The sequence below is a fragment of the Mus caroli genome, unplaced genomic scaffold, assembly GCF_978045245.1.
Source record: "Mus caroli unplaced genomic scaffold, Mus_caroli_1 scaffold_13, whole genome shotgun sequence".
Taxonomy (NCBI): Eukaryota; Metazoa; Chordata; class Mammalia; order Rodentia; family Muridae; genus Mus; species Mus caroli.
In genome coordinates, this window is record NW_028227268.1 from 118,683,959 (window position 1) to 118,822,821 (window position 138,863).

General features: G+C 49.2%; 4 protein-coding genes across 4 annotated transcripts; 2 read left to right on the forward strand and 2 right to left on the reverse strand.

The window, feature by feature from the left end:
* Nucleotides 1–11,336: 11,336 nt before the first annotated feature.
* On the forward strand, nucleotides 11,337–21,027 carry Cabp7 (calcium binding protein 7). Its single transcript, XM_021178356.3, has 5 exons — nucleotides 11,337–11,783; nucleotides 18,109–18,252; nucleotides 18,970–19,082; nucleotides 19,388–19,541; nucleotides 19,717–21,027. The coding sequence occupies exons 1-5, from the start codon at nucleotides 11,675–11,677 to the stop codon at nucleotides 19,842–19,844; spliced, it is 648 nt and encodes a 215-aa protein (XP_021034015.1). The 5' UTR covers nucleotides 11,337–11,674; the 3' UTR covers nucleotides 19,845–21,027.
* On the reverse strand, nucleotides 21,019–56,033 carry Zmat5 (zinc finger matrin-type 5). Its single transcript, XM_021177622.3, has 6 exons — nucleotides 55,940–56,033; nucleotides 38,792–38,944; nucleotides 30,902–30,964; nucleotides 29,379–29,459; nucleotides 26,805–26,916; nucleotides 21,019–21,360 (listed from the first exon to the last, which is right to left on the reverse strand). The coding sequence occupies exons 2-6, from the start codon at nucleotides 38,916–38,918 to the stop codon at nucleotides 21,231–21,233; spliced, it is 513 nt and encodes a 170-aa protein (XP_021033281.1). The 5' UTR covers nucleotides 38,919–38,944; nucleotides 55,940–56,033; the 3' UTR covers nucleotides 21,019–21,230.
* A 263-nt stretch (nucleotides 56,034–56,296) lies between these two features.
* On the forward strand, nucleotides 56,297–59,071 carry Uqcr10 (ubiquinol-cytochrome c reductase, complex III subunit X). Its single transcript, XM_021177550.3, has 2 exons — nucleotides 56,297–56,495; nucleotides 58,821–59,071. Exons 1-2 carry the CDS (start codon nucleotides 56,346–56,348, stop codon nucleotides 58,863–58,865), a joined length of 195 nt encoding a protein of 64 aa, XP_021033209.1. The 5' UTR covers nucleotides 56,297–56,345; the 3' UTR covers nucleotides 58,866–59,071.
* A 15,771-nt stretch (nucleotides 59,072–74,842) lies between these two features.
* Nucleotides 74,843–120,899, reverse strand: Ascc2 (activating signal cointegrator 1 complex subunit 2). Its single transcript, XM_021176638.3, has 20 exons — nucleotides 120,763–120,899; nucleotides 117,810–117,907; nucleotides 111,886–112,044; nucleotides 111,355–111,525; nucleotides 108,040–108,169; nucleotides 101,117–101,184; nucleotides 99,152–99,262; nucleotides 98,080–98,192; nucleotides 93,570–93,644; nucleotides 92,203–92,310; nucleotides 91,924–91,992; nucleotides 91,635–91,709; nucleotides 90,123–90,309; nucleotides 88,108–88,322; nucleotides 87,136–87,255; nucleotides 81,358–81,451; nucleotides 81,151–81,272; nucleotides 80,577–80,676; nucleotides 79,227–79,306; nucleotides 74,843–77,634 (listed from the first exon to the last, which is right to left on the reverse strand). The coding sequence occupies exons 2-20, from the start codon at nucleotides 117,888–117,890 to the stop codon at nucleotides 77,463–77,465; spliced, it is 2,250 nt and encodes a 749-aa protein (XP_021032297.1). The 5' UTR covers nucleotides 117,891–117,907; nucleotides 120,763–120,899; the 3' UTR covers nucleotides 74,843–77,462.
* Between the last annotated feature and the right edge of the window lie 17,964 nt (nucleotides 120,900–138,863).

The window sequence follows — 138,863 nt, forward strand, 5'->3', positions numbered from 1 at the left end:
CCCAGGGCAAGCAAGTGCCAGGGGCCTGATGCCTTATTCAACCTCCTTGCCCAGCTCGGAGTCCCACACATGGGGATGATAACGTATTGGCTGGTGGCATGATCTTAGGCTGGAGGGTCACCACGCAGCACAGGTGGAACAAGGGCTCACAGAGGACTCCTTTCCAGAACCATAATGCCTCAGAAGAGACAAGAATTTTCCAGAAAGCCAGGCAGTGGTGCAACATGTCTTTGATCCCAGTACTTGGGAGGCAGAGGCAGGCAGATTTCTGAGTTCGAGGCCAGCCTGGTCTACAAAGTGAGTTCCAGAGCAGCCAGGGCTATACAGAGAAACTCTGTCTTGAAAAAGCCAAAAAATAAAATAAAATAAAATAAAATAAAATAAAATAAAATTTTCCATTAAATGGGCATGGGCCACACACAGCATGGTGTCCCCCAGGCCAGCTGAGCTGTGATCACCACAGGCCCGGTCATTACTAGCTGACCCTTCCTCAGCCTCCCTGGCAGGAAAGGCATCTATCAAAGTCCTCGTCCCCCTGGTGGCCCAGACAATTAGTCCTGCCTGGATCCACTGGCCCAGCGGCTGGAAGACACCGCTTCCTCCTCTAGCCTGGGGGCATGACCTAGCATGAGCAAGCACAGTCTATAATCTGGCACCATGCTTATCTTCAGAGAGTCCCTGGGGGTCAGACAAGTGAGTCTTGAACCTGTCATTCAAATGCTCGTTGTCTGACCCTAAAGCCCCCATTTGAAATGTCTGTTACTTTTCTCTACAGCTCAGTTTCCTCTTTGTTCTGAAATCTGGAGGACCTACCCTAAGAAGCCTGCTTTGAGGCCATAGCCTGTTCACCTCCTGCATGGGACAGCATGATGGATGGGGATCCCACAAGGGGCTGGATAGACACGCCCACACGCCTGCCACCTACTGTGGGTGATGAATCTTCTTCTCTCCCTCCCCCTCGGGGGCTCAGCTCCATCTGGTCAGGCACAGTGCCAGGCTGATGGATGGGCTGCCCACCAGGCCACCCTCACTGCCACTGCCACCTGCACTCACCAAGCTGCACTGGGGAAGGAGGGGAGGGGGGAGCAGGAGGGCCGGCCTGCAGTTACCCATTCAATCATTCAATAAACACATACTTATCCAGACCTACTGTGTGCTGGAACACAGTACTAACCTAACAGAGTAGGACTCTCCCACTGTGACTAAAGTGGCCAGGAGGCAGAGGTGCCTATGAAAGTCTCTCTGACCTCGGAGAACGGGTGATTAGCAGGTCTTAAGAAGTCCTAGTAGTGAGACAGGAAGTGAAGAAAATAAGTGTGCTGGTGAGAAGGGGTGGGCCTCAGGAGAGGAGGCATCAGACGGGAATCAACAATGGTCCTACCGGCCCCATTGTAGAGATGCAACAGGCTTGTAAATGGAAAAGGACTTGCCCAAGGTCACAGCCATGCAGAATTGGGCTAGAAGTGAGAGCTCCTAGTCCCTCCATCCCGTTTCAGCCCCATCTGCCTCAGCCTGGACAGACTCGGTCATCATAACAGGCCCCGCCGGTCCAGCACCTTGTCACTTGTGGAAACAGTTGCCCCCCCCCCCCCCCCGCCACCACTGACAGGAGCCAGGCAAGAAATATCACATCATTAAAATGATAAATCCTTTCACTAACTGAAGCAGAAGGCCTGCCGCCCAGCCTCACATCCCTTAGCCCCCTCGTCCCCCTCCCCATGCTCATCTTCTCTCCCAGATGGCAGTCCAGCAGGTGAGCCTGTGCAGGGCGCAGCCTGGGGTGCTCAGGACCCTCGCTTTGTCCCTGAGGTGACCTTGGGTCCTCAGCCCTGACTCATGAAAGGAAGTGGTATTTAAGACCTCTATGCAACAAGAAGATGGCGTCCCCATCCCACAAGTGAGAAAACAGGCCCTGAAGAGGGAACCCTCCAAGTGAGGTGGCCCCTCTCCAAAGGCCGTCTCAGGCAGGTGACTCAAGCAACCCTGCCCAACTCTGGTGCTAAAGCCTTCCTAGGGCCTGTCCATAGAGACAATCCTGACTCCTTCCTTGGTTCCTGCCTATATGACTGTACCACGTGTCTGCCGGAACCCATGGAGGCCAGGAAGAGGGTATCACATTCCCTGGAACTGGAGTTAAGAGTCAGTTCTGGGAATCAAACCTGGGTCCTCTGGAGAAGCAGCCAGTGTTCTTTATAGATGAGTCATTTTCCTAGCCCTCATGGGTTTCTAACCTTGTGAGAAGGGTAGAGCAGGGCACACTCACTCCCCCAGACTCCTACACAGGATTCCAACGACCTGAGCCAGGCCTCTGACCTCAGTTTCCCTATCTGACAACAGGGACTGGTCTTTTTCATATTGTCTGGGGCTATTTGAACAGTGCTTACTGTGCGTTAAGTGTGAATGACCCATCCGGATGTAAATGTTGTGTCCATACTCACACTGGTACATATGTCCACACGGGTCTGCACCTGCTCTGCCAACACCTCGGTTCTTGGGATCCAGATGTGAAATCACTCATGCACATCCCCCGACTATAAGCATGTTTGCATGCAGTCCCAGCCACAAAGTCCTGTCTGCATCACCTGGCTCCATCTGTGTACACCTATGTCACATCATTGGAGGACTCACATAGTGCCCAGAATTCTCTGGGGAGCAGGATAAGGGAGCAGATGGCAAGAGGCACTGTCTGGCCCCACAAGCAGCCTGGGTTCCCAGAATGACCCCCCTCCTCATCCCTCTCCAGGCCCTGCCTGCAAGGACACACCGTCCGTCCGTCCGCCTGATGTCCTGGTCTCCTTGGATGCAGACAGAGCGCAGAGGCGTCTGGCACATCCCGACTTGGTCACAGCAGCTGCACTGCCCCCAGCCCCCTTCTCTGTACCCAGTGCTGCCCTGATTGTCCCTTATCCCTGCTGAGCAGCAAAGGCAGCTGGCATTGCCACCCAGGGATACGTGGGGCGAGGGCTCCTTTCAAAACCCACCACAAGGCTTCTCCTAAGGGCTGGCCCTGACCTTGCTAAGCCCTCCTAAGTTTTCCCATTTGAAAGATGGGAGGGAGGGCACTAGAAGCTATCCAGGCTGATTCTCCATAGGCCAAGGGAGAGGTTCAGAAGCAGAGGTGTCGAGGAGAAGAGGCAGGGTTTTGGGGACCGAGACTTGGAGTGTTGAATTGCTACAGGCCTGAGTCTGGGGGCCATCTCTCAGTGGACAGTCCGTGTCGTCTCTTCATGGTTGCTTGATCCACGTTATAGATGAAGAAATTGAGACCAAGAATCCCCCACAACTCTGACTCCCCGCACTGCCCCACATTAAGGACTAGCACATGGGCCCCATGCCCAAGACAGTCCCTGCCTCCCATCTTTCTCTGGGTCAGGGAGGTGACGTTCCCGGAATGGTTTTTCAAGAGCCAGGCGCCTGCCTCCTGCTGCTCGTGGCACCTGGCTCTGAGCCTGCTCCCCAGCACTGTCCATTCATCGCTGTCACTTCCTGGCAGGGCAGTGGGTCGTACATCACCTGGCCATGCCGAAGAAGCCAGACCAGGCAGGTGGGCAGCGTGTTGCTGGGTTCACTCACCTGGGCTCATGGAGTATTCCACCACTATGGTCCCTCCCTGCAACCCAGGGTCTAGTGTCTGCTGTGGAGGGGCCAAATCCAAAATTAGCTGCTTATGAGGGGAGGTAAAAGACGCGAGTCAGGTGGAGGCCAGGGTGACCAGGGTGAAGCTGGTGGCTTCCCCATTTGACAGGACAGGATTTTTATCTTCCCAAGCCCTACCTCTGGAGTCATTTGATGATGTAGGGTGCTGGGGCACCACCTTCTGCTTGCTGCTTTAGAGCTGAGGAGTGGGAGCTGGGTCAACCAGGAACAGACACCAGGCAGGAGCACCCTCCTAACCACTGTCCTGTCTCATGTCAAGACTCCAGCCCTCAGCCTCATGTCCCTACAACATGACTTCGCCTCCCAGGACACTTCTGCAAGCAGCCTCTAGTCCTTCATTCATTCAGAAGTGAACAGAACCCAGATCAGACAAGAAAAGCACAGGCGTGTGCTGTGGGTCACACTATAGATGCTTTATTATCAGGATGACGACAAGAACCGTCACTTGTCTGTTTTGTTGATTGATTAGTTTAAAGCAACGGGAGCCAGAGAAGACCCATCTGAGAGGTGACTCCTAGGAATGAAAAGATGGCTCAGCAGTTAAGGAGACTTGCTGCTCTTCCGGAGGACCCAAGTCTGATTCCCAGTAAACACAGCGCGGCTCACAACCACCTGTAACTCAGATCCATGAGATCTGGTGCCCTCTTCTGGCCTTTGCAGGCACTGCATACAAAAAGCGCACATACACCAACACACACATAAATACAAACTACAAGGAGGGAGGGGGAAGAAAGAAAAGAAAAGTGCTGTTTGAATTAAGGCTTGAAAGAATGAGCCACAAGGATCCCAAGCATTTCTGGCAGGTGACAGGGGCTGCAAAGGCCCCAAGTCAGGGGGTGCCACGAACAGGTCAGGATCAGGTGAAGCTGCTAGAGGAAGTGAGAGGAAAGAGGCATCACTGCCCCCGTGGACACTTCAACTCTTCCTGGAACCTTGGACAGCTGGGAGCTTGAGGGAGCACTGTAGGCTAGGGGCCCAGTGGGCGGGGCCGGGAGGGCAGAGGCTCACCTCGGGTCTGTCTTCTCTCTCCCTTCTTCTTTCTGCTTTTTCCCCATTAGCAAATGTTTGTATATTTGTCTAGGTGTATGTGTGTGTCCAATCAAAGGAATGTCTCCTTTCTATTTCCCCCAAGGCTATCCCATGAGGCTGGGCCAGGAGCCAGACCCACACATAATACCTTGCACACACCCTGGAAGGTCAGCTCATGTGGATCACGTGTGTATGAAAACTGACCACATGTTTGGTATCCAGGGCTGGTCAGCATGTGTCACACATATGTGGGAAATTAGTCATCGAGCATACATAAGGGTGTCTTCCATTGGGAACAAGAGAGTAGACTATAGGAGCCCTTCCTCTCCTGGATTCTTCCTTCGGGGGCTGGGTGGATAGCTGCACAAAGCCCTGGGGTCTTTTGCTAGCACTGTAAAAAAAACTAACAATAAACAATCGGATATGGACCTTCTGCAGCTGGTCCTGGGAGCGGGAGGGCATACAAGGTGTCCCTCTGCTCCGACAGAACTGGGCTGTGGGCTTCGTGGCATCCCTCACGTAGCACTTTGCATGAATCCTTGCCTCCCAACGTGATAAGCAAAGCCATTGCCAGCCCCCCACCCCCAGTCAGGCACCTAGGACCCCAGTATGGAAGATGAGCATTGACCCAGCTGTGGTAAGAGGTGCTGTCTGCTGTGCCCTGCCCCCAACCCTGCATACCCCCCTCCAGTTCACCCTAGACCCCTACAGCTTCTCTAATTACGCAGCCATAAAGCACAAATCTCTAACGATCCAATTAGTAACGCCATTGCTGCCCTGTCCAGGATTAATTACCAGTTAAACTGCAGCTGGTTATCGTCACTTAGGCTCAACATGAGGGGTGCTGTGGCCCGTGAGGGACAGAGACCTGGCTTGGCCCTGGAGGTATCCTTACCCAACACCTCCAATGCCTCCGTCTAACCCAGTTCCCTAACCCCGGGACTCAAAAGGATTATAACCTAGCATCCCACAGATCTGGTGGCAGCCAGGGCTGAGGGATGCCGCAAGCCTAACTTCTTCCAAGGCAATGCTCTACCTTCACGACTCCCACACTCGCGTGGACCAAATCATTTCTCTTCTACATCCTGGGTTGATGCCAAGCTAATCTCAGTAGCCAGGCTATGGCTGCTCATCTCCATTTTGACCTCACTGCTTCTGTTAAAGCCCTTTGACCTCTTTCTCTGCCCCCAGGCTTGCATCTGATGTCAAGCCCTGTTTCCTTCCCAGGGGACACAGGTGTCCATTTAGGGCCCTCAGTGCTTTGTGTGAAAGCAGGAGAGATCTCTGCACACAGAGGCAGAGTCTAGGAACTTGCTGGCTACTTCCCCTGGGCAGAGAACCCTATCTCTGGAGGTATACAAACAGACTGCATCCAGCCATTTGGGGGCAGGTCTACCTGAGGTCCCTGACAGGGAGGACTGCCACGGAAATATTTATGCTGTCCTGGACCCCAGGATCAACCCCTTCATATCTTATTCTTTCTGGAAAAGGGGGGTACCCAGACTCTTAGAGCTCCAATGACTCTCTAACCTGTAGATGCCCCCCACGGATGGGTATAAACATGACAGCTCCCGGCTGTAGGCCCTCACCTCCTAGATCGGCACATCTCAGTGCCTGATAAACTTGAACATCATGTGCAGAGGAGAAGAGCAGAGGACTGCAGGGTCCTAGTCTTTCTCTGGCAAGAAGCACTAACTTCCAGTGCCCCATCACCCATGGCTGTGGCACCAGGCTGACCTGACCGAGCCTCAAGACAGCTGGTTGCACTTAAGACTGAGACAGAAGTCTGGAAGGCCAGAGCTGTTAGCATCCACCCTGTGCCTTCACCTCTCCTACATACAACTATCTCATAGGACAGGGACCCAGAGCAAGGGGCAGGCTGGTGACACCATGGTTCCCCTCCCCTCTATGCCAAGTCCTCATTCCAATACAGCCTCACAGCCTAAAGACCTATCAGGCCCCAACCAGAGCCTCCCATTTTCCAGAAGGGAAGACCGAGGCCTGAGGCTAATAGAAACAGGGTCCCTGCTGTTTTCTAGACAAGACAACCTGAACTCTTCTTCTTCTGCCCAACCCATTTTCCCTTCTAGCCTTCTTTGTTCTAACCCTGTCCCCCCCCCCTCTCTTTTGGTTTTTCGAGACAGGGTTTCTCTGTGTAGCCCTAGCTGTTCTGGGACTCACTTTGTAGACCAGGCTGACCTCAAACTCAGAAATCCGCCTGCCTCTGCCTCCCAAGTGCTGGGATTAAAGGTGTGCATCACCACTGCCTGGCTCAACCCTGGCCCCTGGCTGTCTCTTAGAGGCTCCAGTCAGAGTATACCCAGTGCAAGCAGCATTTCTCAGGATAAGGGGCTGTGTGCCTGAGTGTGTGTCTGGTGGGCTAAGTTTCTATGGTGACTGGTGGCTAGCCTTGCCCTGAGGGTCGGAAGGGTCTCCCTGTTTGTGGTCACATCGCTCTGTCATTTAGCTTGTTTCAGTACAAGGAAAGGGAGGTCACTCCTAGGCTCTCATGGGTGTCAGAGGCTTAGGAGCTCTCGAGCCAGCGACAGTGGCATCAGGAGCCCTTACCTTCATTACTCAGCAGATCTTCGTGGCAGCATGGGCCTATTTCACAAGTCAGGAAGCTGAGGCCAAGACAGTTGCCACTACCATCAGGGCACAGAGCTAGTGACAGCCTGTATTCACCCTGAACCCAGCATCTCCAGGGTCTTTTCCATATTCAAATTGCTTCTAGAGGAGCAACAGAACTGAAGGCTGCCCTCCCTCTCCGTGTCCCTCAGAGGCTGCTCACACTGTCATGCTTGGTCCCATCACCTTCAGGGGCCAGGACCTGAAGGCTCAGAGGGATGCCCAGGACAGGACAGGGACAGAGAGAGCAAAGGGACCCATAGTTTCCGGACTGCACCCTCTCCTGGCCCAGTCTGAGTCTGCAAGCTTATAAATTCCATTATTCATCAACTGAGTCCCTGGACAATGAATATTTTATTCACCTCCAGATACTGTCCCCGCTGGGTTCTTTGAACAATTTTGTTCTCTAGCCAAGAAGCAGAGGCCAGAGCCTCTGCTGTCCCAAGACTCCTCTTTTCCCAACCTGTGCCTCTCTGCCGCCTAGCTCCTCTCCAGTCAGGCCTCTTGGCTCTGGCAACACTGTGGCCCATGGCCCAGGCATGACCTTCCTGCCTACCTACTCCTCAGTTCTCCTTCCTCCCTGGTTGGGATTGTCTTACTCTGCTAGCTCACTTTGGTTCAGCTCAGCCTGCCCGAGCTCTGCTGGGCGCTCTCCCTGGTGCTGAACGTGGGTGTTCAAGAGGCAGGGGGTATCAACCGGCAGGTCCAGCCCTATCTGGAAGTATTCTCTTGAGAAGAAAGGCCTCCAGCAGTGGGAAGCTAGGAAGGCAGGATGGGAGGTTTTGGGAGGAAGAGGTCAGTTCCAGGACTTGGTAAACCTCTGTCCCTGAGATCCCTGGAAAGGCCTGGGACCCAAGCGTCTCTCCCGGTGGGCACCCAAGGAGTGCTGTGTGATGGCAGTAGCACCTTCCCCAGAAGGGGGAAGCGACAGACATAATTCACACCTTGTGATGGAGCCATCTGCTCCCTTGATGTGCAGTGGAGAGGACAGGGCTGCTGTGCCGCAGGCCAGGTGGGGGACTGTCACTCACTCTCATTCATTTCACAGGTGTTCCTATTCTTCCACCTAAGTCCAGCCCAGCTCCATGCCACACATGGGGGGTCTGAGGGATGCAGCCACAGAACCCGCTTTCTAAAGCTAACAGTGATCTCTAACCACTCCACAGCAGACTTCTCCTGGTTTGATGAGATAAAGAGCCACCATGTTCCCTACCCCACATGTGTGACATACAGAGCCTGACTGTCCCGCATGCACTTAGATGCTTTCCCATTTAATAAACAAGTAAGCTGAGGCTCAGGGAGGACACTAAATGTCATACACAGCACTGGAGGGTGGAGGAGGTTGACTGGTTCCTAGAAGCAGCCAGGATTCCATAGTCTAGAAGATGGGTGAGGGCCAGCATGTCCCAGAGCTTGGCTTCAGGACCTCCTGCCTCTGCCTGGGTTCCCAACTCCAGCTCTTCCTCAAAGGGCTCTGCAGCTGGATTTGGTCCCTATAGCTCCCTCAAGAGGCATGCCCCTGCCTGTGAATGGGAGCAAGGCATTGAGGAGAGGGACCAGGCAGGTGGCTTGCATAGCCCGGGGATGTTCTATGTCCCCAGTCAGCAGACAAAGCGGAACAGGTATAGCTGCTAGTGTGAGAAACAGTGTTAACAGGTGGCCCACTGTGTCAATAGCTAGTGTCCTGGGCTGTGGCTTTGTCTCAGGGGAGAGAAGAGGGACCAGCTTTGAGTCACCAGGGGAATGAAATGTCAAAGATGACCCCAGAGAGTGTGGTAAACTATGATACTAAAGCTATCTTTCCTTATCTGCCACTTTGGTCTGGAGGCTACCTGCTCTGGGGAGTACCCTGGTCACATGTCTGGACACCTTGACCCTTTGAATTCGGACCAAGGTTAATGTCGGGGGGGGGCAGCCCCTGAATCCAGGGACACCTGTACCTTAAGCAGACTCCCAGGGCCTGGTCTGTGAAGGATGCCCACTTGATTAGTTCTTGATTTCTTTTTGCCCCTTCTTCTTTTGAGATTTCCCTGGCTGGGCAGCTAGGCTTCAGGGAAGCCGAGGGAGCAGCCTCCCTGTGGTAGCCTCCCAGGAACGCTCCGAGAGAGTGTGTTTCCTGCCAGTCTGACAGCAGACTCCAGCTCTCTCCCTTAGCCCAATAGCAAGCTGTCTGGAAAGGCTTAGCAAGTAAGGTGCTTGTAGATCGCCCTCCATCACCCCTCAGTGACTGTTCTTATTCCCATGGAAGGATTCCCATACTAATGGGAAACTCCCAAGAGATTCAGGGCGCATCATCATAACCTTCCATGTTAAGTCGCTTCATCCTGACCTCTGCCCAGGAAATAACACAGAGGCCCTGAGAGGTTAAGGGGCATGGCTAAGGTCCCATTGAAACAGGTGGTAGATGCAAGAGCCCAGGGCTCGCTGGGTTGGTGGCTAGTTCTTCCTGCGTCACAGCTCTGTTCTATCAGAACTCCTAAAGGAGCATAAGCACCCAGCTGACCCGATGGATGCTCAAGTGCGCAAGCAGAGCTTTGGGGATGGGCGCTTCTCAGGGGCTCTTAGGACTCCAACTATAGGTCCGAATAGATAGCAACTGGCCAGAAGCCTGGAACAGACATTCAGATGGGAGCCAGGGTTTGTCTGGCTTCTCTACAGGTTTCACATGCCTATGAGAAACCCAGAGCCCTAGACAAGTCCTAAAGGTTCAGGCCTGCCTTGGCCCAGGGTGGCTGGGGGTGTTGTCTCTCACTGAGCCCCTCTCTCCCGGCGGCGCCAAGACAGGGCTATGATTAATCAGCGACAAAAGCAGAAACAAGCAGAAAAATGTAATCAGCTCGGGAAGGGCATGGCCAGGCTGTGGCAATCAGCTTTCCTGCTGGGGCTTTTGGCTGATTGGACCCAAGGGGGCAGGGAGATAGTTCAGATGAGGGTTCCAGGAATGAGACTGAGGCCAGCTGAGGCCCACCCAGGCCAGGGGCTCACCAGATCCCATAATTCTACACGGAGACACACACATCTGTGCTCGGACACGCATAGCACTCCCAGCCCAAGGGCCTTCGCACCTGCCCACACCTGCTTCCGGGCTTCTGCCCTTCGCTGCCAGCTCACAGCTCACATGTAGGTGGCCGTGCACAGTTCAAACACTCTCATCTGCAAGTGGGTTTGAAAACGCATCTTCACAGTGTCCTGAACGAAAGATGAAGAGAAACGCATGCACATGCTGCCCCCCAGACACTTATCCCCACCCCCATAGAACACATGCTAAGGACCGGAGGAAGGTCTAACCTGCAGCCATGTGACCAACAGGCTCTGGGCCTTCTGCCTCCTCCTCACGGCCCCTGGGGACATGAGACAGACCTTGGCTCCTGCTCTGCAAGCTGAGCGGCAAGGGCTCAGGAAGGACCCAGGACAACAGCCCTTTGTGGGATCAAGTCAACTGCTGGTGTCAGGCACAGGCCAGCGGAGTCTCCTGCAGATCTGTGCTTGGCCTCTGCCTGCTGGCCCTGTCTGGTGACCTTGGCCAATGTCCTTTTCTAAGCCTCAGTTTCCCCACCTTGGAGCCTCTCCTGGCACCAACTTGAGGATTACTGGTCCTGAGGACCCTCGCGCCTGGAGCAACCTCACCTTTCTGGGTCTCTAGTCGTTAGTTCTCAGCTTTCCGCTCTCGCTGGGGGAGGGTTAGTGGAGGCAGGTGGGATAAGGGGTACAAGGAACGGCTCCACCCCTGGTCCACACCACCCGGGTCCTGCTGGCTGCTAACGTGGGGTGCGGGAGACAGCAATCCGAAGCAGACTGGGGGAAAAGCAGAGTCGGGGAGAACCAGAGAAGGCGCTCGGGAGGGCTCGGGGTGGCCGCTCAGGGGCCGGCGGCGGGAAGGGGCGGGGGCGGGAGGGGCGGGCGGGGGAGGCGGGAGCGCGGCGAGCGCCGCACAGAGCAAGCGAGCGAGCGAGTGAGAGTGCAGGCGGCGGCAGCGGTGGCGGCGGCGGCGCCGGCGGCGGCGGGAGCCGGAGCGGCGGGTCGGGCAGCCGCACCAGCGAGCGGACTAGCGGGCGGCGAGCAACGCGGAGCGCGCGGAGGGAGCGCAGCGCGCAGCGGTCCGAGCCAAGAGGCCGGAGCGGCGCCGCCCCCGCCGTCCCTGCGAGCCCCCGGCCGGGATCCCGACGAAGGAGCCGGCGGCATGGCCCGACAGCCCGGGGCGCGGGGGCGCTAGGTCCCGGACGGGTGCCCATTGCCTCGCCGCCGCCACTGCGCGCCGCACCGCGCGCACCGCCCGCTCCAGCCGCCCCCGGGGCCGCCGGCGGCCCATGAGCCCCGGCCTCAAAGTTTGCGGCGGGCGGGCGGGCGCGGAGCCTCCAAGATGCCGTTCCACCCGGTGACGGCGGCGTTGATGTACCGGGGCATCTACACCGTGCCCAACCTGCTGTCGGAGCAGCGCCCGGTGGATATCCCTGAGGACGAGCTAGAGGGTGAGTGCCCCGCCGGGACCCCTGCCACGAGCCCTCCTACCTGTGAGCCCTGGTGCCGCGCTGGCCCGGGGAGACCGGGACCCTGCTGCGCGACTCGGATGAGCGGCTACGCGGGAGGCGGGACGGCCCGGTGGCTCCGGACGCCGCGGTGGGGGTCGCCGCGGCGCAGGAGCAGCCCGGCCCCTGCCCGCGTGGCCCCCGGCGCTGCGGAAACTTGCGGGGCCCCGCAGCGGGGTCACTGGGCCGCGTGGTCGGCGGTGACGGTGCGGCAAGGCGGCGGGGGCTGAAGTGGAGAGTCCGAGCTGTTGCCCCCCGCGCCCGCCACCGGAGCGCCCGCATCCTGATCCCTTCCGCGGCGCCCGCCCGTAGCTCTGCGCTCCTATTGACATTCCGCTCGTGTCGCGTTGAGAATCCAATCTGCTCCGGCAGTGGGAGAAGGGGAGAGAGAGCGACTGCCCCGCTCTTGCTGGGTGCAGGGCTGCCCCCATCCCCTTCTGCGGCCCTGCGAGGGACCCCCCACCCGTGCGCTGCCGAGGCAGCTGGGAGGCGTTGGCGACAACAAGTGGCCGGATTGGGAGGCTCGGTCGCGATAGCAAAGCCTGGAAGGAAAAGGCAGAGGCCGGAACCTAAACCTCCCCCGACCCTAGTCCCCGTGCCTTTCGGGAATAGGGACCGCACGCAGGCAGTTGGCTATTGAAGATCAGAGCAGCAGGCCGAGGCTGGGGTTCCTGGATTGAGTGTCCTGGGGCGCAGTGAGACCCCTGGGGCCTTCCTAGCTTTCTCCTCTGCTGAGATTGGGGGCGGGGGTGTGCTCAAGATTCCCCTCCCCCCAGGCCTCTTGAGGCCCCATATGGAGTGGAGTCGGAGACTCTGAGCTGATGGGAGTCTTGGTCCCTTAGGGTGTTTGTCGGCTACTGGGGGAGGGGTTGAGATTATCCAGATGATGGGCCTGTCTCTGATCTCTGTAGTCAAGGGGTCTCAGCTCTGGGATCCCACCTGGGCTCATAGGAGTGAGTTGGAGTGACCAACATAGGAAAGGATACTAGTGGGAGCCCAGGGGAAGCCATTCGGGAAGTCTGTCCTCAGCCCAGGCCTGGTCTGGGGCAAATTTTGGGCGAGTAGACAGTGGAGAGAGAGAGAGGGTGCAACTGCCATGCTCACTGCACCACAGTCCACCAGACACCCACTTCCCACACCCACCATGAACTCAGGAGCAGGAAAAGTCGCAGAGGGGCTCTCAGCCCCAACACTGGAGGCACAGATGGAAGGATGTGTGCTTAGTCTATAGCCCGGAAACCCCAGGTCCTGTCCTGTCTGGACCAAAGCAGAGCCTCTTCCAGGTTGAGGGGAAGGGATGGGGCCCGGGAGGGGTGCAGGGCACAGGCCAGTTTCCCTTTCCTTTATTGCCTTTTATTCTGAGCCACACAAAAGCATTCATCCACCGCTCTCTCTCCACTCTTGGGACAGAGGCAGCATGCCTTCCCCAGATAGATTCAGCCTCCTTTATCCTGCTCCCAGCACCCCCCACATAACCTGGCCCCATAACTCCAGGTCTCACTGGGTCCCTAGTCAGGCTATCGAATCGAGAAGCTGAGAGAGACAGTCGTGCAGGGGTGAGGAGCGCCAGGGTGGGCAATGCAAGGGCAAGGAGGCCCACGCTCCCTCCGAGCCATCCCGTGGTCATGCTGGCAGAAGCCCAGTGCTGTTAGTCACCATCACACCAAATACACTCTCTGCTTCTCTCTGGTCCCCTTTGGACTAGAGGAGGGGCCCTGGTGCAGGGGGCACCTGAAGGACAGGGCCATCCCTGTGACTGGCAGGTGGAGGGCACAGAGCCAGCAGATGCCTATGGGCATCTACACATTAAGGCAGGAAGTTCTCCAGACCCCTCCTTGGCTGAAAAACAGGCTCTGGGCTCCCTGCAGTGGGTCTTGAATGCCAGGGCTGGGTGCAGAGTGGCTGTCTGTCCTTTCATACAGATGCCACTCTGGTTCCTTAACTTCTCCAGTACACACTACTCTTCCTGTCCCCGGGCAGTCTGGGTAAGACCCAGGCCCTGTTGGCTGGAAGGGATCAGTGAAGCAGCCCATAGACTAGACAAGGGAGTCGGTGACCTGGGGTGAAATGCTGCAGACACCTCGTGCTGCCTCCTGCAGAAATCCAGGGGGGCGGTCAGTCTGCATGGGGGAGGAGGACCAGGAGCAGCAAGGGAGGAGTAGAATGTGGGGGTGAGAGGAGAAGAGTCAGGCAGTACTGGGTTCGAGTCTCTACACCCTGGGCTCGGGGAGTGAACTTGGACTCTCCCTCTCAGCGTTTACCTCTCAGAGTCTTGCTTTCCCCATCGATAAAAGGGGATTGGCACTGTTGTCACCCGGATAAATGGTGGCCGAGAATGCTGTGGGAGTACTCAGCACAGGGCCTGGCCCTGGGGGCTGAGGACCCAAATGTAGGAATAGCACTCCAGACTCATGAGCTTGGAGCGCAGGGCAGCAAAGGGCATGGGTATTGGGCCAAGGAGGCAAGCTGAGGACCAAGACTGCAGAACTTGAGGCCCTAGAGAGGAAGGGGCTAGGCAGAGTGGGCTAGGCAGAGTTAACTTGGAGGCCCACCCAGCCCCATGTACGAGAGGCAAGGGTGCTCCCACATTCCTCCTGAATATATCACACCATGGCTGGAACATAACCCCTTTCTAAAATGCATCCAAGTGGGCACCTCCAGCAACACTGAGACAGAGTGCTCACCTAGACAGTAGGTCCAGCATGCAAAGGCAGGGATGGGACTGGCTTCCTGAAAGACCGAAGCAGCTAGACACAAGGCTGGGTATGGAATGGAATGTGGAGCCTGTTGAGGGTGGCCAGTTGGGGACCATTGGGGAGCCGCCTTTTCTGCCCTTGCTTCCTGAATCCCAAGCCCGGCAGCTGCCTCTGCACAGGCCAGAAATTCAAGGATGGAGGATTGGGGCGCAGAGCCAATGCTGCGGAGAGTGGCAGCCACCACAGCGGGTGACTCCTGCCCCTTCCAGTGTTCCCTCTCTATCCGGACTCAAACTCTCTGGCTCAGTGCTGCATCCTTTTGGGTCTGCAGAAGATGTCAGCCCCAGTGCAGCTCCACAAGTTGGGAGGGTCTGGGAATCTCATGTTAAAAACGGAAGGTAGGGGACAAGATCAGCCTGGAAACCTAGAGGCCCTGCCAGCCCATTTCCAGGCCAGACATCCCATGCCAAGATGAAGCACAAGTTTTGCCTGGCCTCCCTCATGGGGCTGCGAGGGAGCAAGGCTTTCGGGGAATACATCTAGTAGTGATTGCATACAGTGACAGGGCATCCTGACACCCACCCCCCATAGGGCCCTTAGCAGAGGCTAGACCTCAGCCATGGAACAAGATTTCATCCTATTTTACAGCCGAGGCATCAGAGGGAAATAAGTGTCTTGCCCAGGTCACTTGGCTGCTGAGCAGGAGAACCAGACAGAATTCAAGGTCGGGCTTTGGGTTCTGGTCCCAGCTATCAGGCAAGCTAGCGAGGCATCCCAGGCTTGCCCCAGACTTCCCCTTCCTCCCGCACTGCCGTCAGAGATAGTCTGATTTACAAGGCTCACCTCGGATGATTCTTCTCACTTAATCATTGCAGAAAGTTCCACTGCATAAGTAAACAGCAACATCACACCAGAGCTGGGATTCAAACCTGTGTCTGTGATATCAGAATACTTCTCTGGCTGAGAAGACGATGCCTGAACTGGACCTCTTGTAGGCAAATGGATGGAGTGGGCTGCAATAGTGTTCTGAAGCACTAGTGTGAGCTAGGTGTGCTGGAAGGGGGGAGGGGGGGTTCACAGATGGAGAGTGGCCAGCTGTGGATTTACCCAGCAGCCTTGGGAAGTCAGCCCTGCCTAAGAAACGTCTTTGGTACTCACACAGCTGTCTTGGAGCCTGTCCCCTGAGCATACATCCCAAGATTCACTTGCTCATTATTGTCTCTCCTGCCTGGTGCATTTTCCTCAGGGCCCTTGGAAAAGGGCATTGAGGCAGCCCCACAATTGGGGAGTCACCCTGAACCCTGCCAAGGTGGGAAGTGTAGCTCAGGCCTCAGCTCAAAGCAGAGAGTGGCTTCCATAGCATCCCCACTGTATCTAGGACTTTGGCTTCCTTCCTCGTATCTAGGCAGGGCTCCCTTACGGGCCTCAGGCTCTAAGGGGTACAGTTTCTGACTCTGAAGTTCCTCAGACCAACCCGTGGCTCCAATTCTCTCTTCTGTGAGGTGCGGAAACATCTGTTTGAGCCTTTCTTGGAGTGCTCTTGTAGATGGACTCTCACATTCAGTCCTTTGAGCATGTTTATCTTTTCAAGGACAGGTCCTGTTCTCAGTGATGGGGACTCTGTGGACAAGACCCACTCGGTCCCAGCACAATCCACTCGAGGGAAAGAGCAGGTGTGTGGTGGGATGGGCAACCAGAGAACAGGCAAGGCCAGGCAGGGGCAGAGCGACAGAGTCCTTCAGCTGGGGGTCTGGGCTACATCTGAGTTTGACATGAGGACAGACAAAGCTGCAGGTACAAAGCAGTCTTGGTGTTCTCTGGGCTTGAGGGGCTCCCTGGGGGGGTATTCCTGGACACCAGTCCAGAAGGTGACAGCACTGGTTAGAAATAAGAGTAGGGAGAGAGGGGAGAAAGAGAAGGAGAGAGGAGAAAGAGCGCAGGAGAGAAGGAACGTAAGCACACCTCCGCACTATCCAGATGCTCCAGGCAAATGGACTTCCCACAGCAGCTCCGGGTTCTCCCCAGCAGCCCTGGCTGCTGCCAGGTCTTCATTTCTGGCCACAAGGGGCACATCGCCTCTTTCAGGGCCCAGGAAAATGCTGGGTGAATCCTTGGCCTAGAGCTGCTAGGGTCCAAGGTTTTCTGCAACCCCTGGGTCTGGCTCAGATCTACCAGCCCAGCACTTTCCATGCCCTGACACTCCTGATTCAAAAAACAGACCCTACGACTTGCCTGAGGCACATGTGGGTAATGTCTACCCCAGCCGGACAGTGGGACTCTGACCTCAAGACCTCATGTGTGATCCCACATGAAGAGCCAGACAAGGATCAGGGCCATGGTTTTTACTCTGTGGCAGGGCCAACAGGCTGGCCTGCACTCCCTCTTCTCAAAGTATAGGCCCTTACAAGCCATTTCAGGGCTTATGGAGCCCTAAGGCTTGGGATAGTGTAACCAATAGGATAGTGTAATTGCTCTGAATTCTCACTGAATCAGGCTGGCCTCCTGCCCTCCTAAACCCTTCTAGGTCTGCAGTGTGGAACACCTCATCTGTCTTTAATCTCTCTCTCTCTCTCTCTCTCTCTCTCTCTCTTTCTCTCTCTCTCTCTCTCACACACACACACACACACACACACACACACACCTTGACTTTGCCCTGCTGAGTGAAATTCTACCCAGGGAACCAGGCAACGAACAGGCATGAAGGTGGCAAGTGAACAAGTTGCCCACGGGGGCTGGAGCTAAGGACTGCAGTCTGTCCCTCTAGGGGAATGCTCTTTAGGATCCTGCTGGGTTGGCCTAAGAGCATATACTGTGTTATTTGGTCCCAAAGTCCCAACCAAGTGCATTGTTCCCCAGGTCCAAGTGCAGAACCCCTCGGGCCCTGAGGCCTCAGTCTTCTTCTTCTTCTTCTTTTTTTTAATATTTATTTATTATATGTAAATACACTGTAGTTGTCTTCAGATATTCCAGAAGAGGAAGTCAGATCTTGTTACGGATGGTTGTGAGCCACCATGTAGTTGCTGGGATTTGAACTCTGGACCTTCGGAAGAGCAGTCGGGTGCTCTTACCCACTGAGCCATCTCACCAGCCCGAGGCCTCAGTCTTCTGTCCATACTGTACTTATGGAGAGCATGAAGTTCGAAGCTCATGCCTGGCCTGGGGTGTCTAAACCAGAAGGCCTGTGAGTTCTAACCATCATTCAATAGCTAGAATCATGTGGTCATCCCACCATGAGTTAGTGCTGCCTGACCGGAACAGGAAGTCCAGCGGGAAGGGGATGGGGCACGATGATGCCACAGATGCCACATGATCATAGGGAGCCTCCAGCAGCTAACCTGGCCAGCCGGTCTGGTGCTCTCCCTGTGTCCACCGCATGGTGTAGCCCTGAGCACAGCAGGAAGGCTGACAGACCCAAGCACTGTCACTGTCTCAGGCCAGATGCACCTTCGTCTCCTCTTCCCTGCCTGCCCAGAGACCCTAGATCACAGCTCAAGAGTGTGTCCTGGATACCCTATGACTGGCTCTCAACAGCTGGGGACAGGGCCGGTTTCAGCTTCTCTGTTCCTCCGTAGAGATCCGAGAGGCCTTCAAGGTATTCGACCGGGATGGCAACGGCTTCATCTCTAAGCAGGAGCTGGGAACAGCCATGCGCTCCCTGGGATACATGCCCAACGAGGTGGAGCTGGAGGTTATCATCCAGCGGCTAGACATGGATGGTGAGATGCCCTGCCTCGGTTTACCTGCCCACAGTCATCTAGGCCCCGGGACCTGAACCGTGGAGTGGATCTGAGTCCACTCTGGCCTTTTGCTTCCTGTGGTCATGATCTACAACAGTTCTCATCCTAGAAAGTGGAGACCAGAAGAGGTGTGACAGTCCCAGCCACATATGGGTCAAACTGCCCCTCCCACTCCATGATCTGAGAAAGATTTGGAGTATGGAAAAGGAGGGTGGGATAGCTAGCTCAGCTTCTACCACCCACAGCAATAGTGGCTGCATCTGCCACCTGGTAGTTTTTACTAACGCTAACTACTGAGAATGATTAGTAATACCAAGGCCCCTCTGTGCCCGCACACCTGTTGCCTCTTCCCCCTGCCCCCTGAGAGCGAGCTCCTTTCCCATCTGCACAGCCAAAAGGATGATCAGTACTGTGCTGAGGGCCGTGAGAGTTCTGAGTGTACCAGGAGGGTGTCCCACATCTGGGGACCATCTGCTGCTCACCTCCCACACGGCCTCCCATGGAGCTCCACCACATTTGGTAGCCTTGACATTAGCTCCAAGCCTGGTACATTAGGCACCCCTGAAATTGATTGGAGGCTCAGGGAAGGGGCTGAGGTCCCACGGTTGGTCAGAGGCAGGCCAAGACTCCATTTCATGCCCTGAGCTCTGGGGTGCCTGCTCGTGCTGTCTCAGTTTGACCCTGTGCCCACTCTAGGTGATGGCCAAGTGGACTTTGAGGAGTTTGTAACCCTCCTGGGACCCAAGCTCTCCACCTCGGGGATCCCAGAGAAGTTCCATGGCACTGACTTTGACACGGTCTTCTGGAAGGTATACCCTGGCAACTGGGACTCTGCTAGGTGGAGGTGTCATGGGGTCTGTGAATGGTTAGACCCACGCCACAGTGAGGGAGGGAGGGAGGGAGGGAGGGAGGGAGGGAGGGAGGGAGGGAGGGAAGGATGACCACTGTCCACCGAGTGTCCTGCTCTCTGGAGGCCTGGGCTCCGAGGGGATGAAGAGCTGTGTCAGTGTTAAGGAATCTGGAGACCTTTCGTCGGGACTGTGCACTTACAGGGTGCTGGGTGGGGACTGTGGCAGGGTAGTAGCCAGAACACTTGTCCCTTTTGCCACCCAAGTGTGACATGCAGAAGCTGACAGTGGATGAGCTGAAGCGACTTCTCTATGACACCTTCTGCGAGCACTTGTCCATGAAGGACATAGAGAACATCATCATGACAGAGGAGGAAAGCCACCTGGGCACTGCTGAGGAGTGTCCCGTGGACGTGGAGAGTGAGTGGCCTGCCTTGGGTCTCTGTGGGTGGGCACATACCCAGGGTTTGCATAGGGGGCCACCTTATGTATCCCAGCCCGGTGTTCTCGTGCCAAAGTGCAGCTCTGATTCTATCCCTTCGCTGTCCTGTCCCCCTTTGTCTCTCTCCCTGGTGTTCCTGGTGGGCGGCTGCAGCCTGTTCCAACCAGCAGATCCGCCAGACGTGCGTGCGCAAGAGCCTGATCTGCGCCTTTGCCATCGCCTTCATCATCAGTGTCATGCTCATCGCGGCCAACCAGGTGCTGCGCAGCGGCATGAAGTAGGCACCGCGTGGGTGCCTGCAGTGCCCACTCCACACCCACCGCTGCCTGCAGCCCTTCCCCCAGCTTGCTCCCTGGGCCACCACCCCTGGGCACTTTGAGCCTGGACAATGAGCACCCCAATCCTCACCCCTTAGGCCTTGCATGGAGCCATGGCTCAGCTGTGGAGGACCTGGTGGTGGCTTTGAGGACAGCCCTAGCCCCCATCCCCTGCCTGTGCCCTCACTGGCCTGTGTGTAGCATTCACTTCCCACCACTCAGGAGCTCCTGGAAGAGGAGGGACTTGTGCAGGAGCCCCCAGGATCCAGTCAGTGCTGCGATCTTTTAGGCAGGCAAGAAACTCATGTCCAGAACAGTGGGCAGGGTGGAGGTGGGCAGGGCTGAGGCTCCTGGGTCTCTGACACTCCTTAGACCCAAAGCCAGTCCTCCATGCATCTTCTGGGGCCTGTGCCTGCCCACTTCACAGGTGAGAAGCCTGAGGCTTTAAGGGCCTGAAATCTGGCTTTGGATTCTTCTTCCACAGGGCTTTTCAGGAAAGGCAGATGCTCATGCAAGATGGGGCATGAGAGATAGCCCCAAGGCCCATTAATTTCTGAGCCATCCACCAAAGGCTTAGAGACCAAGGGCCGAATTGTCTCCTAGCACAGAACCTAGAGGCCCAACTGAGGAAGGAAGCAGAGATCCTGTAGCTCGTGTGACTCCCCACTGGCCAGGGTGTAACCCTGGGAGGCCCTGAGCCATTCCCTAGGGATCTGAGTCCCCTGAGGGTCTGCCACAGCCCTGCACTGTCAGTGGTCACAGATTCTTCCAAGTCCAGGGCCTGCCCTCTTGGGGACCCCACTTCTCTGTACCCTCGAGGCTGGCAATGCGGCTCTCATGCTTGCTCCACCTGTGTCACGCTGCCGTTTCTTGGCACCAGCTCAGCCTGGGCAGATGCAAGCCTTCAGCTCTTCAGGGGCCGAGATGGTTGCCAGTCCTCGGCTCCCTTCCCCAGCCTGGGGCCACTTACTAGCTGGGCCGCCGCCACACTGGCATACGCTGTGCCCAGCCTGGCTGCTCTACTGATCCCTAAGCACCCTGGAGGAGACACTGTCTCATTCCAGCTCACCTGTCCCCTGATGGAGGCAGGAGGACAGAACCGAGAGCATGAGAGGCAGCAAGAGAGACAGGCCAGCCATCAAGGACAGACTTTTTTTTTATATAAACATTTGGATGTTTCTCACCCATCTTCTCAAGAAACGCCCTGAGGGATGGTGGGCGGATGGGCGGCCAGGCTCATAGGCCCCAGGGAGAACGGAGGGAAGGCAGCTCTGCTTCCTAGGTTAGGCAATTGTCTTTACTGTGACTGATGAGACAGTGGGAAGCCAGGCAGGGGGGGTGAGGAAGAGCTCAGCCCCACTGCACTCTGGGCAGTACGGACCACCCTCCAGGTGGGGGCGCCCGCAGGGAGGGGGGCAGCTCCTGCATTGGCGGCCAGCCCACTGGATACTGGAAGACCGTGGTTCTGATGGGTTCAGCCCTGGAGAGGAGAAAGGTAGAGGGTTAGAGCAGAGCACCTCACAGATCCCACCTTGCTCTTCCAACTTCCCGACTGTCAGAACGGTGTCACCTGCATGGCCCCTCTGGCAGTAGAACCCTGATAACATGCAGACCCTCTGAGCCCAAAGTGGGGGCTGGCCGAGGAGACTCAACTACCAGAATGGCCTTGGGCAATATGGAACTATCCTTAGCATCCACCTGTGGGGACTGGTTAAATATTTATGCACGACCACAGCAGAGAATGCTATGCAGCCTGTGTAAAAATCAAGGCCTATATGCACTGATGAAGAAAGATATACTATGTGAGAAAGGAGAAAAAGCAGCTTATAAAATAATGTATATAGCATGATACTATTTTTGTTTAAAAATATATAACATATATAAATGCATAAAAACAACCCTGGAAGTTACAGCGAAATGTCAGCCCTGGTTCTGTCTGAGTGGCGTAGTTACAGGTGGGTGGGGTTGTTTCTTTTAACCTCTTTATACTTTTCCGAAGTCTTACAAGCACACGAGCCTCTGGAAGCAGGAAGGCCTTACTTCTCATCCCGTTCACTTGCCCCCTTACTGATTACCCCTAAGCTCAGGGCCCCTCTGAAGTGGTCCTTAGGAAGGGAGGGTCCTTGGGTGCAACCTGGAACACCCAGACCCAGGGCAGCATGCAGGCAGCCTGCCCTGCCCCCACCTAGACCCTGCAGAGTTGGGCCCACCTGCCTGATGTCCCAGGTGGGCACTGCTGACCAGGCTCTTTGATGCCACCTAGGGTCTCTCAAAGGGTGGACACTAGTGGTAGAGATGGCATCTATACCCCAGACCCTGCACCAGGGGGCCATCCAATGACAACAGTCATGTCAGGCTAAGCGCTCTTATGAGAAGAGACACCATGACCTAGAGAAACCCTGGGATCCTTATGCAAACCCCATTATTCAGGTAAGGCTGAACTATCAGGAAGGGGTCAGCCACACGTCCAAAGTTTCACAAGCCTCTGCTGTCCCTGCCTTTCGCTTCCTTCTACCTCAGCTTTCAGGAACCTACTGGCAGCACCTGACCATCTTGGGTAGCAAGCAGCCTGCTCTCTGCAGAAAGAGAAAGACCTGAGCCTCCTGGGAGGTGTCTGAACATGGGGCCTGAGCGGTGGTGACGGGGACCACCTGAGAGTTTGCCTGGCCACATCCAGCCATCCAGCCTCCCCCGAGGCACACACAGCAGAGAGTGGAGGTCTTGCTGAGTGGACAGGGACACCCCCTGCTCGGCGGCGGTGGCTCGCTGCCTGCTGGAAAGTGCAGAGAGCAGAAAGCAGCTCCTAACATGATTTATGGGGCCAGGGGATGTTAAAAGCTCCATCAGGCACAGAGAAGCCTGGGTGTAGGAGAGACTCCACAGTTGCTGAAGGGAGTGCCCCAGATGTCAGCCAACCTGGAGCTTCCCGTGGGGTCGCAGTAATGGCGAAGTACCCAGGGAGAAGTGGTCTTGGGGAGTTCCTGCCCCCTAAGCCTCAGACCTGTTCTCTAAGAAGTGGCTCAGGCAGTGTACTGCCTGTGAGGCTCCCTCCCTACAGGAAAAGGGCATCCTTCACAGACCTTGCCAGGACCCTGCCTCACTGGGTCACAGGGTCACAGGTGTGCAATGCTCGTCATGGCCTGCTTGCTTTGCACAAGGGCAGCAACTGCAGCCTGGCATGTCCCCAGCCCTGGTCCTTATCAAAAGGAAAGTCTTACAGAGGTGAATGTACAGGGACAGAGCGCTGGCCCAGAGAAGGGTGCCTGCGGAAGATTAAAGAGGATAAACGCACAATCAGAAGAGCCAACAATAGGAAGCGTGGACAGAGGCCGCCTGGCCGGCCAGGGATTAGTCTATGTGTCCTGTCCGGCTGAGGCCAGTGGCTCCTTTCTGCAGCTTCTGTCTGCTCCTGGCTGGTTCCTCAGGGTCAAGGCTGAGGAAATGACCAGACACCAACAAGCTAAGAGCTCCCCTCTCCCCCCAGCCCCCAAGAGCCAGCATGGCTTTGTAGGGATTTTCTGCTGGGGGTGCTGGAGCCCACAGGTCTGTGTGGTGCTAGGTGATCCAGGTAGCATCTATGCCCTGGGGGAAGAGCGTACATCCTGAGAGGAGGAGTCCCCAAAAGGGCCCTGGTGCCATCAGTCAGGCTTGGTCTGAGCTGCCCTAAATGTGTCATGTCCCAGGGCATTGTTTCTGCTTGTAGGCTGAGTAGGGTTCTGCCAGGAGAAGAAGAAGGCCAGTGTCCAGTGTAACCCAAGTAAGGTTAAAGGGCAGAGAGCGGACTGAGCCTTCAGTTTGGGGTCTTCCTAAGAGGACACTGCAGTGGGCAATGGAAGGTTTCAGGAGGGGTGGCCTAGAGGGGCTGTGGCGTGGTCACGAGCTGTAGAGGACAGCCCAGGGGCAAAGGGGACACTGTCCCCACAAGGGCTCCTCTCCAGGACTGGGGGCAGAACAGGGCACAGAGATGCAGAGGCAGAACACAAAGCTGGAGAGGGTGAAACAGAATGGGGACACATCTCATAGTAAACCCTATCTCTTTGCTGGTAACTCCTTTCAAGGCTAGCCAAGCTTGCTCTGCCCTGAGAGAAAGTCATCTTGCCTGGAGCCTCAGGAAGCTGGGGATGAGGCGGAGACAGACAACAGGCAGCTGCAGAGAAGAGCAATTCCCTGGAAGTGGCCAGAAGGAGGGTGGCCCTGGAACCAGGATTCAGAGTTCTAAGAACCTAGGGAGGCACAGATGCATCTTCCCCCACCTAGTTACTGCCACTGTCAGCTGAGACCTGGGGTGGCTGGCCCTGAACATGGTAGCAAGAGGGGCTGAGGGTCCAAGCAGCAGGGCCTCCATGCCTGGCCAAGGACACAGGTACCTGAGGAAGAAGAGCACACTGCACAACTGCACAACAATGTGCTGGGCTCCCTAGATGCCTGGGACCACGTACAGGACACACCACGACCACCAAACCACGCCATCGTGTGGCCACAACTTGGAGCAGTGGCTTGGGCTAGTCGAGCCTTCTCAGTTCCCCTGTGCCATCCCCCTCCCCCACAGCCCCCTCCCCAGTCCCACATCCACACTGAAAATGTCTGTCTGCACTCAGGCGGGCACTGTGGGCTTGCTGTCTACTTATTTGTCTCACACTCAAGGCCTGAGACACGATCTTCCTGAAGACTTCTCACCGCCCCTGGGTGCCTAGGCTGTCACTCACTCCCAGGGAAGGAGACTGCTGAGGCAGAACAGTGGAGTAAGCAGGCAACACCTCACAGTTAGCAATCGGAAAGCTCAGACAGACCCTTATGGCGGGCTCAGAACGAATATCCGTGACTCTCTGACTAGCATGAACCCTCTGACATAGCAGAAGGAACTACATTCCTAGACGATGTTCAAATCTACATCCCTTTAAATGAGTCCAGAAGGAAGGGTGTCATATTCTGTTTAAGTTATATCTGTAGTGTGTGTGTATGTGTGTGTATAATTTGTTTTTTGTGTGTTTGCTATTTAAAATGGGTTTCTCCATGTAGCCTTGCTGTCTTAGAACTCACTCTGTAGATGACACCTGCCTCTGCCTACTGAGTGCTGGGATTAAAGGTGTACTGGCTGTACTATGGCTAAATATATATATATATATATATATATATATATATATATATATATATGTGTAGTGTATACATATATATGTGTGTGTGTATGTATATATATATATGTGTGTGTGTATATATATATGTGTGTGTATATATATATGTGTGTGTGTGTGTGTATATATATATATGTATATTTAAAGATTTATTTATTTTATGTATGAGTGCTCTATCTACATGTACACCTGTGTACCAGAAGAGGGCATCAGATCTCATTACAGATGGTTGTGAGCCACCATGTGGGTGCTAGGAATTGAACTCAGAACCTTGGGAAGAGCAGTCACTGCTGAGCCATCTCTCCAGCTCTGTACTATATATATGTTAAGTGGGGACACAGACACAGGGCACAGGTTTAAAAGTGAACAAGGCTGTAGAGGAGGCTCAGAAGCTGAGAGCACTGGGTACTTTTGTTTGTTTGTTTGTTTTTGAGACAGGGTTTCTCTGTGTAGCCCTGGCTGTCCTGGAACTCAGCCTGTAGACCAGGCTGGCCCCCAACTCAGAAATCCACCTGCCTCTGCCTCCCGAGTGCTGGGATTAAAGGTGTGCACAACCACGCCCAGCTGCACTGGGTACTCTTGCTTATTTTTTTTAAAGATTTATTTATTTATTATATGTAAGTACACTGCAGCTGACTTCAGATACACCAGAAGAGGGCGCCAGATCTCATTACGGATGGTTGTGAGCCACATTGTGGTTGCTGGGATTTGAACTCAGGACCTTCGGAAGAGCAGTCGGGTGCTCTTACCTGCTGAGCCATCTCTCCAGCCCCCTGCACTGGGTACTTCTACAGGTGATCTGGATTTGATTTCTAGCCCCGACATGGCAGCTCACAACTGTGTGTCCCTCCAGCTCCAGGGGACCCGAGCCCTCTTCTGCTCTCTACAGGCACACATGCACATGGCGCACAGACAATGCAGGCAAAACACCCATGCGCATAAACAATGAAGCCACTGGAGTTTTTGGGAAAGGTAAATTACAGAGCTGGTCAATGCCATAGCAGGGGCTGGAGAAACAGCCCCACAGGTGAAGGTGCTGCAGCCGAGGCTCCTGACCTGGAACCCACATGGGGCAAAGGGAGACGTGACTCCACAGAGTCACCCTCTGACCCACCTGCATGCCCTGGCACGCGTGTAAATGTGCATACCGCCTCCCAAATAAATGTGAACAAACAGAATTAAATAAGCACACTAATCCCTGCCCTGTGGGGCAGGCAGCCCACACTTACCCTGAGCAGAGCCTGGAGGGAAGTTTTCCTTCCACAGAATGTCTGACAGACACCCTTATCATAGCTAAGCCACTGTCCCTTGGGGCCACGGAGATACATGGAGTCTGAAAATCAGGGGTAACTGTACAAAGCCATGCACAGCTTAGCCCTTCTTCCTCCTGTGCCCGGCCTTGTTGATCCCATGTGGCTCCTGAGCATCTGTCTGAGCAAGTGTGGGCTGCATCCTGACTCTCCATGAGAAGACAGCACATGGCCGCATCTCAGTAGCTCCTGGTATAAGAAGAGAGGATCTGGGGATGCAGTGGGCTAATGGCCTGGTTGACTCTGTGAGTCTCTGCTTCACAGAGCCCTACAGGGGACCGTGAGCACCAGGTACATAAGGAGCTGCCATAGGCCGTGTGACCTTTAGTCACAGCCAAGTGGGGAGTCACATCTGCTTCCAGAAAACTCTGTAGTGGGAGTTCATGGTTGGTCCCTGGGCGTGGGCAGTTCACAGAGACGCCTCATCTTCCCCCAAGGAAAGCTTTCCCGGAAGGAAAGGAGCGGTAACCCTGGGCCCATACCTGCTACTTGGGGCTGAGCTTAGCCTCTTAGCTCTCTTCTCCAGCCAGTCCTCCAGGTGTCCCTCAGGAAGCTCGGCAGTCTCCAGTGGCCATTCTCTGGCCCGCCTCTCCTCTGCGGAGAACAGAGTGACAAGGAAGGGTGAGGGACAACCCTGCTGGCCTGAATCTCACTCTTCCACAGAGCAGCAGGTGCTGAGAAAGCCCTGGGATGATGTACTAGCCTGTCAGGAGGAAGTGGGCCAGTAGGTCAGGATCAGAGCCACGGTCTGTCCCCTCATTCCACTAGCTCCCCAGCTCCTCTGTGCACAGTGACCTAGTGATCGAAGCCTCACTCTGCTCTCTGTCAAACAGAGACATGCTGGCTACCTCCAAGCCTTGGGGAGCTAGAAGCAAGACAATGAATACAGAGCTTCACTCTCAAGAGGGGTTTAAGTTGGGGGTGCAGGAGGCAATTTGGACTGTAGGATGGGGTTGCACCCGCCAGGTCTCTAACCCTAGGCCCGGTAATAATAAGTCTCAGTTTCCTGGGCTTTCTCCTCCTGTACTAAAAGCCAAGCAATGAGTGGAGAGAGTTCATCCACACTGGGTGAGAGCTAGTGAGTCACACTCTGAGCAGTGTGGGTAAGTCACACTCTGAGCAGTGTGGGTAAGTCACACTCTGAGCAGTGTGGGTAAGTCACACTCTGAGCAGTGTGGGTAAGTCACACTCTGAGCAGTGTGGGTAAGTCACACTCTGAGCAGTGTGGGTAAGTCACACTCTGAGCAGTGTGGGTAAGTCACACTCTGAGCAGTGTGGGTAAGTCACACTCTGAGCAGTGTGGGTAAGTCACACTCTGAGCAGTGTGGGTAAGTCACACTCTGAGCAGTGTGGGTAAGTCACACTCTGAGCAGTGTGGGTAAGTCACACTCTGAGCAGTGTGGGTAAGTCACACTCTGAGCAGTGTGGGTAAGTCACACTCTGAGCAGTGTGGGTAAGTCACACTCTGAGCAGTGTGGGTAAGTCACACTCTGAGCAGTGTGGGTAAGTCACACTCTGAGCAGTGTGGGTAAGTCACACTCTGAGCAGTGTGGGTAAGTCACACTCTGAGCAGTGTGGGTAAGTCACACTCTGAGCAGTGTGGGTAAGTCACACTCTGAGCAGTGTGGGTAAGTCACACTCTGAGCAGTGTGGGTAAGTCACACTCTGAGCAGTGTGGGTAAGTCACACTCTGAGCAGTGTGGGTAAGTCACACTCTGAGCAGTGTGGGTAAGTCACACTCTGAGCAGTGTGGGTAAGTCACACTCTGAGCAGTGTGGGGTGGGTCTTTTGATTTCATGTATGTCAATACACTATTGCTCTCTTCAGACACACCAGAAAAGTGCATGGAATTCCATTACACATGACTATGAACCACCATGTGGTTGCTGGGAATTGAACTTAGGACCTCTGGAAGAACAGTTAGGGTTCTTAACCACTGAGCCACCGCTCTAGCCCTGTGGGATGGGGGAGGGGGGTCTTGAGCCAGGGGAAAATAAACTGGTGGATCCATATTGACTCAGCAGCAGGCTCTGCACCGACACCGCATAGGCATCCTCTCACCCACCTTCACAATTACTCAGATGCCAAGGTTACAGGGGAGCTGATGGAACTGTCAGCTGCCCTAGGCCTCATCCTGGCTTTTATCCACTGAACCCTGCCTCCTGCTCAAGGCCTATGGCCTCTGTTCCCTCCACTGTAGGCCAACCACTCATTCCTTGACAGCACATGTGTAGCCAAGAGCTGGAGACTGCAACTGCCAGGACGCCAGCTGCCCCAGGAGGCCTCACGTCTGCCCCAGGGTGAGGGTGGGGAGGTCCTGGAAACCCTATGTGCTGCCTGCCAGCCTGCAGGACCTTCTGCTTGAGTGCTGCCTCATTTTCTCCACCTGCTCAATCAGGTGCTACAGGTGACAGTGAGGGGCATCCAGGGGGAAGCTGCCGGGTCTGTAATTGGGAATGAGCAGTGAACCCAGAGGCAGCCGTGCCAGCTCTCACGGAAGTCACACTAACCAGGCTGCCGGGAGCCTCAGCACAGGCAGTGCTTTCTTTGGGGGTGGGATAGGAGGCAGGACTCAGGTCTCAGGCTTGAACTAGCTATGCAGTTCAAGTTCAGCAGGACAACTTCAACTCCAGATCCTCCTGCCGTCTGGGATTACTTGTGTGTGTCACCAAGCCCAGTAGGGAAGTATCTTTGGCAGCCTTCATCCTCATAGCTGTAGGGTACTTGCCTGGTGCTAAATAAGGACTCAGTGTTTCCTGACTGCAGGGGAGAGGGACGGGAGGGAGAGGTAAGCATCCCAGAACAACAGGGACTAGTGAGGGCAGAAGGCAAGCCGAGGGCATACCGTCAAGGTCCTGGGAAGAAGCCACTGTGCTTCATTTCTGAGGGACACAGCCCTGTTCCTGACACCCACTCAACCGGAAGGTTTGGGATTCCCCATCAGCCTGGGCAGTCCTTGCTTATTTACACAGCACATGCCAGTAAGGGAGAGCGTGGGGTGGCACAGGGCAGCCTCTCCCATCCCCACCCACCAATCCTGCTTCACCTCTACGTACCTTCCACCTGGACGCTCAGCTCCTGCAGATCTTGTTCTGACATGTGGGAAAACCTGCAGTTGGAGCCAAAGTCGCACTGGCCTGCAATGGGAAGACAGTTACTCTCCGCTGAGGAAGTTTCCGCTTCAGCTAAGGGCACTCTGACAGTCAGGTCTCAGAGTTTTAGGGCAGGAGTTTAGGATCTAGAGTAGCAGCCCCAGTCAGGAACAAAAAAATCCAGACTCTCTGTGGCTCTACTCACATTCAGGAGCCCGAGGTACCAGTCTGGCCCATCAAGCATCAGGACTCCATGAGAGTCTGGCTGAAACTTGTCAGTGCTGAGCCACACAGGCATGAGCAGGTCATGCTTATCACGTCCGTGCATGGGGCTAGTATCTGTGGGGCTCAGTGAGCTGCATGTGGAGTCCTGAGAGGCTCACACTTCCTCTCTAGGTCGCCGTACACGCTGTGCCCCTGTCTGGCGCTCTACCAGCTCACTTAGCTTGTGCATGCAGCTGGACTGCTCCTCGGAGACCTTGGAGGCATCTTTGCCAAGGAGAAGTCAATGTTTGGATGACTTCCCCGTTATCAATCAAGGAATCTGAAGTATGTCTTTCGAAATTACAGACTAGTGATGTCCTCAGCTAGGCTAACTAGCAGCAGCACACACATCCCAAGGCCAAGCCTGCAGGCTTGGTGGTCACTGGTCAGGCAGCACTGGCTCCGGAGGGGAGTCTGGACTTGCCCACAGTAAGCACCTGAATACACGAGGTGGGTCCTTGTGGTTTCTACCTTTGCTTTGGCTGCCCAGAAGCTCAGGCCAATCCCTTAGAGGAGCTCACAGGCCCTCTAAAACAGCAGAGACCAGTTTTCCCACCATCGCCTGACTTTCCATCCTTATATGTGTTTGGGTTTTTTTTTGGTTTTGTTTTTGTTTTTTGAGACAGGGTTTCTCTGTGTAGCCCTGGCTGTCCTGGAACTCACTCTGTAGACTACGTTGACCTCAAACTCAGAGATCCACCTGCCTCTGCCTCCCAACTGCTGGGATTAAAAGCATGCGCCACCATGCCTGGTGAGTTTGAATTCTTAATGCTCGTGACTTCACCTCCTAAGTGAAGATGGGACAGCACCGGCACACCAATCCTATACTCATTTCCTTATGAGCTTAGGCCTTCAAAGGAACACCTAGCACACGTGGCTCTGACTCTGAACTTGTAATTCTAGACCTGTTCTTATCTCTGTTCTGCCTGCTGGGAAAGAGAACACAGGAGATCAGGCTCCCTTGCTAACTTAACCAGCTGATCTATGACTTCAGTAGTCTTCCCTGGCTTACATCCCTGAGGGCTTCTTATTCTAAGTGAGCCAATAAAATCCTATTCAACATCTGAGGGTCTTTCTAGGTGAGAAGACATTCCGAGAGATGTTACAACTGACCAAGACTACAAGTGGTTTAGGATGGTGGCAGGGACTGGAGGAGACACTAGTGGGTGCTACGCAGGCCAGACAGGATGACACTTTTCTGTCAGGAGCAGAGTTGAGCTTACCTGTCAGCAGGAATTTCCTGCAGGGTCGCTTGTTCTGTTCATCCAGCAAGATGGCAGCTGCATCTGGAAGAAAAGGCTGGATTCAGATGGCTCCACCTGGGAGGGAGAGCCTCGGGGTGTGACATCAGTGGTACACAGCCCTAAGGAGAGAGCTCTCTATCCATGGAGGAGTGTAAGCTGGGGTTGGCCACAGTGATGGAGATGGATAGAGGGGTTCAAAGTGAGGTAACCTCCACTCCCTACACCCCCTCGGGACCAGCTGAAACCAGGAAGCATTGAGGCTCTGAGCAGCAGGCTGTCTGCACAATGGGTTCAGATGGGGAGGTTTATTTGAAAAATCTAGCACCACAGGACCTCTGTGTGCTTCCTGCAAGCTGGTGAGCAGTCACAGAGCACACACATGTCCTACTCCATGGCAGGCCACACATACAACAGTGACCTATCACTTAGTGATGTCACGACTATTCTAGTTGGTGACAGCTACACAACAATGTGTCCTTGTTATTAAGTGACACATAGTATTTCAACATGAAAAACTTTTCTCAAAGTCCTGATGCACAGGATGGCATCCCACCAGGGCCTAGGGATGGCTCGAAGAGGGAGGTTGTGACCCCCACTCTTCATTTCTCCTGGCATCAGCGGTAGAGACTCAAAGCCGCACCAGCACAGCCTGTACAGGGCTTCTCAGCAGTCAATCTGGATGCTAATTTAACTCTGGCTTCTAATTTCTCCTCTCTTTATTCTCATTGTACAGTTATGGTTTTAAAATTGTGTGCTTCTCAGCCGGGCGTGGTGGCACACGCCTTTAATCCCAGAACTCGGGAGGCAGAGGCAGGCGGATTTCTGAGTTGGAGGCCAGCCTGCTCTACAATGTGAGTTCCAGGTCAGCCAGGGCTACACAGAGAAACCCTGTCTCGAAAAACCAAAAAAACAAAAACAAAACCCTCTGTAAGTTGGCCAGGCATGGTGGTGCACACCTGTAGTCCTTGACACTTGGAAGGGTGACTGACAAAGACTGTTTGAGAATAGGAGTTCAAGGTCAGCTTAGGCCATAGAGCTAGATCCTCTCTCCCTCTCCCTCTCCTCTCCCCTTCCTTCCTTCCTTCCTTCCTTTCTTCTTCTTCTTTTTTTTGTTTTTCGTTTTTGTTTTTTCAAGACATGGTTTCTCTGTGTAGCCCTAACCGTTCTCAAACTCAGAGATTCCCGTCTCTGCCTCCTGAGTGCTGGGGTTAAAGGTGTGCACCCAGCAAGATCCTGTTTCAAAACAGACAGACGACAGACAGACAGATCTGAATAAAGTAGGAACACCTGACCTCAGAGGGCCTTCTATCCACCCTGGACAAGAGGAAAGGTAGGCTGGACACCTTTCCGAAGGCCATGGGCTCTTCAGAGTCCAGGAGACTTGAGCTCAAACCCCAGGTGCGCATGGCCACAGGCAGCTGCTCTTTGCGGCTCTGACTTTGCATGTAAAGGGAACAAAGTTCCCAGCTGCCAAGAGCTGCTGTGGAAACTGAATGGGACAATGGATGGGAAGCCCTTGAGAGGCCAAGTCCTGCTGGGTCCCTCAGAACCACAGGGCTTCCCAGCACTTCCAAGCAGACACAGTTGTCCCCTCCCGACAAGACTGCTATGCGGTGCGGTGCTAACAGCTCCATCCTGCAGAGGTAGGGGCTGAGCCTGAGGCAGGGATGAGCTGCACAAGGACATGAGGTCAGGGAGCAGCAGCAGCTACTTGGCACTGTGGTCTAGAGTCTAGAGTCCTGCTCTTTCAATGTGACAGCTCGCAGGTGGCCGGGTGAGTAACAGTGGATATCAGAGCAGGAAGTCTTTGGGGATGGGAGTTGCTATCAGGGAATCCATGCAGTCTGAGGTCACCAGGCTGGAGAACCAGCCATCTATCACTGGGACTACAGACACTAATGGCCTACCTTCCAGGAACCTTCTAGGCCCAGTATTACTGAGGCTGGTTGGAGGACTGAGCCTGGATCCCAGATAAGGGACCCCGAGTGGATAGCTGAGTGTGGGAGAATCCCACACTACCTAGCCTCTGGCTGGTGTCTCATTGCAGAAGCATGTGGCAGCTAGGAATACGCATGGGCAATCTATTCCTTCAGGTTCTCTGTGGTCCAGATGGCCATGAACTGATCCTCCCAAGTCAGCCTCCTTGGGGGCCGGGGTTACAGGCCGGCATCGTCAGCAGTGAGTCTTAGGCTCACCCGTATGTTTTCCCTCTTAGACAGGATCTCGCTCTGAAGCCCTGGCTGACTTTGGACTCACTGTGTTGCTTTGGCTACCTCTTTCCTCTCCTGCCTCAGCTTCCCGGGTCAGGGTTATACAACATGCGTGCACTTTCCAGTTCTGTTTTAGTTTCCCCGAGAGGGGGAGTCATTGTAGTCACTAACAAGTCCTCGGTGCCTCTGAAGGACTCCACACGGAGACCCTGCAGCGGCCCAGGCCCTGCAGAGAAGCCTTGCTCTCTCCTCGGCAGGCAAGGCTCTTTGTGAGCTTAAGTGTCAGTCCTTCAGGCTTCACCTTTTTAAACACCCAGCTGCCCCTGGGGCACGATGCTTGGTTGCTCTTTTAGCCCTTTGTCTCTGAAGCATCACTTAGCCGTCCTTCCCTGGTCCAGGCACTGTGCCAGGCTGTGGAGTTAAGTGCAGATCAAGTGAGGTCCCGTCCATCCTCCCCATCCACAGCTGCACTACTGTCCAGGGTGTCATGGCAGTAAGTGTTGAACCTGTCACCAGACGACCAGGCTCTTCCTGGAGATTTGCTGTCTGACTTGAGTTCTGAGATTCAGGGACTGTCCTGAAGTGGGAGGACAGTGGGATGGGCAAGTCCACAGAGAGGAGATGCAGGGCAGGAAGGAAACGACAGCAGAATGCAGAAGCCAGAGCAAGCCAAGGACTTAGCCTAAAGCACCTTGCATAAAAGAGCACAGGGCCCTTGAGATGGCTCAGCAGATAAAGGTGCTTGCTGCCTGGTCTAAAGGCTTGAGTTCCATACCTAGAACCCACATGGTAGAATAAAACTGATTTTTACAAGTTGTCCACACACACGCACTCACAAACACACAAGTAACTCATACAACACTGTGTGAAAAGAGAGCCCTGCTTTATCCACCTCTGAACCTTCAAAGGCTGGCTGTGAGCTCAGTACTACTAGGTACTCACTAAGCAATGGCTGAATGACTGAACTCATGAGACAAAGGGCCTGAGGTCAATGCTTCCGTGGATATACAGACATCATTCCTACTTGATATACTGTTCTGTGCTAGTCACCATGGCACTACTGTGCTCCTTCCCCTATTGTTATGTCTGTTTTACATACAATGAACTTAGGCTCACATGGTCAGTAACTGACAGGCAGCTGGTCTTCAGGGCCTGTGCCTGTCCTAACCATGGCCCACGGCACACCAGTTGCTAGAGGGCTCATGGATTTGTCTGAAGGGACAGAACAGTGCTGAGTGAAGCCTCAGCTCTAGGTGACACGCACAAGTGCCTGCCTCTCAGGGTCTGCAGAGCTGCTGTGATCAGGCAAGAGGACGCTACTCAAGAGAAGCCTCCTGAGGAAGTGGGAAGACCTCATGTCCTGCTCAGCCACCAACAGCCAGAGACCCCCGGGGGGTCATCATCTGTAAGTGGGGGCTCCTGGCAACCAGCCTTCCTCACAGAGCTGCTCAAAGGACAGTGTGGCTGTTGATGTGAGGAGTCCTGAGGAGGGGGCTCATGGTGTCTGTCCTTTCACCTTTCTGTAAGGAATATGAAGCCCTCTGCTGCTCAGCCCCGAACCCAGGACATGGGCCTAGGAACCAGTGCCAAGATGATCTTAGCCCAGGCGATGCCAGATCAGCCTTTCTTGGGTCTGGGAGGTAGGAGGCCTTGCCTGACGCCAGGCTTCTGAGGAGCCCCACTGTTCCAGAACTCCTACCCGACCTCCACTCTCAGCCTCTGACCCCACGACTATGCTGGTGAGCCACTCTCCCTCTGTTAAGTCTTGGAGCCTTGCTTTTCTTACCTGAAATAGATGAGCATCTGAGAGATTTAAAGTGGCCCTGGCTGGTCTGCAGAGTGAGCTCCAGGATAGCCAGGCAACAGAGTGAAACTCTGACTCTGTCTTAAAACAACCAACCAACCGTGGCTGGTCCCAACCCCTCCCCCTGGAACCTGCATAAGGAGATGCTCTCAAAGGCTCTGTGTTGTTTTGATTGAGATGAGGTCTTGCAGTATACCAGGCTGGCTTCGAACTCCTGGACGTGTAAGGCGGGCTTAGTGACTCTTGCCTATGATACTACACCTAAGAGGCAGAGGCAGGAGAATTGCTGCAGGTCAAGGCCAGCCTGGGCTACATAGTGAGTTCCAGGGTCCAGACCTTGTGCTGGAGTGATCCTGTTTAAAGGGACAAGACAAAAACCCGCTGGCCTCAGGTGATCTTCTTGCCTTAGTTCCCAAGTAACCCCTCCGAAGCTTCTAAGCCTCAGCAGCATGCTTACCTAAAGGTCCCTAGACAATGTAGACGCACAATCAGGGGTGAGAGCCACTGTCTTACGAGTCACTCCAAAGAAGAAATGGCTTCCCCTTTCTTGCCTTCTTGGCTGCTAAGACTCAGTTTGTAGCTTGCCAGCTCTGAGTCCTGCCCCACACCAGCCCTGAACCTCGAGTGCACAGGCACTACCCACCTCATTCCAGGACCTCCTGGTCCACGCAGCCACAGTGCCTGTTTTAGTCAGGGTTTCTATTCCTGCCCAAACATCATGACCAAGAAGCAAGTTGGGGAGGAAAGGGTTTATTCGGCTTACACTTCCATGCTGCTGTTCATCACCGAAGGAAGTCAGGACTGGAACTCAAGCAGGTCAGGGAGCAGGAGCTGATGCAGAGGCCATGGAGGGATGTTCTTTATTGGCTTGCCTCCCCTGGCTTGCTCAGCCTATTCTCTTATAGAACCCAAGACTGCCAGCCCAGAGATGGCACCACCCACAAGGGGCCTTTCCCCCTTGATCACTAATTGAGAAAATGCCTTACAGTTGGATCTCATGGAGGCATTTCCTCAACTGAAGCTCCTTTCTCTGTGATAACTCCAGCTGTGTCAAGTTGACACAAAAATAGCCAGTACAATTGACCCCTTGTCAACTTGACACACAAACACATCACTAGTAAGCCTCAACCCTTACATTCTTATTCATCCCCAAGATCTAAATAACATTAAAAGTCCCACAGTCTTTACATATTCTTAAAATTTCAATCTCTTTAAAATATCCATCTCTTTTAAAATCCAAAGTCTTTTTACAATTAAAAGTCTCTTAACTGTGGGCTCCACTAAAACAGTTTCTTCCTTCAAGAGGGAAAATATCAGGGCACAGTCACAATCAAAGCAAAAATCAATCTCCAACCGTCCAACGTCTGGGATCCAACTCACGATCTTCTGGGCTCCTCCAAGGGCTTGGGTCACTTCTCCAGCCATGCCCTTTGTAGCACACACGTCTTCCTCTGGGCTCCAGATGCCTGTACTCCACTGCTGCTGCTGCTCTTGGTGGTCATCTCATGGTACTGGCATCTCCAAAACACTGCATGACCCCTTCAGTCCTGGGTCGTCAATTGCAACTGAGGCTGCACCTTCACCAATGGCCTTCCATGGCCTCTCACAGTGCCGAGCCTCAGCTGCTCTGTGTGACCCCTTCATGCCTTCAAAACCAGTACCACCTGGGTGACCCTTACACATTACCAAGTCCCACTGCAGAAGGAGTACAACCTTGCCTATCTCTGGAACACAGCCTCCTTGTGCTTTCAGAAAACACTTCCCAGAAGATGTCACCTCAATGATGCTGGTCTCTTCTTAATCACCGCTAATTTCTTAGCTCCAGCTAACCAGCATCAATAGTCCCAGTAATGCAAAGTTTTTGCTTTAGTAGTTCTGGTATCTTGTTAATCAGAGCTGATTCTTCAGCCCCAGCTAACCAGAACTACAAAATCTTCACAATAAAAACAGCAATGGCCCTGAAGAGAGTCTTTAATTTTCCCTCTGAAATTTCACAAACCAGACCTCCATCTTCTGCACTGTTCTCAACATTATCTTCCAAGCTCCTACACAACATCTGACAGAGCTCTTAACAAGGAATGGATCTTCAAGCCCAAAGTTCCAAAGTCCTTCCACAGTCCTCCCCAAAACATGGTCAGGTTGTCACAGGAATACCCCACTCCCAGTACCAATTTGTTTTAGTCAGGGTTTCTATTCCTGCCCAAACATCATGACCAAGAAGCAAGTTGGGGAGGAAAGGGTTTATTCGGCTTACACTTCCATGCTGCTGTTCATCACCGAAGGAAGTCAGGACTGGAACTCAAGCAGGTCAGGGAGCAGGAGCTGATGCAGAGGCCATGGAGGGATGTTCTTTATTGGCTTGCCTCCCCTGGCTTGCTCAGCCTATTCTCTTATAGAACCCAAGACTGCCAGCCCAGAGATGGCACCACCCACAAGGGGCCTTTCCCCCTTGATCACTAATTGAGAAAATGCCTTACAGTTGGATCTCATGGAGGCATTTCCTCAACTGAAGCTCCTTTCTCTGTGATAACTCCAGCTGTGTCAAGTTGACACAAAAATAGCCAGTACAGTGCCCATCTCCTGTGCCTTTCAGCTGGCTGGCTCAGGACAGCTCCCACCTATGGCTGCCCTGAGTGGCAGCTTCCCACCTCAGCTCATTATCAAGTCACTCCAGGGTAGAGAAGCCTTTCCCCGAGGGCAACACCTTCCTTCTGGCAGAAGAACTGCTCGGCCTCTGTGCCCATCACTGAACAGCCACTCCCACATCCAAGTGTAGCCAGCAGCAATGTCCATAAGGTCGCACTCCCCACATCCAAGTGTAGCCAGCAGCAATGTCCATAAGGTCGCCCTACAGATCCAGCCACTGCCCAGCCAGCTCCCCATGCTTCTCTTACAGGCCGCACCCTCTCCCCTGCTCCCAGAAGTTGTCAGAAGTCTCCCTACATTTCAGCCAGTGGCTAAAGACGAACTCCTCAGAGAGGGCTCTTCTGACTCACAGTAGCTCTTAGGCAGTCCATGGTAGGCAGAACCCAGAATCCTTCCTCACGTGACTAGGGAAGGAACCCTGGCCAACTCCTCTCTCCATTCTTCCTTTGACTTCCTGGCTTGCAGTGCTGGAAATCAAACATAAGGTCTTCGGTGTGCTGGGCAAACAATCCATCCCTGAGGTACAGCCTCAGCCTTTGGCTTGGTTGTATGTTTGTTTGTTTGTTTGTTTTGAGACAGGGTTTTTCTGTGTAGCCCTAGCTGTCCTGGAACTCACTCTGTAGACCAGGCCGGCCTCGAACTCAGAAATCTGCCTGCCTCTGCCTCCCGAGTGCTGGGATTAAAGGCGTTCACCATCACTGTCCGGCTATTTATTGTTGTTTTTTTTTTTTAAACAAAACAAAACAAAACAAAACAAAACAAAAACAGGGTCTCACTATGTAATCCTGGCTAGCTTGGAGCTCACTATGTAAACCAGGCTAGCCTCAACTTGAACTCTTCTACCTCCTAAGTGCTTAAAATAAAAGATGTGCATCACCACACACACACACAGCCCACACATAATTTTAAAAAAAGATAGAGCTGAAGAGAAGACTCAGTGGTGACATTTGTTGCTCTTGCAGAGGCCCTGGGTTCAGTTTACAGCACCTATATGGTGGTTCCCCTCCATCCATAACGCCAGCTGCAGAGCCCCTGACACCTTCTGACTTCCACAGGCACCAAGCACACATGAACGCAAACACTTATATACATAAAATAAACGCAAGAAAACCAGTCCATCCCAGACTATCCCTCAAGTGGTCCTTGTCTGACAAAGGGAAGGTAGGGGTGCAGGCTCAGGAGCCGGCCTCCACGCCCGCGAGCACACACCTCGGAACATGTCGTACCACACCTTCTTGGCCTTGAGGTGCTGCAGTCCATTCAGGTGCTTCTTTCGGTTGTGGAGGTTGTCCTGGAAGGAGCGGTCACAGTAGTCACAGAAGTACCGCTTCCCCATGGCCACATCCACTATACGTTGGGGCCCTGCAAAGTCACAAAACATGTGATTAGACCATCGAAGAAAGCTTCATGCACCAAAGCTCTGGGCACAGGGCCCTCGACTGAGCACAGCACGCCAGGCCTGCTTCCTGGAGAGCCTGCACGGCTGACCATTCATTAGAAGTAACACGCCTCCTGGCATAGGGACCTTGCACTTCTGCTGCAGTCCCCAACACTGACCAGCCCAGCCAAACTGCAGAGTATGAGGCCCAGGTCTGGAGGTTTATTCCTTTAAGTTTTTAGGTAATTCTCATAGTGCTCATGCTGGAAGACCATCACCGTAAGCCCTCTGGCTACCCTCCCATGTCCCCGTCACACTGGGACCTCCTGTGTTCTCTCCTATTTAGGCCTTCTCCCTGCTCCTCTCACATGCCAAACACTTGGCTGCCTTCTTGTGTTTGTACTTGCTGCCCTTGGGCCTGGATGCTGTCCCTCAGATACTGTCCCCCGTGGGCACTCAGCCCTTTGATCTTTGCTCCAATGCTACCTTCTTAGTAATCTGCCATGACCGCTGTATCTGAGTACATGGGAGCCTCTTCAGTTCTCGCCACTCCCGGTTTTATTTTCCCTCACAGCACTTATCTCCTTTAGAGCAATAAATCACTTGTTATGTTACTGTCTTTCTTCTCCAACAAGAATATAAATCCACAACGACAAGTAGAGTTTGCTGTTTCTGAGGGGCCCCAGCACCTGAATGGTACTTGGGACAGAGTAGACAATCAAGCCTTTACAGAATAAATTAATGAGTTACCACGTTCTCTTTGGGACAACAGGGATTCAGAGGGAGGAAGCCTAACATCACACAGCTGGTAAGCAGAAAGCACATTCAGGTCCCCTAAAAATTCTGTTTCCAGGTGTCCTCTCTCCCAGAGCTCACTCAGTGCTCAGGGAAGCCAGTGAGTTCCAGAGCAGTGCTGACGGCTTCCTGAGGAGACTAACTGAATCTTGGGGGAGGAGGCTCCCAGCCAGCATCAGATGGAAATGTCTTAAGGCCTCAGCAACAGTTCCCTCAGCCACCATTCCCATGCCAGGAATCTGGAGCCCAAGGTGGGTAGTGATTCTCTGCCTCTAACAGTCAAGCCTTGGGTCTCACAGCACGCCGGGAGCCACCCAGAGGGACTGGCAAAGATTGAGCGAGGCTAGAGCAACCTCACGTGACAGAGCAGGGTCCTGAGGCCCCCAGGAAGATGGGAACGACTTCCTTGAGGTACAAGGTGGCTGCCTGGAGAAGTTACCAAAGCCCTAGACTGCCAAGTACCTGGCAAACAAGGCTGACTCTGGGAGCCAATCCACAGAGCAAACAGATGGGGGAACACACCTCAGGAGGGAGGGACTGGGGAGAGGAGGAGAGACAAACAATTGCCCTGGATGGTTCAGGCAGCCAAGCGGGCTGATGGAGAAAGTTGCTCCTGCAGCAGACAGGGATGGCAGCCATTAAGTCAGGGGCTGTAATGGGATCAGGAACAGCTAGTCATTCCAAATGAAAACGTATAAAACCTCTCTTCTCCCATTACTTCCGAGAAACTGCATCCCAGACACGAGGATTTGATCTATTAAATTTGGCAGCTCTAATACACCCCATCTTGCCAATAAACTTATAGGAATTGGATTGAAATTGTAAGAGATGAACGCTTAACGGCCGAGTGCTTAACCAAGCCATTCACGAAGCTTGAAGCTCCAAGGAGCTGCTGGCTCCGGAGAGTAATGGGAAAAGGAGGGGCGGGGGAAGGTGTCCCTCTGGGAGACTGACGTGAAGTGGAGCAGTGGCTTTGCAAAACCACAGGGCACTGAGAAAGCAGCTGTGTGACCTTGTGCGAGTCACAGTCCCTTCTTGACCATATATCTTACCATGCGACTGTGAGGCAGTGGGTAAGGACAATGAGCTTTGTTTCAGGAGCAGTATAGAGAAACATGCAGATGCACAGCTGCATGTTAAGGCTAGGCTGCAGCTCAGTGGCAGAGCACGTGCCTAGTGTGCATGTGGCAGTAGGTTCAATTGCTAGCACCATAAATAAAACGATTATGAACTGAAACTAACCCTCATGCTCTGTCTGAGTCACGTGTTCGGGGGGTGCCACCGGAGCTGTGGTCCTGAGCTAAGAGCTTTACATGCATCCTTCACACGTATGCACCCTTGGCAAGGCCTGCAAGGGACGCCGTGAGACTCAGGACAAGGCCACTGAGGCCCCAAAGGGATAGTCACTCAGTCACGGTCACACCAGGAGAAGGCAGCTGAGCTGGGTCTGCTGACTCACCCCACCGCATACCACCCCATACCACGCTGGCCCCTTTGAAACCCAAAACATACATATTAAAACCTACTTATGAATGAGACACTGAGGATTAAAGAGGTACCACCACGTGCCCTGGTCACAGAACATGTTCAGAGTAGGGAAGCCTCTATTTATACCATTGCAAACACTAGCCAAGGAGGAAATCTAGGCCATGTGCCTCTTTGCCTGCCTTTTCAGCCACAGCAGAAACCAAATAAGGCCCAGTGGGTCTGGGCTCTGTTTATGTGACCCCTCCCCCACACACATACATGGTAGCAGACCTCCTTCATGAACCTCAGCAAAGAGCCAAAGCTGACCGTCTATATCCTCCTCTGCTATCCCAGAGAAGTGTACAGCTGTGTCAGGTGAAGCTGGGGCTCTCTCTTGCCCTCTTAGGACCCCATTGTTCAGTGGCAGGAGGGTGGTCGAACCAGGTGATCTCTAAAGGGCCTCTGTAGTCTAAAATCTGTTGGCGAGATAAGAAGGTACCCACAGCAGTGCCACTTACTCAACTGTCACTGTTAGGATGGCACTGGGCCCCAGACCCTGCTATCCTAGTTTCTAGGAAGAGTATCTGGGGCAAGGGATAAGAGCTGGGCTCCAGAGTTCAAGTCTAAGTTTAAATCCAGGGCTTCTGCTTTCTAGCTCTGGTCTGAACAGTCATTTGCCTTCTGACTCTGTTTCCTATGCAGACAGGGATGCTAAGTTAGGAGTGGCCCATGGGTAGCTGTGCGCATCAGAGCATTCATGTTCACAGCACTAAATCCATATAAACCGTCCTAAATCCCTGCCTGTCAATACTGTCATTATCACAGGCCTGCTGAAACTGGACAGCAGTGTTCAAGTGACCCCTTGAGTTAGCCAGTTTACATTCCAGATAAGGCCAGTGAGTCTAAGAGAGAACCAGGGAGCACAGTCCACAGCACAGAGAGAAGGTGGGACTGGACCCTCATCCAGCCCGACAGCAGACTCCCACACTATACTTGCCCACAGCCTTCACTGCCCAGGGGGGACAGTAGATGCCAGTGCTTTCCACTTCTTCCTCTGTCTTGTCCCCACTCAAAGCCATGCACTGGCAGGAGCTTGCCTTTAGCAAGGTGACCCGTCCAGACAAGAAGTTCCAGGCTCCTGACCCAACTGCCTCCCACTAAGGGCTTGGGCACATGAGGGGCAGCCTGCAGAACCTCTTAGCCAGGTACAGCATCTTGCCACACTGTAAACAGAAACACTAATGCCACAGCCAGGCGTCCTTGAACAGAGCACAACCTGCACCATGAGCTCCTTGACCCTGAGCTATCTGAAGGGGGACAGCTGGAGTGTCTATGACGGGAACAGACAGCAGCATGGGGTGCTGACTAAGCTGGCCTTCTCCACAATGATTCATCCTCCTCTTCAGCAGTGTGAGCTAGGCCCTGTCCAGAACACAGGATGATCCAGCCCCATTCCCCACCAGGAACACAGGTGCTACCACCAGCCCACTCCCAGGGACCACGTCCATGGCTACCACACTATCTGCTGACTCCCCAGAATTTGACCAGATGCCAGGGCTGGCTATTCATGGCTAAGGAACAATGCTTAAGATAGTGAGACACCCTCTGGGACCATACAGAAGATTCTAATGCTAATGACCTCTGCAAAGTTATTTCATGTACTGAGTGTGTCCTTAGCTATAAAGCCAGGGTTCCACAGCTAAGCTGCTGAAGGCTTTCGGCATCCACAAGTGATGGGTTCCAGGATCCTCATGGATATCACCTCGATTGGTTCATCCGTTATATAAAATGATAAAATGCCACAGAATTTACATCTAACTCACATACAGCCTCTTGTATATTTTAAATCCTTTCGAGAGTATTTATAATATCCAGTAATTGTAAATGTTATGGATACAGTCATTTTATTGTATTGTTTAGGGAATGTCAAAAAATATACATATTCAGTACTTTGTGTTTTTTTTTTTTTTTTTTTTTGGTTTTTCGAGACAGGGTTTCTCTGTATAGCTCTGGCTGTCCTGGAACTCACTTTGTAGACCAGGCTGGCCTCGAACTCAGAAATCCGCCTGCCTCTGCCTCCCGAGTGCTGGGATTAAAGGCGTGCGCCACCACGCCCGGCTAGTACTTTGTATTTTGAGACAGACTTTATCTGTGTAATCCTGGTTGTCCTGGAACTCACTTTGTAGATGAGGTTAGCCTCAAACTCAGAGATCTACCTGCCTCTGCCTCCTGAGTGCCAGGATTAAAGGTGTGCACCTGTGCCACCACACAAGGCTACTTTTTGAAAACTACAGTCAAATTCAATGGTAGAGGAGGCTGATATCTCATTTTGCATGCAGGGTTATTCTCTTGTGGACCACGTTCCTTCACAGAACACAGGCTCAAGGGCAAAAAGAACTCTGTCTAACCCACCCTTGCTCCTAATCGCCAAGATCATAGTGCCTGTATAGCGAGTGGCGCAGAGCCAGGCCCTCCCTTCAACTTGCCTGGTGCCATTACCTTCCCTGTTGGAAAAGCCAAGCAGGTAGGACTCTCATTGTACCCAGCCACTGCCACAGGAGACCCAACTCCTGCAGAGCTCTGACATGTTCTGTTGTGCACTGCCCATAGCACCTAAGCCTGTCCTGGCTGTGTCACTGTACCTGGCTTCAGTCCTCTAGGCTCGAAGAATGACCAACCTCTACCCATATAGGTACAGGGGGAGGAAACCACACAGAGGGGTGGGTGAAGGGAAACAGCTTTAGATTTGATTCAGGAATGCTGGCATCTCACTTTCATTCTTTAAAACCCTTTTTGTTAGTTTATTTTTATGTGTTTGAGCGCGTTGTCTGCATATATACATGTATTATATTACACATTTGCAGGACCCACAGAGGCCAGAAGGTGTTAGATCCCCTGGAACTGGAGTTACAGATAGCTTTGAGCCGCCATGTGCTAGGAACAGAAGCTGGGTCCTCTGGAAAAGCAGTTAGTGCTCTAAATGGCTCAGCCATCTTTTCAGTATCCAAAGTGTTTGGAAGATTGAACACAGGGCCCCATGCACACCAGGCAGGTGTCCTACAACTGAGCTATTTAGCCCCAGCCCTGGATTGCATTCTCGTTTGACCTTTAGAGAGGTCCTTTAGCGAGGGTTTGTTCTCTCATGAGGAAAAGCCCCTCAGTACTTCTGACCTGCTCACACCTGGCAGTTAACAATAATGGCAACAATTATTGCTTGTGATATTAACGATGTCTCAGAAGGCTCTGAACCAGTAATACTGAGAGCCTTGTGCCTCATCTTGGGGCCCCCTCCACGCTGTGCTGAAGGCTTCAAGACCAAAGTTCCCCAGAGCGGAACTGTAGAGCTCATCCCCCTCTCCATGGCCCCTCTGAGGCTCTAGTGGGGCAGACATTTGCACTTCATCAGTGTAGTTCCTCCCACTGTGTGCATCTTGAGGGTGGAGGTGGCTCTGGCATGGGGTTAAAAGAAGCCAACAGTTTGGCCTTGGCCAGCGGCTGAAAAGACTGTTTGAGCTCAGCACATGCTGCTATTCTTTCATTATGACACCCCATTGTAAAGCATAGCTCTGTCACATGCCCATGCGTAGCCCACCAGTGTCCCAGGGCCATGCCTGCTGTCAGGAATTGGTGGGATCAGAACTGGTTTGTGGGGATGCTCCAAAGTTGTCTGCTCAGGACCCTACTCCAAACAAAGTGCCAAGGAATGTGGGTGGGCCTGTATATAGGAGCACTTTTGGGTACTACAGTGCAGGACTGCACACACAAATTTCTCATCCAGTCCTCAGTCCTGTGCATGCCTCCTGGGATAAAGTGTATCATCTCATTCCCAGCAAGCTAAGGCTGTTGGGAGCCAACCAGTTCAGTGGTCAGGGTCAGGGTCAGGGCCAGGGCCAGGATCTAAGCAGGCACTGGCTCCATGTCCTCAGGGAATAGTCTAGATTAGCAGATGACAGAGTGAAGCAGAGAGAGCAAGGGTCTACAGAGTCAGGCTACTCTGACTGACCCTGAAGGTTTGCCTTTCCTAAATACAAATTATTCCCAACTTAAGGTGGCTTTTTTTTTTTTTTTTGGTTTTTCAAGACAGGGTTTCTCTGTGTAGCCCTGGCTGTCCTGGAACTCACTTTGTAGACCAGGCTGGCCTCCAACTCAGAAATCTGCCTGCCTCTGCCTCCCGAGTGCTGGGATTAAAGGCGTGCGCCACCATGCCCGGCTTAAGGTGGCTTATTTTTACAGTGGTTAGAAATTGTACTTAAAATACCAAATGCTGACCTGATCCAAGCTAGGAACACTCAGTAGGGCATCAAAAGGGCACCAACTGAGAAGCACTTGCAACCCCTCAGTGAAGCTGTGCATTCATCCAGGAAATGGGTCAATGACACTCTTTCCAGGATGCTCATGAGGACCAGTCACATGCTGGGAGCCTGGCACATCAGTGGTGCCCAGTGCCCACTTGTGGGAGGAGCATCTAGATTCTACAGCCCAGCAGTTCTTCCTCTGGCTTTTCCAACTTGTCTATGTGACCAAGAAGTGACAGGCCACTTCCCAGGACAACTTATAACTCCACCTTTATCTTGGCTCTCTAATCAGTCACCTGGTCTGAGGGTAGTTATGTAACACACAGTGAGCAGTGTTGACAGTGAAGCCCATGTGGTCAGGGGCTGAGAACCCACCTGTCCACTCCTAAGTGCCTCCTGACAGCCAATCCTCTAGCCCAGGCTGACCTCACGTGACTACACGCTGGCTGACACTCTAGCTGGAACCATCCAGCTAAGCTATGCCTGAGTTCCTGACCCTCACAGCAGCACAAGGTCATAAAAGTGTGTTGTAGTTATGCCTGGTAGCATATGCTGGAGGCAAAGGCAGGTGGATCTATGGAGTTTGAAACCAGCCTCTTCTGCATAGTGAGTTCCAACCAGCTAGAATAGAATAAGACCTTGTCTCAAAAAAAATATTGACTTAAGTCACCAAGTTTTCTGGGGTATTTTATTATGCAGCAAAGATACCTAATACGGTAGAGTAAATGAATTTTAAAAACTATTGAACAGCTGGGTATTATGGCGCACTCCTTTAATCCCAGTAGTGGAGAGGCAGAGGCAGGAGGATCTCTATGAATTCAAGGCTAGTATGGACTTTATAGTGAATTCCAGGACAGTCAGGATTATGTAGAGAGACCCTGCCTCAAACAAACAAACAAACAAAACTCGAAAACTAAAAACCAACCAAACAAGTGAAAATCAAGCCAAACAAATGGGAGCATTTAACAACCTGAGCCGCAGGGCGTGGCGGCGCACGCCGTTAATCCCAGCACTCGGGAGCAGAGGCAGGCGGAGTTCTGAGTTCAAGGCCAGCCTGGGCTACAGAGTGAGTGCCAGGACAGCCAGGGCTACACAGAGAAACCGTGTCTCAAAAAAAACCAACAAAACAACAATCTATGATAACCACAGATACAAAGACTTCCTGACTTAAAGTCATCGGAAGCCACTCCCACTAGCACACGCACAGTCCTAAGGGGCCGTACTTCCTCATTCATTATCCACTTATTTTTTCACCAGCCACACATATGATCAACATTTCCTTTCTCCCAAGCAGGGGTTCATACCTTACCACAGTCTCTGCTCTCAGTCCCTGGACCCACTGGATATGTGCCTATGTGCTGGGGTTGGCTGACAAATTGGACACTGTACAAAGTAACAAGCTCTGTGTCCCAAGATCCCATTGGGCACCTGTATCCAACAGAATTCCTCCAAGACACAGAAGACCACAAAATCATAGGGCCCAGGTTGAACAACTTAATCTGAAAACCCAAAATGCTCAAGATCGAAAACTTACATGATGCTCAGAATGTCAAACCCATGTTTTCAGATTGAAAGTCTGAAATCTTAAACACTTTTGGTTGCAGGAGGATATTTGTTTGTTGTGAGACAGGATCTCACTATGAAGCCCTGGGTGGCCTGGAACACACAGAGATCTGCTTACCTCTGCTGGAATAAAGGTGGGGGCGACACCTGGCTTCTCCAGCACTTTGTGACTTCAGTGAAGCCAACCCTGATACTGAAATCTAACTGTGCAACACCAAGAATAGCTGGTGGGACCCACTGCTAGCTATGTGCCAAGCAAGCTGCCCAGAGTTCCATGTAGGGTGGGTGGAAGCTCAAGGCACAAAGTCTGATGTGACAGTTCTACCCTCATTTTGGTCCCTAAATGATCCATAGAGACCACTGTTGGGAGTATTGTGAACAAGGTGTGAGCCACACTTCAATGGCTGGTACCAGTCACTAAACTACTTGACAGTGACTGAGGTAAGAGGACCACTTGATCCCAGAAGTTTAAGGCCAGTCTGAGCAACAGCAGGACCATCTCACAAAAACACAACAAATGCTAGGTGTGGTGGGTGATTCATGCCTGCAATGCCAGGTGGAGACAAGAGGATCAGAGTTCAAAGCTGGCCTAGGGTACATAATGAATTGAAGGCCAGCATGGGACATACAAGACCTTGTCTCAGAAAATAAAGTTCAAGGAAATTCTTCCAAATACTCACTCAAGTGTTAAATGGAAAACGGCTTGTCAGCTCCCCCAGACAACAAGACAGCATTTCTCAAGGTAAAATACTTTTCTCTCCAGGTTAGAGATGATGCCTCAGCAGTTAAGAGCACTGGCTGCTCTTTCAGAAGACCTGGGTTCAATTCTCACCACCCACATGGGAGCTTATACCTGTCTACAACTCTGGCTCCAGGAGATCTGACACCCTCACACAGACATAGATGCAGCCAAAACACCAATGCACATAAAATTATCTTTAAAACAAAACAAAAAAGACTGTCCACAAATACAGAGGTTAGAACTGGCATGGAGTATTTACCATGATTACCCCTGGCTCAGGAAATGCATGTTTTCTTTCTCACTTTGCGTTTTGCTATTCTTATAAGAAGCTTCACACTTACTGTAGGTTGTTTGAAAGCCCTTAAAACTAAAAATATTCCCTTCAAAAAGCGGGGTCTGGGCAGACTGGAGGGAGAGGCAAACCGTTGTGAGCTGGAAGCCAGATGGGTCTACACTGCAAGTTCTAGGCCAGTCATGACTCATAGTGTGAACCTGTGTCTAAAAAAGGAAAGGACTGGAGAGATGGCTCAATGGTTTAGAGCACTCACTGCCCTTGCAGAGGGCCAGGGCTCTGTTCCCAGCACACATGTGGTCTCTCACAACAATCCCTATCTCCAGTTCCAAGAAACCCAATGTTCTCTTCTGACCTCCACCAGCACCAAGCACATATGTGGTACACATGCATATATACATACATGCAGACAAAACACACACACTCACACACACACACGTCTATTTTTAGTGTTTTTAAGTAGAAACTGAGATGTGGCTCAGTAGTAGAGTATTTCTTGGCACACTCGAGGCTCTGGGTTCAGATCTGTCAGACAAGGATACTCTTGCCCCACCTAGGAGGCTGCTATGGATGGTTCCGAGGACTTTGCTTATCTGGGTAAACCAGCTTGGGTAGCTGTTGGAAGGGACAGAAGGAACATTCCCTTCAGTTCCCATAGGTGAGTGTCAAGGCAAACCCTGATATACCCAGACCTGGCCTAGCAACTCAAGCGAAGGTTAGCTGCACCTGACTCTGAGCTCCAGGGACCACGAGCTCAGACAGTTTTTCATCAGATGGTTACAGGTCTCAGGAGGTCAGAGTATCCAAATAGGAGAGATGAAAACAGTCTGAAGGAGGTTCCAGACCGTGTCTGTCCCGCCTCCATCCTGCCATCGCTGATGCTAAGTAGGATCTTACTTCCTCACTGATAGACAAGGCCTCTTTGCTCAGCCACCCTGCCCTGACCAACCTTTCTAAAATCAACCCTCCTCAAGATGTCTATGGCTCCTACATGAGAACCTTGTTAAAAATGAAGTTTTGAGCTGGTGAAATGGCCCACTGGGTAAAGGTGATTTCATAGAACCCTGATGACCTGAGTTCAATCATCAGAATCCACAGAGAGGTAGAGAGAAGATACCACCAAGCTGACCTCTGGCCTCCATAGATGTACCTTGGCATTTGTTCATATGTATATCTCACAGACACACACACACACACACACACACACACACACCACAAACATCATACTCACAAACACTACACTCACACACCACTTGGCTAGGACAGTGGCTCAGGGTTCAACACCTACTCTTCCTGTCAAAACTGTGTCCTGTGTCCAGGTCTCAGAAATTCTGACTTAGCAGATCTGAAAATGACCTAGAGATCTGCATTTTAACCATGAGTCCTGATTCCCTGAGGAATAAACTTCACACTACATCCTGAAGGCAGCCTTGCTGGGAACATTCTGATCATTAATATTTCAGCTCACAGAAGGAGCAGCAGCTCTTAGCCTATACATAGCACAGTTTATAGAGCTGGAGAAATTTTTCTTACTGAACAATTTCTTTTCATATCCCAAGAACTTAACAATTAAGAGGGAGGAGAGTAAGTCAGAGTGGCTGTGCTCACCCTGGCCCTAGGAGTCATCGGTGTAACCCACTAACCATGACATTCAGCAAGCTGAGGTAGGAGGGTCTCAGCTTCCTGGCCAGCCTGGACTAAAGAGCCCGAGTATGTCTCAAAACACAACACGGCACAAACCTGGGTAACCAGGTATTTAAAAGCATTCTTAACATTAAAACTAATTGATAGCCTAAATATCTGACAGATGATCTCTGGAATTCTGACTTAAGATTTTGCTTTTTTGTTTTTTTTTTTTTTTGTTTTTTGAGACAAGGTTTCTCCGTATAGCCTTGGCTGTCCTGGAACTCACTTTGTAGACCAGGCTGGCCTCGAACTCAGAAATCCACCTGCCTCTGCCTCCCGAATGCTGGGATTAAAGGCATGCACCAGGGCTATCCGGACAGTGGTAGAGCACACCTCGGAAAACAAAACAAAACAAAAATCTAAGGCTAAATCACTAGTTATACACACTCATAAGATGTGTGTTAGTAACTGATATTAGATTTATGGCTTTAGCATGAGAAATTAGCAACTATGGTTATGTGTTAGAATAACCCAAGGTGCTAAAAGTTGTTACTTTAGGTCCACCCCCTAAACCCCTATATTCTTATATCACCTGAGGGTCAGAGTGGGGTGAGGGCATGTTGAGCTAAGGCACGCACGGTCTTACGTAGCTCCAACTGGATGACCTTGAACTTCTGATCCTCCTGCCTCTACTTTCCTAATGCTGAGATTATTGGTTAAGTGCACAGAACTCACTCCCAGGTTATACCATGTTGGAGGTCAAAGCCAAGGCCTTGTTTGTGTTAAGCAAGCACTCATCCAAATGAGTTAACCCCCAGTTCCAGAGCCTTTAATTTGCTGTCAGTATTCTAAACTTTTAAAAATTCGAAAAAATGAAGGGGGAAGGGAGGAGGAGGAGGGAGAAAGAGAAGATAAAGTTGTATAGGTAGAGGGGTGGGAGAGGATCTGGCAGGAACTGGGAGAGGGTTAAAATGATCAAAATATACTATATGGCTCAAGGCCAGCCTGGTCAACATTGTGAGTCCAAGCCAGCCAGGGCTGTTACACAGAGAAACCCTGTCTCAGAAAACAAAACAACAATAACAATATATTATGTGAAAAAAAAAAGTTTCACCTAAAAAAAAATAGTAAGCTGAGTATGGTGGTACTTGTTTTTAATCCCAGCACTTGAGGAAGAGGCAGAGGAGGGGCAGAGGAGGGGCAGAGGAGGGGCAGAGGGGCAGAGGAGGGGCAGAGGCAGAGGCAGATGGATCACTGTGAGGTCAAGCCTGGTCTACACAGTGTGTTCCGAGACAGCCAGAGCTACACAGAGAAGAGCTCCTACCTCAAAACCAGGGAGAACTGTGCCACCTCGCCCGCCAGGACAGCTGCCACTCAGAAAACAGCAAATGCCGGGCGATGCCTCGGGAAACAAACCCTGCTCTATACACAGCTGCAGGGCTGTTTATTAGCCCGGCCTCGGGAGAAGCCAGCACAAAACTAACATACAGCTAGCACATGCTCAGCCATACTGCTCTTGGGTAATATCTGAAGGACATGATCAACACAGGACAGACACCTGAACACACACGGACCGCCCCGCTGGTCACAGCAGCCTTGCTATGGGATTAACTTAGGTGCCCATCAATAGACAAGTGGATTAAGGAGATGGGACGCAGACACAATGGAATTGTACCTAACCATAAAGAACAAATCATGTCATTTACGGGAGATGGATGCAACTGAGAACATCATTTTAAGGGAAGTGAGTCAGACTCATAAAGACAATTATCATATTCCATCTGCAAGGCATAGATTTTATACATGTACACAAATTATATATGCTGATAAAGTGTGAAAGCAGAAGCAGAGTAGGAAAGGGAAGGGGTCAAAGTATACAAAAAGCGTGGATGCAAATGTGGTTATGAACTCCATTCCTATGCACAATCAATTTTAAAAACTATTGAATTGTTTGCAAGAAATTTAAATTCAGCTTAATTAATTAGATTTGCTGGTAACTAGGAATCCTTGGGGAAATTGAGCTTGTTAGGTTATACATCCCAAATACTCAAAAAGAAAATCAAACATATGAAAATTATAAATGGAGTTAAATGTTTGAGGGATTGTAATTAAACGGTAAGTAGGGCTGAGTGTCTAGAGGAATTTAGTTTGCTCAACTTGAGTTATAAAATTAATCAGAAAAATAGTAAAGTTCATTTTTCTTATTTCCCTAAAATTTGATGTAGAACATTGAAGATTTTTTTCCCCCAACTGAGACACAGTCTCACTCCATAGCCTAGGGGTGGCCTCAAACTTTCATTATTTCTGCTTTAGCCTCCCAGAGTGCTGGGATTACAGCTAAGCTCCACTATGCTTGGCTCAACAATTCCGTTAAAAAAAACGAAATTTCATTTTCCCCGAGACAGGGTTTCTTTATGTAGCACTGGCTGTTCTGAAACTAGCTCTGTAGACCAGGCTGGACCAGAATCAGAGATCCACCTGCCTCTGCCTCCCAAGCACTGGGATCAAAGGTGTGTACCACCACCACCTGGCTTAAAAAAAAAAAAAATTAAGACTGGGTCTCACTATGTAGTCCTGGCTGGTCTACAACTTGCTATGTAGCTCAGGCTAGACTCAACCTCACAGAGGTATGCCTCCTCATCTACCTCTCAGTTACTGGGATCAAAGGTGTGTGCCACCATGTGCCTAAAAAATGAAAAAAAGTTTTATTTTATGTTTAAAAATGTTTATTTTGGGGCTGGAGAGATGGCTCAGTGGTTAAGAGCATCAGCTGCTCTTCCAAAGGTCCTGAGTTCAAATCCCAACAACTACATGGTGGCTCACAACCATCCATAATGAGATCTGACGCCCTCTTCTGGTGCATCTGAAGACAGCTACAATGTACTTAGATATAATAATAATAATAAATAATAATAAAAAGAAAAGAAAAAAATGTTTATTTTATGTGCATTGCTGTTTTGCCTGCACAGATGTCTAGATGAGGTGTCAGATCTTCTGGAACTGAGGCTACAGACAGCTATGAGCTGCCATGTGGGTGATGAGAATTGGACCCAGGTGCTCCTAACCATGGAGCCATCTCTCCATTCCCTTAAAAACTGAAAATTTTAACATGAAAGATTAAAAATAAAATTAAAGCTGGGCACAATGGTGCACGCCTTTAATCCTAGCACTGGGGAGGCAGAGGCAGGTTGGATCTCAGTGAGCTGAGGCCAGCCTGGTCTACAGAGCAAGTTCCAGGTCAGCCAGGCTAGGTAGTGACCCTTGTCAGTGGTTCTCCACCTTCCCGATGCTGTGACTCTTTCACTCAGTTCCTCCATGCTGTGGTGATCCCATGCATAAAATTATTTTCATTTCTATTTCATAACTGTAATTTTGTTACTGTTATGAATCATAATGTAAATATCTGTGTTTTCCAATGGTCTCAGGCAACCCCTGTGAAAAGGCCATTTGACTCAAAGGAATCTTTTTTTTTTGCATTTTTGAGACAGGGTTTCTCTGTGTAGCCCTGGCTGTCCTGGAACTCACTCTGTAGAACTCAGAGATCCGCCTCTGTCTCTGCCTCCCGAGTGCTGGGATTAAAGGCGTGTACCACTACGCCCAGCTTCAAAGGAGTCTTGACCCATGTGTTGAGAACCTATTTCAACAAACAAACCTATTTAAACAAGCAGAGCCTCTCGGGTGTGCTGGCCCATGCCTTTACTCCCAGCACACAAGAGATAGAAACACATAAACCTCTGAGTTAGAGGCCAGCGTGGTTTACAGAGCAAAGCAAATTTCTGCCAGGTCTACCAGAATTCTATAATAAAATCTTGTCTCAAAAATAATAATACAGGGCTGGAGAGATGGCTCAGCAGTTAAGAGCACTGACTGCTCTTCCAAAGGTCTCGAGTTCAAATCCCAGCAACCACATGGTAGCTTACAACCATCTGAGATGAGATCTGACATCCTCTTCAAATAGTAGTGTCTGAAGACAGCTACAGTGTACTTACATATAATAAATAAATCTTTAAAATAACAACAACAATGAAGCGTGAGAGAAGGCCCAGGGGTTAAGAGTGCTTGTTTCTTTTGCAGAGGACCTGGGTTTGGTCCCCAGTACCCACATGGCAGCTCACAATTCTCCATAATTCTATCTTCAGGGGATACAATGCACAAATGTGGTACACATATATACAAAGGTAGAGAAAACACTCACACGCATAAGATAAAAATACTAAATCTTTTTTAAAATAATCTTTTAAATATAAAAGTTAAGTCAAAACAAACCACCTTTAGTTCCCTGCCTTCTGAACTAACTTGCCATCAACCAAATTGGTTTGTTGTAGGTCTCTTGTCCATGCTCAACAGAGCTTAAGTAGTCTTTTCCTGAAGGCTCACCACTTCCTGGTAGGCCTAGAAATCAGTTCTGTGTTTTAATTGACTAAGTAATTAATTAAGAGGAAGAGGCTCATGTAGTCTAGGCTGGTCTCATACATAATGTAGCTGAAGATGACCTTGAACTTCTGTTCCTGCCTCCACCTCCCTCGTGCTGGGATCATATAGTCCTATGCCATCATGTCCAGTTTGAAGTCCTTATCCCAGGCTCACACTGGTCCTCTGAACCTCAGAATCATAGCCCCATTTGTTCTAGATGTTTCTACTTCATATCTAAGGGACAACTCACACAAAACACAACTTACAGAGCTTGAGGTCATGTTAAGAGCATGTAATACTCTAACAGAGGACCTGAGTTTGGTTTCCAGCACCCACATTTGATAGCTCACAACCTCCAGCTCCAGGGGATGCTATACCTTCCTCTGGATTTCTGTGGGTACCGTCATTCAGGAGCACATGTCACCCCCTAGCCCCCCATACATATGCATAATTTAAAATAACCAAAAGCAAATCTATAAACACACAATTTACAGGTCAGGCATGATAGTGCTTGTCTATAATTTTAGCCTTCCAGAGATAGCAGAGGCAGGAGGATAACCAGGAGTTAAAAGTCAGGCTAATTTATGTAGCTGGTTTCAGGCAAGCCAGAGCAAGTGTGAAACCTTGTCTCCATACAAACATACATAAACCATTTCGTCTCTATAGTCAAACCTTAATTTATCTCTAGATGTTAATTCCTATTTTTGTTTCTTGGTTTGGTTTGGTTTTTCAGGACAGGGTTTCTTTGTGTAGCCCCAGTTGTCCTGGAATCTGTAAACCGGGCTGGTCTTGAACTCTGAGACCCACCTGCTTCTGGAGTGCTGAGACTAAAGGCACCCACAACAGAGCCCACCTCTTAATTCTACCTTTCTTGCACACTTCTGCTAGCTTGCTCTGTCTATCCTACCAAAATGCATCTCAAATCTGACCATTATTCTAATCCTCTCTACTCTAAATTACCTACCTCTGCAATTTCTTCTCTTCAGTTTATGCTCTACCAAGAAGTCAGAACGGTAACATTAAAATGTAAATTAGACCTCTAGCATTCCAGCTTAAAACCCTTCAGTGACTCCCTAGTGCAATTAGGAAAAGAACGACAGGGGTTCAAGGCCAGACTAGAGATGACTTCAGGCCACCTACTCATTAGAGGCCACGCTACACTTTCTCAAGGCCCCCAGCAGTGCAGTTGCCTCTAGAAACATTATCCTGTTTCCACTGCTACAATATATTCAGTCCTCCATTAAGCCGCTACTCAGGTTTAAAGAGCAAGCAATCCGTCCAAGCATTTGGGTTTTTCTCTTTTACAGAGAACTAGTTTCCAGAAGTGCTGGGCTTCCCCGTCGCCCACGCACCACGGCCAGAGCGCCCCAGGAGAGCTGGGAACCTTTCATTTACTGGGGATCATCTCAAGACCCCGAGGGGATACTCAGAAAAGTAGGGTGCCTTTTACAACCAGGTCACCCGTCTCCGAAGTCAGGGTTCTTGGCTTTAAAGCCTACGCTCTGGAGAACAGGAAGCAAGGGCAAAGCAACTTTTCCCCCTGAGACGTGGCTTAAGAGTTAGAACTGCAGGACCCGACTTTTGCCACCCCCAAACCTACACCTGGAGTTACACACAGGAGGTTAGGCAGAGAGTCGAGATGCAGCCACAGAAACTCAGGTTCCCTGCCTCTCTACCCACTCCCCATGCCAGAAAATGCTGATAGCGCGGACTTAGAATGAAATGCCTACTCTTCTGATTGGGAAAAGAGCCTAAAACTTGGACGCGGACGTCTCGCCAAAGATACCTGGTTCCGGGCTCCTCCTCTTGAGTCCTCGCGTTGCGCTCTGCTCGCTGGGATTTGTAGTCCTTCCTAAGGTACCGAGAAGGCGGACTACTAAGGCGAGACAGCACTGGGGAAGATGGGTAAGCTCAGGGGCTTTCGGGACTTGTAGTTCAAAATAGCCAAACGCAGGAAATGGTTGAGGAGAAAAACTGAGAAATAAGTCTTATCAAATTTTGGTTGTGTGGAATATGAACATTGTAATAAACTGTTATCCTGTGCACATTATCAGTTTCTTTAATGGTTCAAAATGTCGACTCTGAGATACAGAGAAACTACAATACCCATAAAGCAGGGCGCGTTGAAACTTTTGGAGCGAGACATTGGGTTCTACGCAAGCGCAGTGGCGTGAGTTCGGCAGTGAGGCAACATGTCGTCGCCGACGATCCCTTCGCGTCTGTACTCCTTGCTGTTCCGCAGAACTTCCACCTTTGCCCTCACCATCGCAGTGGGCGCCCTGTTCTTCGAGCGTGCCTTCGATCAAGGCGCAGACGCGATCTACGAGCACATCAACGAGGGGGTGAGGGCCTGGGCCATCCTGACCTTGGGCCCGCCTGAAGGGTGACTGGGAGGGAGGGAGGAAGGTAGGGCGGAACTCAATCAAGTCTTACCAGGTCTGGGGTGAACTGTGCCCGTTAATACATCTAGTTCTCTTGACTTGGTGCGAGGCCTAATTATTATGTCCTGTCACACAGTTCCACATATTCATTTGCAAAAGCTAACTCCTGAGACATCAGAGGACTTACGGGTCTGAACCACTCCATTAAGTCGGTGGTGAGTTGGGACTCCGACCCCTGCCGCCCTTGCTACTTTCAAGGGCAGATTTCAGCAAGGCAGTCGTTAAAAGTAGGTCTCCTTAGACCATGTGGCTGACCTTTTAAAATTGATATTTCAGTTCCGAAGGCCGCCCACGTAGGCACTTTGGATTAAAAGTGGAGACTATGGAATCTCAAGCCATAACTGGCAATACTGGAACTTACACCACTAAACCGTGGTATTGAATAAAGGTCATAGTGGATCAAAGATCCTGGGATACAGATGAGGTGCTGCCGTTCATACTTAATGATACCACTGAAAGATAGCATTCCCTGTATGTCCTGGGAAAATGTGGGGATGAATATAAAGTAGGCAATGGTGAGCCCTCTTTGACTTAACTGTCCCACACTCTGTGCATGTTTTTCTTTTCTTTTTTTTTTTTTTTGGTTTTTCGAGACAGGGTTTCTCTGTGTAGCCCTGGCTGTCCTGGAACTCACTTTGTAGACCAGGCTGGCCTCGAACTCAGAAATCCGCCTGCCTCTGCCTCCCGAGTGCTGGGATTAAAGGTGTGCGCCACCACGCCCGGCTCTGTGCATGTTTTTTTTTTTTTTTTTTTTTTTTTTTTGGGGGGGGGGGGTTTGTTTTTTGTTTTTTTCGAGACAGGGTTTCTCTGTGTAGTCCTGGCTGTCCTGGAGCTCACTTTGTAGACCAGGCTGGCCTCGAACTCAGAAATCCGCCTGCCTCTGCCTCCCGAGTGCTGGGATTAAAGGCGTGCGCCACCACGCCCGGCTTTTTTTTTTTTTTTTTTTTTTTTTTTTAAATTTTTTTTTTTTTAAGATTTATTTATTTATTATATGTAAGTACACTGCAGCTATCTTCAGAGACTCCAGAAGAGGGAGTCAGATCTTGTTACAGATGGTTGTGAGCCACCATGTGGTTGCTGGGATTTGAACTCCAGACCTTTGGAAGAGCAGTCGGGTGCTCTTACCCACTGAGCCATCTCACCAGCCCTCTGTGCATGTTTTATGTCACAAGATTGTGACATTATTGGGGAAGGCATGTTACTGATGGCCAGCATGTTCATCGACTGGTTTCCTTTTCTCGAGACAGGGTTTCTCTGTGTAGCTCTTGCTGTCCCGGAGCTAGATGGTAGACAAGGCTTGGCCTTAGACTCACCCTCCTGCCTCTGCCACCTGAGTGTTGGGATTGAAGGCCTGCGCCACCACCGACCGACCAGCTCCTCCACTGAGTGGCCTTCCTTCTTGCCTTCCTTCCTTTCTTACCTCTTTTGGTTTGTTTTTAAATTTTGTTGTTTAAATTTTATATGCTTATGTTGTGTCTGCATGTACATCATCTGTGCTAGGAACTGGACGCAGGTCCTCTGGAAGAGCAACCAGAGTACTCTGAGCCACTGAGTCGTCTCTCCAGCCCCCTCAGGGCTCTCTGACCTGCTGCCCAGACAGGCTCTGTCTACTACTTGCTGTATTTCCTCTGGGGGGGTAGCTTCCTGTCCATATGAGAGTGTTGCCACTCTGATCTTGTATAAGCATTTCCAAGTATCGAAAGTTGTCTTAAGTCTGCTGGCAGAATTCCCCCATTTTCCCGTGCTTCTAGGAATGGGGATTGTGTAACCACTTTAGGTCTGAAGAATAAAAAGTGACTCAATGTGAAATGTGGGGGGTGGGGGAGGCATTTTCTAGGTGCTGTTTTTTAATAATGAAGAAACTGGGACCATTCTTGCAACCTATCTTCCTCTCTTGTGCAAGTGCTGGGTTCCCTCCCCACTTCGTGTGGTTAATGAGTGTTTTGTTATGTTGCTTTTTTGTGTGTTTTGGTTTGGATTTTGATTTCTCAGACAGGGTTTATCTGTGTAGTGGCTGTCTTAGAGCCCACACTGTAGACCAGGCTGACCTTGAATTCAGAGGCCCACCTGCTTCTGCCTCCCAAAGGCTGGAATCAAAGTGTGTGCTCAGCTACATTGTTAACTCCTTCAACACTGATTTCTCTGCTCTTCTCTTTGGACAGCTAGAGTTGTTGTAAAATGTGAGGACAAAGGTTAACGGTGAACTGCCTTGTGTTTTAAATGCAGAAACTGTGGAAACATATAAAGCACAAGTATGAGAACAAGGAGTAACACCCTGCCCCTGTGGGACCCAAAGGAACAGTCGCCTGTCAGCTGTTTGCCTGGAGTTGGGGCCTCAGCCTAAGGATGAGTTTCAAGTTGCTGTTCACGGACCGCCAGTGTGTGGGCAAGCTATGGCTCCACTGTACAAACAGACTCACTTCTGCAGTGTTTGACTACAGCTGTCAGCAAATAAATGCAAATTGCTCATGAGACCAGCTTTTGCTTTTGCACGGGTCCTTTATTAACTTCCTGATCTCCGCTTGGCAGTTGAGACCATGCCCAAGCCCCATGCAAACTCCTGAAGACTCTACCATTTGGAGTTGTTCCATTCATATCCCAAGAATCCTAGTTTGAACACATCAGCCTGAATAGAGGTTATCTTTAACCCAATAGTCCCAGTCTTTTGTTCTTATTTAATATAAATGGGTGTTGTGGTGCCCAAGGAAGCATTAGATCTCCTGCAACTGGGGGGTACAGATGGTTGTAAGCTACGTGTAGGTGCTGGGAATTGAACTCAGGTCCTCTAGGAGAGCAGCCAGTGCCCTTAACCACTGAGCCACCTCTTCAGCCCCCCCCCCCCCCCCAATTCTTAAATCATAAAGATTCTCTTGGCCATGGGAAAGCACCATGGTCTCGGCTAGGAAAAAGTCTTACCCTGTCTCAGGCGGAAGTCTTCTACCTTTTAACTCGCTGAGTGGTTTTTGGTAGTCTCCATGTCTCTGGGCCACAGCCTCCTGTTGGGTTCCTTTATGGAAAGATCAGTTTATGAGTGTGAAATTAAGCCCAAGCCCAGCAGTTCTTAGCTGAGTGTACCAAGGGCCGCATCCAACCCTGCTGGACCTGAGTCGCCTCATTATAAGTATGATGGGGTTAATAAAGATGATCTGTTGCACAGAGGGTTTTGTGACTTTAAAACTGGTCTGAAGCCGGGTGTGGTAGCGTATGCCTTTAATCCCAGCACTTGGGAGGCAGAGGCAGGCGGATCTCTTGAGTTTAAGGACAGCCTGGTCTAGAGTGAGTTCCAGGACAGCCAGGGCTACACAGAGAAACCCTGTCTCAAAAAGAAACAAAACCAAAAAAAACTGGTCTGAGAAAATGCACATTGGTTAAGAGCACTTGCTCTTGCAGAGAATTGGGGTTTGAAACTCTGCACCCATCTTGGGTGAGTCAACTGGCCAGCTACAGAGGATCACACTCCTCTGACTTCCCTGGGCACGGTTCATTTTCAGACAGAGACACATGCTCACATATAAATAAATCCTCCTGGGGAAGTAAATGACTCACCTGCAGTCAATCCCTGAGAACCTGCTGAGAGCCAGAGAATCCAGAACCTTCTCTGAAGGTTGATTCAGACCGGGAAACCCTAGACATTACCTAGTTTGTCTACTTGTGCATCTGTAGTCAGGGCCCGTCGGCCAGGCAGTGGTCGTGCATGGCAGTGTTTAAACCCAGCATTCCAGAGGTTTGCCGCTACGGCAGGCAGATCTCTCTGAGTTGAGGCCAGCCTGGTCTATGGAGCTAGCTCTAGGACAACCAAAACTCTGCAAATTTGTCTCAAAAAAAAGGGGGGGGGTCAGGGCAAATGACATTCTGTCAGTACACTTGAACTGAAGGAAGCAGAGGTCAGTTAGACTTAGGAATAATTTCAAAGTAGAATTTTCAGGCAGGAGGATTAAAACCTTGAGTCCACCCTGAGATAACAAGTGTTCTTGTGAACAAGTGTTTGCTGCTGTATTTGTTCTTGTGAAACACTAGTCCAGGCTAGCCTCCAGCTCAGTGGTAGCCCTGTGTCTTCTGAGTGCTTGGATTCCAGGTATGCATCACCATGCCCAGTGAAAATCCTGCTTCTTGCCTCCTGGGCTTACAAGAGTGAAAAAAATCCGAGGAACTCTAAGGCAGGCAAGCCCAGGGAATGGCTTTGGGACCTGGCGTTCCGTTTGGCTTGGGTTATATACATAAGTGTCTAATAATGCTCCTAGCAACACGTTGCCATTCTGGAGACCCCAACTGCATCAGGGTGCACATATACCTACTGTAAGCTCTGGAAAGAAGTTAGTCCCCTTAGATGCCCCTTATGATGCTGATTTCTACTCAAACAGGTCCTGGAATACACACTAGAACCAAGGGAAGTGGGCTGGTGAGGCCTACATGCTTTGGAGTACATGTACAGTAAGGCAAACTGGGCTCCATATCACATGCTAAAGATTCCTAATACAGGACAGCAACATGCATGTACAGTAAGGCAACCATATAGAATCCCCTATCTTAGGTCTGCACAACCGGATATGTTTTGATTAAAATCAGATGCATGATAGAAAACTTACAATCTATCAATCAAAACAGAAGCCACCCTCAATACACTCCTTAGCAATCAAACTCCTCCTCCTGAACCCATATAAGAAAGATATAATCTGGGCCCTCACATCTCCCTGTTCACATGGCCTCTGTCGTTCTGTAGCTCCCTCTGTCTGTTCTATGGCTTTACTTATGCATTTTCGTCCTTGCTACTTTGCAACATCTGTGAACCCTTATTTCAATTTCTAGAATAAGAGAACCTGGAGGCCCTGGCACAGACCTTACAAATGAGTAATAGCCATCACACACACACACACACACACACACACACACAAGTGCAAGTTATTGGAACATTGGGATTAAAAAAAGAAAAGTAGGGTCTGGAGAGATGGCTCAGCAGTTAAGAGCACTGACTGCTCTTCTAGGGTCCTGAGTTCAATTCCCAGCAACCACATGGTGGCTCACAACCATCTGTAATGGGATCTGATACCCTCTTCTGGTGTATGTGGTGTATTCATAAAATAAATAAACAAACAAATAAGAAAGTAGATCACTCAATCACTAACTGTACTCGCTCACCTTGCAATTTTCCTTTCGTTTGTTTCCCTACAATGCTGAGGCCTTGTACCTGCTAGAAAGGCTCTACTGCTGAATGACATCACTGGCCCTTTAATAAATCTTTTAGTTTTTTAAAGAGTCATTTATTTATTATATGTGACTACACTGTAGCTGTCTTCAGACACTCCAGAAGAGGAAGTCAGATCTCATTACAGATGGTTGTGAGCTGTGGGGAATTGGGCTATGCACAGACAGGCTGGTCTCCAGTAGAGCTGAGGTCTGAACCCCAAAAATGGTGATAATTCACCTACATGACATGGTAGGCGTTCCCTCATGCTCCTGGAACTCTGGCTCCTGCCTAAGTTACCGCCCCCCACAGCCCGCACAAGCGAAGCATGGAAAGAAGTCACGCAGGCAATGGCCCAAGCTTCTGACCTTCAGGCTAAACTCCTCCCCAGTTACCTAGCAACAGTAAAGACCATAAAAGGGGCTGTTAAGCCCCCACCTTGCTCTCTTCTCACTCCCTCTCTCCTCTCTCTTTGTCTTCTTCTCTCCTCTCCTCTCTCCCTCTTACTCTCTCTTTCTCTCTAGCCTTTTCTCTCTCTCTCTCTCTCTCTCTCTCTCTCTCTCTCTCTCTCTCTCTCTCTCTTTCCCCCTGCATTTCTATAATAAAGCTCTAAAACCATAGAATGTCTCTGCTCATCAGGGCCCACTGCGCTTGGAGGATGGGATAGGCTTTCTCCTAATGACCCATTTCTAATCTCCCCATAGAAGGCCTTCCTGTGCTCCAGTCAAGATCCGCTGCACTCACTCTCACCGGTGTTGGGAACCTCTTCCCTCATCCCTTTCTCCCATAACCCCAGTGGACTTAGCTCTGGGGCTCCCAGGTAGGAGCTGCCCCTTGCCACCCGCCCCCCAAGAGTGGGTCTGAGGCTTAGATGCCCACCTGGGGATGAGTGGAAGGTAGATAGCAGCCCTCCCACGCCTGACTGAGCAGAGAATAGGTGGAACTCTGGCAAGGTGTGGGTCTCCCCTTCTCCAGGGCATCCCCTGGGCCCCTTTATAGTTCCCAACAGTGAGCCACCATGTGATTGCTGGGATTTGAACTCAGGACCTTCGGAAGAGCAGTCAGTGCTCTTAACCGCTGAGCCATCTCTCCAGTGCCAGACATCATTGGACCTTAAGAGTTGTTAATTCAAGAAGATTCAGGGATGGGGTTGCTCAGCCTTAGAATGAATACCTAGCAGTTCATGTGCAAAGCCCTATGTGCCATTCTTAGCACTGAATCAAGGAGAAGAAATCAGTGTAGACCTGCAGACATTACAAAGATTGGGGTATGTTACCAGCTACTTTTCTGTGACTGTGATAAAACATTCTTGGAGTTTGGAAAGTTGGCCCAACGGTTAAAGAGGTTTGACTGCCCTTCCAGGGGACCCTGGTTCGATTTCCATCATCCACATCATTATTGTGTAACTCTAGTTCCAATGGATCTAAGCCCTCTTCTGGCCTCTGTGGGCACTATATACCACACATACATAGTGCACAGATACACACATGGGGACACCACCAGTATATATAAAATAAAAATCAATAGAGCTAAAAAAAAAAAAAAAAAAAAAAGTAAACCCTGAACCAAAACAGCCTGGAGAGGGGCTGATCCAAGTCACAGCCATGGCTACAGGAAGTCGGGCAGGAGCTCAGGCAGAAACCACTGAAGAATGTGGCTCACTGGCTAGCGCTCAGGCTTATGCTTGGTAACTTTCTTTTTCTTGAGACAGGGTCTCTTTATATACCCTTAGCAGGCTTGGAACTCTCTCTGTACTCCAGGATAGTCTTGAATTCATAGAGATCCACCTGCCTTTGCTTCCCATCTGCTACCACTGCCTGGCACAGCTAATTTTCTTTTTCTTTTTTTTTTTTCTTTTTGAGTTTTGAGTTTTTTTTTTTTTTTTGAGACAGGGTTTCTCTGTGTACCCTGGCTGTCCTGGAACTCACTCAGTAGACCAGGCTGGCCTCGAACTCAGAAATCTGCCTGCCTCTGCCTCCCAAGTGCTGGGATTAAAGGCGTGCGCCACCACCGCCCAGCTACAGCTAATTTTCTTATACACTCTGCATAGGGAAAATACTACCCATGGTGGGCAATACTGCCTGCATAGGGTTGATACTACCCATGGTGGGCAATACAGCCGGCATAGGGTTGATACTACCCACAGTGGACAATTAATTCCTCACAGACTTGGCTGTAGGCCAAGATGATCAAGACAATTCTTCAATTGTTCTTTCTTCTCTGATGGCTTTAGGTTGTGGCATGTTAACAACAAAGACCAGCCAGCAAAAGGTGTGTGATGATGAAGGAAGGTTAAATGGGGGAAGGGAGCAAGCTACTGAACGATTGTTCAGTTTGACCCCTATATCTGTAAAGCTATATACATTGATGCAGGAAGATATGGCATGGTGGGATATTAACACAAGTGGTTAGCTCTGAGTGCTGGGACTGGATAGGACTTTTGGGTCATGTCACAGATTCCTTTACCACTACAAGGGGACAAAAGGCAAACCCTGTGCTCTTTACCTCTTTGCTGTTCAAAGCATACTTTCAACAGCTTTGTCATCAAGCATCAGAGGAACCACGAGGCTGGAGTGTCCCCAGACCTGGAGCCCCTTAGGAACTCACCAGGGAAAATTAGTGGGGTTTGAGGTGGCTACACTTGCGACAAAGACAGGAGGAGCTGTTGCCAAAGGAAAGCCTTATGCAATAGAACTCCCCCGCAGAATCCCAGAGGCCAGGCAGTCTGCCAGAGCAAACCCACAGCATTTGTTCTTAGTTGACTTCAAAATCATTCATTTTGGAGGTCACCCAGCGAGGAGGACATTATTAGCTGCCCAGTGGCTTCTCTACAGATCACACCTCTGATGTTTGGGTTATACAGTCGCCTGCATTACATCACAGAAGCTTACAGGCTGCCCCTGCTAAAACGCCAACACTTCACTGGAGCCTACAGATATCTGATGCAGGATAAGAGGCTTGGCAACTTGGTCTTCAGACTTTGTTGTCCTTCTCTGTCTCCATCTTTGGGTCAGATTCTGCTTGCATTGTGTGGAGACATGCTTGGTGCAGCTGCGTACAGCTGTGATCCCAACTCTGAGAAGACAGGGGCTAGAGGATTCCTGGGGCTTGCTGGTCACCCAGGCCAGCCAAATCAGTGACTGCTGGGTTCAGTGACAGACTGTCTCAAAACAGAAGGTGAAGAATGATGGAAGAAAGACATCCTGCATCTGCACAGGACACACACACACACATGCCCACACCATACACACACCACACACCATACATGCACACATACCACTGTACACACACCACATATACCACACACACACACTGTATGCACTGTACACACATATCACACACAAGACACACACTGCACACACAGACCACAAATACTGCACAAACACCACACATATACAACACATTACATACACATACCATACATACTACACACATCATACACACACACCACAGACAGTACACATACCACACTACACATAAACTACACACACCATACATAAACACTTACCACACACACACACACATACTGCACATGCACTATACACACACACACCACACCATACACTACATATAAACATACTATACACATACTACACACACACATACCACATACACTATGCAGACACTACACACTATATACACCATACACACATAGTACACATATCTTACACACCACATACACACACAGCAAGGGGATAGGAAGCGAGGTGTAGAGTGCAGGGGAGCTAAACTCAGACCTCACGCATGCGCAGCAAACACTTCCTGTTGCTCATCTCCCAAGGCCTGAGTTAGAGCACCTTTAGTGAATGCCTTCTCTGTATGGCAACACCCTAGATCCTGGGCACACGGTAGGGACAAGACAGGTCCCTGTTCTCTTGAAATAGAGGGGAATTTAGATAAGAGGTTTTATTTTATTTTTTTAATGTTTTGTTTGTGGGGATTTGTTTGTTTGTTTAGAGAAAGGGCCTCTACTTGGCTGAGGCTCTCCTGAAATCCATTATATAAACCAGGCTGGCCTGGAACTCACAGAGATCTGCCTGCCTCTGCCTCCCAAGTGCTGGGGTTAAAGGCGTGCGCCACCATGGCCAGTCTTAGTTATGAAGAAAGTACAGCTGAGCCACAGTGTTGTCGCTTGCCTTCAAGAGGTGAGGTGGATCGCCAGGAGTTTGAGACCAGCATAGTCTCCATAGTAAGATCCTGTCTCAACAAATGGTTACATAGATAAATAAATACAATAAGACCAAGTCCTGTCAGGGTGACATGTGTTCGAAAACCACACTGTAGTCAGGGAAGTTCATAGGTATGGTGTCAGAGTTGAGATATGGTGGAAATCTTGGCCAAGAAAAGAAAGCAAGCCCCAGAACTTCAGAATAAGGAGGGCACTGCAAGGCCCCGTGATGGGCACAAGCTTGGCCTAGTAACCAAAGCAAACGAGCTTAGAACTCACTTAAAAAGGAAAGGAGCCGAGGAGTGGTGGTACGCATCTCTGGTTGTAAGGCACAGAAACAAAAAGGCTTTTTGCTGGCTATAGAGAACAAAGAGCTTCTTTCTGGGTGTATTTTTAGAGATGGGGAAAACAGGCTTGGGGGAACGTTCAGGGGCTTTACCTCCCCAGGGAGAAACGCTCTAAGTCAAGGTCTCACATTGCACGCCTTCAATCTCAGCACTTGGGAGGCAGATGCAGGCAAATTTGAGTTCAAGGCCAACCTGTTCTACAGAGTGAGTTCCAGGACAACCAGGGCTACACAGAGAAACCCTGTCTTAATAAATAAATAAATAAATAAATAAATAAATAAATAAATAAAGCAAGCTACAGAGATTGCTCAACAGTTGAGAGCATGTTACACAGAGAAATCCTGTCTTACTAAGTAAATGAACAGGAGAGGGATTGCTCGGCAGTTAAGGACATGCTCCTCCTGCAGACAACCTGACTTTGATCCCAGCACCCACATGGGGGGTGGGCTCATAACCCACTTCCATCTCCAGAGAGCCCAACACCCGTGAAACCTACACTCATGCTCACACAGACCCCAATATACACATAATTAAAAAAAAAAAGGCTTAGGGGCTGGGGAGAGGGCCTAGTGAGTAGGAGCATGTGCTGCTGTTACAGAGGACCTGGGTTCAATTTCTAGCACCCACAGCACACGGTGCTTCACAGCCATTCATAACTCCACTCCCAGGAGATCCTATGTGTTTATCTGACTTCTGTGAACACCAAGCATGCACGTGCTACATATGCATGGATGCAGGCAAAATACACATGAAATAAAATGAATACATTTTTTAAAAGTTATTTTTAAAGGCTGGGCCAAGGAAATAGCTCCCTGATGGAGCACTTGCTTATGAAAATGAAAAGAAAAAGAAAACTTCTATGAAGGTGTAGGGGGTAGAGTTTTCATATAGGATGTTCTTGAGCTCATGGCAAGCCTCCTGTCTCAGCCACCTGAGTACTACAATCGCAGGCATGTACCACCATGCTTGGCAAAAAAATTTAACCCCACAGTTTTATTCCTAAGACTTTATCCTGAGAAATGCATCATAGATATAGACAGATTCAGAGGCAAACAGCTCTTCACCATCTTTTAAGAGGATATAATTAGAAATAACCTGAGGCTGGAGAGATGGCTCAGTGGTTAAGAGCACTGACTGCTCTTCCAGAGGTCCTGAGTTCAATTCCCAGCAACCACATGGTGGCTCACAACCATCTGTTGTGGGATCAAATGCCCTCTTCTAGTGTGTTTGATGATAGCTACAGTGTACTTACATACATAAAATAAATAAATAAACCTGAAAAAGAAATTAGGAATAACCCAAGTGTACACTGAAGCAGGCAGCCAGACTGAGGCAGCCTGCCTTGGGTGGGGTGTGAGTGGCCACTGCACTCCAAGTGAGATGTTCAGAGGCAGAAGAGACATCTTAACCATGTGTTCAGCATGATCCTATTATTGTAGAAAACCAAAGCATATATTCCTCATTTTACATCTAAAACCTGCTCCAAGAACTCCAGAGCCAACAGCAATTCTTTCCACATGGGGGGATTATGTTTTCTCTTTGCTGAGTTGTGGGACCCATACTGAGCATGTCATTGCCTTTGTAGTAAGAGTGGAAAGCCATGTAAGTTATTTAAAAGAAACAGAGCCCATCCCTGGCACGAAGCCAGCCCTTCCTAGGACAAGGAACAAGGGTTGCCCTACACATGAGCTTCCGGCCTTCTGCGGACGGACGGTCGGGAAATCAATGCATTGGAAGTGTCTGAGCGATGGGCAAAGTTGGGTTGGAATACAAATTCCACGGATGAGTCAGAGTCGGAGGAAGCTGTTCCAGGGATGAGTGTGCTGCATTCGGGGTGCTACTAGGGTGACCACACACACACACTCGCATACACACACACACACACACATGCACATGCACACATGAACACACACGTGTACATGCACACACATATGCACACAGACACACACACCCGCAAACATACCTGCACATAAACTCTGGCTTCTTTGGTTTCCCCACGGCCAGGCTCTGGGCAGCTGTTGGAAATCCACATTTGGAGAAAGACATTGCTCTCTACTTCAGTGAAGCTCAGAGAGGTTCTCAGGTCAGGGTGACATGGTAAGTAGAAGTGAAAGGCAGGCTGCTGGCTGCAGAGGGGTAGAGGCAGGTCTGCCTTCCTCTCCTCTCCTCTCCTCTCCTCTCCTCTCCTCTCCTCTCCTCTCCTCTCCTCTCCTCTCCTCTCCTCTCCTCTCCTCTCCTCTCCTCTCCTCTCCTCCCCTCCCCTCCCCTCCCCTCCCCTCCCCTCCCCTCCCCTCCCCTCCCCTCTCCTCTCCTCTCCTCTCCTCTCCTCTCCTCTCCTCTCCTCTCCTCTCCCCTCCCTTCCCTTCCCCCTCCCCCTCCCCTCCCCCCTCCCCCTTCCTCTTCCCCTTCCCCCTCCCCTTCCCCCTCCCCTCCCCTCCTCTTTTCTTTATTCTTTTCTTTCTTTCTTTCTTTCTTTCTTTCTTTCTTTCTTTCTTTTTCTTTCTTTTTTTTTTTTTTTTTTTTCTTCAGAGACAGGGTTTCTCTATGTAGCTCTGGCTGTTCTGGAACTTGCTCTGTAGACCAGACTGGCCTCATACTTAGAGATCTGCCTGCCTTTGCTTCTCAAGTGTTGTGACTAGAGGCGTGCGCCACCACTGCCCGGCTTCATAGCTACTATTCTAAGCCATGGAAAACTCATTTTTCTCTTTTCATCGGGGCCTTGGCCTGATACAATTGAATTTATATACAGATTGAATGCCAAGGGCAGATGCCAGCTGGCTCCAAGGGCAGAGCACTGAGAGAGAGAGGAGACAGCGCTGGCTGGGAGCTGCTCAGTTGGTAGCCTGCGCTGACAGCTTTCCTGCTGTTTCCTGTCCTCCGTTTTCCAGACTCTTGCAGAGAGGCGTCTCAGCTGGTTCCAGTCCCGTGTATCCTCGTGGTGCTCCCAGGCCAGCTCTCGAACTCAAATACTTTCCAAGGCTGCCCACCACCTGAAGATCAAGTCCCTATTCTTACGCTTGTATCCATCCAGGCTTCCCCGCCCTTGTCCTGTGAAACAGTAAACCAGTCCCCTTGCTGAGCTGTGCAGTCTGTCCCTAGTCACAGGTTATGGGAACAACAGGGAATGGCTGAATTAAGATTCAAATTCAACCCCAGAAGCCATGTAAAAAGCTAGATGTAGTAGGGGACTGGAGAAGAGATGGCTCAGCTGTTAAAAGTACTGGCTGTTCTTCCTGAAGACCTAAGCTCAAGGCCCAGCACCCAGATCCAGGCACGTCATAACCATTTACCGCTCCAGTCCCAGGGGATTCAATCCTCTTCTGGTCGATTTGGGAACCAGGCATGCATGATGTGGTGCACAGACACACAGACAGCCAAAATACACATGCATAAAAGTAAAAGAAAAAAAAAAAAAAGACAAACCAGGTGAGCCACACTTGTAATAACAGCACTCCTCCACCGAGATGGAAAAGAAACAGGAGGGATGGCCTGAAGCCAGCGAGCCTGGAGAACTCTCCCAGGCAGAACGGAGAAGAGAGACCCCCACCTCAGGAGAAGAAAGAGCCAACCTGTAGGCATACTGTTTTGTGCTCACTGTACAGGCTATCCTTGTGTTACTCAAATGCTCATTCCTCTGCCCTCAAATCCTGTTTCAATCCAGACACAGCATTGTAATGCTTGTAAGAGCAAGAATCTCCTGTCTCAAGTGTGTGTAAACAGTTCTTACCATTTATCCTCTGCCTTGTCAATAAATGCTAATCACCCAATGGCTGGGCAGAAGAAAGATAAGGCAGGACATCTGCCAGCCAGGGGGGGGAGATGGGGGCGGGGAGGGAAGCAGGGGAGGAGAGAGATTCAGATGTGATTCAAGAATGAAGAGATAAGCCGTGAGAAGAAGACATCATGAGAAAAAATATCTGAAGCCCAGAGAGTCTGATCAATAATACCAAGTCTCATGAATTCATGGCTGGGAGGTAGTCAGATTAGCATAAGGGTTGCTATAGATCATTTAGCTGTTCAGCTATTGAGATGTAGCTTGAAATAAATCTTGGTTTCTCTGGGTGCTTATTGGGGACTAGTATAAGAAATACAGCTGCCAAATTAATTCACTGCTTACACTTATATTAAAAATAATTCATTTTACACCAACTCTTGAAAGTTATCTTCTGATTGCCACATAAACATGCTTATATGTGCACACACACACATTCTAAAACCAAAAACCAACCACAATAACCCCCTAGCCTTTCCAGTCTCCATCTGGGAGACCTGGTGGGCTGCTTCCCCTTTGAGGCCTGTTTCCTCTCATGTGGGAGACAGAATGTGAAGGCCTGCGTTGCCTCCCACGGTGGTGGGGAAACAACGGCACAGTGTTTGCCCATCCCAGGCCTATCAGGTTGGCTTTGCTATTCTGCAATAGCAGAGATGAACAGGCACTCGATAGATAGACAGCTTAGTCGTTCAGATCTTGGCTCTTGCAGAGAGAGGACTCGGGTTTGAGTCCAGCACCCACATGGTGCCACAGTTTCAAGGGATCCAACATCATCTTTTGGTCTCTGTGTGTACCAGGTATATATGGGGTAGACAGACAGACATGCAAGCAAAAACAGTCATAAAGTAAGTCTAAACAGATTTTTAAGAAAGTGAAATGGGGGCTCCTTGTGCAGTCTCCAGGGAGCAGCATGAATTAGCATATTTGATGCACTTGCTCGCTGAGGGCTGAGAGCTGCGGGGATTGTGCAGCTCTCATCTAAGTGTCTCCTGTGTGCTGTTCCCTCTGAGGCCTGCTCCTGTTCTCTTGATCGTCACCTGTGTCCCTGGCAATCTTGTATCTCCAGCACTATTTAGACCTCAGGCGCTCCTGGGCAGCTCTTATCTCACCTCACACCTTATTCTGAACAACTGATTCCTCTTCACTTCCCTGTCCTTGGTGTCTGCATAGATCCGTCTCCCTCTCGTCCAGCAGCAGGGGCCACTACCAGCCAGCCTCCGGTGGCAATTCCGTGTGATGTCTGATTGCTTAATGAAGCCTTTCCCACTGGGCCCTCCTAGGAGACCCCTCCCTCCATGGATAGAGGCTGTGGTAAAGTAGAAATGGTAAAACTGTATTCTGCCCAGCTTCCTATTTCCCCCTTCCTCTGGCCCTCTGTTTACAGAATGATTTCAATTATAAATCGTATCAGCAGAAGACCCATGTTTAGAATCAAGGCCGTCAGGAACCTCCCTAGTCCGTGTTAAGCAAATACTTTATTTGTTCCCAGCTCAAGTACCAACTAGAGAGAAGCAGGAAGCTGACGGGCGGAGGGCATGGATTTGCAGGCTGGCTGAATTCTGCCTTGGCCACTTTGCATCCTTAAGCAAAGGACTGAGCTACTGCCGTTGCTACTTGAATTTTCTGAGTAAACGAGGCTGGCCTGGAACTCACAGAGATCTAAGTCTCTACCTCTCAAGTGCTGAGATTAGAGGTGCCGCCATCACCCTTGGCTTATTGCTTTGACTTAGGTGCCAGGGATCAGAGCTCAGGTTTTTGTTTAACTGCCCCCCCCCCCATCCTCCTTTATAGATGGATTTGCAATAAAAAAGAACAGGTATGAGCAGGCCTGAGAATCTGGGTGGCAGAACGCTCGCTGAGCAAGTGGACCAGAATGTGAGAGGGGAACAGGACTGAGCCTGTGCACAAACATTAAAAAGGCCATGCTGGGCTTTGAGGAGTCAGGGTTCAGCCTCCAGGAGGTTCCTTTTCTGTTTGGCTCTAGTATGAAAACCACTTTTATGGGGCAGAGGGGTGGGGAGCCATAACTACCTCCTTGGAATGGCAGAACACTTTAAGAGACTTGTCAGTGATGTGACAAGTCTTTCCCAGTGAGTGTCTTGCAACTGGGAAAAATTGGTGTCATGATTTCCTTTTTGAAAAACTAGAACTTAGTGCCTGTCACTTTAGTCATTCAGACCACAGCAAGAAAACTGATGGAAACTCTGGTGTCAGGGAGAGCCCCACAGAAACTCAACTCACACTCTCATGACAATTTGCTAGGGGGCAGGGGAAGACATGGGGTCTGCTGGGGTTTAAATAAACTGAGTCTGCTGAGGGCCACTTGACACCTGTGTAAAACTCTCTCTCTCTTTTTTTTTTTTAAAGATTTATTTATTTATTATATGTAAGTACACTGTAGTTGTCTTCAGACACTCCAGAAGAGGGAGTCAGATCTCGTTACAGATGGTTGTGAGCCACCATGTGGTTGCTGGGATTTGAACTCTGGACCTTTGGAAGACCAGTCGGGTGCTCTTACCCACTGAGCCATCTTCACCAGCCCGTAAAACTCTCACTAGCTGGTGGGAGAGATTTTTCAGTGTGATATGAAGGCAAAACTCTCATAGCTCTTTCAGGGACTCATCCCTCACTCACATCCTGCTCATAACATAGGCCTGTCGATGGTCCCGTCATCTGCACCAACCTCTTAAAAAAATTGTGTAGGGTTTTGCCTGCATGTACGTCTGTCCACATGCACACCCATGTATGCAGTGCACATTGGAGACCAGAGAGGGCTTCTGATCCCCAAGACTGGAGTTACAGAGCCCCATCATATGGGTGCTGGAGATTGAACCAGGGTCCTTTAGAACAGCCAGGGCTTTTGATGGCCAAGCTACTGCTCTGGTCCCAAAATCAACTTTTCAACCTTGGTTAGGGCTGCCGAGCTACAGCCACCACTTTCGGCCTTTGCCAGGCCCTCTTGTTGCTATATATCCAAGAATCTTGGTAAGAGGGAGGCCAGGGATAGCTCAGGAGCCTGGTTATGGGTTCCAGCCCACCCTTCCTCCCATAGGTCCCTGGAACCCTGGCTCCTTTTTGAAAGATAATGGGGTTGTACTAACCTACCTTGTTTACCTCTGAGCCTCCTCTTCTTTCCCTTCAATGCAGAGTTCCAGAACTAGCTCTCCTGCAGCCTCTCCGACTCCTCTCCATGTGTCCCACCACTGTGAGCCAAGCTATGCTGAGCCCCATAGCCTCTGGTGACCTCTTGCTGCTGCCCAATGTACAAAGAACCTGGGCTTTGCTCTTGGCCTCTTTCTGCTTTTCCAAAATATTTTACTTAACATCCAACATGCCCTTTGTACTGTGACTTCCAGGAGGGCAGAGGTAGGCCTTATGCACACATGCTGACACTAAGAAGGGCTTTGGAATGCACGCTCTAAATAGGGTCCTAGTCCTCCACTCTTGGCTTCTCATTAGTGGGTGCTGGCTATTTGGGGCTGGTCCCTGGGACAGGCTGGGCTTGTGGTCAGAGCTCTCCCAGGCTTCAGTGCCATTCAGATTCTGCTCAGGACACCACAACCTTTCCCCTTCTCTCTTTTTTTAGAGATTTATTTATTTTATGTACATGAGTACACTGTAGCTGTACAGATGGTTGTGAGCCAACATGCAGTTGCTGGGAATTGAACTCAGGACCTCTACTCACTTGGGCCCTGCTCGCTCGGGCCCCACTTGCTCCAGCCCAAATATTTATTTTAAACATGAAGCTTTAATACAAGAATTAAATAGTCCCAACACACTAATCCATCATCTTTGTTTTTAAACAAAGGACAAACCTTATTGAACTCCTCCATTTTAGTTCATTTTCTTTTTTTTCCCATTCTCTCTAGTTTATTTTTTTAATTAGATATTTTCTTTATTTACATTTCAAATGCTATCCCGAAAGTTCCCTATACCCTCCCTATTTATTTATGTAAGAACACTGTAGCAGTCTTCAGATACACCAGAAGAGGGCATCAGATCTCATTACGGATGGTTGTGAGCCACTATGTGGTTGCCAGAATTTGAACTCAGGACCTTCAGAAGAGCTGAGCCATCTCTCCAGCCCCCCCCCCCCTTCTCTGGAGGAGAGGTTTCATGCATCTAATCCCAGCATGCTGGAGGCTGAGGCAGGAGGACTGAAAATCTGATCCTGTCTCACAAGACAATATAAGGACCTGGACAGACGGTTCAGAGTTTAGGAGTGTGCACTGCTCTTGCAGATGACCCAGGTCCATCTGCCAGCACCCATGTTGGTTAATTGCATTTAACTCCAGTCCAGGAGTTCCAACTTCCTCTGGTCTGCACAGTCACCCACACACATGTGGTATATATAATCAAACAGTTTTTTAAAAACACACACAACACACAAAGTGTTTTCAGTAGGCTGAACAGTAGACTAAACAAATCTCTTCGAAGTGGAAACAGAGCAGAGAAAGAGAGAGCGAGAAATCGAGAGAGAGGGAGAGAGAGCGAGTGAGCTAGCTGTGGGACAATATCCCATGTACTTGGGAGTTGTAGCAGCCTAGTGTCTAGGCACTCTGTGCTGTAAGCACTAGCCTGTGTCTTCTTTGATTGCAGTGAGAGGGAACAGTATGGCTTGAAGTGAAGAGTCAGGCTTTGGGAGACATCCCTGGGACTGATCCTGTGGTCCCTTGCTATGTGACCTTGGGCCTCTCTGCCTCAATCTTCTCACCTGATCCACAGTTGTAAGATTAAGCAAGAGAACGGACTCCAGGAAAACACACAGGAGACTCTGGCATCAATGAGACTCGGGAAACCTGTTTATTGCCAACAGCAGGGATCACAGTTCTGCCACCACCATTGTGCTTGCAGTTCCTTCCACATTGGTCAGTGTGCAAACGGAGCATTAACATTCTCACAAACAATGCCTTACACTACTATGTTCACCTATGTATGCTGCCTCTTAAGTTAGTTCTTCAGAAATATTTGGTTTTTATTTATTTATAGACAGGGTCTCGCATAGCTTGAGCTATCCCTGAACTGTCTCTACCTCCCAAGAAATAAGTGCGTGCCACCACCATGTCTACTTCTGATTTTATTTTTCTGCGCTGTCACGGAATCTGAGCTCCTGGTAGGGGAGTGACATGCAGGCTTGAGCCAACTGTTTCCTCCTCCAGCCTCAGCTGGGGCAGTTTAACAAGGACACCCACCCACTACTAAGACCCCATGGGCAGACTGCCAGCTCTGCTCCTCTCCACAGGCCCTCGGGTCTCTTATAATCCATCTCTGGGGCACAAAAGCTCTTGCGGCTGACCATTCATAGACACTGGAATAATGACATTTGGGTCTTGTATCCTTTTAGAGGTACAAGGTTTTAAAAGTTTCCTCAGGGCCAGGTGTGGTGGTGCACGCCTTTAATCCCAACAGAAGCAGGTAGATCTCTGTGAGTTCGAGGCCAGCCTAGTCCAGGACAGGACACAGAGAATCCCTGTCTCAATAAAAAAAAAAAAGTTTCTCCAGAAACATCTATGATGGTCAAATTCTCTGTAGGGCACAGAAAAGGCACTTGGAAAATACCCGCATTAGGACAGCATGGGGTGGAGGGAGGGTGGGTCTAGGGACCAAATGGTTTACCCACCCAACACTCTTGGGCTACTAATCTTTAGTAAGTTTGGAATCCCTTGGGGACTTCCTTTACATAGTTAGCGGACAAACCTAAGCCTGTGTAGATTACTCAAGTGTTCTCCTACTGAGCAACAGCCTCAGTATTCATCTTTAGGGACTTCACTACCAAGTAGTACCATTCATCTTATTGAGGCTGAAGGGCTGGGGTAACAGGCTGGTTTCAAAGGGTGTCCTGGAGAGCTAAAAGACACAAGCATTAGCTCGTCAGGGGGCATTGCGGTTGATTTGGCCCAAAGTGCTAGAAAACAGAAGAGATGGTGATGTCCTCTCAGCCAGACTGCTACCAGGAAACCTGGGTGTCCTCTAGGTGGCTGTAGGAAGAGATGGCCAAGAGCAGATGAGGGCTGCTCCAGGGAAGAGCAGCAGGCAAGGCAGATGACGACCAGGAGCTCCCAAGCCCATCAGCCTTGCATGACACAGCAGCTTGGTCTGAGTTTAGTCAGGGAGAAAAGAAATGACTGTGCTACTGAGCTGGGCCGCTGCTAAGCACTTTTAGGAGGAAACAGTTTCCCTGCTGTCTGTCAGGATGGCCAACTCTCCCAGATCTCAGCTAATTCAGCAGCCCCACGGGAGGACCCCACCCGGTACCTGCTCTGTATCCCAAATGCTCCCAGAGGCCAGCAAGGCGCAGGGGAACTGGCATTTCGGTTCACTTGTGCAGGCTGGCCTAATAAAACAATCCATCAAGTATCTGTCTGCCTGCTAGTCCTAACTACAAGCAAATCAATGTCCCTGGCATCTAAAAGATCTGTCGGTAAGACTCCAGGCCCTGCTGCCTCGGGATCAGCCCAGCAAAGACCCCACTGCAGATCTCCTGCACACTAGTTAAACCCAGGAGACCTGTTAGCTGATTCCCACTGCAGAGTGGGCCACATGGGGAAAGGGCTCTGGGAGCCAGCCTAGTCCTTCTTGCTTCAACAGGGCTTCGTTCTAGAGGTTTCCAATCTCTACATTGGGAGGGTGAAGGCTAACAGTACATTTATAACTATGACACTCTGAAACTGGCCAAGTGTCCTTGTGCCAGTTGTGACACAGGGGTTGACATAATCTACATGGGTCGAGAGCCTATACTGCCAGGGGTCAGACTGAGCTTCTAAGACCTGCTCTGCCACTTCCTTCCTGTGGTCTAGGGACACTCTCAGCCCTCACAGCCCACTCTCCTCATGTGTCCTGTAACAGGCAACAGTAGCTACCTCCTGAGGAGGCGGCACAGGAGGTAACCACAGAAGGGACCTTAGGCCTCACACTGGCCAGTTCCTTCCCCCAGCACAGAGGTCACACAGCAAGGAAGAACAGCACTAGGAGATACACCAAGGGGGCAAGCATGGAAGTCAACAGAGTATGGGGACCACTATGCCTTCTTGTCTTTCAGGTATTGGTGTTTCTGAGAGGAAGAGGGGAAAAGGCCGGAGCATGTCACAGAGCATTGCCGGAGGGTCAGAAACTTTATTCATGGGCCTTTCGTTGCTTCTGAATACACAGGTCTCCTGCCATCCAGGACTTCCAGAGGTGGTGCCTCGCTGCACAAGATGAAAGACACTTTGGTTCCGAATCCCCATCCTTTCCCGCCAGCACAGCTGGGAGACAGCCTGCTTGATGGCACTGGGTTCCTCCACCAAGGGATAAGGCACTGTGTGTTTGACAAGAAGGCGCTCACGGCTGGCTGGTAGGTCTTGAGGGTCATGAGGGCAGAGCTGCCTTGAAGGCGTCCCTCGTCCGGCAGCTTGTGGTCTCAGGATGGAATCATGCCTTTGCTTCTTTTTCGGTCAGCCATGGTTCTACGGCTGTGGTTGGCTCTGGCTGCCTTGTTGGCTTCTTTCTTCCTGCGTTCCTGGGTTGTTTCCCGGCTTTGCCCATGGCCCCGGGGGCCGCCTGTCACTGCCGTGGAGTTCTCAGGCCGGTACCTAAGGGAGTAACACCCACCCCATGATGAACAGAAATCTGCTGAAGAGGCTCTGACCGGACCCCCACAGCCCTCCCTGATGGCTTTCACTGAGGACACACCCTGGTCAGGTCTAGAGAGGAAGGAACCCAGCCCCAGGCCTGATTTTCTCCTGAGTCTGTCCTCCAGATGGGCCCACCACCATCTGTGGGTATGAACATCAGTGGCTGAATGGTAGATCCCTTCCCTCTGCCACACAGATACCTCCTCCCCACCCTGCCCAAACTAGGCAATGCTCATATTTTACACACCAGGTTCTAACTTGGTGGTCCCAATGGCCAAATGTGCTTACAGAACTCACAGAGGGTCTCTTCAGCCCATCAGTCTCTGGGGTCTACTTGATGTTAATGTCAGGGACTGGACGGAAGAAGTCAGAATAGCTTTGCTCTCTGACCAACAACCTGTGACTCCCTGTGGCCTTAAGAATGAAATCAAATATCTCTTGGGGAGGTCTCACCAATACCCAGAGCCTAGGTTGCATTTACCCATGGCCTATTTGGCCAGTGTCTCCATTAAGAAAAAGAGGGAGGGCTGGGTGTGGTGGCACACGCCTTTAATCCCAGTACTTGGGAGGCAGAGGCAGGAGGATTTCTGAGTTCAAGGCCAGCCTGGTCTACAGAGTGAGTTTCAGGACAGCCAGGGCTATACAGAAAAACCCGTCTCGAAAAAAAACAAAAACAAAAACAAAAGAAAGAAAGAAAGAAAGAAAGAAGCCGGGCGTGGTGGCGCACGCCTTTAATCCCAGCACTCGGGAGGCAGAGGCAGTCAGATTTCTGAGTTCGAGGCCAGTCTGGTCTACAAAGTGAGTTCCAGGACAGCCAGGGCTATACAGAAAAACCCTGTCTCAAAAAAACAAAAAACAAAAAAACAAAAAACAAAAAAAAAGAAAGAAAGAAAAAGAGGGAGCCTGAAAGCCATGTCAGGGGTCCCTGCTAAGACCCTCTCTGACAGACTTGTGCTTCCCGGGGCTTAGCTCAAGTGCCCAGTGTCCCTACCATGACTCCACGCCACCTAAGTGTGTTATCTGCCTGGGCTCTTTTTATTCTGTCCATGAGATAGCCTTGCACACACTCCAATGCTGATTGACAGACAGGCTTACACTGCCTGTCAAGTACTGATTATGAGTGGGGAACAGGAAGCTGAGCTGTCTGGGCTCAACCCTTTTCATTTAATTGTCTTTGAGACAGGCTCTCACTATGTGTGTGCCCTCTGAAGCAGAGGCACTCGAGCCTTTGCCAGGTGCACACTGGGATCACAGGTCTACACTGGGATCTTGGCTGTATTCCCGTGTGAAAGAGTTTTGCTACACTGCCCACATTGGTTTTGAAATCCTGGTTTCAAATGATTCTCTTGCTTTAGCCCAAGTAGCTGAGACTATAGACACACACTTCATCTTTAGGTAGCACTTAATGCTGTATGGCCTTTACTAAGTTACTTCCTAGAGCCAGATGTTAGCTAAGGAACAACCCAAAAATGGCCCCAGGGTTTCCCGCATGGCCAGCTGGGCTCTCCTGATGGGTCTCCTCCAGGTCAATGAGCCTCTCTGATGCTTACCCCTTCCTGGCGAGGAAGGCCATGCGCCTGGCTTCAGCCTTTTCCCTCAGCACTGCAGGATCCTGGATGAAATGGTCTGGCTGTGGAAGCAAGAGAAGAAACATTTGCCATCAGGACTTTATGAACTTTTCCAGTCCCTAGGCTGTGTGGGCCATGCTGGAAGGCCCCTGACACACCCACAAATGGCATGGGTTGCTACTGCAGCCAGGGTAGGCACTTGGGGTGCTGCCGGGGTGAAAGGACCACAGGAAGCACACCACAGGGAGTATGTGGTATTGGCTGAGAAGGCCAACAAGGAAGGAAGGACACAAAGGGCCAGAAAGTAAGGCCCTTGGAAGAATGCTTGTCCCAAGACTTGAGAGCTCAGCCTCACTCTGGTGCCAAGGCAGAGAGTGTGAGAGTCTACGGAGGTGGGCCTGTGCAGAGGACAGCTCGGACTTCAGGAAACGGCAGGCTCTGACAGATAGCATATCTTAAAAACAACAACAACAAAATCTAAAGGAGTAGAATTAGTGACATGGAAAGATGTTGACTTCATATCAAATGTGGATTTAAGGCCAGGCTGGGCACAGAGGAGGCACTATGTATGGCAGTAGAGGCTGAGAGCCTGTGGCAGGGTGTGTGCTTCTCAACACACATGCCAGCTCCCACCAGGCCCTCTACTCAGCCCTGTAAACACCTCACTTTGTCCCCTGTTGGGGCGGCTAAGGACTGCAGAGTGCCTGGCCACTGCCTCAGCTGGAGCAAGGTCATTTCATTTTTTTTTTTTTTCTTTTTTTTTTTTTTTTTGGTTTTTTGAGACAGGGTTTCTCTGTGTAGCCCTGGCTGTCCTGGCACTCACTTTGTAGACCAGGCTGGCCTCGAACTCAGAAATCCGCCTGCCTCTGCCTCCCGAGTGCTGGGATTAAAGGCCTGCGCCATCATGCCTGGCTTTCATTTGTTTTCAAGTTAAGATTTCAGCAGAAGAAAAGGTTAGCTGCTAAAACTGATTTTTCTACAGGATCTAGCTGGTTCCAAAGTCTCAGGCCTCTAAGTCTTTTCAGATTTTTAAGATCTGCCATCTGGGCTCCTCAGTCAACAGTGGCCCTTCCCTTCCCTAGACTGTAACACCTAATGAACTCAGTTGCTCAGACTCAGTCTCTAATTTGTCCCCGGAGAGCCCCCTGGGCAGTGGAGGTGAGATCAAAGCCAGCAGCTCTCGGAATGGTCTGTACTTAAAAGGACCTCCCCAATCCAGCAGTTGTGCTAGGAAGCTCCAGGGACAGAGGCAGGGAGAGCCAGAGGGAGGCAGAGCCTCTGCTCTGCCCTTCAGACTGCACTTCTTTTATCTGCCACCTGCCTAGGCCATACCTTGGGGGCCGCCTCTTCCGCCTCATCTTCTTCATCCCACTCCTCCTGCTGCATTTCGCCAGGCATTTTAGTTCTCAGCACCTGAGGGATGGTGAAGGGCCTGAGGGTTGGGGGAGAGAGAGAGAGAGAGAGAGAGAGAGAGAGATATCAAAGACTAAGTCTACTTGGAGAGTGGCCTCAGGGAGAGGGCTGGGGAGGCCCTGCTCTGGAAGCCAGGGACCCCACAGGGCTTTTTAAGCAGGCTTCTCTTTAGTTCCCAGATTCTTTAAAGAAAGGTCCCATGGTCTGATGTGGAGAGTGCGGGAGGAGCTGAGCTTGAGCCCTAGGGATCTCCAGTGTTTTTGTTCATCAGGGAAGCCCTGCTTTCATCAGCAGTGGGGGAATCTCTACAAGATTCTGCTGAGAAAAATGTTCTGTACCTGGGAAAAAACATGCAAAATGACTTGCCAAGACCAAATAAACGCTTCCTGTGGGCTTCAGTGTGGGCGGAGTGGAAGGAGCGGGTCTGTGTGTGTGTGTGTGTGGGGGGGGGGGAAGCCTGGTGTGTGTGGCAGTGGGAGGCTTGGGCGCTCACCTGCGGCTGATGAGCTCATCCTCAGAGTCTGCGTCGTTGGCGCCCACCTGGTTGCCATCGTATGTGTCGTCATACTCGTCCTCATAGTCATCAGCCTGGTGTTCTCCCGGCTGCAGGGGAACCTACAACAGTACCCTCGGGGGTCAGAGAAGGGGGCAGACTGCTGATTTCCCACACCCAGAGAGAGGCCCAGGCTGGGCAGCCTACCTCCTCTACCACCACGCTGTACTTCTGGTAGCGCTGCCACTGTGCCACCACAGCCTGCTTGTCATTCACCAGGCTCCTCACGTTCTCCTCCTTCCTGGAGCCAAGAACAGTCGGGAAAGAGGGAGACAGCATCGGGTCAGGAAGGCTGCGGGGCGGGGGGTGGGGTAGGGCTAAAGGCCCAGAGAGAGGCTGGGTTCGCTTCTTTATATCTTAGGTCATGCTGAGGCTACATGCAGTTTTGTACTAAGCCCACCAGGAAAGGCCCAAGGTCTCTTGGGCAAGGCCACAGGGGGTCTGCCTTCCTCCTCTCACCCCCTCACTATGGCAGCTCCTGAATCTCTAGTCTACAGTGCCAGTTTCCAAGTAAGAGCACCGTGGGAGGACGAAAGTCTGCTGGTCCAACTGCCACTGTGAGTGAGGACAGATGGGTGCAGCCGAGGGGGAAGGGACACACTTGGCTCACACTGAACTGTACATCAGTGTCAGCAGGGGCTCGGGTCTCCACCGTGGCTTTGCAAACCTGTAGAAAAAACTTGGCTTGTCAGCCACGTACACAGGCCTGTGGAATGTGGGTTTTGGCCCTGTAGGGGAAAATCAATTAGAGATGCCAAGCAAGAGATTCAGCTTAGCAATGAGATCTAGTCTCTGGATCAAAAGGAGAGGGTCCAACAAAAAACCAAGACACAGATTCTGCACAGACCTTCTAATAACTGGCTCTGGGTGGGTGGCAGGAGTCTGTAGGGCTGTCTGGGAGCCTGGGACACGGTGGGACTGTAGCCTCAGTATGGTCAGTAAAGCTTTGCTGCCCCATGATAATATTTATTAAAGGCCTACTATATGCTAGGTAGCATTCTAAGACTGAGAAGGGAGGAGATTTAGAAATGGATCAGATATATATCTGTACTCATAGTGGAGTTGTGGGTGAAAGGCACAAAATATGCTGAATGGAGGTAGGTGTACTATGTGAAAGAGACAAAAGTGAGCCCTGACTGGTGCCCAGCATGGGTCTGGGAGCAGAAGTGAGGAAACTCTATGACAAGTGGGTATTTGATTGTACCAGGAGCCCCACAAGGGGACAGAAAGGATGCTGTATTTGATTTAGATCTGAGAAAAACCTTAGGTAAACAGGAATCTTAGCTGGCAATAGTGACTCATGCCTATAATCTTAGCATTATAGATGCTGAGGCAGGAGAACTGCCAAGAGTTAAAGGCCAACTTAGGCTACAGAGATCCCTATTTCAAATACAAAATCCAAAGTTGGGCATGGTGGCACATGCCTGTGATCGTAGAGAGGAAGAAGCAAGAGGATCAGGGGTTCAAGGTCATGCACAGCTACAGAGCTACACATCAGCTACAGACCAGCTTAGGCTAAACACCAACCAACCGACCAACCAACCAACCACTCCAGGAATCTTTTCCAGCCACCAGGATTGGGACTGTGGATCTGTGACAATGGCCTTGGCACTGCACCTGGCTCTCTTTGCCAGGTTGGGAAAGGGGTAAAAAATGAAAGGGCTCTAAGGTTATCCAGGTAGCTGGTGAGAACAGTCGTGCATCCTGAGAGACCAGATTCTGTGGTGGGCCAGGGACCAACTAAGAACCAGAGGTTTCCCCATCAACTTCTGATTTCTCTCACCCCAGTAGTCTCTAGTTATCTGGCTCTCTGCAGGGCCAGATGTGGAAGCCACCCTCTGTGGACGTGCCCTGCACCCTGGGAGACAACAGGCAGCAGGGCAGGGCCTGGGAGTCTGTCTAGGGCACTGCACTTGGCTTCTTGACGACATTCACAGCCAAGGAGAAGAGTGGTGCAGAGCAGCTGGGAGAGATGCGGTCATAAGCCAGGCCTTTACCCAGAGACTGCCTGTGGAGTCATGGCTTCCTACAAAGTAGCAGTAAGCACAGCTCTCCTGAAACTAGTCACCTTTCCTTTCCCCATCTACTCACCCCTGTTCTCTTAAGGCCCAGTGCAAACAGGTTCTTATGTCCTGCAGAGACAACACACGCCACACGCTTTCTAGGAGGAAGCAATAGCACTCAGAAAGGCGGAGGAGCCTGTCCACACAGCTTCTAAAGAAGGGTCAGGTCTCCTGACTTGACTCTACATTCACTAAGCTGTGTGACCACAGCCAGGCCTATAGCCTCATGAAATCTTAGTTCTATGCTTGTTGTGATGGTGCATGCCTGCTAGCACTAGCTGGGCTGGAGAGATGATTAAGAACATTGGCTGCTCTTGTGAAAAACCAGGGTTCAATTCCCACCACTCAAATGGCAGCTCACAACCATGTGTAATAAAAAAACAAAAAATGGGGGTAGAGGTAGGGTGAACTCAGCATTAAGGCAGCAGAGAGAGACAGGAGGATTTCTGTGAATTTCACGCCAGCCAGGGCTACACAGTGAGACCTTGTCTCAAACCAAAGACCCCCCTCCCCCAACGCAATCCTTTAGCCCCTGCTTTCAGCGCTCATCTCTGGGGGGACGGGTGAAGGGGCTGGGAATGAATGATTCATAGGAGCTGAGCACAGCGGCTAAGCACAGCTGGCATCTCAGTGCTTGGACACAGAGGAGGGAGAAACCAAGGTCAGGGTCAGCTTTAGCTACTGAGTGAGTTTAAAGCTACCTGGAGTTACACTGGACTCTGTCTCAGACAGAGAAAACAAAAACAAAGAAGACACAAAAGACAGACAGGGACCTGCATCTGCTGCACTCAACACACTGAATCCGTTTCTTGTGTTTCAGTTTTGCCTGCTAGTATACTCTGTGACTCTCCAAGAGGCAAAAACGTGACCATAGAACCTTTGTTGAGGGGGAACTCTTGTTATCATCCTGGTTTCTATAGAACAGTTCAAAGGAATTAGAGGGTCACACGTTGTATACACAGCTTCCTTCACTGGCTGTGATACACTGGTGGCAAGGTGCTGAGTGTTCAAGCCAAGTCCCCTCTAGTCTAGACAGTCTTCTAACAGACTTCCTCTTCTTTTTTTTTTTTTCGAGACAGGGTTTCTCTGTATAGCCCTGGCTGTCCTGGAGCTCACTTTGTAGACCAGGCTGGCCTCGAATTCAGAAATCCACCTGCCTCTGCCTCCCGAGTGCTGGGATTAAAGGCGTGCGCCACCACGCCCGGCCTCTTCTTTTTATTATTATTGTTGTTGTTATTATTGGCTTATTTTGAAACAAGACCTTACGATGTAGCCCAGGCTGGCCTCAAGCTCTAAAGTCTCCTGTGTGCTGGGACTACGAGTCAGGCCCAGTTGCTGAGACTCAGGCTTAGATGATCCACTTTTGCACTCCATCTCAGAGGGCCAAAGGCTGGCCCAGTCCTGTTGGTGACACAGGAGAAGACACAGAAGCTTCTGGGCAAGGTCTGCCAGTCTCCATTAGAGATCAGGGCTGGAGAGGTGGCCCACTGGGAAAGCACTAGCTTGGCATGTGCAAGGCCCTGGCTTTGATCCCTAGCATCTCCACAAAACAGACAAAAGATAAAAGAGACAAGAGTGTGCATTTGGACTCCCCCTTGGCATTATGGTTTCTAGTAGCCAGAGTCAAAGTAACTGAACCCCCCCACATCCCCCTAAGAGCCCCCAAGCTGGAGTCCCAGGACAGAGAAAAGATCCACCTTGTGCTTGCTACCAATTAAGAACCACGGGGTAACCAAGCCTCCCCTCTGTCCCTCTTAGCTCGGTGTGGGTGCAGCCCAGAGCCCACTTGTTACCAAAGCTGTCAAGCGTATTCAGCAGTCAGTGCATATGTACACAGGTGTGGCTTTGTGCTACTTCATTCTCCACCTGCTACCTGAATGCAGGGCCCTCACCCTTCTACCTTGCCCTGACCAAGACAGGTGTCCCTGGTGAACTTCAAGTGCACCTGCTTATTTGATGATCTGTCTTTCCCACGGTCTCTGCCCTTTGTTGGCAAAGCCAGGGTGCCCTGTTCACCTTGTTTTCCTGGTGCCTCACGCAGGATCTCGTGCTAGTAAAGCACTTAATAAATATTTGCTGAGTGGATAAATACTGAACACATGAACGAAGGTTGTGCCTCTTTATAATCCTTGCCCCTGGGCTGCCCAGCAGAGTGGGACTGGTAAACACCCATCATCCAGGCTCTGCTGGCAGCCAGAGTGCCAAAGAATTAGGACACAGCATTCAGGACACCTGGCTGCTTCAGCCCTTCTCATGACCCTGGCAGCTGAGAGCAACCCACTCGCAAGCGCTCAGAGGTGACCTACAATTGGGTGAGGATGAGCAGTGACTTAGGTGGATCTACAGATGAATGTTAAATGGAAAACCTGGGTTCAGAGAGGCTAAGTAATGTGAAGGAACAGACCAATCAGTCTCCCTGTGCCTTCTGCTGGACTTTCCACACAACAGCCACCAAGAGGGCTCTGCTGGGGGGTGGGGAGGATCCAGGGGTGTCACAATTTGAGTGACTAAGCAATGTGCCAGGGTTTCCTGTCCAGCAAGCCAGATGGCTTCAGAGTCGCCCTGGGTCTGCTGAGCCCTCAGCCACAAGCTTCAGGCAGCACAGCCCTAGGGCACAAGACTGACAGCTAACTTCCTCCCTTTCTGCACTGTCGCCTCTAACATTATGCTGGGGGACAGACAGCACAGGCTGCACTTGAGTAGAACTCTTGGTATCAGTTTCTTCCCAGGAAAAAGAGTTCCAAAGCCCAGTACTTGATTTATTCATTTTTGAGATAAGGTCTCCCTTAGATTGAGATGGAATTCACTATGCAGCCATGAAAGCTCTCCTTAGTGTTTGAACAGGAGTGACCGTGCCCAGCCTGGGCGACCTTTATAAAATGTAACACTAATGAGCTCATGGCATCTTTACCATGCTCACACTGACCCTGAAGCTACTGTCCCTGTTGTTCACTCAGCCTGGGAAGTTTCCCTCCTGGTGTGCAGAGCCACCTTGACACGTCTTTCAGCCCTCTGTCATTTTCTCAGAGGAGCCTTCCCTTCTAGGCTGACACCTCTAGCAGGAGCCCCAGAGGCTGCCCACTGTAATGCTTGTTTGGTGAGCTGAACAATGCAAGTGTCACATGGACGCAGGCAGTGTCTGCTTTGCTCTCTACTATAGCTACACTTCTAAATTAACCCAGGGCAAGCACCAGGCAAGTATTTGGTGATGTAATGAATAGGTCATGAATGGACTTTTCAATGCTGAGAGTGTAAGAAGGAGCTAAGTCACAAAGAAAGAAAGCCTTAAAACAGAATTTTTTCATCTTTGGAAAAAACTTACATGGCTTAATTTTCTTGTTTTGTCACAACCTGCAGCACTGTCCAGCTCTCCGCCCACAGAGTCGACAGGCCACATATCAAAGGATAAGAGGGACAAGGGACAGATTTGGCCCTCTGGCCTTTACCACAAGGAGATATCACTAAGAGTTGCCCCCACACAGCTGGACCTAGAGAACATTGTTAAGAACCTGCTCTTGTAGGCTGGCAGTAGTGTACAGGGACAGGCTTCAGGGGGACCCCTGCGGTGCTGAAGAGATGGCTCAGCAGTTAAGCACACTTGCTGCTCTTGCAGAGGACCCAGTTTTGGTTCCCAGCACCCACATGACAGCTCACAATTCCAGTCCTAGGCACTTTTCTGGGTGCATCTATGGGCACATCCATGTAGGGAAAGCATTCGTACAAATAAAATAGAAAGAAATTGGAAAAAAAAGAGTGGTGGCATTCTCCAGGAGGAAGACACACGGCTTGTCCTGTCAAGGGCCTTGCTTCCCCTACCTGCCTCCACAACTAGACTGCAGGGCCCATGTCCTGCCACACTTACCTCCTGCCCTTGTGCACTCGGCTCAGGTCCACCGAGTCCCTGCTGAACACATCAAACTCATCGTTCTGGAAGATGTTGTGACGAGATGACAACAGGGGTGTAGGGTCCGGCTTCACTTGTCTGGGGGCCACAGCACAGAAATTAATTAAAAAAGCCCTGGTGGCTAACCCCTGCCTGTGTCCCAGTTCCCAGGTCCCACTGTCTTCCCATCGTACTGTTTGCTCCATTTTAAAAGTGCGCCTGGGCCATGAGTTACATCCTTCAGTTAAGACTCTCCTTAACCTGGCTCCCGTCAGGATCCCACAGCAGCCTCACCCTCATTCCCTGCGGACCATGGCCCTATGAGACAGGGAGTTATAGGTCATTCATTCTCTTATTCTTGGAGTGTAGTGGTACTTGCTTTTGGTACTAGGAATACAATGTACAACCTCACATAAGCTAAGCCCATGCTCTATTATACCCTCAGCACTGTCATCTGTAAAATGGAACACATACAGGCTGAGGAATGTGCCCAAAGGCACAAAGCTAACTTCACTCATTCATTTGGCAAACATCATTTGTTAATGGAAGAAACATCTACCTGTGTGCTTGCTGTCTCCTGAGGCTTTTGGGGTAGCAGTGGGCCCAAACCAAAAGGTTCAGTGCTGAGAAAGTGAATGGCTTGGCTGTCCTTACACAGAATTTGGGAATGTGCTAAGGATGGCACAGATCTAGAGCTGGGTTAGGGTTAGGGTTAGAGCTGGGGGTGTGACACTGTCCTTTGCCAAACTGCTAGTCCTAGCGAGTAAGGGACAGCAGCTGTGTGCTGAGAACCTGGGGCCCGGGTTTACTTTCTTTAAAGAGGGCATTAGCTCAAACTGCTGGAGAACTGATGTGAGAAAGATTCAGATCGAGCCCCCAGTCTCGGGAAGAGTGGAAGGCAGGGTAAGGGGATTCCTGCCTTGAGGACCTCTTCCCATCTGTCTCTCCCACCTTTCTAGGCCTCGGTCCAGCTGACTGAGCTCAGGGGCCAGCCGATCCTCCAGGATGTTGTTGATCACCTGCTCTGAGTCATAGCTGTAGTGCTCCAGGCAGGCCAGAATAAAGCCCTCGCCGAGGTCTGGCAGCAGGTCCTTCACTTGGGAGATGAGTGAGTCTAGTTCCACACCACTCACGGCAGGGCCCAGCGCAGCTGCTGCGCCCATGCACTGCAATGAGAGCCAGAGTGATGCAGGGAAGGACTAAGCTGGGCAAGGAAAAGGGTAGCAGTCTCCAAACAGCATCCCCCGCCTGGCCTCTCCCCAGTTGTGCGACTTTTGCCAAGTGGCTGAAATGGAGCCCTGCTCTCCTCTGTGGAGGAAGGGGCTCTGTGACTTCCTGGCTGGGTAGCTCTGCTTGTGTGTTCTGGGCACTGTATGTTCTCTTCCCGAATGGTTTCCTCTTTATGAAATGGACAAAGTGTTAGTAACTCATAGGGTTATTTCAAATGGTTCCATGACGAGATGCACATTCCTCACAGGGAAGAGTGCCTGGTATGCAGGAGGGCCTCCACAGTCAGTCATGTGCCAGTGATCAAGGTCCTTGCCCAACGCTACTAAGGTGACGGCCGACTTGGAAGGACAATAGCAATTACTAGTGAGGCTGTGTGGAGACGCTCCCATTCTTTTCAGTAAGGACACTTCATTTCATATACTGCCCGAATGTGGCTTCATTTTATAATGCTTTTTTGTTTTTGTTTTGTTTTGGTGTTTTCAAGACAGGGTTTCTCTGTGTAGCCCTGGCTATCCTGGATCTCACTCTGTAGACCAGGCTGGCCTCGAACTCAGAAATTCGCCTGCCTCTGCCTTCCAAGTGCTGGGATTAAAGGTGTGCGCCATCACTGCCTGGCTTATAATGCTTTTTAAGGAGATGGGAAAATAAAACAATAAAGGGCTAGAGATATAACTAGTCTCCAAACAGAATCCTGCTTGACCCAGGGTCTTGCACAGCATCAGCAAGACCCTGGGCTCAGTCCCAGCACTAGAAAAGTCACGATGGTCAGGATGGTGTTAAAGACCTCTGCTGAGAAGCCACCAAACAGGGAAGAAAGGATCTGGGCTCTAACAGGAAGAATGGTAGCATTTGCTAAGGAGGCACTAAGGACCAGCTAACTCACAAGTGTTCCATTTAGCATCCCCAGGAACCCCAATAGCCTTATGGAAGCAGGCATTGCCTATCTGAATGTCCAGAGGATCAACTCTGTACAAAGAAGAGGACTCTTTTTTTTTCCCCCCCCGAGACAGGGTTTCTCTGTGTAGCCTTGGCTGTCCTGGAACTCACTTTGTAGACCAGGCTGGCCTCAAACTCAGAAACTCGCCTGCCGCTGCCTCCCAAGTGCTGGGATTAAAGGTGTGCGCCACCACTGCCTGGCTAGAAGTACTCTTGAACACAACAGATATATGGCATGCAATTGGCAAGCAGATCAGTTTACCACTGAGCAGCCTGCCCTGAGACTGTGTGGTCTCCATGCTTGTACCACACAGGGAGCAGCCCTTCCATACAGGCTTGGCTGACCTTGGAAGAGCTGGGAGAGGACGCACTAGATGCAAGCCTTTCCACCATGTTCAGTGGAGCCCGTGATGACTAGGAGGTGGGCCAGGCATCGCTCTCAGCTGCCACCAAAGCAGCTCTCCCCTCCCCAGTGCATGGAGGAGCTGGAGGACCACAAACAAAAGCTTCACCTCTTCATTTTACACAAGGAGACAGGGCGGGGCATGGCACTACACGCTTCTAATCCCAGCGGATTGCGGTGAATTCAGGGCTAACCTGGACCAAGTAAGATACCTTGTTTCAAAAGGGCTGGGGTCTCTTTTGTACAGAGGTAGTACAAGAGCCCCAGGGCTGGAAGCTACCAGCCCCAAAGGACTCTCTTCCCTAGAGGCAGAACAACTAAGGAGCTTGGCTACCTGTCTACCAAGAGGTGGCTAGGAGGTCTAAGGAATCACGGGCAGGGTCTCCCAGAGACATACCTCCTCATCCTCTTCTAAGTTCTCCAGCTGGGATGGCATTTCACTGACTGGCTCTGCTGTCACTGTGACTTCATTATCAGAATCCTTGGCCCTTGATGGGTCTTTAATATCCTTGATTTTCTGTCTGTCCACCCCCTCCCAGGCACTTTCCACAGCCTGGAGGATGTAGGCAGTCCGGGTCTCATCCCTAAGAGGTAGTAGTAGTGTTAAGGGTTCTTGTGCTCAGGACCCACCTCCCCAGCTTTGGGGTAGTATCACTGCTCATTCCCTGTCCAGGATCTGACTATGTGGCTTTTCTCAGTGGTCTTCTGGTCTAACCAGTATGTGTCATGTGGAAATGCCAAAACAATGCAACGCAGGCCTCGAACCCTAGCACCTGCTGCCCAGCAGAGCAGCTCTGGGCAGAGAGGGCTAGACCTGTAGATGGTCCAACAGCTACTCCTCTGCTCTGATGCCTGTCTACAACATTGAAGCTATTTTAAAAGGGCCAAGGGCCGACAGGGGGTCTCTGAGGCAGGACTGGACCTGACCCAGCAACAGAAATGGTCCAAGGCCAGCTCTTCCCTAGCCTCCTTTCTCTCTGCCACTCTGGACACACTGGGCCAGAAATCTGAGGTGCCCCCACGCTCTGCTTTTCTTTCTTTTTTTTTTCCCCTGAGACAGGGTTTCTCTGTGTAGCCCTGGCTGTCCTGGAACTCACTCTGTAGACCAGGCTGGCCTCGAACTCAGAAATCCGCCCACCTCTGCCTCCCAAGTGCTGAGATTAAAGGTGTGAGCCACCACCCGGCCTTGTCTCTGCTTTTATTCCAAACCCACATGATCTATACAGGGACGCCTATAGAAACCATCTCAGCCTCTGGTGGTCCCAAGCCAGTCACTGTACTTCCAGAGCCCAATAGAGCCTTTTCAGAGTATAAACAGCTCATGTCACTCTGCCTCTCAGCCTCCCACGCTCCCCAGCACCTGTAGCATGTAGCCCAGACCTTTTCATACCTGTCACACAAGGGCCTTGAATGTTGGTCAATCCCAGGTCACTTGCCACATCCTCACCAGACATCCTTCCTCCCCCACTGCCACACATAGTGTCACATGACATTGAAGGACTCTTCAAAGAGCCAGTTCTCTTTGTCCTCCAACCCCTGAGAACACTCTTGTCCCCAACCTGACTCGGGCCAGGCCATTTTCTATCTGTCCTATCTTTGGCTTGGCTGTTTTCCTCTGACCCTACCCTGAGCTCTGCTATGTGACCTGCAGTCCAGGGTCTTCTCATGTGACATTTCCTAAGTGCCCATTTATCTGTCCTCATCTCCTTCAACGGGGCTCAAGGTTTCTAGATTCTAGAGTACAACATGAACATGCGGGCCCAGACCCTCAGAACACACTTGGAGAGGAGGCTTCCCCTTGTTAGACTTCTTGATGTGAGTATTCCAGGGTTACCTTCTACCCCTCTGGGTCCCATAATGTCATGTCTGACCTAGCCAGGCCTTGGCCCAGTAGGCTATAGTAGGATACAAGGCTGATGAAGCTTGCTGCAGCAAGCTGATATCTTCAGCTACAGGGAAGAATGTGTCATAGTCACGGAGGAATCTGTAGGGCAGAGCACAGAAAGGAGGGTCAGGGATGGGACCCTAAGAACAACGTCCTTCAGCAGATCACCCTGTGTCAGCTACCCAACCACAGGCTCCAAAGCCTCTGTGCCATGGTAAGTATATATTAGTGGCTCCACTGAGCAAGGCCACATGGGACTGGAGGGGAAGACATAGGCCTGTCCAAGAGCTGGTTCCAGCTCAGTCCTGCTCACCTTTTTTCCTGCAGTAAAGAGCTGAAGATTTGAAGGAATTCTTCAATGAAGCCTTGAATGTTGTCACAGCTAGAACAGGACACGAGGGACAAGAGTTCATGCAATGTAACAGGACCTGCAGGCTCCGTGGACGCTCTCCCTACCCCTCTGCAGCCTCTCAGCAGTTGGAGAAAAGCCTTTTTCTGGGTTTCTCATTATGTTTGGCAGAGGGTAAGGAAGGAGTGGAGGAGCAGCGAGAAGCGCCTGCTGTGTACGGAGGCTCCTCGGAGCGGAGCTCACCTGCTCTCTAGAATGGGAAGCAGGCAGATCTGGTTCAGGATGATGTGAAACACCTCCATTAGCTTCTTCTTGGAATGGGAGAGCCTCTGCCACATGTCACCCAGGAGCCTTTGATGGGCAGAGACAGGACAAGTAGACTTCAGAGATGAAGGTGCACGGGAACACCTTCGCAGCAGTTACAGGTGCCTCCCTCCCCAGGGTTGTGGTGGTCTTAAAGGTCACCGAGGGAGCACTACAGAAGCCTCCAGCACTGAGAGCCAGCTGGTCCAGATCACTTCCCAGTTAAACAGAAGGTCAGGGACAGCAAGGTCAGCTACCAAGAGCTTGAAGCAACTGCTGAGCTCACTGCAGGGACCGGCCATTATCTGCTAGGATTTGGGGGAGCAGGGAGGAGGACACTGAAGTAATGGACTTCGGAGTCAAGAAGGACTCTCAGAAAAAATTTCATAGGATGGCCTATAGCAAGATAGTGTATCACTAATATTTAAATCCCTTCTTGTGTGGTAGATGGCAATTAATACAGACTGGTCAGTGTGCAGAGAATGACGTGTTAGGCTCTAAATGGTACATCTATATTGAACCCCCCTTGTCCAAAAGGTTTGGACTACAGTCAGGGATCACTGCAGAAGAAGGGGTTGAAAGATTGTAAAGCCAAGGGCTGTGGGTGATTACAAGGACACAACAGGGCAGCTGCACACATAAACTCACAGAGACTGTGACAAGACATGTGCAAACTGAAGCCAGGCCAAATCCTAGCTAAAGGGGGAGGTGGGTACAGAGTCCCACTCCTACTGAGGAGCTACGGGAACTGACAGCTGTTGGGAGAGTTAGTTTTCTTTAAAGCTATGATCCCTAAGGTTGACCATGTTTCAGTGGAAGACCACACACATCTAAGAGTTTATGGGCAGCAAAGATTTGACTTCATATGTTTAAAAAAAAAGAAGGAAAAGAAAAGAAAAAGGAGGACATCCAGTTGGGTAAGTCGAGCAGGGGGAGCGGGCCAGGGAGGAGTCGGGGGAGGGGCGAGCGCGGTCAGATATAGTGTATGAAATGTTTCTCTTCAGGTTCTCACACAAGTCCTCACAAAGCAAGTATTTAAAAAAAAAAATCCTTAAGGGCTGAGGGCATAGTTCTGAGACAGAACATGTGCTTAGCATTTACAAGGTCCAGGGTTCAATCCTTAGCACACAAAATAAAATATAAAACCTCAGGGATTGTTAAAAACAAACAAACTGGGGCTAGAAGACCACTAAGCAGAGGACTAGAGCCCAATACCATAGTCTCTGTCCCCTTTGTCCTAGGAGTGGGAGCCCGCCTGCATTCAGCTTCCCGCCCCCGTGAAGCACTTGGTTCTGTCCCTGCCTCACTTGCTGTCTTCAAGCCGCCTCTTCTTAATTGCAGACTCCATTTCCGGAATTGCCATCTCATAAAAGGAAGCTAGTCTGCAGAAGCAATCACAGTAAAAAGGAGATTAATTCATAAATACCACATTCTGGTAGAAAATGAAGCCAACCCGAAGGAGCAGAAAGGTTCATTCAGTTCCCCAGAAGCCCACAGCGTGTGTTCCTGTGTGTGTGCATAAACCACAGGGTAACCTCAGGAGCTGCACGCAGGAAAGCAGTCCACCTCAGAGACGGCCTCAGCAGCCCGGGACACAGAACTCACACCCTCCAAGCTGACATGGGTTCTGAAGAGGTCAGACTCAGGTCTTCACTCTGCTTTACTAAGTCAACCCACCCTCCCAGCCCAGCCTGGTCCATGATCGTTTTCTGGGGCTACCCAGGGGCTTTCCTGAGTCCACCCTGGAATCACGTACTGGGCTACTCCAACAGCCTCATGGGAAGTGACCATCACTCTGCCTATCCTAGCACAGTGAGCACAGGACCCCTGGGCCTCCTTGTGAAGGAGGCCCAGGACTACCTTTCTCCTTGCTCAAAATGTGCCAATTCTATGAGCCCTGAGATGCCCAGACAGTTTTCTTACTTTGACTCTAAGATACAAAGTAGTTTGTTTGTTTTTTTTTTTTTTCTTTTTGGGCAGGATTTGAAATCTCTACAAATTGTTTCCACATGGCAATGCAATGTATTTACTGAGAACAGGCTAAAATATGCTCAGGACTTACATACATTATGTTTTATGAACTATAACTCTTAGTAAAAAGTTACAAGCTAGATGTGGCAGTTCACACTTGTAATCCTAGCACTTGGGAATCTGAAGCAGGAGGATCATTAAGTTGGAAGCCAGCCTGCACTATACAGCAAGACGCTGCCTTAATAGCAAAACAACTAAAAATGATACACATACAACAGGGCTGGAGAGGCAGCTCAGGAGTTAAGAGTTCTTATTGATCTTCCAGAGGGCCTGGGTTTGGTTGCTAGGACCCACATAGTGAGTCACAATGTTTGTGCATCACTTCCAGGAGATCTGATGCACTCTGTACTCCACAGGCACCAGGCATGCACATGTGAACACACATGCATACAGGCAAAACACACTCATGAACAAAATAAATCTATACATACATACATGATGAGTGCGTCACAGTTCCATATGACTGTATTTCCAGCTACGTGAGAAGCTGGGGCAGGAAGACTAGTGGAGGCGGGCGGCCTGGGAAGCAGCTGTCCATCTCTCCCTAACACTGACTGCAGCACTCCAGCCCTACCTCCTCACTATGTACTTAGCTGCAAGATTCTTCCTTCCAGGGGCCAGATTTGCTGCATGCAGGACATGCTGCCCTGATAACTGACAGAGCAGTTCTTTTCTAGGGTCTAATTCTTCCTCCAAACATCTTAAGTTTCCCAGAGTCAGAGGTGTGAGTAAGAGCCTAGTGTGGTGCTAAATTCACGCAGGTGCTTGGCAAGCGCATCCTGCCCTTAGCAGGCTCTGCAATGTCTACCTCACTGCAGCACTGCACGTGGCCGAGAAGAGCTGAGCCAAAAGGAACAAGCCCTTCTATGTACAGCATCAGCAGAGGCCAGAGAGGGCAGCTGGGCCCAAGCTGGTTCAACTCTTGCCAGGCTATGTTGTTAGTGGGAGGGTGATTTGGCAAGATGTGAGAATTAAAAGATGCCATCTGTCCCTGCATTTCTACTTCTAGGAATTAATCCGCAAATATGCTTGCAAAGGTATGAAGTGGTGTGTGTACAATGTTATGTATTTTCAAACAGCAAACAACTGAAAAAAGCCACAAAAAATAAAAACATCTGTCTCTGGTGTCTAGTATGCCAGCTGCATCGGCTGCTCCGTCACCCTGGAGACACTGAGCCATCTCCCTGCCACAGCTTCAATCTTTAAAGGGGGGAGGGGTTAGGAGGGTAGCTCAGTGGTAGAATTCCTGGGTTTATAAGCATTGATAAAGGCCTGGGTTTCGTTCTCATTGCTGCAAAAGGAGAAATAATGTGCACATCTCTGAAAAAAATCACACTCAAACTAAGGACAGTGTTGACCTGGGAGGAAAGAACTAGAAAAGGGGGAGGAAGACAGTTCACCAGATAGTTTACATTGTTAAAAGGTTTTTACATTGTGTATATGTGTTTGTCTGTGTGTGTGTGTGAGTGACATGTGTAAGGGGGCCCACAGAAGCCAGGAGACCTGGAGCTGGAGTTACAGGGTGCAGGGAAGTGGACTCTGTCCCTGGAAGACAGACCCTGCTCTTAACTGCTGAGTCATTGCTCTTTTTGGGTCCTGTCAAAGTGAGAGTACTACTGACTCATGACCAAGAGCAGCCACTGCACACTCAGCTGAGTGGATGGGAGTGGAAAGTGAAGCAAGCTCTTTGGATAAGTGTGACCGCTAACCCAGTTCTGTGGGAACTGGGGTTGTGTGTATGTGTGGGTGTTCATGTCTACAGCACAGGCTGGGACGGGTTGGGCCGGCTGCAGGCTACAGACTGTCAAGAGCAGTCACATCCTTTCTTCCCTATACTCCAAGACGGGTACGAATCTTCTGCTTTCACTGTCTCTTGCAGGAAAAATCTGTTCTTGCAGAGCTTCGTCCCTCAGAAGCCATCTGTGCTTATTTGGGGAGATGCTTGGACAAAATGAGAAAACTGCTTAAAGTCAGTGAAAATAGGCAGAGTATAAAATGCCGAGAGCAATACAATTCCTGAGGGTGATTTCAGTTTCTGGCTTCCTATCCTTTTTACATTTCCACATGCTCTTTTATTATTAAAAATACCTCTTCTCCCCAAAGTGGACAGCTACAGTCCTACCCCAAGCCCTTTCTTATCTGGAGAATGCTGGTCAGCACTTTATTCTAATGACCCCTGGGGAGCTGAGCAACCCTAATGTCTGAGTCTCAGCAGAGACCACAGAGGAGTCAGAGGAGCAGCTGCCATCTCTGGCACAAGACAGAGCTAGATAAATGTTTTGTTGAAAATGGGTGGGTCAATGGCAGAATGGATGGGGAGATGAGGGGAGGGAGGGAGTCGGACTGCTCCCAGAAGCTGCTGCAAATGGTTGGGAGTTGCCCAGCGAGAGCAACAGTTATAGGCCACTGGGAACAGGCCAGTGCTTTTTGTTGCCAGGCAATGAGCAGGTCCTTTCACTCTAGTCTGGGAGTGCCCAAGCCCATGCTCTCCTCCTTCTCATGGCACATGCTAACTGGGCAAAGGTTCCCTTCTTTCCATAGATTCCTCTAAGTGCTTGTTCATCTCAGCACGCTCTTCGCTAGGACTCTCTGGACTGAAGCCCCCCATGTTTCCAGTGCATAGGAATAAACTCCACTTTCCACAGCCTGTCAGCAAATATTTACTAATTTTTTTACACCCTCATTTTATTATCAGCTCCCTGCTCTGGAGTCCTGGAGGCCTCAACTAGTTTATCAGGCTACACCTCCATTCCCTGGCCCTTCTCTCCGGAACAGTCTGGGTGTTGGTTTTTTGTTTGTTTATTTTGAGACAGAGTTTTTTTTTTTTTTATGTAGCCCTGAAGATCCTGGAACTTTCTATGTAGACCACAGCTTAAACTCAAGAGATCTGCAGGCCTCTCCCTCCCAAGTGCTGGGACTAAAGTCCTATGCCACCACACCTGGCAGTTAGTTAGTCTGGGCTTTCTGTACATTTCACATCTGTTTCAACACACCTCCTGTCACCAGAACCTTTCTATCTTGAAGAATTGGATCCTTCCTCTTCATCTGAGATTCTGAGACCAGGTCTAGTTATGTTGACCAAGCTAGCCTCAAATCATGTCACTCTCCTGCCTCAGCTAGCTTCCTGAGGAGTTGGGATGGCAGGACAGCAGTGCACCAGGCTTCCTGCTTATTGCTCAAGGAGGTTTTTATGAATCATTCTCCTTTTGCACACCTCTGCTGTTTCTTCATTATGCCAGTTCTTACTGGCTGTCACTGTGTCCCCTGATAAGGTACACAAAACAAGGCAGACTTGAAACTGTCATCTTGCTGTGGGTTTTTTTCCCTCTCTTATCCCATTCTTAGCTACATTTGGGAGGGCTCCTCTCAGCAGAAGTTTTATCTATGTTTCTTATTGTGTCCCCAGGCTGGAAGACAGGCTGGTGTATGTATATATATGTGTGTGTGTATCTCTATATCTATCTATCTACACACACACATATATGTATAATGCATATATATGTATGTATATATATTTTTTAAATGATTTATTCATTGTACATTGGTGTTTTGCATGCATGTATGTCTGAGTGAGGGTGTCAGGTCCTCTGGAACTGAGGTTACAGACAGCTGTGAGCTGTCATATAGTTGCTGGGAATTGAACCTGGGTCCTCTGCAAGAGCAGCAAGTGCTCTCAACTGGGCCATCTTTCCAGCCCTTGTCTGGTATATTCTAAGGACTACATCAATATGTATTTGAGTAATGTATGGACCAGAGCCCTTACTTTAACCAGAAGTCCCACTGTACCTGTAACAAAAGTCATGTTTCTGGAAGGTTTGGCAGGCCAAAGGAAAGATGTCCAGAAAGGCCCAGAGTGTGGTGGAGGTGTCGCACAGGTAGAGAACAATGTCCTTTAATTCCTGTTACCAAGAGAAGACATAGTATGACTCTTTCTAGCCCCACAGACAGCTCTGCAGAGGGCCTAAATCATAACTGACAAAGCCAGAGTTCCCAGTAGGTACGAAGTTGCTTGGGAGGAAGGGGATGAGGGTGGGGGGTGGGGTAGAGGCATCTCTGGGAGGGTAACCTGGGCCACCTAATCATTCTAAGTCTCAGAGTTTGCTACATTCAATGATAGCTAAGGTCACCTGGAATTCTGATATAGTCTCTTCTACCTGCAGGAAAATGAACCAGAATCTGAGCACTGGGCCCAGAGAGAGACCAAGCAGCCTGGTGAAGACTTGCTGACATTTGAAAGAGGTCCACAGGACACAGGGGGTGGGGCAGGTTGGGTGGCTCCTGGGCTCTCCATGTGACAGGTAAGGAGACAGGCTCGGAGTACTAAGATGATTTGCTCCCACAGCCCCTGGCATGTATGCTTCTGAAACACTGGCTCAGTGGCTATTTTCTCACAGTTGCCTCATCCCAGCTGTGTGTTTGACTGACACACACCCGGGCTCCTTACATGCTCACTTTCTGTATGCCATGCTCAGGAGTAACAGCTTACTCCTGAAGTACCATGTCCGCTTCTGCTTGCTGCTTTATCCTCCACACTCAGCACAGGACCTGGCATACACTGGCGGTCCCTCAGTAAAGACTCATGAACCTGCCGAGCAGAACTGAGGACTAGACCCAGTTCTCAAATCCTTATGTCTTGTTCTTTTCAGTGCTCCAAAAAGGTTTCCCAGAGAGGAACACAACCTACTGAAAAGCCTCTTAGCCCACAGGACAGGTAAAACACAGATTAAATCCAAGGCAGGGGGCAGGGGCGGAGAGGAAGCTGCTGTGCCTGTAGCACTGGCAATCTTCTCAGCCCAGGGCATCCAGGCTTTGGCTGAAGGTCTCAGCCAGAAGAAGCTGGGATCAGGGGCAACCTTACCAAGAGAGGCATGTCACTGGGGGTCAACCGACTCCTTTCCCCGAGTTTCTGGGGTGTGGTGCTGGTCCCATCCCCTTGCAAACCACAGTGCTGGAGGATATTGCTGAAGACCTAAGAAAGGCACAAAGGGCTCTCAGCCACATCCTGCTGAACAAGCACCTAGAATCCCCATCCCACAACTAGAGACAGGTGACCCAAGAACTGCCTTAGGACCTAGAGACAGAGCATCTAGTGGGATGGTGGACAGGATTCAACGTAAACCATGCAGGGCTGAGGGTGTGGCTCAGTGACAGACTGCAGGCCAAGTACATGTAAGGCTCTGGGCCCCTGACTGCATGTGGGTACTGCATACCTTTAAGCCTAGCACTCAGAAGGTAGAGGGAGGTGAATCTCTGAGTTCAAAGTCAGCCTGGTCTACATAGCCTGTTCTAGGCCACAGTGAGAGCCTGTCTCAAAAAAAAAAACAAAAACCAAAACCATGAGTTCCATTTTTAGTAACCATACATGGAACATACATATAAAATATAACCCCCCAAGAATCTTCCATCTATGATTTGACTGATTAGGCTCAGCAAATATATATCTGAGAAACACCTTGGTAATATTTAAGAGTTTTTTAGATCCTTTATAGATGACTATAGGATAATTTTTATATGTGTGTGTATACATATATATGTATATATACACACACTCTCTCTCTCTACACACACACACACATTTTTTTTTGAGTTGGGTCTCATGTAGGTCAGGATGCCTTTGATCTCTCTGTACAGACAAGGATGGCCACCTTGAACTCTTAATCTTCCTGTCTCTCCTTCCTAAATGCAGAAACTATAGACATGAGCTATCACATTCAGTGGTTATAGGAATTTTGTTAAAACAAAAGACAAATTAACAGACTCGAAAATAGGATGTCATAAAATCAAGCTAGGCTGAATTGACAGTGTTGTCAGTCAGTCTGTCTGTCTGTCTGTCTGTCTGTCTGTCTTTCCTTTTACTTATTTGTGTGTGAAACTCAGGGGACAACTTGTCTCCCTCCACTCTGGGTTCTGGGGATCAATAAGGTCTTAAGGCTTGCTGGCAAGCATTTTGACATACTAAGCCATCTTGCCAGGGCATGTGATCTTCATTTTTGTACTTAAAATCTTAATTTTGAAGCTGGGCATGGTGGTATATACCTTTAATCCTAGCACTTGGGAGGCAGAGGCAGGTGGATCTCTGTGAGTTTGAGGCCTCCCTGGTCAAAGTGAGTTTCAGGACAGAAAGAGCAACGCTGAAAAACTCTATCTCAAAAAATAAAAAAAAAAAACAAAACACAAACCCCAAAGGAAACACACACACACATACACACACACAGAAAACAAACCAAAAATTTATTTTTGTTTTTTTGAGGCAGGATCTCATTATGCAGCCTTAGCTTGCCTGGGAACTCAAGATAATCTCCTGCCTTAGGCTCCCAAGAGCTAGAACTACAGGCATGAGCCACCACACCCAGCTCCTTTCAGCTTTGGAACATTTCTCATATTTTCTACAATATACATTAATCTTTCACAAAACGGTTTTATAAACCCTCACAGTTCCAGTCTGAGAATAGCAGGTCTCTGAAAGGAGTAACTGTTGGCTGCTGGGAATGGAGACAAAACACCAACCAAAGCCTTTGTATGAGGGCCAGATCATCTCCAGATGCCAGTCGTGTTCAAGGATAGCAAAGGGGGAACTGAAAGGCACGGAGCCAAGGGGAGGACAAAGACAATCTGGGGGGCGAGATCCTCCCCCTCCCCTTCCCTCTCCCGAGAGGACAGAGTCTCGGGCTCTGCACACGTTAGGTAAATGGCCAACACTGTGCTACGTTTCCAGAGGAGTCTGGGAAAGCAAACATTTCTATCAGGTTCCTCAAGAAAAATCCAAAGACTTTCCTCCCCATACCCAGCTTGCTCTCCCCAGGGCAAGGATAAGAGGTAGTACCTGAAGTATGGTGGGAATGGTTTCATCCAGGTCAGTATAGTAACTTGGCTGCTGAGTAAATATGTTTCCTAAAAAGAGAAGAGAAAGGGAGAAAGTGGGAGAGGTCAGGAGGTCAAATACGGATTGGACATATTAAAATTGGTTATGAGTATGTTCTGTGACCTCTCTCCCTCCCTAGCTGGCCTATAGGGAGGATCTAGGATGAGTCTTGGTCTCAGACCCAGCTCATACTGAGCGTTGTCCGCATTGAGAAACTTCCCAGGGCTGAGAAAGGAAGTTACTCAGTACCATTCAACTTTTTAAATACCGTTGATTACGTAAAACAATGAGCAGCCCTGTCAAACCAGCTCTTCCTGATGTCCTCAGGGAGTGACCAATCTTGGGTACCATGCCTCTCCTATGACAGCACTAGCTGTGGAACTGGGACTTCCATTATGCAGGGAATTTAGGAACTAAGATTCCTGTATTCAATAAACCTACAGTAAGTCATGATCCTTGCCAAGCCACACCTCAGAGAATGTGAGGAGATGCCGGGGGAAATGTCTCTGAAAATCTCTGCTTTTGAACTGATATCATCTCAATCCAGTCTCCTGCAAACAGGAGGGGGCGTCGCAGAGACGGGCTTGGCACGAGTTGGTAGCTGTTGGGTTCAAGCCTGTCTCCGATGTTTATGACCCTCTGCTGCATGTGCCTCCTTACAACATATGGAAGCTAGGGCAGAACCCAGTGTTTCTCTGTGCAATGTCGGGGGAGGAGACAAGAGAAGGGTTCCTTGCTGAAGGACATGACAATGAGAAATGCCAGGGCTGGAGGCTGGAGATGTCTCAGCTCACCATAGGTTTTGCCTCTCAGGCTGGTGGCCAGCTTTGAGCCTCTCTGTCTCTAAAGAGGTCTGCTTTTTATGTAAGCACCAAACAATGTTTAGATTTCAGTCCTATTTAAGAAGAGCAAAGGGTGAATTCAAAGAGATATAGCCAAGGAGTCTTTCCCTCTGCCTGTCTGTTTCTCTCCTGCAGTGTATATGAAGGCCAGAGCATCCAGTTCTGACAGCCCCGCAGCCCTAGTCCAGCCCAGGGAAGGAAGGTTAATATGAAGGTTAGAATGCCAGGTGAGGCTGATGAGTTAGCAAGGAGCTGGGCTTTCCCATCAGCACACTCCTAGATGCCATTTACTCCTTGGTTCCAAAAAGCTGAGTTTTTCTAGCCTGGGCTCCTTAGGTCAATGCTCTTACCTCCCTGTAATCGATGAAGGTGTGCCTGGACCATCTACACCACCCTCCACAGAGGCAAGGAATACCATGATCCTCTAGGGCTAGTCTGAACTGACTTTAATACGAAAAGTCCTAAGAAATCTAGCCCCTGCTGGCACACGAGACCACCCGGCTTCCACTCCCTGCATCAGAGCCCGCCCTTGGATCTAATCAGAGGCATCCATAACCTCAGACAACAGCCCTGTCCCGTCTGCCTGAAATGATCTCCCAGAGTTCATCCCATTTTAAGATATGTGTCACCTCCTCTGCACAGTGCTTCTGAAGCAGGCACCCCCGGGGCTATGACACACCCCTCTTGCTATCCTGACCACCCGGCATGAGGTAAACATTCCCTCACTGCCTGCCAGAAAAAGATTTTTTTTCAAGCATCAAGATAACTCAAATTTCTTCCTCCTTTTTTCCTTTGTTTTTTTAAAAACAAGGTTTCTCTGTGTAACAGCCCTGGCTGTCTTAAGACTTGCTTTGAGGGCCAGGATGTCCTCAAACTCACAGAGATTCACCTGCCTCTGCCTTCCAAGTGCTGGGATCAAAGGTGTGTGCCACCACTTCTGGCAAAATAACTCAAATTTTACAATCCAAAGACCCTGAGGGTCTTCTGAGTCTCTTTTCCTCTTCTTTATCTGATATCAATGAGAATGAAGATCTCTCTTGCTTTCTATCCAAAAACAACACAACAACAAAAACCCAAAATATAAAAACTGGGCCAGAGAGATGGCTCCTCATGCAGAGGATTCAAGCTCAGTTCTCAGGATCTACACGGTGGCTCACGTTCATCTGTAACTCCAGTTCCACGGACCTGATGCCCTCTTCAGGCCTCTGTGGGCATCAGGCACACACACGGTGCACATATATGTGTGTGGCCATGATGTGAAATTCACAGGGAATCAATATAAAGTTTTTTTAAAAAAATGTATCTTGAGCCTGGAGAGATGGTTCATTGGTTGAGAGCACTGAGGACCTACCTGGGCGAGTGTCTCGTGTCTCACAACCACGTGTAACTCTAGTGCTAGAGGGTCTGACGTCTTCTTCTGGCCTTTGCAGGCACTGCATGAACATGTGCACACATACATTCAGGCAAAGCACCCACACACATATAAAGAGATAAATAAAAGTTGAAAACTGCTAGTTATCTTAAGGTAGGCCAATTTATCTTAAGAATTAGTACAGAGCCAGGCAGTGGTGGCACGCGCCTTTAATCCCAGCACTTGGGAGGCAGAGGCCGGCGTTTTTCTGAGTTCCAGGACAGCCAGGGCTATACAGAGAAACCCTGTCTCGAAAAACAAAACAAGGGCTGGTGAGATGGCTCAGTGGGTAAGAGCACCCGACTGCTCTTCCGAGGGTCCAGAGTTCAAGTCCCAGCAACCACATGGTGGCTCACAACCATCTGTAACGAGATCTGGCGCCCTCTTCTGGAGTGTCTGAAGACAGCTACAGTGTACTTACATATAATAAATAAATAAATCTTTAAAAAACAAAACAAAACAAAACAAAAAAGAGTACAGAGGTAAGGAAGAAACAGGGCATCCTCCGGCTCCCTCTTCCATGACGAGCCAGGGTGAACAGGAGACAGGGCCACACACATCACCAACCTATGAAGGATCCAGGGCCTCGTTTTTCTCCTGATGCGCAAAAAAGCTGAAGAGACCGAGGAGCCCTACTTTTGGAAGCTGATTGCTGATAGCCAACGCCAACCTTGCCAGTTTATTACATAGGAGAGAGGACGGGGCAGCTCACCCTCTCGGCTTTTCTTCCGCATCATTCTTACAAGCTTTGCCACAGAGTCTTTGTGGCACTGGAAATGGAAGCTGCCCTTGTGCCTTCTATTCAAGGACTGAAAGAGAGCTGCTTTGAGAGAGAGAAAGAGAAGCGCCTCTGTGGGCTCCTCTAGATCTGCCGCCACACACAGGCTCCAGGTGCCTGGAACTGTACCTTTTTCAGATCAATCATCTTCTAGGAGCCAAAACTAAGATTCTCCTTAAATAAGTAGTTTACAATCCTCAGTCTAGTGATTAGAGAATAGTTTAAAAGTACGTGGAGCTAGGCACAGTGGCGTACACCTAACACCCCAGCATTTGGGAGGCAGAGGCAGGAAGAGCCTATGTTCAAGTCTAAGGCCAGCCAGGACTATGTAGAAAATTCTAGACTGATCATGGCTACATAGTAAGACCAGTAAAACAAAACAACAACCCCCCCCAAAAAAACGTAAGAAAAGAAAAGCAAGGTATGATGGCCCACATCTGTAATTTCAGCCCTTGTGAGGCAGAGGCAGAAGAGTTCCAGCCTGGGCTTCACATCATTATTAAGAAGAAAAAGAAGAAGAAGAAGAAGAAGAAGAAGAAGAAGAAGAAGAAGAAGAAGAAGAAGAAGAAGAAGAAGAGGAGGAGGAGGAGGAGGAGGAGGAGGAGGAGGAGGAGGAGGAGGAGGAGGAGGAGGAGGAGGAGGAGGAGGAGGAGGAGGTGGTGGAGTCATGGTGTTCTGTGCTCTTGTGCGGGCTGCAAGCTAGAGGAATTTGAGAATAGAGACTCCTAACTGAGAAAATGCCACCACCAGAGCGGTCTGTGAGTAGGCAAGTCCACAGGACATTTTTGATGGATGTAGGTAGACCTGGATGGTGTAAGAAAGCAGGCTGAGCAAGCCAGCAAGCAGCACTAAGTTCCTGCCTTTATTTCTTCAATACCAATGTACTCTGGTATAGAACTGTAAGTTGAATAAATTCTTGCCTCCCTGAGTTACTTTTGGTCATGGTGTTTGTCACAGCAACAGAAATCTAAGACAGTCAGCAAGATGGCTCAGCAGGAAAATGCACCTTTCATGTTTAATGACTTTAGTTTCAAGTCTAGGATCTACTTAGTGGGAGGATAGAACCTATTCCTTTACAAAATAAAAGTCTGAATATAACAAATTTTTTAAATTAAAAAAAGAAACTCTCAAAAATCTATGACATCTATCTTTCATCTGATTCTTAAAGAAGCCAATGGCCCAAATGACAAAAGCCTAGGCGGCAGGAAGCGCTTTTCTGGTCTGTCTGTGATACTTTATCTCCCAGCAACTCCTCGCAGCAATCTTGTACCACATAGCAATCAAAGGGATCCTTGCTTCTAACTCACAATGTACACAGCCAAGTCCTCAAGGCCATTTTTTTCTGCACTATTCTGTCCATCTGTCTGTCTGTCAGTTTTCTCCAAAATTGTTAAGTTTTGTCTACAATCTGCTGCATAACATCCTTTTCTGTTCCAGTTCCAGCCAGGTAGTGCCTTTCTCTCACTATGTGTTTATTTCTAATCGCTGCCTTAATAGATTAACCTTTTCACCAGATGACTCCTCACCCTGCTCCAAGCTCCTTGAGGCTTCACAGCCTCATCCCAGTATGGGCTCTCCCTTGCCAAGCGCCTGTGTCCTGCCAGTCCCAGTGTCAAATGTGTTGCTCACTTTTTCCTATTTAACCCCACACCCCCTCCAAGAAGACAGACCATCAGCTTTTCCTTTCTCTAAAATCGAGACTTTGAAAGGCTCACTGCCTTGGTGAAGCTGCGTGTGAGACAGGGAGTTAAGTGGAGGACCTATCATCTTCACTGCTGGGCAATGCCACTGCTCAGAAAGCTGAATGGAGCCTTCCCAGTGCCTCTCTCTGGCTCCTGATGCTGCTCTCTGTAACCTTCCACTCTAACCAAACTGGCCTGGTAATTGTCTCCCTGACTTATGATGCTTTCTGTTGCTCACTCACCTCATCCTCTAAGTCTATAGTGAATTAATATTGGCCTTCTGGGAAAATAAACAAGATTACCTATACTCAGGCAATAATTAGACTCAAAGGAGAAACCGAGAACATTTCAATGAAATTGACAGGTAAATTTAAAATATATACAGAGAAATGACCTGAAGTGAATAATAAATAAATAAAAGATTCATAAATATCTACTAATGGCTTTCCTGCTTCTTTATCCTTTATTTGTAAGCTGTGAACATAGCTCTGTTAAGAGTGCTTTCCTAGCTGGATCTGAATTTGAGTCTGGTCTATAGAGTAAGTTCTAGGATAGAGAGAGATACACAGAGAAACCCTGTCTCAAAAAACAAAAACAAAACAAATCTCTCAAAAACCACTTATAGATGTATATAGTTACATATAAAATTTAGATCGTTATAAGTGGCTTTATATATACATCTAACATTTGTATTTGTTTTATATACTTATAGAGTTATATATAAACTTTATATACACAACTATATATACATGTGTGTATGTATGTATACATTCAGTTAGAAAAAAGAAGAAAGGAAGAGAGAAGTCTATCCCAAGGGTAGTTGTCTGTTTGGGTTTTGTTTTTAAAGCCAGGATCCAATATGCAGATTAGGCTAGACTCAGGAGCCTCTCTCTTACTTCAGGCTCCCCAAGTGCTATGCCCTACAGTCGGAGGATGGGGAAGCCAGCAGGAGTCCTCAAATGAACATCGCCCGGTTCCAAACCCAATACTATGAACTACAATTCAAGAAGGAATCAATGCCGGGCGTGGTGGCGCACGCCTTTAGTCCCAGCACTCGGGAGGCAGAGGCAGGCGGATTTCTGAGTTCGAGGCCAGCCTGGTCTACAAAGTGAGTTCCAGGACAGCCAGGGCTACACAGAGAAACCCTGTCTCGAAAAACCAAAAAAAAAAAAAAAAAAAAAGAAGGAATCAGCTGAGGCATACCCTGTGCAGCAACCCTCATCACTTTCATTTCTGAGTGAACCTTCCAGCCCATTTCTACCTAGGAAATCCAACTTAGTGTCTCCTTTTTCCACGGCTACAGAGCCTCCAAACTATGGCCCCACCCACTCTCAGCAATGCTGAATATGTACAATATTGGAGGCAGCCTCATTATCCCCAAGAGAGAGCAGAGACAGAAAGAGTTCCAGGGTCAGTTCTTCATAGCTGTTAAAAGTTCCAAATTGGCTACCTGATTAGTATAGGCTTTTAGTCAAGTCTTTTAAAATTCAACCTGTCTTTTTGTCTGTAAATGGGGACAATGACAGCACTGACCCCAAGAGTCCCTGTGAGCATCCAGTGGAGATAGCAAATAGGATGTGCATGTCATGACAAGAACCCAGGCCAAAATCCAATGAAGGCCTGCAATCTGCAATCTAAGTTTCACTGCCAAAGCACTTCCTCGTTCCTGCCACTGACTGACACCTGTCCTAATACTATGACATCAGATATTTTGTTGTTTTGGTCCCAATAGCCCAGTATGGCATGGACTCACTATGTAAGCCCAAGCTGGCCTCAAACTCACAACCCTCGTACCTCAACCTCCTGAGCTGGGATTATAGGGATGCACACAGCCAGCAAGACTCAAAGATTCTTGAGGCACTCACTGCCTGCCACACTGTTTTGGTTTTGTTTTGATTCCCCAGTCATTTATTTCAGAGTTGGCACATCTTTGTGTGTATTATAGATGTATGCATGTATTATATCTGTGTGTATGTATGTATGCATATATGTATTCATGCATTACATCTGTGCATACACATGGACATGTATGGATGTGTGCTTGTATGTATGTATTACATCTGTGAAGTCATTTCCTAATACTCTTGTCCTGTCTAACACCAGCACTGGTGGCCTCTGGTTTGGCATGTGGGGCAACCCCTGTGCACCCCCAGGCCCTCCATCCTACTCACCTATCATTTTCTGGAGCAGTGGTGAGTTGCCTTTTCCAAAGAGCACACAGAGGTCCAGGATCTTCGGGATGTCAAAGAGGAAGTTGTTGTAGAGGATTTCTCCAAATGCAGATGGAGAAATGAAGTGGTCCTAAGGGGAAAGAAGGGAGAAAGGGTGGAGGCTGAGTGAGCAGATGCTGCAACAGCAAACTCATGAGAAAACACCTTGATGCTCATCAGCTGGGCACAGGCAATCCGTCGTAGCACGCCTGTACTGTATACATGTCAGCTTTATAGAAAGACCCAAAATCATCGTGATTCTGCTTCAAGTAAACAGAAACATACAAGGGAAGAGTCCGCTGGGGTTTGCTTCTCAATGTTTATAAGAAAATCATCAGTGTCTGGGATTACATAAAAATACTTCAATAAAAACAAACAGACGAGGCCAGCCTGGTCTACAAAGTGAGTTCCAGGACAGCCAGGACTACACAGAGAAACCCTGTCTTGAAACAAACAAACAAACAGACTCAGACTCAACAAGAGTGGCAAAATCTTGCTAAGTACACAGGTAGTGTAAGGGGACACGGGACACATTGTTCTTTATACATGGAACTTTCTCTCAAGTATATGTATACATTTGAAATTTAATTATAATGAAAATGTAGTTTGAAATGCCTGTAAAAGTCAGTATTCAGAGGGGCTAGAAAGATGGCTGAGGGGAAAGCACTTCCTGCTCTTGCAGAGGCCCCGTGTTCGCTTTTCAGCATCCACATGGTAGTTCACAACCACCTGTAACTCCAGTTCTAAGAGATCTGCTGCCCTCTTTTGACATCCAAGGGCTCATACACACATGTGAGTATATACATATTTAAAAATATGTAGATCAGTATTTAGGTGCTAAGACAGGACAATGGTGAGTTGGAGATCAGTCTGGCCTACACTGGGAGATCCTATCTCCAAACAAAGAAACAAATAAAACAAGATCTCTTTTTCACTGTGGTGTCAGGGATCAGACCCTGGGCCTTGTGCATACTAGACAAATACTGTACTCCTAAACTACATCTAAACCTAAGATCCAATCTTTAAAATTCTCGGTTCCCAAAACTTCCTAAAGGAGGGGCCAGAGAAATGGCTTGGTGGTTATGGGCTCTTGCTGCTCTTACAGAGGATAGGAGTTTGGTTCCCAGTATCCACATTGGGCAGCTTACAGCTGCCTGTTCCAGCTCCAAGAGATGACAGGAATCCTCTTTTGGCCTCCACGGATACTGGCACACGTGAGCATACACACACAGAGTCATATACATACATAAGTAAAACTTAAACAAATCTTAAAAATAGACACCTGTACACACACATGTAATTATAAATAATAAAAACAGAGCTGGAGAGATGGCTTAGCGGTTAAGAGCACTGACTGCTCTTCCAGAGGTCCTAAGTTCAATTCCCAGCAACCACATGGTGGCTCGCAACCATCTGTAATGGTTGCACTCTTTCAATGCATTCTTCCAATGTGTCTGAAGACAGCTGCAGTGTACTCATATAAATAAAGATAATATATTTTTGAGACTGAGTTTCACTAAGTAGACCAGGCTGGACTTGAACTCAAAGAAATCCACCTGCCTCTACTTCCTGATTAGGATTACAGGCATGTGTCACTATGCCTCACAAAACAAATCTTTAAAAAAGAACGTTAGAGTCCATGAAGGAAGACGGAGTTAACTTTATAACATTAGCAGTAGTGACTCTGAACATTTACGAGATGGCTCAGTATGTAAAGGTACTTGCTGAGAAGTCTGATGACTTGATTTCAATCTCCAGGGCCTACCGGGTAGAAATAAAGGCCACTCTCACAATTTGTCATCTGACCTCCATACATGTGTTGTGGCATACATGTGCACACACAGTCAAAGGACAAGAAGTCCATGAAGGAACATGTACATTAACAGTGGTGATAGTGAGTGCTGACAAGGTGGCTCAGTGGGCAAGGGCGCTTGCAGTTAAGTCTGATGACCTGAGTTCCATCTCCAGGACTCACACGGTTAGAGAACCAACTCCTGCAAGCTGTCTTCTGACAATGCACCTATACACATATGCACTTATACACATATGGGAACACACAGAAATATATATATATATATATATATATATATATATATATATATATACATATATATATATATATCCCCTGCCCCACCCCCTACCGAGACAGGGTTTCTCTGTGTAGCCCTGGCTGTCCTGGAACTTATTCTGTAGACCAGGCTGGCCTTGAACTCAGAACCCCCCCTCCCCCCCGCAGACAGGGTTTCTCTGTGTAGCCCTGGCTGTCCTGGAACTTATTCTGTACACCAGGCTGGCCTTGAACTCAGAAATCTGCCTGCCTATGCCTCCCGAGTGCTGGGATTAAAGGCGTGTGCCACCACGCCCGGCAGAAATATATATTTTAAAAGTGGTAGTAACTTTAGGCCAGGGGATTTTTGTAAATAGCACTCATTATCTTTCTAATATTTCTATAACATTGCGTTATTTGAGAACAGCACTAATGATTTCTTATTTTTAGTATTGGAGATGAATCTTCTTTCATGTCAGGCTTTATCACAGCAACTCCCAGCTCAATAATGATTTTTTTTAAGTACATATATGAGGAGCTAGAGATATGATTTAGTGGTTAAGAGTGAGTTCCTGGCACGCCCTTGGTTTATGACTACCTACAAGTACAGTTCCTGGAAGATCTGACCCCTTTTTCTGGTTTCTTTGCATATGTATGACACACATGCACATACATATATGGAGACATAAATATATGTAAATTAATTCATAAAATAAATACTTTTTATTTTTTTTTTTTTTTTTTTTTTTTGGTTTTTCGAGACAGGGTTTCTCTGTGTAGTCCTGGCTGTCCTGGAACTCACTCTGTAGACCAGGCTGGCCTCGAACTCAGAAATCCGCCTGCCTCTGCCTCCCAAGTGCTGGGATTAAAGGCGTGCGCCACCACTCCCGGCGCTATAAATACTTTTTAAAGTACACATATTTGAGATCTTCCAAAAGTCTGAATCAGTATCCTTACTCTTTGTCACATGAGTAAAGTCACAATCATACGTCAACTGTGACAAGGACCCTGGAGTTCCTGCGGCTGAAAACACTGGGTGTACTGTGGGCAGGCTGGTGGACTGGAGGACAAGGGAAGTAAGTGACACAGATTCTTTTCCCAAAAGGCAGGGATAAAGAGGGAAGACAAAGAGGAAACCTGAACGTTCAGAGCCTTCTTTCCCAGGGGTAGAGTCTGGCACAGAGGTGCTGGGTGTCAAGTGGACACTTGTCACAGGATCGCAGGCTTACTTTGGATTCCTTGTGCGTGGACATTCGGAGGAAGGTGAGGAAAACACTCCGGTGCAGGTGATTCTGCATGTCAGCCACCTCAGGGGTCGGGGCCACCCACTCATCAAACTTTCGGGGTACATAGTGCAGGTAGGAGTCCAGGCACTTCTGCAGGGTCTCATCAAAAATAACCTAATTCAGGTGAGAGAGGAGAGCAAGGACTGACTGCTGAGACTCAAAGGTTTGTGGGTAGACTACACGGGTGCTTACAGCCTGTCAGTCCTGACTTACTTCAAACCCTCCAACCCCAAGGGACCAAGGAGGTATGAATAAGCTCAGGGGTAAATATAAGTTTCTTAAAATGACCCAGGGACGGATAGTAGGTAAACATCAGGAAAGTTGTAATATGAGACATCAATCCAAACCATAATTTGATGTTAAGGACCCGGAAAGTAGACAAAAAAGCAATTCCTAGGGAAGAGAAAAATAACAGCAACCAACCAAGAATCTGGCATGTGCTTTGTCTTTGTGTGAATATTGATGGAATGTTACCTGGCACCAGAATTTATCGTGAGGCAAGGCCAGGAGCCAGTCGAGGTCATTAGCTACGAAGTTGGCACGTTCCAGGTACTCCTCCACTAGGGCGGGAATGTTGTCTTTAGGGGGCGGTTTGTACAACACAAAATACCGGTCTGCCTTCTGCTCAGGGTTCTACAAATCCAAAAACCACGTGTTAATGTGGGAGAGGTTAGTCAGCGAGCCCCATTTGCCAACCCACAGCAGTAACAGTACTTGGCTGTTCCAACCAGAGACCCTCCAGGAGCTCTAAGTATAAAGAGCCCAGTGTACCTAACAAAGGAGCCATGGTTGCACCCGGGGATACAAGATGGCTGTTAAAAAAACAACAACATGTTTTTAGAGCATTTTAGTGGTGAGGGGACAGGTTAAGGGGAGAGAAAGAAGGAAACAAGATTCTAATATAACCAGGTTTGTAAATTTTTTAAGAAGTCAATGTATTCATATACTGGTACAGATCTCTAAAAAGAAGGGAACAATTCCCCACTTATACTGGTTATCTTGGGGCTATGGGATTATAGCTTCATTATATTTTTCTCTATTTTCTCTTTTTTACAAAGGCTTACTCTCTGTAGACCATCATCTGGCATCAAACTCAGAGATCTGCCTGCCTCCACCTCCCAAGTGCTGGGATTAAAGCAACCACCATGTTTGACCTTATTTTCCCCATATTTAAACATTGACCATGTACTTTTAAAATTAATATTTAATTATCCAGGTAACACATAAGCATCTTTTCAAACACTATGTGGGCTAAGAGCAGAGCTCAGTGACAGAGTGTGTGCTCCGTGGATATGGGGCCCTGGGTTCAATCCCCAGCATGGGGACGTGGGGGTGGAAGGGGAGAGTGGAGGAAAAGGAGAAGGGAAAGAAAAGGCACGGGGGTGGGGGGTTGGAGGGAGGGGAAAGGAGAGTGAGCAGGGTGGGACGCATACTCTTATTCTCCATGACCTCCGAGGAAGCCACCAAGCAGATGCTGTTCTAGTGACCTTTCTAGGTATTTATATTAGAATATAATATGCATATCAAGTATTTAAGTCTGTTTTTCCATTCTAATACAAACAGCATCATATTCTATATATCATTATTTTTTTTATAACCAGAAAAAAACCCACAATTTTTTTTAAAAGATTCTAATCAAGTAGCTGCAGAGCTCAGCTCAGAGTCACAAGTTCTCTTTCCCAGCCCTAACCACGCCATGAACAAGCCCCACTTTGTTCGCCAAAGAGAAGAGATGATGGGCTCAGTTTTCATCCCAGTCTACACGAGGGGCTTTCTCAGGGAGAAGCTGTAATAAGAGGAGGGCCAGGCACTGCCTCAGCTGTTAGCAACCACAGCCTTCCACTTCCAGAGCCAACTCTAGAACGATCAAGACCGATGGATGGACCAGTCTCCTTGAGAACCTTGTGGGCCTTTGCAGGGGTATGCAAGCTCCTTGGGATTCACTGCAGCCATTGAGCACATGGTTCTGTGGACCCTCTCCCATCTAAAACTCACTCATACAGTGGCAGCATTCCAGGCACTCATCTGTTGACAAAGAGCTCATCTCCTTGCCTTCCAAGCTTCCTTCCTCTGACCTGAGGACTCTCTTTACCCCTACTGTGCCAGCTTTGGGGCAATGAATAAAAGCATCCAGTGATGCAGGTCTCAGCTTAGAGGCTCAAGTTCTCTCCAGGTTACAAGGGTCACGTTCCACTGGGGAAGATGAACATCTAAGCCACCAAGGGAGACCTAGCCAGATGAAGTCACAACTCAGGCCTAAAGGGTCACAGGAGCACAGGAGAGAAGTAACAGCCCATGGAAAAGGGATGCTCGGAGGCACGGCGGTACCTAACTGAGCCTAGCAGGAGGAAAAGGATTTTTAGGTGAAAGAAAGTTAGCTTGCTTGCCCTCCCTCCCTCCCTCCTCTTTTGTTTGTTTGTTTCTTTCTTTCTTTCTCACACATTTTTTTACTATATAGCCTTGATTGACCTGGAACTTACTATGGAGACTAGGCTGGTCTCAGATTTAATAGAGATCTGCCGGCCCCTAGGATCAATGGCAGATGCTACAATTGATGGAAGAAATCACCCCTCCACACCCAGGACAGGATTTCTCTTTGTAGCCCTGGCTGTCCTGGAACTCACTCTGGAGAGACCAGTCTGGCCTCATAAAGATGCACCTGGCTCTGCCTCTCAAGTGTGCACCACCACTGCCCAGCTGAAGAAATCATTCATATAAAGGCATAAAAACAGTCATAGACCGTGCACAGATGGACCTGGGTTTAAAGGGTGGCAGGATGATGACAACAAACCTACCACCCATTGAGGACCTGCCCTACACCAGCAGGAGCAGCAGGAACAGGCAGGTCAAACTCCCCACTGCTTTCCCTCATCTATGATTAGTTAAAAGGGTGACAGCCTGTCTGATGGAGGAGAAAACAAAGGCTCAGTAGGGTCTTGAACTTTCTTAAAGGCCTTGAGGTGCAGCAGGCAGCCAGGCAGGATTAAAGCAAAGCTTACACTGCAGACCAAGTATTAGGTACAGCACACCCCTGCACAACCCTATCTCACTGCATTCCTTCAGACCTCAGGCACCTAGAAACCTCCCTAATTCCCTGAGGCTGGACTAAGGGGTTTGCTCGCCTCCCCCAACACCTGCATTCATGTGACAAAGGCTCTTGCTAAACTGCATCAAAGTCACTTTTGGATCAGTTGCTGTTGAGCTCAGGGAGAGAGGAAGGAATGGATATGAGACGGATACAGGGGACTTCTAGGGAAGGTGAAAATGTTCACTCGACCATAGGTGATGGCTTCATTAGTATATTACCAATGTTGAAAACAATCAAATTGTTGACTTTAACTATGCAGTTTACTGTTTTTTAATGATACTTCAACAGTGCTGGGCCTTGAGAAGACTCTCCACATACTCATTAGCTGGACAAAAGGATGAATGGCCAGGTCCTATCTCTTTAGTACTTTAAATGGCAAGCTTTGTAAAAGGAACTCTCCGAGTAGCCATAGATGGTTTCAGAGCAGGAATAGCAGGAAGGCTCCAACTGTGTTTCTCCTACGGAGGTTTAATCCCACCTTTCAAAAAGTCTGGCCCAGGGCCTATCTGCTCTGGCAAACTTGGAAAATACTGCCCCTGAAGCCTTTATGGATCTTGATAGCAGCCCGTTTTCTTAGTATCCTTCATGGTGGAAGGGTCCAACACTACTGCTGACAGGTTTTCAAGTGCTTGCTCCTTGAAATAGTAACTACTTAATAAACATCAATAAGCTCACTTATCACTCTGTAGAGGCACTGATCCTTGGGCAGAGATCTTTTTGTCCCAAACTGAGACTCAAAACACAAAATCCCACACATATCCCAGGACAATGCTGCAGGAGCTTCCTGCAGCCTATAGGTTAATGTTCTTCAGTATGACCAAGACCTGTCTCCAGCCAGGCAACTGTCTTCAGCCAATCCTCTTTCTCCCTAGTGCCTAGTCAATGTCACAGTTGCCACTTGTTATCTCCAGCAGAACTGCAATCTATCGAGTGTTGCTCTGTTAAGGCACAGTAGTAATCTACAGACGTTTCCTTTCATCTCCACCATGCCTGGCCCATTATTATCTTTTTTTTTTGGGGGGGGGGGGCTCCTGAGGTCTAGTGGTCAAACAACTTACCAAATAAGTGCAAAACCTGTGTTCGTTAGTTCTGCCATAGTGCCACCCCACCCCCAGGGAACTGTTCTTGACCTAAGAGTCAAACTTCCCCAAGCATCCCTGAGTTTTCTAACCAGGGCCTTGTCCTCCTGCTCCATCCGGACAGAGCTCACGTACCTTTCAACACACAGTGCAGGACCTTTCTCCTCCAGGAAGCCATCCCTGGCTATACATCCCTCCAACCAGCCCAAGATCTTCCTTCTGTGCACTCCAAACTCTGATCTGAACCAGCTGTGCATGTCAGACCCTGGCCTTCCTCCTATTCTACTGTCATCAAACTGCTAGAAGCTACTGGTGGCAGGCTGTGGGCCCCACAAGCACAGGACTAGATATTTTCTCTTTGAAGCTCTAGCATCAGGCAGTCTGTGGTTTCTGACTTAAAGAATGTTTCCAGAGAGCTTACTGTGCTTGTCACTGAGAAGCCAGCCATGAAAGGGACCAGACAGACCTCTGCCCTCCCAGCCCCACAGCTAACGACCCAGGAGTTCATTCAGTACCCGGGGAAGTACTGAGGTTTAAAACCAGTCTCAAGCACTCAAGCCTCCACCATCACTGTCCAACAGAGCGCTCTGTGACAGTGGGACTGCATCATCTGTCTCAACAGCACAGTAGGCACTCATCACATGGGATATTTCACTTACATAGTCCACACTGCAAGCACCAGACACGCTACAATTGTTACACGTAGTACATGTTACCTATTAGATGGCTACTGAATTAAATAGTACAGTTTTAGCTTTTCTGACAAACATTCTCCATATGTAAAATTACGAACAGGAAAGCAAACAGCTTTATAGAAGAAAGGCTGAGTACAGGACATCCTGGGACTGAACTGGCTAGCACAGCGTCCTAGCTCTCCCGATTTCCTGGCTTTGTGACCTTGAACTCTGTAAAATAGTGGCAATCAAAACATCCATGATGGGCTGTGATGCGGCTTAAATAAGATAACCTGGGGAGATGGGCAGAAGTCCCATATTGATAATGGATAGCAGATGGAAGGCGAAGAATCAGTTTCTCTAAGGGAACAGTGGCTGGTGCGCTGGCCACATATCCAAGAGCATATGGGCAGCAGCAACTGGACTCGATGGGCTTAAAGAAAAGGACACAAGCCTGGGTGGGCAGGAAAGGGTTCATCTAAACAAAATGCTCAAAGAACCTCAAAGAACCAACTTAAAATAAGGAGGGAAGGGAGGAAGAAAAATTAATCCAGGTGACTTTTCAGAATAGGCTGACCCACATGGGGCACTATGTATGTTAAGTTCTGTATTTAAAGACTGAATAGGAAATAATAAAAGCCAACCAAAATGCAGGAAATAAAATACTTAGCTCCCATTTCCCACAACTTTCCTCAAGCCTCTAGAAACTACTTCTTCCCACCTTGTGCAAGTAAGCTCATATTCTTGGGAATCTATAAGTGGGCACAAGGACTCAAATCCCCACTTCTGTCCCTTTCTTTAGCAGCCTGGCACCTCTCCATGGCTCTAATCTCTCTCTGAACTGGCAGGTTCACAGCCTCCTTAGTTTTCAGTTTCACAGGCCCTGTCAGAGTCTCTGTGTGTCTCACTTCTTGTACCAGATTAAAGACAAGACCAGCTCAACCTCAGCAACCAATGACCCCTACAGGAGTCTGGGGAGAAGCTTAGATTAAAAAAATAAATATAGGGCTGGAGAGATGGCTCAGCGGGTAAGAGCACTGACTGCTCTTCCGAAGGTCCTGAGTTCAGATCCCAGCACCCACATGGTAGCTCATAACCATCCGTAATGAGATCTGATTCACTCTTCTGGTGCGTTTGAAGTCAGCTACAGTGTACTTATGTATAGTAAAATAAATAAATAGATAAATATACATACATACACATTTCTACATGAAACCTCAAGTCCCAGCAAAGGGAAATCACCAAGCTAGGATGTAGAAGCACTTGCAGCCCAGCTCAGGCTAAGCCAGAGTTGCCTTCAGAATGACTGAAAATAAATACTGAGGGGTAGGGGAATGGGACACACGACTTGACATGGAAAACACTACTCCAATTTGACTGCTACTCAGAAACAAAATTCTATACTAGGCTTGGAAGGGCCTCGTCGTGCCTCAACTACTGATCAGTAACGACAGCCCTTGGGTCATTCTTGGAAGAGAAAAGGGAGGAATTTCCCTTTTGCTTTTCAATTGTAAGGATGACCCTGCCAGGCTGACCAGCATCAGGGCATTGGCTCACCAGCGCTGCTGAAGTCTTCGGCTGTCCTGTCTTCGGGTCTTTGTGGGTGATCTGGAGTTGGTCCAGGGGCAGAGCTGGCATTGTGCTTCGTGACCCTCCTGAAAGGAATAGGAACGGGAAGAAGAGGGCAGATACACAGAGTCCTAGAGGTAGGACCTACTCAGGGAGTGAACCCAGCACCTGCATCAACCCCCGGCCACAGTGGGCTCCTAATGTGGGCTTTCAAGACCTTATATGCATTAGCTATACTAGAAGAGTTCTAGTGCTGAAGGAAAATACCTTCCAAGTAACTCCTACCTGCTATAAAAAAGAAGTCCTGCTAGGCATGGAGGCACACACCTTTAATCCCAGCACAATCCGGGCAGAGGCAGACGGATCTCTTGTGAGTTTAAGGCCAGCCTGACCTACAGAGTCAGCCAGGGCTACACAGAGAAATCCTTTCTCAAAAAACAGAGCAAAAGTCCTGGCTAAAAGAGCCTAGACTGTTCTCATTTTTTGTTTCTGAAGTGTTGAAACCCAGGGCCTCAAGCTGTGCTCGTGAAGACACATCCCACAGTTCTTTCTCTTGCTATCTTCCCTATCACCAGCACCAGCCTAGCAGATGCAGCCTCAGCAAATGTTTGATGAATGACTAGGAGAAATGTTCTCTGCTGCATGGGGACTGAACTCATCACAAATGCTAGGCGAGCTCTACCCCTGAGCTACAGTCCTCAGAACAAGAACACTCCTCTCCTGACTCTCACTAGGGTTAGAACAGTGGGCCTTTCCTCACGGCAGACTGTGCTAAGACTTTACAACTTCTCCAGGCTTCAGAGAAGGACATGACAAACTAACAGAAGGAAGAGAAAATCCTTAGAAACCTGCCAACGGAAGATCCCTTCCACAGAGGCCAAACTGGTTTCAAAGCCAGGAGTTGGTCAGCTGGGTACAACTCAGTGATAGAATTTGTGCTTACCACATGCAAGTCCCTGGGTTCAAGCTTAAATGAATGAATAAATAAATAAATAGGAAAGATAGTCACAGAGCAAACTGGGAGGTGCTCAGTCAGCATTGTCCAGACTGCACAAGCATAAAAATCTGAATTTGATTCCCAAAAGCACATTAGGAAGCAGGATGTGATAGTATACGCTTGTAATCTCGGCACTGGGAAAGTAGAAGGCAAAAGCTTCCTTGGCCATCAGGACAGTCCACCAGGCAAGCTCCAGGCCAGTGAGAGACTTGTCTCAAAAGAAAAGCAGATGACTTTTGAGGGACAACTCCAACTCCCGAGGTTGACCTTTGACTTCCACACATATGCATTTGTACCCACATGTATGTGAACCCGGGATACAAAACCAAATGAGCAGAGCAGCTCTTCTGTGTTCCCACCCAGTGTTCTCTTTTTTAAAAATAACACCTTGGTCTTATCCACAGGAAGGACATGTGTATTGGGCAAGCCATGCAATGGAGACCAATGAACCCTTTCAAAAGGCATGCCAGCAAAAGAGCATATGACACACATGAATACATCAAGGCTAGGAGGAGGAACTCACTATGTCCTCACAGACAAGCTGAGGATATAACCAGCTAGTTCTTACCAGGTGATATAAAACATATTGACAAGTCAATATGTCTGGCCCAGCCCTGGCAATATAAGACATATTGATAAGACAAGAGCAGCATGTTTGTTAGATACTGAGTACTCTTCTAAGTGCTTTTCTTGGCATTAACATAATTTTGTTTTCAAATACCTAGGAAACAAGGTCTTGTGATATAAACTGGCTCTTAACTGTAGCAATCTCCTGCCTCAGTGTCCTGAGTGCTGGTATACATTACTATCTGCAACATCACACACCACTCTTTCCTCGCATTCTCATATATATATATATATATATATATATATATATATATATATGAATCAATCAATTAATTAAATTTGGTACATCATAGACAGGGTCTCATGTAGCCTAAGCTGTTTTTGAACCAATCTTTCTGACTCAACCTCCTGAGTGCTGGGATTACAAGTATGTGTCATCACATCTGACTCTAGATGCTTCAGTCCCAACTATGTACGCAGGCAACGATGTTCAGAAAATACCACCATGGACAAAAATAACTGATCTGACGGTGCCATTCACAAATCTTAGTCTTCATGACAACGACAGATACAACTCCAATTCCCATACAAATCCTAACCAATGCCATGATGTTTGCCACATATGCAAAGCTCTAGAAGCATTTAACGACTTACAGAAGTTACAGAAGGGAGGCATCAAAGGGGATTTAGGTTTCACTTAACGTATATGGGTAGAAAATAAAGCAAAGACTAGACTTTGAGTTGTAAAAGGACCAGGACCAGTGTGCACCACTCTACATTCTATGCTGGGCAAGGCAGCAGAGGCCAATCAATAGTTAACTGTTTCCAGATGGACGGGTAGAGGGTCGCGATCTAATCAACAGTTGTAATATGCCAGAGAGCATCTCGGGGCTACTGTTGCTTTAGTTTCTCTATCAGAAAACCTTCTCAGGTCTTCTCCCTGAAGTAGTCTCTCTCCTTGTTACTCACTGTCATATCTTTAATGTGTAACTGTCTCCTTCCTCTAGACTGTAAGCTTCACGAGAGCAAAGAGCCTCGTCTGTCCTGCTCTTTGTACCCTCTGCGCCTAGGTCTTGTACTAGGCACGTGGCTGTCGATCAACAAATACATGCTGAACGAATGAATGAACATGGAGGAAACTGAAGCTTGGGAGAAGGTGGTGGGGACCGGGGATCGTCCCAGGTCTCTCTAGGACCAAGCCTTAAAAAGAACCGGAATTCCAGGCTCTGGTTCTCCAAGGGGGGTGACTCACAGCCGCTGGGGCAGAGTAAGCCTGGCTCCGCCGCGAAGCCCGTGGGCTGGAGGGTGCCGAGGGCGCCCGAAGCACGGTCCTGGCTCCTCCCGAGCACCACCGGTGGGGCCCGGGCACGTACTTACCTCCCCGGCTCCACACCCGAGATGTTCAGCTGCAAAACACCACAGCTTCCACAGATCCAGCACTTCCGGGGTCAAACTGCGATTCCGTAGGCGCAGAAAGGAAGCCCCGTCCTGCTCTGCCTGGCCCCGCCCCCGGCGCCAACTGTGGAGGTGGGGAATGCCACGGCAGGGCCACGCCCCACAGAGACGACCCCGCCCCCTGGAGGCGCGGGAATTTGACCCTGACCACTCCCTCTTGGTGGCCACCCTCCTGGGTTAAGGCAATCCAGTTTGGGAAGCTCTTAGAAATCCAGGTTTCCAGGTGGATTTCTGAGTTCGAGGCCAGCCTGGTCTACAAAGTGAGCTCCAGGACAGCCAGAGATATAAAAAGAAACCCTGTCTCGAAAAACCAAAAAAAAAAAAAAAAAAAAAAAAAAAGAAATCCAGGTTTCCACCTCCTCAGTTACCAGTTTTCAAATTTAATCCAGAGAAGTTTGAACGAGTCAAAATCACAAATGTGACGTTGAGAGAGCAGAGGAAGGCAGATGAGCTCGTATAGTTCACTTACTGAACGCTCTAAAACAGTTAAAAATGTGTAGTTATGGCTTTTGATGGTGGTTACTTCTTAGGTTAGTAAACAGGAAGGTCCCACAAATGAAAATGGAGGTCTTCATCTTGGCGGTGGCCACATACACAGATGGACAGATGGGTTTACTTAGGTGGACTTAGCAAATTGTACACTTAAAGCCGGGCGTGGTGGCGCACGCCTTTAATCCCAGCACTCGGGAGGCAGAGGCAGGCGGATTTCTGAGTTCGAGGCCAGCCTGGTCTACAAAGTGAGTTCCAGGACAGCCAAGGCTACACAGAGAAACCCTGCCTCGAAAAACCAAAAAAAAAAAAAAAAAAAAAAAAAAAAATTGTACACTTAAGATTTGTCCATGTATTTAGCTGGGTACACTGTAGGCAAGCTGACCCAAAACTCACTGTGTAACTCAGTATAGCTTGGAACTGATGACTATCCTCCTGCCTCAGCCTCGAAGATGCTGGAGTTAAAAGTGTCTACCACATGTTATTTAAATCAGAAAGGCTGAGTATAACTATTTTAAGAACAGGATACATTTTTTCCAAAGAAATGTCTCAGATGGTGAAGAGCTAGTGGCTCCCAAGGCTGAATAAGAACCATCACAGAAACTAGTGGGTAATAGCCATCCGCTGCTGCTGGTGCAGCCTGTAATTCTAGCCCTTGGGAGGCTGGGGAATGATTGAGGGTTCCAGGACAGCCAGGGCTATACTGTGGAAGAGCTCACACTGTCAGGAAAACAAGCAAATAGTTGTGAAGTAATGGGAGAGATGGTAAGTGGCTGAATAAGTGGGTAGATGGGCTCTAAACCAGAAATAAGAGGAGTGTGCTAACTGGTTATATTTCACTACGAAAAAAAACTCACAGACTTTGCAGCTTATTTCAAAACAGCCCACATTTTCTTTGGATTAAGAATCTGACCGGGTGGTGGTGGCACAGGACTTTAATCCCAGCACTAAGGAGGCAGAGGCAGGCTTATCTCTGTGAGTTCAAGGCCAGCCTGGTCTACAAAGTGAGTTCCAGAACAGCCAGGGCTGTTACACAGAAACTCTGTTTTGAAAAACAATAATTAAACAACGGATCTAGGCATGGCTTAGCAAGTCCTGCTTACTTCTGAGTGTCCCACAAGACTTCAGTCAAGGCGTCAGCCAGGGTTGGAGTCCCAGCTGAAGGTCCAAAAGAATTTGCTTCCAAATTCACAAGCCATGTCCTGTCTGTCTGTTTGTCTGTCTGTCTCTGTCTCTCTCTGTCTGTCTCTCTGTCTATCTCTCTGCCTGTCTGCCTGCCTGTCTGTCTGTCTCTCTGACAGCATTTCTCTGTGTAGCTCTGGCCCTCCTGGAACTAACTCTGTAGGCCAGGTTGGCCTTGAACTCAGATTTGCCTGCCTCTGTCTCCCAAGAGCTGGGATTAAAGCTGTGCACCACCACTATCTAGTTTGCTCTTTCTTTCTTCCTTCCTTCCTTCCTTCCTTCCTTCCTTCCTTCCTTCCTTCCTTCCTTTCTTTCCCTTTCTTTCTTTCTTTCTTTCTTTCTTTCTTTCTTTCTTCTCTCTCTCCTACACCTCTCTCTCTCTCTCTCTCTCTCTCTCTCTCTCTCTCTCTTTCTTTCTCTTGATGGGGTTTCAGTATGCTTATTATGAAGCTCACTCAGGCTGGGCTTGAGTTCATAATCCTCCTGCCTCCATCATTTAAGTAAAAGTTAGCATTACAGGCTTAAATCACCATACGTAGCTCAACAATTTTCTTTCTGTTTTATAAAAAATGTTTTGTTTTGTTTTGTTGTGGTTGTTGTTGTGTGTGTGTGTGGTGGTGGGGTGCCACCGTGTGCATGCTAAGCTCAGAAGACAACTTTTAGAAGTCAGAATTGTTGAGGTAGGATCTGTCTTATTTCTGCAGCAAATATCTTGATCTCTAAAAAGGATCCCTATGGGATCTGTGAGGTGGTTCAGTGGGTAAAGTTACTTTCTGTCAAGTCCACACGGTAGAAGGAGATGGCCCCAGGACCCATCTGGGTGGTACAAGAGAATTGACTCCTGCTGAGTTGTGCACACCACATGTTGTGGGTCTGTGCACATATCCACACTAAATAAATGTAAAAAAAAAAGTTTTAAATAAAAATAAAAAGAATCCCTAAGTCCCGAAATTCTCACCTCATCATTATAAGACTTCAATAAAATAGATAATTTCATCACATGGTAGGGTGCTATGGTTGGATCAGAAATGACCCCCAAAGGCCATGGGCTAGAAGTATGGATGCCAGCTGATGATGTATTGGTGGGGTTGGAAACCTTAGGGCAAGAGGCGTGGTGGGCATGTCCTGGAGGCATGCATCTTGCTGCCTGTGCCACAGCCCCTTTCCCCTTTGACTTCTCCATCTCTCCTTCTCTCCTCTCTTCTTCTTCTGTTCTCTCCTCTCTCTTTCCTTCCTTCCTGGCTGCTGCAAGGTATCTTATCTCTGTTTCACATGTTCGTCTCACTTTGATCTTTAGCCTCAATGCAGAGCCAGACATGATGGAGCCAAATAACAATGGCCTGCCCTCTGGTAAATTGATATTCTCAGACAGTTTTTCATAGTGACAGAACACGGGCAACACACAGGTGCCCAAGAAATTTTAGTGGAGAGGAAGGAAGGAGAGGGAGAAAGAAATAAAAGAAGGAAAGGGAAGGGAGGGAAGGAAGAAGGAAGGGGAAGAGGAGGAGGAGGAAGAGGAAGAGGAGGAGGAGGGTGAGGAGGAGAAGGGGAAAGAGGAGGTGGCATAAGGTATAAGGAAGGTACAAGGGAATGAGGGAGAAAGGGAGGAAAAAAGCAAGGGGCAGGGGACATTGTTGGAAAGCCTATCCTTACATCCCTATCATCTGCCCCTTTCCCAAATCAGAACAATAAGAAATGTGAGGTTCTGCAGGAGGCGAACCTCACATCTTTGTCTGCAATAGCATGTATCCAACTGGAAAAAAAAATAATTAAAAAGCTAGTTTAACAGGTGAAGCCGCAAACCAGGCACCAACTACACACAAATACAGAGGAATTTCTTTCTTTCTTTCTTTTAAGATTTATTTATTTATTTATTTATTTATTTATTATATGTAAGTACACTGTAGTTGTCTTCAGACACTCCAGAAGAGGGAGTCAGATCTCATTACAGATGGTTGTGAGCCACCATGTGGTTGCTGGGATTTGAACTCAGGACCTTTGGAAGAGCAGTCAGGTGTTCTTACCTACTGAGCCATCTCACCAGCCTCCAGAGGAATTTCTTGGCCCCTATTTTCTTCCAAATGAAAACAGCAGCGAATTTAACTGAAAGGGCAAATATTTCAATTGGCAAAGGAGGGGAGTGTCCACGGTGCTCACCCCCGGATCAAGGGTAAGGGTAATTAGCTGTCAAGCTGGCGTGAGGAAATCAGCCTAGGCATAGTGACAGAGCCCGAGTCCTGCCTGGCTTGACAGACTGGCTGACTCACCACAGTGAATCAGTTTTTCTTCCCTTTGCTCTTCATTCCTCCAGCAAGTTTGTACAGAACACTGCTCACTGTCACTGAGGTTAACTCCTGTGTGGCCCACTCCATTTTTCATGGTTTTCCCACCAGTACCCAATTTGATTACTTTGTGGAGTAATCCATCCAGTTTACCACCAGACTCCTTGCTCAGTGCTATCCTTTGGATCTGGAAGCCCCTACCCCCACCCCCCCAAAGACCTGTGTGTTAGAGATTTTGTGCCCATCCAATGTCACTATGGAGAGGTGGTGAACCTTTAAGATGTACTCCCTACTAGGAGGCATGGTTGTCATTTAGAATGAGTCCTGAGGGGGTTATGGAAGCCTGGTCTCTTCTTCCTCCTTTGATTCATAGCCTCGAGGACCTTCTTCTCAGTACGCACTCCTGATACGTTACCAAGGTATGTTACCACAGGTGGTGACCCAAAACTATGGATTGAAACAAATCCTTTCTCTTTATAAGTAGATTTGCATAGTCATGGCTAATAAATTTACAGTTTAGGTATTTGAATTGTATTAGTTATCTAGTAGTGGAAACAAGTCATTATAAAACATAGGGGATTAAGCATTAACAGTAACTTGTTATCTTACACAGTGTCAATGGGTTCCGGCTAGATGGTTCTGCTTAGGGTCTTCCAGACAAATGCAATCAGGTGGCAATTGGAATACAGTCATCTGGGAGTGTTCTCATTTGATTTATGTTGCTGTAATAAAATACTTTGACCAAAAACAATTTGGAGAGGAAAGGGTAGATTCAGATTACACTTCCAGGACACAAGCTATCGTTGAGTCAAGTCAGGTCAAGGAGTTCAAGAGGAACTGAAGGACAAACCATGGAGGAATGCTGCTCACTGGTTTGCTCTCTGGCTCATGCTCATCTGGCTTTCTTATAGTCCAAGCCTGCCCGCCTAGGGATGGTGCCACCCACAGTGGGCTGGACCCTCCCACATCAATCTTTAATAAAGACAATTCCTCATAGATGTGGCCATAGGCCAATCTGATTGAGTCTTCATTTCAAGTGGTTTGCCAAGTGATTCTAGATTGTATTAGGTTGACAGTAGTGACTAGCCAGAACAGAAGGCTTGATTGGAGTGAGAGCTTGTATAAAACAAAGAAATACAATTTTAAAAAAGAGGGAAGAAGAATGACACAGAGAAAGAGGGGGGGGAGTGTGTGTGTGTGTGTGTGTGTGTGTGTGATGCAGGGATGATAGTGGCAAAGCCCAAGGAGGGGCTGAGAAGAGCGAAGAACATAAGAATTTCAAGAACATGGTCTAGTTAACATCTGTATACAGTCACTTTCCTCATCACTGTGATAACAATATCTCACAGAACTTAAAGAAGAAAATATTTATTTTGGCTCATGGTTTGGCTCTGGTTTCTTGACTCCATGCACTTGGGCAGATGTCATGAAAGACACAACCCCAGTGTCCCAGTTCCTTCAACCAGGCTCAACTTCTAAAAGTTTTGGGATCTTCCAAAAATAATGGAAACAAAGCACCAACACATGAGCTGATGGAGGCCAACTCAACTCAAGGTGTCTTCTCTCTCTCTCTCTCTCTCTCTCTCTCTCTCTCCTCTCCTACTCTCTTTCTTGTCTTTCTTTCTTTCTTTCTTTCTTTCTTTCTTTCTTTCTTTCTTTCTTTCTTTCTTTCTTTCTCTAGGACAGGGTCTCACCATGTTGGAACTGAACGTATGTGTCAGCAAGTCACTTCTTTTTTCAATTAAAATACTTTTTTTGTTTGTTTGGTTTTTGTTTTTTGAGACAGGGTTTCTCTGTGTAGCCCTGGCTGTCCTGGAACTCACTTTGTAGACCAGGCTGGCCTCGAACTCAGAAATTCGCCTGCCTCTGCCTCCCGAGTGCTGGGATTAAAGGCGTGCGCCACCACACCCGGCTTCAATTAAAATACTTTTGAAAACTTGTATTATGTGCATGTGTGTTTTGCCATCCATTTTCATCCCTGGTACCCACTGGGGCAAGAAGACACCATCAGATACCCCGAAACTGGAGTTACAGACAATTGTAAACCATCATGTGGGTGCCAGAAATCAAAGAAAGTCCTTCTGGAAGGGCAGCCCAAGCTCTTAACCCCTGAGCCAGCCTCCTAGCTCCCAGCGAGGCATTTGGGTTGTCGCATTGGAATGTCTAGTATACAGAGGTCAGAGATGCTGTTAAATGTCCTACAACACACAGCCCAGCCTCTACCGTGGAGCTGTCAGGAAGTAAATCTGAACAGTGTTGAGTGAAGACCCTTAGGAATGTCTGAGATTTTGTCGTGGTGGCTTGGGTCTGTAGCAGTCAGTGGTAGCACCATTATGCCCTGGTCACTTGCCAAGAGCGACTTAGAGGAGGAAGGATTTACTTCATTCCCTGGTTTTAGAGCTTTCAGGTCGTAGTCTTGGCTTCCTGGGTGAGGCAGAACGTCATGGCAGCAGGAGTGTGTACACAGTAAGCCAGGAGCAGAGCAGGGCTGGGGACCAGATGTAGCCCTCAAAACCATCCCCCTAGTAGCCTGCTTCCTCACACCAGACCACAGCTCCCTTCCACCACATCCCCAAATAGCCTTACCAGCTAGGGACAAAGCATCCAACACCTGAGACTGGGGAACATTTTATCTTCCAACCATGAGTCCCCAAAAGGGTAAAGGTGGGAGCTGCCAGACTTCTCAAGCTGTCGGCTCTGGAACTCACACGGCATCACTTCTTTCATGTTTTAGACATAAGTTCAAGACCATAGCAAGTTCCAGACCAACCAGGGGTAAATAGTAAGACCTTGTCTCAACACACACACACACACACACACACACACACACACACACACACACACACACACAGTGAATGTGGGCATTTGTGCAGGTCAAAACATAAGTCTCCTTTTACTATGCGGGTTTCAGGATTAAACACAGGCTCTCAGGCTTGGTAGCAGATACTGTTAGCCTCTGAGCCATCTCACTAGCTCCACATTCAGATTTCTTCATGGGCACTAGGGATCAAACGCAGATCTTCATGCTTGCCTAGCAAGCACATTACTGCTGAAGCTATTTCCCAAGCCAATAAGGCCAGGCATGGCTCAAAGGAGAGAGGGACTAGCCTTCTGCCCCACACATTCTCTCTTTTCTCTATTTAGATGCTGGGCAGCTGTTTTTATTTGCAATCTAGCAAAGCCAGGGAGACTACTGAATGAGGGAGGTTCATGTGCGAGGTGACAATGTGTAAAGAAGTCACCCTCAAGAGAAATAACTAATTGCAAAGTGTTACATAAATATAGGGTTTCATAATCCACTCCATCCCTGGTCAGCAACTGTTGTCCTCAGCAGTTTTCCATTAAGCCAGGCTTTCTGTGAATAGGCCTCTGCTCAGCATCTCCCCACCCCCCTGCCCTTGCTGAGTCCATCAAAGCTTTGGCTGATTCCGGAAGAATCCAGAGAATGAGCACTGGGCCTCTAGCAGCCAAGCAGCTGCTGCACATTCTCCAATGCTCTCCCAACCCCTGGCCTTAGTGAGAGACCAAGTTAACTGATTACGGAGGGCAAGCTTCCTGGCTTTGAAGGAGGAAGGAAGGTTTGATTTGAAGGCAGCTGGTTATCCTCTCATGCTAATCCACAAAGAGCAGTTGTCTTGTTTCCTGCCACTGGTCTGTGAGCAACACAGAGGTTAAAACAGAGCAACCCGGGTTACCACGCTGTAGGAATCAGAGGGCAGCAGCAGCACGAGGCAGTGAGGAATCTTAATAAACAGGAAATCCAAACCTCTCATCTACGAATGAAGAAACTGACCTGCAGGGAGAGGATGAGACCTGCTCAGGGTTGCCTGGCCGCTGAGCGGGCATTGACACTGAAGTCTCCTTGCAGGGTGGGGTGAGGGTGGGGTGGGGGGTGTGCAGCATGGAAGTGCTATTCAGGTCACCCATCAGAGTGACAACTGGTGCTTCCTATTCTCTCCATAACCACCAGTGTGGGGCAACAGAAGCAAGAAGGGGAGACAATTCCCCTGAGACTGGACACAGTTAAATCACAGAGGGCAGGGGCAGGGGTAGGGAGAGCCATGTGAAGACAAGATAAACATTTATTTAAGTTTTGTTTTTTAAATTCTGTATCACTGTGTACTTTTCACACAGGATGTGAGAGGAGGGACTTTCAAGACATCTCCAACAGACAGGATGGTGGGAAACTTGATGGTTTGTATGTTCAAGTTTTCTGTGTGTGTGTGTGTGTGTGTGTGTGTGAGAGAGAGAGAGAGAGAGAGAGAGAGAGAGAGAGAGAGAGACAGAGGACAGAGACAGAGACAGAGACGGAGACAGAGACAGAGACAGAGATGGAGACAGAGACAGAGACGGAGAGACAGAGTGCATATATGCTCAGAAGAAAATTTTGGGTGTTGGTCTTGCCTTTGACTTGTTTGGGGCATGATCTCTTTGTTGTTCTCCCATGTGTATATCAAGCTAACTGCCACTCAAACTTCTCCTGGGACTCTCCTGCCTCTTCCACGTTCCTGTAGCAGTGTTGGGATTACTTACGTACTTGGTAGTGCACTTGCCATTTATGTAGGTTCTGAGGATCCAACCTCAGCTCCTCCCTGTGTGCAGCAGGCACTTTACAGATGGGGCCATTGTTTCAGCTTTGGGTGTGGTTGTTTGTTTGTTTGTTTGTTTGTTTTTGAGACTGGGTCTCAAGCTGGCCTCAAACTTATTACTGTAGCCAGGCTAGCCTCAAATTCCTGATCCTCCAGCCTCCACCTCTGAAGTGCTAGGATTAAAGTGTGTGCCTCCAAGCCTGGCCAGACTTGGTGTTTTAACCAGTCACTATGAAGTTTCAATTCGGTGGGATATTGCTAGCTTATTAGATTTCTTAGGAGAAGAGAAGAAGAGAAGTTTCTAGAAGATGCGCCATGACAATGAATAAAGAGAGGAGACATATGTTCTCTTCTTTCTTGTGTCTACAGTCATGGTCCACACAGTTCCCAAAGGACTCTAGTATGTAGCAACTTCAGTTCCTTAAGTATAGTTAGGGCACTAGCTCAAGCTGCTCCCCTGAGACAGTCCCCAGCTGTCTTTGTTAAGTTCCAGCATTCTCATTTTTTTTTTCAGTTCTAAGGTTCAAACCCAGAGCCTCAAATACACTAGACAAGAACTACAAAGCCCCAGTGTCCCTGCTCCTTTTACCCAGGTCTGATACACACACTCCTGTCTTCTGCACATCCCCGGCCCTGGGCGGCTTGTCCTTTGGTCCCGATGATGAGATGACTTAGTCTGCGCCTCCCTTGTTAGGCTGTGATCAGGCACTCAGGAATTCATCTCTTTTAGTCACTGGTCTTTTCTTATCTTGGTTCCCAGCACCTAAAACTTCATATGAAATACTTGCTGAGTGAGGACTGCGTATGTGGCTCAGTGGTAGACTGTTTGCCAGGATGCACAAGGCCCTGGGTTTGGTCCCCAGTATGGCAATTTTTTTCCCCCTCAAGACAGGATTTCTCTGTTTAGTCCTGGCTGTCCTGGAACTCACTTTGTAGACCAGGCTGGCCTCGAACTCAGAAATCCACCTGCCTCTGCCTCCCAAGTGCTGCGATTAAAAGTGTGCACCACCACTTCCCTGGCTCCCAGTATGGCAATTAATACATAAATAAAATGCCTGTTTTGGAAGTAGGGCATTTTGAGTCAAGGTTTCACTCTATAATCCAGACTGGCCTCCCTCAGCCCTCTCCAATGCTGGGATTATATTTGTGTGTTAATGGTTTGATTGCCAGTATAATCTTTTGATTTCCTTATGGTTTGTTTGTGCATTTGTTTCCTTGGAGTGGAGGACCAAACCCAGGGGCATATGCTTGCTAGACAAGTGCTCTGCCACTAAGCTAAATCCCCAAGCCCAGTATAATCTTTTATACTAAACCTCCCAATTCCAAATCAAGGAACTGAGACCTAGAGATGGGCAACTTGCCCAGGGCCATGCAACTGCATCCAACAGCTCCGTGCTATTTACTCGCTGCCGTAGACTATACCAGGTGAGACAAGACCATGTCAAAGACGGTAAAAGACTGTCTTCAACCGTGTGTGCAGACATAACTGTGCAATTTATAAAGTACAAGTGTTTACTTTTCACTGTTCCTTTGTGTATGAAGGGTGTGGGGAATATATGTCATGTGTGTATACTTGTTCATGTGTGTGCACATGTAGATGTCAGAAGTTGGTATCCAATGGCCTCCTGCTTACTCTTCATCTCGGGTGGTTTTGTTTTTGTTTAATGAGGCAGTATCGCTCATTAAATTTTGAGCTCACTGCTTCAGCAAGGCTAGCTGGCAACAGAACTTCTGGGACCCACTTGGCTCTGTCCACCCCACGGCTGGAATTACTAATGCATTCTGTTGCATCTGGCTTTTATATAGGTCCTGGGGATTTGAACTCAGCTCCTGATGCTTGAATGACAAGCACTTTGTTGACTGACTCATTTCTCCAGCTCTTCTCAAGGGAGTTAAGTATCTGTAAAGTCTATGGCCAAGGCACCAACAGGTTTGGTTGTCTTACAAGGGCTTCTTCCTGCTTCTAAGATGAGACATGGATGCTCTATCTCCTGGAGAAGCAAAGAGCAGTGTACTTACCTGGCACAAGGTGGAAGGGCAGGAGGGCTGAAATCCTTCATTAAGCCCTTTTATTCAGGCATCAAGTCCCATTCATGAGGGTGGAGCCTTGAACAGATCCTGTTGGTTTTGGTTTTATTGTTTGTTTTTTACTTTTTGTTTTGTTTTGTTTTTTAAATTTCTTGCAGACAGGATTTCTTTGTGTAGCCCTGCCTGTCCTGGAACTCACTATGCAGACCAGGCTATTCTGGAACTCAGACACTCGCCTACTTCTGTCTCCTGAGAGCTGAGGTTAAAGGCATGAACCCCCACACCTGGCTTATCATCTGTCTTCTCAACAAGAGACTTCCCACAGAGAAGGGATTCCATACTTGGGTCATGAAGAGATGCTGAGACCTATGTACCCTTCGAGTTGTACAGAGAGTTACAGGAGCACATTTCAGTAGAGAAGAGAAGCTGAAGACTCTCATCCAGCCCTGAAATGAGTGTCCCCCTAGAACCCTAGTCCGGGGCTGAGGCAGAAAGATTGAGAGCTGGAGCCTGGACTGGGTTACATAACAAGAACCAATCTAAAAGAAAGAAAAGAGTGTTTCTTTCCCCCAATGCTAATACTGCTCATGGCACCTTGCCGAAACTCCTCTTCCCTTTCAGCTAAAAATGCCCAAGAACCTCTAAAGGCTTGAGACAGGTTGGGAGCAGGTAAGATGTACATCACATGGCATAAGACAGAAATCCATTTTCAGCTGCAGCTGGTTGGGGCTAGAGGAGGAGCATCCTGCAAATGATGCCACTTAAGCTGACTTGAAATAGACTGGAGAGCCCGAGGGCTTAGCGAAGATGTAGAATGTATAGAAAGCCAGGAATGCACCTAACAGCCCAGCCATCTTCAACCATCCTGCCTGAAAGCAAAGCCTGTTTGTGGCAGTCATGACTGGACTTACTCTCATTGGCTTGGTTGTTGATTTTTTTCCTTTTTCTCCCTGGATCAGATGCATGAGTGGGGGAGAGGGGCTGGAAGGGAGGGGAGAATGAGCTGGGTTTGTGACGTCAACCGCCACCAGCAGTTCTTTGTCCCCTCTGTTGAATTATTCATCCTACAAGATAAATTTTTAATTTTCAATTTCGTACAGCAAATGCCAGGCAAACAGGTAGAAATGGAGTTTGAGACCCCGGGCTCAGAGCCATAGGTCTCCCAGGGTTCCCTGAAGCACAGGCTACCAGGGCCAAAAAATTATGCAGGAATCCACAAGGGGCTGGTACTGGAATGTACTCGGCTGAAGATGAAGTTGGTGTAAGGTTAGATTGTCCCTGAGGTGTCTGGGCTCCATTATCTGCTGCCTTTCGGGCCCCGTTCTCTCTCCTGTCTTAGCCAAGCACCCTGGTGGGCATTGCGCACCCAGTGTGGGCTCAAGCGCAGTCTTTGGAGTTCTTTAGGTTCAATTTAGAGTTCTGACTTGAAGTGACCCTGACTCAAGCAGTCTATCTTCTCAGGTTCAGCTCTATCAATATGGACCACTGTAAAATTATTTTATTTTAAACTTTTGTGTGGATTGGTATTTTGCTTACATGTATGTCTGTATGTCTCTTGTGTTTGGTGTCTGTAGAGGCCAAAAGAAGGAAGGCATTACATTCTCTGGAACTGGAGTCACAGATAGTTGTAAGCCACCAGGTGGGCTCGGAATCCAAGCTGGGTCCTTAGAAGAGCGAGCGGCCAGTATGACCTTACCTGCTGAGCCCCGCTGCCCAGTCTACCATTCCTCTTCCTTGGACACAGGTCTGTGCACTGCTGCTTGTTGGTAATGTGTTTGGCTTCTACCCACTACATGCAGCAGCACAGCCCTCTGTCCCCTGCTCCAGCTCTAGGCATTAGAGAATGTCCCCGGCCTCCTGGTGGGGAACACGGGTCCCATTTGAGAATGAGTGAACGCTTTCATTTGCTTGCTTTTTTTCTTTTTGTTTCTTTAATTATTATTATTATTATTTTTGTATACACATGTGTGCGTTCCCTGAAGCAGTATCTGTATACATGTGTATTTTGTGTACTTGGATCTCAGAGCCCCGGGAACTGGAATTATAGACCACTGTGAGACTCCATGTAGATGCTGGGAATTGAACTCACATGCTGTTTAAGAGCAGTCAGTGCTCTTAACCACAGAGTCATCTCTCCAGCCTTCTGTTTTGTTTTGTTTTGTTTTGTTTTGAGATAGGTTCTCTCACTGTGTAGCCAAAGCTGGCCTCAAACTTAAGATCCTGATGCTCAAATCCAGGGATTATAAAAGAGAGACCTCAACACTCAACTTCTTGAGTTTTTTGTTTTGTTTTTATAATCTTTTGTTTTGTTTTGTTTTCCTATACATGGTTTCTCTGTGTAGCTCTGTTCTGGAACTCACTGTATAGACCAGGCTGGCCTCGAACTCACAGTGATCCACCTGCCTCTGCCTCCCAAATGCTGGAATTAAAGGTGTGTGTCACCACCCCCTGACATCTTTTTATAATCCTTTTGACGGGGAATCAGAATGCTAGTGCTAAGACAAGATCCAGGATTGTGGAGGTCTCCATTAGGTAGGCCATGATGCTCAGTCCCCTGCTGTAGCCTCCTATGATGCCCAACTCACTCGGGGACTTTTGTTCTATTTTGTTGTTGTTTTGTTTTTCCTGATTTTATTTTTATTATTGTTTATTTAAGATAGGGTCTCAGTATGTAATCTTGACTGTCCTGGAACTCACTATGTAGACCAGGCTGGCCTTGAACTCACAGAGCTCCTCCCTGCCTCTGCCTCCCAAATCTTGGGATTAAAGGCTTGTACCATCACACCCAGCTGTTTTTCCTGAGTTTTAAAAGTGTGTATGTTTGTGTGCACGTGAGTGGGTATCCCAGGATGAGGGTAGGTGTCCACAGAGGCCTGATGCTTCAAACCCCCGGAGGTGTAGTCACAGGCAGTTTGGAGAGATGCTGAGAACTTACTGTGAGCCTCTGGAAGAGCTCTGAGCCATCTCTCTAGTGCCCCCTCCCCTTTTAAATAAAAAGCAAGCAAACAAGTCTCATGTAAGCAGAGGCTGGCCTTGAACTTTCAATTCTTTTGTTTGGGATAGAAAACCATCCATACGCTGGGATGACAGACTTGTATCAGCATAATCTGTTTACACTGGGATTTTTTTTTTTTTTTAGTGCATGAAGTAATAGTTCTCTATGGTGTTTAGCTTTGGATTTTGGTTCAGAAAATTCATCTTAAATTTCTTTGGAAGGCGAGAGGGAGCAATTGCTTCCCTTAGCTGGACATCCGGGCAAGATGTTGAGTGTCAGGTTTGATCGATCCGACAAGTCACGGGTATCCCCAAAGGCCAGCTCTGCCTCTTTGCTCTGGCAAAGGCAGTGAGTGATATGACTGCTTCGTTGCTGGATCTTAGAAAGCCTTCTAGTAGTGATGGGACTGTGTTCTTCTCTTCAGGGTAGAAGGAACACACTTATTCTCAGATTCCAAGTTAGAATCCTTACAGTAGCCGGGGTTGAGACACGTAGGTCACATGCCTGCTCCACAATTAGTGTGAGGGACTAAGAGTGATTCTTCAGTAAAGTTAATGGATGAGCCGGTTGGTGCTTAACCCTGGGACTTAAGCTGAAATTGTATCTCACAGGCATACGACTTTGCATACAAATGAAGGTCTAAGCACCATCAGTGCCCATTGGCTGTTTTGAAACCAATCACCATAGCTGCAGTGGGGAACGGGCTATGTTGATTGGCTGGACCTGGGACATAGCTTAACCTTGGAGTTAGTAGCATGCAAAAATTGTGGCTGCCTCACCCAGCATCAGCGATTGAAAACTGGGAAGAGCTGGATTCCCTATCCCAAAATAGAGATGTTGACAAAACAGAAGAAATAATGCTGGACAAGCAGGAATGGAGGATAGATGTCCACCGCCCGAGGCTGAGAGAGGCAGTGTGGACTGGTGCTGGGGTATGTGTTGCATGAACCAGGTACTTCCAGTCCACCCCTCTGATCCCTCCTCTAGTCCAGTCAGAGATTGGTGCTCTCAGGTGCAATCTGACAGCACTTTGCCTCTCATCCTATGCCACAGGGGTGTGGAACACCTGCCAAGCTAAATACTCATCCATATGTAAGTAGGAAGGGCTAGACAATGGCCTATCAGTACTCTGTGAAGCAACCCTTGCCCAACAGGGGTAGGAATTGATGGATAAATGTGTTGCCTTTGTTACTTACAGGGAATGCTTCCAAGATGTTTTTCCTCAGGCTGTTCAGAAGGTCTCCAAGGGTTGAGCTGTTCTTTAGTTACCCCATTAGGACCATTGTTTAGCTTAGTTTTGTGTGTGTGTGTGTGTGTGTGTGTGCGTGTGTAAGAGGGTATGTGGAGTTCAGAAGACAATGTCAAGAGTCATCTTCAGGAATGTCATCCATCTCCTTTGCGACAGGATTGCTCCCTGGCCTGGAGTTGACAATTGTTGGCTGGCTAACAAGTCCCAGGGATCTGCTTGTCCCTACCTTCCCAGAGCTGGGATTACAAGGGTGTGCCACCAGCCCTAGCTTTTTGCATTGGTGCTTAGAGCTTAGTACCTCACATTTGCAAAGCAAGCACTTTATAGACTGAACTACTACGTTAGCTCCCTGGCTTATTTTAATTTTATCTTATTTTACTCAGGGTCTCACGAATCATAGATTTTCCTCAAACTTACTATGTAGTCTCAAGATGATCTCAAACTTTTCTTTCTTTTTTTATTTCATTCTATTCTACTTTATTCTTGAGACAGGGTTTCACTGTGTAGCTCTGGCTGGCCTGTAGCTTACTCCGTAGACCAGCCTGACCTCTGGCTCTCAGCATCCTCCTGGCTCCACCTCCCAGTGCTGGTTAATGTGATGCTGGAGACTGAGCATCGGCTTTGTGCACTCTAGGCAAGTGCGCTACCAAGTCAGCCACGTTCCTTACTCCCACATTTTGTTTGTTTTTGAGATGGAGCCTTGCTATGTCACATTGTTTCTTCTGGGATTCTCTGTATTCAGGTTGACCTCAAGCTCAACGCACCCTCTTCCTTCCTGATTTTGTTCTTTGCCTGTCCAGTCCTTCTGTTCTCTGGGTTACTTCTTAGTAACAACCGTCTCACTCAGAAGCCTTGTATCAGACCTACATTCTGGGTAACCAAGGACAATCAAGATTCTGATACTCTGAGGTTTATTTACTCACATTTGTTTGCTCTGATTGGTGTTTGTGTGTGTGTGTGCTACAGCACACACGTGGCGATCAGAGAATAATGTTTGTGAGTTTGACTCTCTTTTTCCTCTGTGTTAGTCCTGAGAATTGAACTCAGGTCGTCAGACTTGGTAGCAAGCACCTTTACCTGCTAAGCGATCTGGCTGGCCTGTCTTTAAATGTATAGATAACATATAAAAAAAAATATGTTTGGGAGTCAGAGGATATAGATAAGTGGTAGAACGTTTATTATGCATAAGACCCTTGGTTCAATCAAAAGCCACACACATGAAAGGTAGGTTTTGTATCTTCACATTAGTGTCCTGGCTTTTGATCAGGGGCTGCTGGATCTCAGGGTCTGAAAGTTAAGTTTGGAATCCTTCCTGGAAGAAGGCAGTGCCTTACCAGTTCTTGTAGTTCTTGTATCTGGGAAGACCAGATAGATGGCAGAAGTGTCCCAAGATGAACTGTTGTCCAAAATGGTCGTCAAGGACTGGTTTTTGTCCTTTCAGGTCTTATCAAGATGACACTAGCCAAACAGGGACGGCTGCCCTGACTCCAGCTGGGTTCCTATGATGTCTGAGTTCCTATGATGTCTGAGGACACCACCAAGTTCCTGGGCATGTTGTACTTGCTTAGGGTAGCTTGCCAGCAAAGGCAGAAAACAGCCTTTGTGGCAATCCCGAGGGAGGGCCTGAAGCAAAGGCGGCCACCGCGTCTGTAGGAGCCTCTCCCCCACTGACCACAGATGTATTACAATGCGTCTCTGCTTCTTGCTGCCCGGGACTCAGGCTCCTTTCCCGGTGCCTGCTGATAATCCCTGACACTGTTTGGAGGAATGCGTCACTTTCTCAACTGTCTGGCTCTGGATTCACCGCCTACTGCGTCTCCTTTGGGATAAGATTGTTGGTCACGTGCCCAGATTAAACATCCTCCCTGTTCTTGCAGATGGCCCAAGATGCTTCTTCCTTTTCTTCACAACAGAAAACGGCGCAGTGTCTTCAAGGCATCGAGGTGCCCGCGTTATACACATCTAGCGATGCCCACTTGTGATGGAGGCAGCCTCCGCGCTGATTACCCGAGACCTAGGTTTTTCAGTGGCTCCCCACGGCAGTTGAAGGGCTTGTGTGGCTCTTCTTCAGCTTCCCCCAGCTAATTGCCCCGTACTCCAGGAAGTCTTTGCCATCTCCAACTGAGCAATGTTCCTTCTGTACGTTCCCAGGTTGCCTAAAATAAACCGTAGCACATTGCCGCGTGCCTGTCTGCTTGTGTTTGTCTCCTACAGTAGGTGAGAAATTCCTAAACACTCTGGCCCCATTTTGAGCTTACTCAGCAGGCCCCCAGAGCCACGCGGAGAAGGTACTTGGTTGAGTGGTTTCGTAAATGGAGTTTGGTTGCACGGCAATTGCATGTGTAAAACTTTGAGTTCAATTCTTGGCACTGTCCCTAACCTCCACACACCCCAAAGACTTTCCCATGTCAGGATGCCTTAATGGGTAAAGTCACCTGCCACCAAAGCCTGATGACCCTAGCTTGCTTCCTGGGACCCACCTGATGGACGGAAGTTGCCCTTTGACTTTTACACACTATATACCCCTCCCCACCAGATAGATAAAATAAATAAAAATTGTGGCCAGCCTGGTCTACAGCCTAAGTTCCAGGACAGCCAGGACTATACAGAGAAACCCTATCTCGAAAAAACCAAACCAACCAAACAAACAAAATATCACACGTGTGTTATGGCATATGTATCTGTGTGCATGTGTGAATTTGTGTACATACACACATGTAAATATATGCAATGTTTTCAGGTGTGGTAGCACAGGCCTTTAATCTCAGCACTCAAGAGGATCTGCCTGAATACATAATGAATTTCAAGTCAGGTAATGCAGTACTGAGACACTGCTTCAGAAACAAACAACAGTTTAAAAAATATCGAAGAAGTCTAGTTGAGGGTGTACTCGAAGTAAAATCTCAGGCCTCGTAATTTTTTAAGAAGGAACATAATTCATGTGTTAATACTGCCTATTGGTATTATCAATTATGTTATTATCAATTGGTATATCATTATGTTAACAAAATAAATACATATTTGCATAGACAAATATCTTAAAGGTCAAGCAAACACAAATTTTGAAAAGCTATTCCTAAATATAAATAGAAAAGAAACACACAGTAACAGAAAACATAGCAGTGTGTGTTCCCTGCAACCCTTGCCTCAGGGCAGCGATGGTTTTCTCAGTAGCAGCTGCATGCTTTCTCTATCCTTTCACTTAGCAT

Coding starts and splice junctions, on each gene's coding strand:
- Cabp7 (XM_021178356.3), top strand. CDS start 11,675: ATGCCGTTCCACCCGGTGACGGCGGCGTTGATGTACCGGGGCATCTAC. Junction 18,253..18,969: donor CCAGCGGCTAGACATGGATG/GTGAGATGCCCT, acceptor TGCCCACTCTAG/GTGATGGCCAAGTGGACTTT. Junction 19,542..19,716: donor GTGTCCCGTGGACGTGGAGA/GTGAGTGGCCTG, acceptor GGGCGGCTGCAG/CCTGTTCCAACCAGCAGATC.
- Zmat5 (XM_021177622.3), bottom strand. CDS start 38,918: ATGGGGAAGCGGTACTTCTGTGACTACTGTGACCGCTCCTTCCAGGAC. Junction 30,965..38,791: donor GTGGTACGACATGTTCCGAG/GTGTGTGCTCGC, acceptor CTTTTCTTCCAG/ATGCAGCTGCCATCTTGCTG. Junction 26,917..29,378: donor GCTGAGCGTCCAGGTGGAAG/GTACGTAGAGGT, acceptor TGTTCTCCGCAG/AGGAGAGGCGGGCCAGAGAA.
- Uqcr10 (XM_021177550.3), top strand. CDS start 56,346: ATGTCGTCGCCGACGATCCCTTCGCGTCTGTACTCCTTGCTGTTCCGC. Junction 56,496..58,820: donor ACGAGCACATCAACGAGGGG/GTGAGGGCCTGG, acceptor TTTTAAATGCAG/AAACTGTGGAAACATATAAA.
- Ascc2 (XM_021176638.3), bottom strand. CDS start 117,890: ATGCCAGCTCTGCCCCTGGACCAACTCCAGATCACCCACAAAGACCCG. Junction 101,185..108,039: donor ACTGCTCCAGAAAATGATAG/GTGAGTAGGATG, acceptor TTCTCTTTTTAG/GAAACATATTTACTCAGCAG. Junction 80,677..81,150: donor GATGAGCTCATCAGCCGCAG/GTGAGCGCCCAA, acceptor CCCAACCCTCAG/GCCCTTCACCATCCCTCAGG.